The sequence below is a fragment of the Catharus ustulatus genome, chromosome 3 (genome assembly GCF_009819885.2).
Source record: "Catharus ustulatus isolate bCatUst1 chromosome 3, bCatUst1.pri.v2, whole genome shotgun sequence".
Classification (NCBI taxonomy): Eukaryota; Metazoa; Chordata; class Aves; order Passeriformes; family Turdidae; genus Catharus; species Catharus ustulatus.
In genome coordinates, this window is record NC_046223.1 from 93,276,323 (window position 1) to 93,380,092 (window position 103,770).

Below are 103,770 nucleotides of genomic sequence, written 5' to 3' on the forward strand. Positions count from 1 at the left end.
CCATAATTTGATTATAACTTTCTGAAATCAAATTACGAAATCAACTAAATGAACTAAAAACTACTTTACTTTCCAATGCAATTGTTTTGTAAAGTGTTTTTGAACACTTGTGGATTCACACTATGGAAACGATACATTTAAATTCCTATGGAGATTACTTACCTGTAGGGGCTTTGGTCCCAGTGACTGCAATATCTATCTTGTTTTATCTCTAAGCTGAGAGAGAAAATCAAGCATAATCCTGGAAAAATAAATTGTGCTTATATTAGTAAGACAGGCACTGTACTGAAGTGCAGCATCCTTAATGGTTATACCTTGTGAAAAAGGAAGTTTAAAAAACAAAAAGCTGACCATCATCCCAGACAGATTTTAGGGAATGTTTCACTGATTTCAATTAAGCAAAGGTTTGATTCCTAATTTCTAGCTTGATTAAACAACAGATTTTGAGTAGGTTCCTTCATTTGGTCTCACAATAAGCAATTCTGGGTTTGTATTAGTTTTTTTGTAAATGTCTTCAGATCTTCCATAATCACTGACCAAGGGTGATTATGGTATTATGAAAGCTAGTAAAACTGGCTCCTCAAATATTATGTTTGTCACATGGTAGGCATCATAAAATGATTTTCCTGTAAAAAATATTAGCAATTAGAAAAAAAAAAAAAAAAAAAAGGTGCCTTGCTTGAATACATACATTTTTCTGAAGTGTAAATAAAATTCTAAAGTCTCTTAAATGCGAGCAAAAACTCTCAGCTCTTCAAACCCCAATTTCATCCAGTCTAATGAGAAATGGAGCAGTCGCAGAATCACAGAATATTCTGAGTTAGAAGGGACCCACAGGGATAATTTTAGGATTTGTATTATTCTAATGAAGTTTTCAAAAATCACCTATTTTTTAAACAGTTGATTTCTAGTTGGGGTAAATTTAAGGTAAACTAGCTGAGTGACTTTCTAACAATGGCACTATACATGCTGCTCTGTGCCTCAACAATATCTCTGTACTGCAGTGGAGTCCAGCTCTCCTTGGTCATCAAAGACTGCCATGCTAATAAACATGTTTAGTACTAATCTTTCTTATCTTGGGTTTCTGAGGACCTCCTTTTCTCTTCTCATGGAATCTGAGGAACAAACACATGAGGTTACTGGGTCAGGCTCTAGTTCTTCTAACAATGAACTTTGATTTGTTTAATTCATCTGTCAGGATTTGTTTGGCTTTACATAATTACTTCCAGACTTATCTGTGATAACTTAATGGCTCACTTTTGTTGTGACCTTTTTGGTAAGGTTGTATATAAAAAAATTCACTGATTACTTAAGAGGATGTGGGCAGTATTATAAAAGACATTTGTTTGATTAAATGGTAATTAAAAAGTGAATGTAATTAAAAATACAGTTATGACCAACTCTTGTTCAGTCTAACTCTTATGGAGCTTAGAGGTCAGTTTATGCTCTTGCTTTTAGTGGTTATTGCTATTTATGACGTCTATGCTAGAGTAAGCACTGCATAAATAAAAAACTACAAAACAGTTATTGCAATCCCTTTAGAAAAATAATTGTCTAAAGTAAACTTCTAGTGGATTGCATTTTAAAACTCTGCCTATTATTTATCCTGAAACTGTTTGCTGCAGTCAATTTGGAACTCACGGTAACCCTTAAAAAGATGGCCATTTTCAACACAGAGAAATGTTTTGGCACGTGTTACAGAAAGCTAGATTTGTCTTGATTTTTCTAAGTTTTCTTTTGATGTAATTAATATTTCAACTAGTCTCAGCTCTTTATGAAAATATAAGGATATGGTTGCACGAGTGTGGGAAGACAGCAATTGTTTGCACTTCCCAACGCAAGAAGGAAGACTCCCTAGATTCCCATCTCACTATGACATCTTTATCTTATCCTTGTTAAACTATGCTGTGAACCTGATGGCTAGTGAGTTGGGAAAAAAAAGGAGGAAGACTTAGTACAAATTAGAGTCGTTTAATTATAAATGTAAATGAGAAAAATTAAAGATGTTTGATCACGCAAAAAATCAAGAAAAAAATCAGTTTTAAGATCAAGTATACACCTTTATTTCTGCTTCATCAGAATGATTTGCAAAATTATCTCTAATTCTGTGATCACATTATAATTTATAAATGAGACAGCAATCTCTTTTTTTCCAGTATACCCATGCAATCATACCAAGTTAATCAAGACATAAACTGATGCAACTTATTTTCTCACTGGCTTTTCCTCTGAGGCAGAAGCTAAGGGAAGCCATGAAGTCTTGACTTCTGTTTCCACACTTTTCTTCTTGGTCAATTTTAGTACATTTTAAAAGTCTTGCCTTATGAAGCTTTGCAACATATCAGACACAGTTGCAACACTTATATTTAACAAGGCTCTCAGGGCAATAGAAATTTGAAGTGAGATGCTCATCTAGAAACATGTTGCATAAATTGAAAGAACTTCCAGGTCATGGAATAAACTAGTTGTTTCTGTTTTGGGGTCTTTTATCTGTTTGTTAGTTTGTTTTGGTTGGTTATGATTTTTCTTTTCTACTTAGTTTTCAGGGGAAAAAATGTTTGTAATCTCTGCCTCATTATGCTATTTGAGAATAGTAAATATTTGTACTTCTCTCTTAAAGATTTGTATTTAGCCTTGAATGGCAAGCTGGTCCAGTTCATTTATATTTGGATTTTAACCAAATAAAAGTCTTAATGGATCTGAAAATATTTAAAATAATAGTATTTTTTCTACAGACTGAAATTGGATTCCCTTTTGTGTTTTGCTAGTAGTTTTAGCTGTAAATTCATCTTGATCTATATCTTTGAGTAACTTTAATATTAGAGTGCTGTTCCTCATCTGCTGTGCTAGATCTCTCCTCATCTATATTTCTTCTTCTGGAATTAAAGTCCTAATTTAGGCCAGCTGCACAGGTAGCTTATGTCTAGGGTTTTTTGTCAGTGAAAAATGGCACATAGTAATAAGTGCTCACTGTGGATGTGGGAGATGGGCAGTTGAGTCTCTGCTCTAAATCAAGCATGAGCTGTACCATCTGTAGCAGGTATTCACACACCAGATGAATCTCCCAAATATTTCTGTGCTGACCTTTGGCTCTTAGTATGCTCTGAACAAGTCCATAGCTTTAAGGTCCACTAACAGATTGGGTGTTTTCTATAATATTACATCTGTAAATGACAGTAATTGTAAATTGCTTGGGAAGATCTTTAGTGGAAAGCATATCTATCTGCATGACTTTTGAGAGGGCAGCAGCTTTGAGACATGAGCTAATGCAACTTTGGCCCTTTCTTCCTTTTTCTCCTGATCAGTTTCTGATAGAAGAAATATGTGATGTGAATTTCAGATGTCAATATAGAACAGTTTTTTTAATCTCTTCTTTCCCCTTGGCATGCAGGGTAGTTGGGTAATCCTCATCTGAGTGTTCGATGCTAACTCGTGTTCTGGTGTGCCTTCACTGAATCTGTTTGTCCCCATCCTTACATGGTCACTTGGAGCAGAATTGTTCATGTGGATCTGTAGAGCTGTCAAATACACAGGGGTTTAAAGACTTCAGTTCAGAAAATGGATCTTCAGGTGTTTTCCTTGTCGCTGTTTCAGAATTAGAGAGTTGACAAGATGGCTGTAGAGAAAAGAGCTGGATTCTGCTGTTATACCTGAGGCAGAGATGTTTTATCACACAGAAAAAAATATTTCAGCTAGTTTATTTGATTTTTTTCTTGTTGTTTTTATATTTTGTGTGCAAGATTTAGAGTAAATGCTTGGACCATTGTGTTGCTTAAAAAACAGTGGGTTTGAGCCAGGCAGGAACAGTAAACAAATATTTCCCTGATGCTTTTAGTTACTAGGGACCCCATGGAAGAAAAACAAATAATGCAACTCACACATGTATGGCTAGCCTAGGATTAATTTTATTTTTGCTGCCATAACCTTCTCATGTAGGATATATGATTTCCTTTAGTGCTACTTGCAATGTTATAAAACATACCTAATTACAATCTAGATTGCATTGATCAGCTCCTCTAGACACCAAGACCCACGGCGAGGGCTGCAGAGCTCTGTGAGGGGAGGCCAGGGCTGCCCCAGCTGGACACAGCCAGTTCCAGCTGGATCCAAATGGGTCCAACCAGATCCAACCGGATCCAACTGGATCTAACCGGCTCTAACAGAATCCAACTGCTCTTTGCAGGGCAGGGCTGAGCCATGGCCAGGGAGGAGGCACCAAGGGAAGGTGTTCAAGGAGGGAGAAGGCACTGTGGGACATCCAAGGGGACAGGGAGATGGACAGGAGGAGGAGGGGACGGAGGGAAGGACAGCAGAGGGAATGCACGGTCACACCATGGAGTGTGAGGTACACTACAGCAGAGCAGCACGCCCCAGAGGTACTCCTGCCCCGGGGACACGTGCCAGAATGTAGGCAAACTGGAAGAAGGAGGGATTGGTGGAGAGGAACCACTGTGAACTGACCTCATCCCCTGTGCCCCCCATCCTGCCTCTAAATAGACTGCGGCAAGAACAAGGAGAGAGAAGAAAGGACTGGAGGGAAGAAGTGACATGGGGAACAGCTGTGTGGGGAGGAGAGGTGCCTGAAGAGGAGCTGAGACTGGGAGAGGATACTGGTGTTTTTCCCCCTTTTTTTTATTTTTTGCCTTTCCTGCATATTTTCTGGACCAGTTATTGAATGGTTATTTTAATTGACATTAAATTCCCCAGGTGAATCTGTTTTGCCCAGGGCAGTGCTTGGTAATTGATCTGAGATTGAACTGTCTTCATCTCAGTCCATGGGCTTTCTCACTCCAGTTTGTCCTGTTCTGTGCTGGCTCAGGGGAATAAGCATGGAAGTGTGTATGAGGGTTGGGGCCAGCCTGCCATACAAACTCTTTCCTAATGGCTGCTGCTGTGACACCAGGCAGGGTCTCTTACACCTTCATCCTGCAGCTGGATGGCATTTGGCCCAGTTCTGGTGTCAGTGAGAAACAACCGCTCTCAGTGTTCAGAGAAATAACACCTCTCTTGTCAGTGGCACAATGAGGATAAAATCTCCTGTTTGGATAGGCCCGAACTGTGATTCTTCACAGCCAGATGTGAATCAGGACAACCCCTTCTCTACTGAATTCAGGGCTCCTGAATCTAGCATTAGCCCTTCTCTGTGGACAGTCTTTAATGACTTAAGTTGTAATTCCCTTTATTGGTTCACTTTGGGAATGTAGAGGAATGTTGCAGGGGGTCTATTGGGTTCCTGTCACTTTTCTCCAGCAAAAGTGCCCAGTACAGCTTTCCATGCTACACTTCAAGGTCAGGACTGTGACTGTGAATATATAAAAAAGAATATATTGCCTATTAGGACTGACAGTTCTGATTTGTTTATCTGAGATATGAAATCCCTTGGAAGGGATCTACAACTGATTCTTAGCTATGCTACAATTATATCTTCTTTGTTTGGGCTAAAAGTTGTAAAACTCTCATTGCATTATATACTAGAATAATTATTTTTTAGGTTGAATTTACCATATGCAATCATCTACAAGAAACTGGGAGGGTTTTTGAAGGCACTGTACCATTATTTGGAAGAGGTTCTAACCAGTATACAGGCACACTGTCTTTTAACCCTTTGCATTTTGACAGTTGATTGCAAACCATCTCAGGCTTTTACTTGAAACTGAGGCTAGTGTTTTGGATTCCTCCTTCAGATTGCCTGATATAATGGTGCTTTGGCCCTTGGTACATACTTGATATACTTAACTTCAATTATGCTCTGAAGTACTTGAGTGATACAACTACGGTAATAAACCCCATCCAATGTTTAAATTTTACATTTATAGAATCCAATATTAATGACGAATTTTATGGGTAGGTACTTATCTCAAAGAAGGTTTCTGAAGTGAGTGTGTTTTTGTGCTAAAGCAGTTATACTTGCTTTCCCAGTCAGTGTGAGTATTTATCTGTGAGTATTTATCTATTTATGGAAGCAGTGAGCCTGAAGGCAACCTGTGAGGCACTTTTCCCACTAGATGGCAGAAGATACTTTGGACCAGAATATTTAGCAATTAGAACGACATACAGAATTACTGGACTTGTATACTATGTTTTGCCCACAAGTACAGAGATTTTATTTATTGCAAGTTTATCTGGTCATACATTATCCAGCTTCCTTTGAGTACACAGCCCTACTCTCTCTCCCTCCAAATAAAGCAAGTAAGAAGTAAATTCGCAAATAAAGAAGTTAATAAATTAGTAAATTTAAATTGCAAGGCTTTGATTGTAAAAATCTCTTGTTACTTACATAGCACAAAAATCAGAATTTTTTATAGAATTTTTTGTGTAAATAAATCTAAACGGAGCTTCAAAAATGCAATGAAACTTATGCAAATTCTATATACAATTCTATACAATGTTTCCATTATAATATGTACCATGTTTGGAGACTGTTTATATAATATTATATTTGTATTTTTAGTACTTTGTATAGGGGAACATATTGAGTTGATAAGTTTTTTACCTTGTAATAGTTTTCACTAATGTGGCTCAGGTACAGCACTGTGACAAGACAATAATTCTTGTTTTTCCAGCTCTTCCTAGAGCATTTGCAACTCCAGCAGCTGGAATATTCATTGAATAATGTAGTAAATGTGCACTGCATATAAACATAGATACAGAAATCTCCTTCTCTCTTGTATACATGCATTTATGTAAATATGGTTCTGTGCTTTTACTTATTTTTCAAAGTGTTTCTCTCATCATCAGGCTAACTTCACAGCTGACAATGCAATTGTTTACTGTGAATGTTTTCCATACAAATTTAGCTTCAATATCATCTGCAAGCTGGAAATACTGAAAAACCCAGCTACCTCTCAGGCTGAAGGTGGTAGAATATATTCTGAAAAAGACTGTGGAAAGCAAAAGGGTGTAAAAGACCTTAACTCCAGCTAAACTTTTTTTATTCTTTTATATCCCTGGAACAGATGAACTACTGAGTGTCAGTAGAAAGTTTCCAAACAGAAAAATACATGGACCTCATTTTGCTTTAATTAACTGTTAGTTAACTTGTCCTCGTGACTTAAAAAATATCCTAGATATTATGTAAATTATTAATTATTGAGACTAGTTGAATCACCCATGCTTTTAATATTGCCAGTTCTAACCCCCATTTCTCATCCCCTGTAACACTTCTTCAGGGTACTATTTTATATCCTGGCTGTGCCTCAAGCTGAAATTTTTGAAAATATTTGGCTGAGAAGGTTTGGGAAAATGGGTTATTTGCTCCATGTTTTTTAAAAATAAAATCTGTGACTTTTTCTTTAAATGAGTGTTGCTGTCTGGTGCTCTGGAGTAAGGGATTTCTAGTGAGGAAGAATTGGTGAGTAAATGTTTTTTGGAGTAGAACGTGACCTTTGCTACTCACGGGAAAGTCTGTCACAGGCCTTTACAAAATCTTTCTTGCACATAGATTGTATAATCTCCGTGGTTTTTCTGGGTGAATGTGTTCAGGAAACATATTTACACATCCCAGGTGTGCCAGGGAGGACACACAGCACCCACACGAGTGAGCACGCTGCCCTCCGACCATGGGACTGTGGCCAGGGACAGGAAAGGATCAGGCTGGATTCATCACTCCCCATTTCATGCATCTCTGTCAGCCACTGTGTGCTGCTCCCTGCACTGGCTTTCCCAGGCACAATGCATCTTCTGTCTTTCCAAGTCTGCTGCCAGTGGGTGGGGTAACCCAGCTCAGATGTATATATTTCTAATCTGGATGACTCCAGTGAGAGAACTATATTTGCAGTTCTGCAGAAGGAAAATTGGGCTGACTGAGCCTAAAAGAATGCAAGTTCTCAGCATAAATTTGTTTCAGGCACAGTGTTTTGCTTGATGAAGGAGACATCCTGATGGTATCTGAAGGTACCTCAGTATTTTTGGCAACAGGCAAAAAGACAGTGATATACTGCTTGAATTTAACTATGCTGTTTTCTCTCTAGCTTGTTTTGAGCCTTAGAAGGAGACCGTGTTCTTGAAAGAACTGTCTCACACAGAATCACGTCAGTACCCTCACACTACCTTGAAGATTCTAAATGCTTGGATTGCATATGAAATGGCAAAACACAACTTATTTTGGAAGGATGCTCTTCCTCCTGTTCTGTAGTTTGAAGATGTCCATTTTATTACTTTTTCCATTTTATTACTTTTAACTGCTGAAATGATATGCTGATACAAGCAAATTATTTTGTAACTTGTTGGAAATTGCTCTTTATTTTGGATTTTGGTTTTATGCTGTTGTTTTGTAATCCTTTTATCAGGCAGAAAACATAAACATTGTCAAACTTGTTTCCCTTAACTCATGTCTCTTGTAGAAACATTGTGCTGTCAACTGTATTTCTTAAGTGAGCTCAACCTTGCTTTCTCTGCTACCATTTTCAGACCTACTATTTCACAAATCATGCATCTCAAGAAACAATTATTACATAAATATCTTAATAGCAGTGTGTAGAAACCAGCCTAACTTCAACATCTCATAGAGACGAATTAGGCTAAATAAACATAATTTATTCCTAGATTGGAAGAAGGGTGTCTGTACAGTATAATGCTATTTCTCTCTACATTGCTTAAGGGAACTATCTCAGTGAGGTCTGTCAAACAGAACGGCATCCATGTCAAGAAATACTCTTTCTTGTGTATGAGAAGCTGTTTTAATATATATATAAATATTTTTCTTGAAAATGTTTTACCTAGGTGTTGGAGTGTTTTCTCCTAGTTTTCTCTTTGTAAACATAAAACAGAGGGCAAGTGTTCAACAAAGGGAAATTCCTTCTGTGAAATAACATTTCCGACCGATCAGGTATCCATTACAGTTCTGGGCAGGACAGGCAACACTAATGCTACTTTGGGGTTGTGGTTCTAAGCAGATTTTAATGCTCTTGCTGATACCGTATAAATATTCCAGGAATACTTACACTTAAAACCAATTTAAAAATCAAGTGTGTCACTTGGGGGTATATTTGGGTCTATATTCCCTTTGTTGTAACTGTAAAAGATAACACAGCACTACTTTAAATATATGTTTCCTGTCTCCCATAAAAATCTTGGCTCTTAGTTTGCTTTCATGTTAGCAGAAGAGATTAGTTCCAAACAACATTAAGAATCACAGAAACTCAGCAAATTGAGGTGCCTTGAAATATCTGTCAAATAAATCCAATATAATGGGTGGTTTGGTCTTGATAGTCAAACAAAACAAACAAAAACAACATCCCATGTCTGCTAAAATTTCACTACGGTGCTGGAATAGAGGTCAGAGCTTCCTCAATATGAAAAGGAATCCTGTTACGGGGATAAGTAATCAACCACCTGGGAGAATATAAAACTAAAATGAGAGGTGTCCACGGAGACACAGCAGTGCTGCCAAGTTAAAGATTTAAATCCAAATAAAATATTACAGTAGTCTCAGGTGATAGCATCCATAGAAGTTTGGACCTCATTAGGGGAATTGAAAAGCTTAGAGCTGTTTCCAGTAATAACACTCAATTTAGTTGGTTAAATTAAAGCCAAACTAATCTCCTTTCCATGAAGTGTTTGAACAAGTTGTAGAAAACTCCCCCATCAGTTTTCTTGTAGGAGAAAGAAATCTCATATAAATAGTGCTGCAATACTGAAAAACTCTTTGCAGCAACCTGGCAATTCCCATTTACACTTTGGTGTGGTCCTATCTCTTCACCTGTTAAACAAATCTAGAGACCTTGCTGTTTCACCCTTCATCAAATCTTATAAAATAAAACTTCTGGGGAGTGTTGGGGTTCACAAGTGTCAGCTTTCATAAAGAAAGTGGTGAGTTCATGATTTCAACAGAAGCTGGTGGAATTTGGTTTGAAGGAACTGAAGTAGAGTTTTCCTATTCATGTGGCATCCTTTGTGTTTTTTTCATTTAGACCTCAACCGCTTATAAAGATTCTTAGGAAACATTTAACTAGGCAGAGTAGAAGTGAAGAGATGACTTTAAAGGAACTGTAGAAGTAAGGAACAGAACATGCTTGATACATTAGAAACAGAATTAAACTGAAAAATCAACCAAACTAAGGAAAAGCTATCTATCTTCATAATTCAAGGAATAGCAATTATAGAAAATGACGGTGTACATACAGTGTATGTGAATATCCATCAGTAAAGCCTTTTCTGTGAGTCCTACTGACAACGTGGCAGTAAAATTACAAACTTAAAATATGCATTGGTGACTACATTTAATCAGTCATTCTTGGTCTACCCCACCTTAAACAGTACTAGTGCCTCTCACCTTTTGCATTTTTCCGTTTTTCCATGACTCTTCAGAATCAAGTTTCAGTGGTACAGCAAATTTAGTTTTCCCATTTTCCTTGGCATTTTTGAATATATATTCAGCCAGACTGAACACAGTTGTCTGTGTTTAGATTTACCAGCTATTTTACTCTAAGTCTGGGGCACTACAGCAAATGCTGTAGTGATATCGTCAGGATAATTAGTTGTGGACATCATGAAGACAAAATTACCTTGTGTTGTACAGAGTTTTAGTAAATGCTTATAAATAAATCTTTAAACATATGACATGTCTGTTGCAGTTTTTTGTTACTTACTGTGTTCTAAAACTTATCCTGGATCCAATAAAATGTTTAAGAGGAATTTGCCTCAGTGAATTTTTGCATGTGTTTAAAGGTTAGCATATGCTGGAGGGCTCTGCTGAACTGGACATCTTGGTTGTATCTTATGATTTATCATGCTTTTATTATGCTGTCTAAGTTTCTCACGCTTGTCACCTTTGCTTTCACAGCTTATATAATTTCTTACTTTATAAATTCACTTTGCTCTTGATAACTAGTGAAAAATGTCATTTTACAAAGCAGAAAGTGTCCCATGGAAGCTGTGTACAGCAAGAATGAGAAACAAAAGATGAGATCAATGTGAGGTGTTGAGTCAACAGCACCGAAATCAAGAAACTGCTTTCCTATCTTCTTAGAGAAGGAGGCATGTTACTACAAACCCTTGATCATTCAGAGTGCTGCCACATCATGTCAAAGACTTCAGTGTGCTCTATTCAAAGCTTTTTATGTGGCTTTGAAAAGATGCTAAATGTGTTCAGGGAAGATCTTAGAGTAATAGAAGCCCTCAGAATGGAAGACATTGCACCACTGATGGATCCAGACAGCCACAGTACTCTTCTTGGGCAAGTTATGTTTACTTTTCATTGGAGAAATAAAAGATTACATGAATGAGAAAGATTACAGAATGAGAATGACCTATTCAAGTCACTACTGCTCTGCATTTGTCTACAGTTTAGGTTGACTATGCTGCTGATGAGGGAAAAGCTGTTGATTTTAACTTGCAAAACTTCAGCTTTACATCAGCCTTGCAGGTATGGTCATATAGTCACTGGACATGCTAGTGATTTCTGAAAAAAATCTCCAAGTTTCTGCTTCAGTCATAGGTTGGAAAAGAACATGGGAATGTGTTGGATGAGTTGGACGTAGCAGCCTGGGGTATGACAGGAGCAGAAACTCTCATTCCCAGGTCATGAATGTTGCTTTGCTGGCTGACCTGGCAGACCACGACCAGGACACTGCAAGTAATACCCAAGTCTTTCTAGACACACATGTATCTAAAATGCCTTAATAACTTGAACAGTCATAGGAAAGAAATTAATGAACAGCCTCATTTAAAAAATAAAATAGCCAAGAACAGTGCTAGAAAGTTCAAAGGTTAATCTGATATTCCTTTCAAACATACCTTGATTTCTCCAGCAGTTGAGGCCATTTATACTCTTCAAAATAGCTTGTGTTAATCCATGTTACACAACACAGCCTTAAAGGTACAATGATGTGTTTTGATTCAGTGGGGTGTTGTTTAGTCACAAAAAATTTCCATGACTTTTTCAGTTCCCCCTATTAAAGTCTCTTTTTGCCCTTTACTAAGGCTGTTGGTGCACGAATTGAGGTACCATGAGAACATAAAATAAATTTATTTTTAGGAAACAATTGATCCAAAGACTTCTTATTCTAGATAACAAATATTAATATTAAGCTGTACTTACTTAAAAGCTACCCTAGAAAAAACCCATGATTGCACTTCTTATTGAGAAAAAATTCAATGGAAGCTGTGATGTTGAAAGGAATGCACATGTGAACCCCAAATAATCACAAAATTATAATATGTTTAATTTTATTCCTGAAATTGCTAGTCAAATGAATTAAATTATAGGTATGAATCATGTGCCTATGGAATACAACACATTGTGAAACTAACTTCTCATTTATGTTTTATTTCTGCTGTATATAGAGTCTAGAATATTTTGGGGTTTTTTTTTAATAACCATGTATAGCTCTCTTAAACTGTGTGAGTCTCTTTGGAATATAAGCCTGTTTATTTTATTGTGCTCTGTTTAGTTATTCTAAAAAAGAGTTACAGACACATAATTGTAGCCATCTGTTGTGTTTTAAGTCCAATCTAGCCCAAAAGTCAAAAAAGTCATGGCAACAACTTATAAAAACAAAGGCAATAATATGAACTCACTATGGTTACTGGTGAACCTTTATTTCTCCTTTCAAATGAAGTAAGTTTCCTCAGAGAATTATTTTAATGTCTGATTTATTTCTTTATTAAATATGCCCACAGTATGACCAGTTTCTCTATCAAGATTGTCATATAGCTGTCTCCTTGATTGTAAATCTGTGTTTCTCCAAAAACATTAATTCTCTTATGATAAAACACAAAGCTCTAAATGAAACCCCAGAGCTTGCCATATATTACTTTAGCCTAAACCAGCAAGCAGGATTAAGATTGCTTAAGAAAATTTATTAGTGGTGATGAATAATATTTATCATATAATATATTTAACCCATACTGTGACAGATTTAAAATTCACTATTTATACATTCTGGATATTTGATGTATTAAGTTTAATGATTCACTACGATATTTAGTAAATAGTTTCTGCAATTCACTTAATCAAAATGTCAGTGACTTTTATGAGACATTGTTAATTATCAGGATTACTTTGTCTTCTAGACATACCAAGTTTGTAAGCGCATCACAGTAATTTCAGCTAGGAGCAATGCATTGGTACTTGCACACTGATCTTTAAATGGTTCATGTGTGTTGAAAATGACCTCTACCTGTGTTGGATAAGGTTAGATAGATGCTTTGTACTTCTGCGGATCGTTGACATGGCATATTTCATCAATTGTCTTTTCTCTATATTTATGGAAAAATCTCATCATAGAAATCCATGTACAACTTTCTTTACTGAATAATTCACTCACCTAGCTCCTGTTAAGCAGAAAAGCTGGAGTGTTTGGGGAGCTGTACTGTCCTCTGAGGAGGATTACAGGCTACAGAATTCTAGTGGCTTGTAATTTCCTGAGAAGGATGAGGATGCCCAAGGAAGGAGATGCATCCTCTCTAGACCCATTCCTCTCTTTCGCCTGTGAAGAGCCGTCCCTTATGCCATTAGGCAGGATGGATGTAAGTCCCAGCCACCTCGAGAGAGATGGTGGTCTGATGTCAAATGGCTGCCTGTCCTACAAAGTTCCCTAATAATCACCAACAAGGAACTAGGTTGTTTCTGTCAAACCAAAGTGGGCACTGGAACAGTGAAGCTAAAATGAAAAATAACAGAGATCCCTTTCCAGTTGTTCAAGTCATCTCATGGGAAATAAGAGGAGATTTAAGTAATGGACAATTTGTAGGTGATTTTATTCAGGTAGTAATAATCTAAATAAAATGGCAGGTAGTTCACACTGCTATAGATTGGAGATGAAATAAGAAGTGTAAATGATAGTGTCTGTGCAAACTTCACTCACAAGCATAAATGTCACGTAAAAGCAAACTGTTATTTTTTCACTTCTCATTCATTGAGTTGTGTATGGATATCTGTGCTTTTACTCTTGATTCTTTTGTAAAATATGCCCAGTGAGCATGGGAGTGAACCACTCCCATTGCTATCAGCCTCTTACTACTATTAAAAGGGATAGTGGAGACCTGCTAATTTTTTTTTTCTGAAGGTGTACATAAATATTGGTTTGTAAACTAAAGATTACATATTTGCAGCATGATGGTAACCACAAAGCTTTGGTCCATAACATCAACTGTGATTTTTGCTTTTTTTCCTTAGAAACTTACACTGAACAATTTCCATATTATTTTCTTGATCTACAATGAAGAACTTTCTATAAAATAGAATCTCTTCAAGAATCCCCCCCTTATTTTTTGCTCTCCTGCTTTTGCTTTTGACAAACTTTTGGTTTTTTCCTATTCCAAGTATTTATCATTATCTCATTTGTGTATGCGTTTGTTCATCTGCAACTATCTGTAGCCACTGTCTTTTAAGTTTTAATGACAGAAGTTTTCTGATTTGATGCATTTATTTATTACCTTTTATCAAATAACATAGTAATTTAAAGTATTATTTTATGTCATCCATACAAGCAATTAATTTCTTGACTACTTTATCATATAAATGTTTCTCTGACTTTGAGTATTATTTCCCTACATACAAATCAATGGGTAAAAGTAGGGCATTCCCATGATTCAGATAGTGAAAGGTGCATGTGGCTGTGACAAGAAGCTGTGCCAGACTGGAATCTGATCAGTAGCACTGTTGGTAGCCTCACTCAGACATCACCCACAGACAGCTGGGGCTACCTGCAAGAAGTCCTCATTTTATGGATATTGTGTCATCTATTGCAGGTAAGAGAAATAATTTTAGGAAAAGCAAAGACCTTAGGACATTTTCAGTATTCATCCCAGGGAACTGAAATGTTGATGACACCAACTTAAATGTAAGTGGCGATGACTTAAAAACAAAGTTATTTCTTAAAAAATATTAGTACTCCTGAAGACCAGGGGCTTAAGTTTCTAATCAGAGATCTCATCTGTTAAGCAGGTGGTTTTACAAAACCATTTGAAAAGTATTAGTGGGATTAAAATATTGCAGTTGTGTGTTGCAGTGCTTGAAATGTCAACTTGCTCTAAACCTCTCTCCCGCATTTCATCTCTTTCAGTCTCTGCTTAATAGTAATCCAAGAAAATAGTGCAAACATTCTGGGTGTCATGGAACAAGGCATAAAAGCATGTTCATAAGTTGGAGTATTTGAGTTATCCTTTCAACTGATAAGCAAATGATTGAGTGCTCTGCTGGAATGGGGCCAGGGTATATTTTGCTGCTGATTAGAATGAGTTTGTGCATGTGCTGCACACTCACACCTTCATATCCAGCTGCCCCCCTGCAAAGGATGGAGTTGGTACATTGGGGACAGGGCTGTTGTGGCATTAAATAGCCAGACAGTGTTCATGTTATCCTTCAGTACTGCACAAAAACAAACAAATAAACAAACAAAAGGTAAGAATCGTGTTCTGTGAGTGAATAAAGAAAACAGGCCCACTTCCACAGTTCAAAAGAAGGGAAAATCTCTCACTGACTTAATTAGATGCACTGCCTGACTAAAGCCTGCATGATTTGGCCAACATTTCCTATCATTCCAATGTTATGACAGAAGTTGCCAGAACAATTCCAGCTGAGAAGGAGTCATGCTCCACACTGCATTCAGAGAACAAATGGAAGACTGCAGAACCTGAAAATGTATTCACAACTGCTAATGATAGGACATAATCCTATTGCTCCGCTCCTGTTGAGCTCTCAGGTTAAATGACCCTTCTATTTACACATAACATGAGATAGAAGAGGTTTCCTGTCAGGTAAACAAAATGAAACTGTTCCTCTTAGCTCCTGTACATTTTGTATAAGAAACTCTGTCTTGACAAATCCTGTAAAATAATATTGCATTTCCAATAAAAATCCTTAATCTTTTTTTTAAACTATTATATTTTTTTCTATTTTTGATATCTGATGGCAGAGATTTAATTTAATTAGTTTTCTATTTGTGTATCATTCTTGACTGATATCTAATTCTGGTTTTCTAGCAATAAATCCTAATAGTATTTTTAATTATCTCTCTTCTTCTTGAGTATCCTAAATCTTGACAATAACTCAGGCTCATATTACAAGATGCTTCAAGAAGAAAATCTGTTGGTGTTCATGAATTCTGTCCTTCCTCTTGGCCACAGAAGAGACAATTATACTCTATTTGCTTATTTTGACACATCTCTTCTGTAAGTTTTGTTTCTGAAATACATATATTTTTTCAAAATTTCTTGCTGCTTGTAAAAGGGCGTATTAACTTACCTTCTATGGCCCAAAATAACCAAGTGCTGCAGTCAAACACATACACCTAGGAGACGCATTCTACCCATTTCTGCTTTCACCTTTGTAGGCATCCTTTTCTGGGAATTAGAAAAATTTCCCCATAAAACATGTGGAATTGATAAACGTGATGTCAAGGCAATCAGTCTCATCACTTTGGATAAAGGAGTTGGATCATGGGGCTGGGTTTTCTTTCTCTTTCATTGTCACATGCAGTTGGTCCCTCTCATTTCCTGCATGATGAAATATTGCTCGAGCTGTATTTGGAGAATCAGATGAAAAGGTGCTTTAACATATGACCAAGTAGAGAAAAAATTATGGAACTGAACCTACATCAGTACTTCCTGCAATAATACTTCATTAGCAGTCCTCAAATCAACTGTGTTTTCTAAAGTCTGGTGGTCATGCCCCATCCTGATTCTTTGCTCTCAGCTCTGTGACACTGCTTGGGAGGTGCCAGGTGCCTCTCTCACTGGACAACTTCCCTGAACAAGGTTGGTCCTTCCCTTGTGTAGCATCAGCTGAACTGGGACTTGCTTGGCATCTCAGCTTACAGCCTTCCCTCTTGATTAAAAGCAGGGTGCATGTCAGAAAATGATCCACCAGTGCATCAAATAGACTTTCCTTTTCCTAGGGACCTCACTAGACCTTGGGTAGATGCGGGCTTTCTAGGCTCAGACTTCAGCCTTTCCAGCCATCCCACAGATTACTGCTTGCTCATCAGTTCTTCTGACTGAGTGTTATTGCTGAAACATATTTTACAACTTTTTTCCCTCACACAGTTGAAATCAATGCCTCCTAAAAAATAGCTGGTGAAGATTCATTTTAAAGATATTTGATTTCCCAAATATAGATAATTGAGAAAGACCTGTGATATAATTTCTGTGTATTTTCTATGATTGTTTTGTCGTCTATTCCTTCCTTCACCTACTGTTCACTTTGGATTTGTTTTCAAGGACACAAAATATAAGTAAAAACATTTTGTCCATTTTTAGTCAGCTGTTTGCCCATAATTATAAGTCCTTGGCAAGGTAATACCGGTGAGTGCTCCAGGATCCAAAAGAAAATCACAAGACAATGCCACTGTTTTCTAGATTTCTTTTTCTCCCATACCATGTATGCTCTTTTTCCTGTGCTCCACTTGGAAGATCCAAAAGCAGCAAAGTCTTGTTGAAGGTCCTCTTGGCAGGAGGCAAACTTCTGCAGGAGGAAACAGAAAAAGATTTGCTGGTAAGGCTGACTCCTTTGTCTCTTTTCTTAGTCTGCAAGTGTGTTGGGGAAAAGAAAGGAAGTTACATAATTAACTTTGATAATCTCTCTGGTTGGTAGACAGTCCTGGGGGAAAATGACTGAATAGTATTAGTTAGAACAGCATTGTTCCAAGGCCAAACAGAGAGAAAGAAAGGGACTGTGAACAATGCTTTTAGCTGAGTCTGCTGTTCTCAGTGCCAGTCAGGCATAGGAAAACAAATAACAATTTGAGAAAAATATTGAATTTGCTCTGAACTGCTTCAATTCATATATTGTTTCCAGTTACAAATGCTAAAGGTTCTATAGATCTCGTTTGCATATTAAATTGCAAATAGGATGGTGTGACCTACTTAATTTTGTGCATATCAAGGTCCTTCTCTGAATATCTAATTACCTGCTGTCAAAATTAGATACCTAGTGCTTGTGGACCTGGCATGTACAGAGCTGCTGTCATTTGTCAGTGTTGGTTGTGGAGGACGAACTCCTGCAACATGAAGAACAACTGAAAGAAATAAGGAAACAAAGGCAAAGCTGGAAAACTGAGGCAGTATGTTTGTAGCAGCAACTGCTGCAGAGGTAAGGGGTGAGGATGAGGGTGAGAGGAAGGGGAAGGCAGGTGGGCAAGCACGGCCAGCAGAGGCCACTGAGGGTCTGAGGTTCTGAGAGCTGGCAGCAACCCCTGTGGCATTGCCCCAGCTGGCTCCCCCCAACACTGACAAACAGCTGATGCTCCTCAGACCACTGTGTGACATCTTTTTTAATTTCAGCAGCGCACAAGGAGCTTGTAGCAAGTGGGATATACAGTTTAGTGCCCGGAGCTGAACTTCTCTGTCCCACGTGGTGGGAGCTGACACGATGCCCTTGTTGGTACAGCAGAGGGACACTGCAATTGTTTTAGTATCTCTGGGTAACAGGGTCTGTAGTACCTGCCTAGGGCTCTAGGAGAGCATTGAAAGAAAATGCTTTCTTATGGAAGGCCTGCATGGTACAGATTGAGGCAGATAACACAGATATTGCAGTATACTTCTCAGAGACCTAAATTGTAAACCTTTTCTGGTCACAGATGAGAGGAACAAAGATCTCTATTAAAAAAATATAGAACAACTGGAGTCATCAAAAGACAGTTAATAATGACCTATAAAATGCATGCAATATTCTCGTCAAAAATATAAAATGTATTTAAAATATTTAACAAAGAAAGACTACTAGAGGCAAGAGTCTCTTGTAAAAGAGTGTCCTGGCAAGAGGGACTGCATAACAGTCAATTATTACAAACAAAATCCAGGTTTCTTAATTAAAATAAAAAATACTGGCTCTGCTGTGTAGCCTGTAATAAGTTATGTCTTGAGAAGACTGTAATTATGCTGGCGCCTGCTAGTGCTGCCATAGTTAAGTTTGTCACCATTTCCATTATAAACCCAATTTTTAAGCAATCTATAATGTAGCCATAAAACGATTTTAGATTGAACTTGGAAACTAAATTCTTAGACTGAGAAGTTTTTTCTTTCTTTTCTTTTTTTTTTTTTTTTTTTTTTAACAAATAATCTGTTTGTTCATCTTTATGCTTTTTAGGAGAGCACTAAATAAGCCAGAAGTTTTATGGCTTTGAGGCTCTCTGATCATTCTGTAGTATAAACATATTTTATTTTTTTCATCTGCATTAACAGGATCAGTCATTTCTTGAAAGCAGACAATTTTAGTTCTTTAAATGTCCATAAATATAGGAAAACAAACTTCACAAAGCTTTACAGAAATAATGGAGACTGATTAGCTTTGAATGACAATGAAGAAATGAGAACTTAGTTAACCTTGGGCCTCAGAATGGATTGCTGCAAAATGCTTCTGCCATGAGACTGACCTTCCCTTTCTAGCACCCTTCTCGTGCCAGAGGAAGATGTCAGAGCCAGGAGGCAGCAATGTCTCGGAGGTGGAAGTTTTCCTGCCAGCCCATTGCCTGTGGTTCTTCCAGCAGCGCTCACAGGAGCATACAGAAAATATCCTAGGTGCCTAAAAGTCATAGAAAATTCCCATTGATTTGTCCCAGTGTACATTTTATCACTAAAAGGTGATAAAGAGGATAAAAAGAGCACAGAAAATATTGGGCATCTGCTCTGAGAATGAGAAGGTACACCCACATACTCGGGCTATGCAGAAGTATTTATCATACATATCATCCTAATCTAAGCTATTCATGAACAAGATTTGGGATTTTTTTTGTGATTCAACGCTTGTTTTTAGAGAGGCAGATATATTTTTTGATGATTAGCGCTGAACAACAGATAACAAAACCTATGAAAATATAATTGGTGAATCCACTTGCTGAAAGAAAACACTGTCCTGCAGTCTCAGTCAGCATCTCTAGCTGTTTCATAATTTGCATGGCTTAGCTAGAATTCCTTCAGGAAATAGCATTTGTTTTCTAATTTAAAGGTCTAAATGTTAAGGAACAAACACTGAAAGTAGTAAATCTTAAAAAGCAGAAACTAAGGACTGCTTGTGTGTCTCTTCCACATTTAGATTACAATGCAGTTTCAGATGCAAGGGTTGAAATGTAAATCATGTTCCTCTTGCCTAAGCCTTCTTTACAAGAGACTTGGATTACTCTATTTAACATCATGCAGGTCATGTTTTCAGACCTCTGGCTACATAAAAGAAAGTTTAGTAGCTACAGTAATCTTTCAACTTCAGTGTAAAGATTTTGCAGCAAATTTACTGGAGATTTTAGGTATATACTTTCTCTAGTATTTCAGTTTTTCTCAACCACCGTAGCAAACATCTGAGAGGAACAAATGGATTTTCTAGATCAACAGCATAAACTGACTTTTCACTTTATTTCCTTGCTTTGCCAGCACAGACTGCTGTAGTAAATACTGGCAATGGTTATCCATTGTTAACCAAACCAATTTCATCAGCCGTGGCCAATTGCAATAATTTTGCAAGATTACATGCCAGAAGAGAGTATGGCCAAATGAGAAATTCAGGAAAACAGTATTTTATTTAAAAAACTTACTGATTTGTGTTTTACCATTGCCACCACAGTGCTGTAGCAGGTTGGCTTATTGAATAGACTCATAGCCTGAAAATTGCATTTTTTTCTGGATTAAAAGCTGGATAGCTGGGCCGAGAGAGTGGTGCTGAATGGTGCCACATCCACTTGGTAACTGGTCACAGGTGGTATTCTCCAGGGATCAGGGATTTGGACCAGCCCTGTTTAATATCTTTATCAAGGATCTGGACCAGGAAATCTAGTGCACCTCAGTCTATTTGTGGATGACACCAAATTGGGCAGGTGTGTTGATATGCTGGATTGTAAGAAAGGGTATTTGGATCAAAGGGTTGGATCAATGGGGGAAAGATGATCTTATGAGGTTCATAGTGGCCAAGTGTTGAGTCCTACATTTGGGTCACAAAACCCCGTGCAGGACTACAGGCTGGGGGGTGAGTGGCTGGAAAGCTGTGCAGCTGAAAACCTGGGGGTGCTGGTTTACACTTGGCTGAACATGAGCCAGTGTGTGCCCAGGTGGCCAGGAAGGCCAGTGACATCCTGGCCTGTGCCAGCAATGGTGTGGCCAGCAGGAGCAGGGCAGGGATTGTCCCGCTGTGCTCAGCACTGCTGAGGCCACACCTCGAGTGCAGTGTCCAGTTCTGGCCCCTCACTGTGAGAAAGACACTGAGGGGCTGGAGGGAGTCCAGGGAAGGGCAAAGGAGCTGGGGAAGGGTCTGGAGCACAAGTCCTGTGAGGAGCAGCTGAGGGAGCTGGGGGTGTTTAGCCGGGAGAAAAGGAGGCTCAGGGGAGACCTCATTGCTCTCTGCAACTACCTGAAAGAAAGGGTTAGTGAAGTGAGGGGGGTCTATCTCTTCTCCCAGGTAACAAGCTACAGGACAAGGGGAAGTGACCTCAAGTTGCACCAGGGGAAAACTTCTTTGCAGAAAGGACTGTCAATCAGTGAAAAAGGCTGTCCCAGGGACATGGCTGAGACACCATCCCTGGAGGTGTTTAAAAGACATAGATGTGCCACTTCAGGACAGCTGAGCAGTGGAGTAGGTAGTGCTGGGTTAATGGTTGGACTTGATCATCTTAGATGTCTTTTCCAACCTAAACTATTCTACAATTCTATGCAGAAAGAGCAGTTAGCACATACCAAAGATTTTAGGGTGTGCATAGTCCGGCAGTTGTACCATGCACATCTTTTTCTTCCACAATGCTTCTCCAACAGCAGGGGATTACTAGTCTCTCAAGGACTGTGTGATTCATGGTAGTGATCACTTTCAATTGAAAGTACTGCAGCAGCAGCTCCTTTTTTACTGCCTGAGAGGCCAGCTGATCTCTTACAAGAGAGGCAACTTTGCTAAACAAAGGAAGTAATTTTAAAAGAAGAAAATAACATCTGTCTACAGATATGTAGGGGAGGGAAAGAAAAAATGTGAAAATGGAGATGGTGGGGGAAAACATTTAAAGTTTAAAAAGCTGAAAAGAAAATAAGTCTATGTGGGATCAGAGGCAGTGCCTTCAAGTGGCAGACTAAATGTAGAGAGATGTAATAGGAGAAAGTATTGGGAAGTCAGGGAGAGTGGGTATAAAACAAAGCACAGGAAAATGGTATAAAACCCCCCAAACTAATTTAGAGTGATTAAGAGACTGCTGCACTATCCCATTGCCAGTAGAGGTGCTAAAGCCACGGCTATGGAATAGAGCAGCAAAATGCTCAAGGGAAGAAATAATTCCTATACTTATATAGATAGAGTATTTCACGATATGAACAATAGGGCTGTGCAGCTACCTAGAAGGCATCTGTTTAGAAATTAATTTCTGTATGAATCTGTAGTTGAAAATATAATGAACTCCAGCAAGAGGCAGAAGAAGTTCCCTGGAAAAGCACTTCAACCAGCCTGGGAACAGCACAAGATACTTCTGACCATGCTGCAGCCAGAGAACAAAGAGACCAGCAGGTACCAGTCTGCAGCTGGGGCACAATAAAACCCTTCTACAAGCTGAGCCAAGAATAATCTTCTTTAAAAGTGCTTTACTACTTACAAATGTTGTTGCTTTTCTCCAAGTGTTTTGTATTTGCTTCAGTCCAATGCCTTTTTTTTTTTCTCTCCTTTAAGATAATTAGGGGCTTATTGTAAACCAAAGGGGATTTCTGGGAGCTCTTTGGGTTTTTTAATTATGCAAACGTTAGCACTGTGATGTTGAATCATATTTTTAATTGTATATTTTGTTGTTCTCCTTTCTGAAGTGTATGTGTGAAACAAGGTTTTTTTTTCCCAGTCCTTGAATACAATAAGTTTAAAAAAAGGCCTCAGGCATATTGTACAATTATTTTTCTCAATTTTCTTAATGTTCAAGAAAAATATCATTTTAATATTGTATTTTGTGCTGATAGTTTCACAACATTGTGTATGTACTGTGAATAGAACAAACTACACAAATTATTGTACTTAAACTGGAATCCTTTCTGTAAATTTTAAACAGTGTTCTATTAAATGCCATCTATAAAATGCTCAATGACTTACCTCCTAGGCTGATTTGTGATTTTGCCTTGTTCTTTTGAATACCTGGATGAAAAACTCTTTTGCTACAGGAAACTGGTTGGTAACTGAATAAATACCACTATAATCTAAGTATTGAACACTGCCACATAGTAAGTGTTATTTTGCAATGGATTCTTCTTGCTGTTGCATAAAATGGAAATACTCTCTCTATAAATAAATAATACTCTGAATAAAAGGGGTTTACAGACATCATACTTAATTTATGTCTCAGCTGCCAATATCTGCAGTTAATTCTACCAGTTTTCATACTGTGCCCATTATAAAAGGAATTATCTTTGCATTAGAAGATGTGTCTTTCAATGATGAAGAAAAATATTTTTGTGCTTCATTCTTATGTTAGGAGGCTAAGAATACATCCATACGACATCAAATTCAATAAAATAAAAAACTGAGTGAAAGTTATGGTACAAGTTTTTTGATTGGGCATTTGGAACATTTGTACGTGTGCATACTTACGTCCAAAGTCTCAAGTGTGCACCTTATGCAGCCCATACCACCGTAAATCTGACTTGAATACAGGTAGTATAACAGGTTTGCCAAATTGTAGTGTCAGTGTCACATTTCTCCCCCAGGAGATGTCCAGACCACTTGCTTTCTTTCAGCTGGGGAATCTGTAGTTTTAGCAACTAATTATTCTCTAGCTCTCGTGAAACCTTTTTATGGGAGTCTTTCTCCATGTACCTTTTGCTGCAATAGCCTTGCAGGGAGGTTACAAGAACAGACTTAATCATTTCTAATGCTGGATCATCTATTTATGCATAATACTGATCTGAATGTCAAATTTAGCTGATTATTAAGGAGGGAAATGGCCATCAGAATAATTCTGTATGCATGTATAGGTTTCAGATTTAGACTGCAAATGTCCTAAAGAAGGTCTGCATTTCAGCCTGATTTGCCAACAATTGCAGGGAATCACTCAGCGGGGAATCACCCTCTGTTGATGTGATATTGAGAACCAAAGGGATTCGGCACTGAGCAGCCATCCACTGATTTTTGTGCACTTTGAGTAGTGAGCACTGCCCACAAACCCCTTCTGCCTTCAGGGATTACAGTGGTCTGCTGGGTAGCTGTGTTTTTTTTCACCATTATAGTGAATGGTGATCCATTGGAATGCAAGATTGGCGAGATCTGGATTCCCAGGTTTCATTACTTCCCTTATGATATTTTCTGTAACATTGTTTAGATTAGTACAAATGTAATGAGCTCTGAATTCACTCATCATGTGCATACATGCCACATTGTTTAAGAGATTCATGCAGCTGCTTCCTATCTTGTACTGCCGGGGTGCCTGCACCGTGCTCTGCTGCTTTACTGCCTCTGAGTCCCTGCTCTCCAGGTGCACCTCTGGTTATGTGCTCTTCTGTCAGATATCTGTCCCTAAGAGGAGCTCACTTCGGGAGACATTTTAGTCTTCCTTATATTTTTAAAGGGTTTGGTTTTTAAGGAGTGTTCAGGTGATTTCCTATGTTGCTGCCAAGTTTATCGTCTGGGGAAGAAACAAGTCTATCTGTGTATATCGTGACATGCTGAAATTGTACAGGTAATTTTTCTTCAGAAATTCATTGTTTCATATTGGAAATGTAAAATGGGGTCTATCAGCAATTACAGACACCTTTCACCCCATTAGCAAAGACTTTCAGTTTTGGAGCTGCCTACCCTGTATGAAATACCCATGCTAAGAATGACCGGTTATGGAATACAGGCTTGTGCAAAAGGACACTGTGTTTATATTAATAAACATTTTTTAAAAATTTATTTTTGTGTTCTAGTCCAGGACATTTGGAGCTTCAGTGTAGTGCAAGTTATTGTAAAATAAATGCTTTGTATTTATGTCATTTGTTTGGTTGTGGCTCTATCAAAAAATAACAGAAGATCTTTTCATCAAACATATGATTACTAGTTTAGATGTGCTCTTAGTTTCTGTCTGGAAAGATGTTTGCTACACAAAAATATCCTCGAATTTAAAGGCATTTTTGGCTTTTTTAATGAAAAAGAATTAACTAATGTGGAACTTCAGACACTCTAGTGACATAATATAGGAAATGTCTATTGTTGGACATACTGATGGGCTGAGGACTTAAATCCTCTGAGCAATCAATCCACTGGCTTTTATGAATGCTTAGGGGAAAAAGAAAATATATTACTGGAAAAGAGGAAGAAATCTTGTTTCAGGATATGCGATGACCAAATTAAAAAAAGACATATGCATGGTAAAGTCTCATGTATCATTGCAACTGACTGAGCAGAATAAGTGAAAAGAAGAAAAGCCAGGAAATAATACTTTCCTTTTAACAAAAAGATTTTGAAGGAATGCTTTAGCAAGAAAAGCAAATGCATTCTGATTGTGATTGTTTTTCTGCTCAGAAGAACCAGACTTTTGCTAAATATCTTCTCAATTTTAGGGCAAATTCAGCAGGTCTAGCATGAGATAAATCCTTTCTTGGGAGAAGCATTGTTCATTACGTGTGCTGATTTATGAGAGAGAATGAGCTATGTTTAAGGTGATTGCTGGACTAGACTGTAAAGTTTGTTTGTGCTTAATATACTAGATAAATTGTTCCTGGCTTCATAGGGTGTGACTATACTTGCTGTCACACTCCCAAGTTTACTCAAGGACTGTGTGATTTGCTGAGTAGGTGTCATGTACAGGAAAACCCAAAGGGATGGAGTTTGTATACCTAGATTTTCCCCCCAATTTCATATTGACAAAACCCCTTTTTTGTCTACCCTTCATCAAAGTTTCCTCAAGGCTAAAGACAAATTTTAGCAGCAAGGAAAATGACTACCAATAATCTGAGCAGTATGAAATTTAACATGGTGATTTTGTTTTAGTGAGGGGAAAACACCAGCTACTGGCTGTCAAAAAATTCTACACTGAACCTTAACTTCATGGGCAGCAGCTTTACAATATATTTAATATTCTTATTTCTTCAGTTAAACTGTTTCCTTCTTCAGTTAATAACAGGCTATGGGATTAAATCTTAGCTTTTCGTATTTACAGAGAAAAGTAGTATCGCAATTTATGAGTAAAAATGTATTTTGAATAAATTATCATTGCAAATTACAGTTTATTAAAGTTTTGACTATAACCATAATTACAGCATTGACTGCGCACAATTTGAAATCTTACTTGCTGAATGAATTTGTTTTCATTCAGACTGCATTCCCAACATTTTTAGAAAAGAGTCACTCAAGCCTCTCTTACAAAATTTCCTACAGAGTTTATTAAAAAGGTCACCTTTGTTTGCTAAATTTGCCTAAAACATAAACTTTTCTTGAATTGGTGAGATGCTATTTTAGTCTGTTGAGAGTTTCCTACTCAGGTTTACTAAACCAGAAACTCATAAGGAGATTCACAAGAGCTTCCGTATTATGCCATCTATATATCCTAAAATCGTTAAAGTTAAAATTGATTGTGAAAGCTGCTACGAAGAAAACAGCCAATAGCCAAAATTAGGTGTATTACTGTAAATTGGAGAGCCAGGGGGAGAGGTTTAAAGCTCTGTCTGGCAAGAGAAGGGTTAAGGACTTTTTTGCTATACCCGTTTCAAATTACAATGAGAAGCCTCTTCTTTCCCAGCAGGGTTGTGCTTACATTAGTCTTTAGATCTCTCTTGAAGAGAGCTGTTATATTTGTGCCTGCTACAGTTGGAAATAACAGTTCAGAAGCTGAAAAGGGTTGAATGGATTTACAGAAGGTTATTTTTTGCAAGTAAATTCATGGCAACACATTAATTTGATTAGTACATGCTTTAGAATTACTTTACACTCAAGCGATTTCAAAAGATGTTAAAGTTATCTCCAGGCTGCTGGACAGATATGTGTTACACCACCAAGGTACAGATCAAGACAAATCTGTGACTCAGGATTTTATCTTGGGAAGAGCGCAAGGTGTGCGAAGAACTCAGAATAACGAGGGAAGATAACTCTGGGAACTACAATGTGTCAGAAGAACATCTCTTGCTAAAACAGCTCCCCACCAAAGACCTGGTTATCTAAGGTTTATATAGGAATGCCTAGGTCAGCTGACAAAATACTGGTCTTCTGCTCCATAAATGCAGAAAAAACGATAACAACAGTGGAAAATTGGAAGTCTGAATTTCAGCTTTCTTAGAAATAACTGCAACCTGACACATTCCATAATATTTAAACAGGGTGGGGGGAGAGGAATCATCAAAGATGTTACGATGTTACGTTTAGAGATGACATTGACATGAAGAATAGGTAAATTTTGTTTTTCAACTACTGGGAAAGCAGACCTCATAGGAACTCAGAACAAGTAGGAGAAAAGTTGTTGGTTTTTTTTGTTTTTGTTTTTTTTTTTTCCTTGTTATTTTTCTTTTCAAAGATGAACCTAACTGCGCTCAAAGCTTTCGTGGGCTTGCTCTGGAATTGCTGGGTTCTGGTGGGTCACGCACAGGGAGGTTTAGGAGACAATCATGTCCATTCGAGTTTTATTTACAGGAGGCTGCGGAACCATGAGAGAAGGGAGATTCAGAGAGAGATTCTCTCTATCCTGGGTTTACCTCACAGACCCAGACCATTTTCACCAGGAAAGCAGGCTTCTTCTGCACCCCTCTTCATGCTGGACCTGTATAATGCCATGACAAATGAAGAGGATTCTGAGGAGCTGGATTATTCCCTGAAGGGATCAATGGCAGGGGAGAGCAGAGGGATACGGAAAGGATACCCTGCCTCTCCAAATGGATATTCGCGGAGAATACAATTATCTCGCATGACCCCCCTGACCACACAGAATCCTCCCTTAGCCAGCCTGCACGACACCAACTTTCTGAATGATGCTGACATGGTCATGAGCTTTGTCAATTTAGGTACGTGGAAATGCTTTTTGTTTTTGCTCTCTCTGACAAGCTGCTAGCGTGATCTTGTGAAGGGCAAACCTCTCGGCTGAGCTGTAACCTGTTCTCAAACAGCAGGATTGGGCCCAGAGTGGTGTGCCACTGGTAAAAGAAAAATCATGTGGATGGTAAAGTAGCTACATTGTAGGTGGCCATGGAAAAAGATTTTTCTCACTGTTTATATAAAGTCAGTTTCTATAACTTCCCTCTGCTGGCTTCTGTTTTCTTTCTTTCATTGATGTAATGAAAATTCTAGCCTTAGGCCAACTAACTCTTTTTTTTTTTTTAAATCTCTAAAAATCAAACACTTATGCCTGTTGCTCAGTTATTTCCCTCAGTGTTTTCCTTAAAGCTTACATATGAACAAATGTCAGTTGTTAATATTTTAAAGCCTAGAAAGGTACGAAAAGGGAAAAGTTAAACCACAAAAAAAAAAAATTATTCTTAGGTTATTTAGTACGGGTTTTTTCTGTTGTTCAGAGTTTTATTATCTTTTCAGTTGGATGGCTGGACTTTAAATAATCTGTTGCTGTTCCTTTGTTATTTCTATTTAATAACAACAGGCTGTGTTTTATTATACTGCTATGCTACTCAGAATCTACAATGGTTCTTATTTTCTCCGTCATAAATAAATTAAATGACAAGTAGAGTATTAAACACCAGAAACATGCAAGCAAAGAATGCTTTTGAAAATTATATAAATTCAGATACAAAACCTGATAAAACTAAATTATACTGGCTTCTGAGTGTAATAAACCTGCTTGCCAGTTACATTGTAGGAAAAAAAACAGTTACAGATTTCTTTACTAAAAAGCAACTTAAATCTCATCTAGAAAGCTGCAAATTAATGAAATTCATTTAGTATTTTTGTGTTTGTAATGCTGCAGGACTGATAAATTTGGCTTAAAAAGCCACTTCTCATTGGACCTGAATAGTAAGAGATTTAGTTGAAAACTTGAAGTTCCACAATAAGCTGGTACAAATTCTGATGAACTCTTGTTTCCCAGGGTAAAATTTTCTGTAGAAATTTTTAAACAGCGGCACATGTTCCAAAATACCTTCATTTTATCACACACATTCTGTACTTTTTATGTCTACCAGGTTTTTAGTAAATATTAATACTCCAAATACTAAAATTCTAGGAAAGTAACACTCTAGAGTTTATTTGCCATAACAATAAAATCACTTTTCATTAATTATTTGGCTGACAAGGAGGTGTTCAAGTCTGAAATCTTTTTCCTTAAGAGTAACAGATGTCCACACCTCTAAATATATTTGCTTGTTGTTTTTACTCCGGAAATAGCAGGTTAGGAAAGAAATGGCATCTGTTTTTTGAAATATGTGTTCCTTATCATTAAGAAACAGTTATATAATGCTTTTAAATTAACATTGTGTACCTTGATTTGCCCAGAGTATCTGGAGTTAGCTGAATTTAAAATAGTAAAGTTATACAGAAAAATCAGAAGTGCTCTTAGCATTAATCAAGGCATCGATCCTGCAAAAATTTTCCTTGTGTGTCCTGAGAAGCACCCTCTGTAAATATATCAGGGACCATTCCATCAGTGTCCCTGAGGACTATTTACATGGGACCTAGCCTTTGATTTCAGAAATGTCTTTGATTACAATAGGACTTCTTGCAGTGAATGAGTACAAGTCTTTGAAGTTTCAGTGTCAGATATGTCCTGGGCTGATCCTACTGTGCTTTCCCAGACAAACACCTTCTCTGGAAGAACTCAAGTTTCCACTGAGTGTCTTACCTTGGCTAGGAATTTTCTAATATTTATCTTATTTTCTTGGGATACCAGTGATGCCTTAAGAAAATTATTCTGAGAAGCTAAAGCTTATCTTATGTTTCAAAACTGAAAACTGGGGCTGAGATGCTGTATTTTTCTAGTGATTAATATTAATAGACACCATTAGCTTATAACAAAATACTGTGCAAACATCAGGTTTTATTTGGCATCTGTAAAATTTAAATGTGTCTCAGCTCTAAGTTAGTTTAAATCCTAATTCACTTTAAATACCCTTCTATACAAGTTGGATATTGTGGTATATCATACATTCCACAGTGTTAAATGCGTAAAAAATATTGATGACCAATATAGATTAGCTTCAACATTTTTATTAAACAATCCTATGTTTCAGTATAATTAACATAAAAATGAAATAAATCATGGAAACAAGTAACCATTTTATATGATTTATGCAGTAGGAGATTGTGACAGATGAGGGCAAGCTCTTTTAATGGAGAATGGAGAAAAATATGCAGTGATAAGTGAATGCTAATGCTGTACCTTAAAATCAATAAATGCTGATGCAGCACAGTAATAACTCAAACAGATTTAAAATTGCAGCCCCAGTCAACTTCCATCAAATAAATCTGCTGTGAAAATAGTATTGACCATGCTCATACTTGCACACCATTAATTACATAATGTGTAATTATAAAACTTTATTAATCATCACGATATTTTAAATTGAAACTTTTATATATATTTGTACCAGTTATAAAAATTTAAGAGATATATATTAAAAAAAGAAATATGTGGCTGAGATGTTGGATAGAAATTATTAAGCATAAGAATTGAAAAGACTGAATAAGACTAAAAAGTAAAGAAAAAAATAGAAAAAAGCAAATAATTTTATACTGAAGAATAAAAATTTAAACTTAAAGTGCTAACTTTGATTAAAACTCCAACCTGTTGGAGCTGCAAATACCCCACTTTGAATAACAAATTTAGAAAATAATTATCAAGGGAACTGCAATCATAATTCTGTCAAGCAACCAGGGAGAAAAATAAAAATGCATTTATTTCTCCTGAAGTTAAAATTGTAAACACCTGCTCTTTCTACTGGAATTTATATCAGAATTTCCATCTCTTTCTTTCTTGAAAGATACAACAAGACAGAGACTATGTCTTGTCCTGTGTTTTGTATAAAACTGTGTGTGTTGGCAACTTGCCATAAATATTGATGAGTGTAACAGAGGAGTTAACTGGGTTTGGTCCAGCAGTCAAAGAATAAATCCTACACTAAACACACTGGCGTTTTCAAAGATCTGATTATATCACCTTCAAATTCAGAACTTTGTTTTCTTGACTGGGTCTTTTTTTAGCCTATTATAATATTTTATTATATTATTGCAAAGTCCCGATTCTTTAGAGTTTTGGCATCTTCGTTTTGGCTCATCTCCCAAAATGTCATATATAGGATACCCTATTCCCCAGAGAACAGGCAAATAATACTTATGCAGTCCAACTCACTTTTTGCTCACTCAAAATTTAGTTAGGGAAGGACTTTCTTAAGATAAATGTTAGTGTTCCCACTCCTCACCTCTTACAAAAAGAGGGGGACTGAATAAAATAGATCTACATGGATGAGGCTTGGAAAAACAGCAGCACTTTCGTAAACTACATTTAAACATTTCAAATACTGATTTTTCCATTATCATCAAAGCGATCATTAAATCCGCTATACTTAGGTGTTCTTTCTCATGCCATTCAAATGGTCTGTATTTTCATTTTTTTTTACAACACATCTGTTAATTTTTCTTCTAAAAGAGTGTTTCATTTGCTAAGCAAGTCTGTTTGCTTTCTTCATATTTTCCTGATACTTGATATGAACCTTCCATAAAATGGGAGATATATATCTGTTCTTGTGGTTTTCTGGTATGTTTTCTTTTTTAGCATAAAAAATAAATTTCAAAAACTTGAATGTGAAGATCACAATAAAATTTGTGACCCTGACACACATACACTAAGAGGGATACAAAAAACTACTGAGATTTTTTAAGTTACTAGTACACCCCAGAAAGACATTTTTTCTTCTTCACAATATGAATGATTCCACAATCTTAGAATAATTTTGAAACCACACATGCTGTGTTCCAATCTTACACCAGACACTGAAATCAATGGAAATTTTGTCTGAGGCACAGAGGACTGTTCATATTTCTCCAGCTTCTCTGTCCCAACTTTGAACACTGTTTTACAGATTATATTCTTCTTTAAAACCTGAATCATTAAGCAAATACATACATAAATTCAAAAGATTTTAGCCCATTGTGTTCATTGGAGAATGCTAACATGGCATAGAACAAATTTTACCACTGCTTTGAGAAACGTACAGTACATCAATCCACACTAAATACCCATACAAATTTATTTTTGTTGCACACGAAAAAGAAAGGATTCCTTACTGCAATCAGACCCTGAGCATACATAGTAGCTCGTTTCTTAAATTAAACTAATTCAGTTTCTACAACCTTCCACTCACAGCTAACATATCATCAGGGAGGAATATGGAGTGCTAAGCCATAAAATGCCAGGAGCTGAGGAAGGGTTTTGAAGGATACACACAAAAAGGCCTCAGGATCATTAACTTCTCTCCTAAAGCTTAGAAATGAGCACACTTTCTTTCTTTTCCACAGGATTTCAGATGTTGTTGTCTTAATTTTAACCGTACGTGAATTTCTTTGGCTGTGGTACAGTTCTAGTGTATAAATGCAGGCTTCTAATGAAAATATTGACACAGCCTTAGCTGAAGCGATGGAAAGAGCGCTATTATCTTGCCTTGAACAGAGGGATGCTATTGCAGAGATAAAACTTGTTAAATAACAGATAGACCCCGTGTCTTTACTCGTGGAATTGGATCAATACTGAGAAAATATGAGAAAATGTTTGTGGAGCTTTTATTCAATGGCAACCCCAAGTCAATAAGGTGCTGTTTTTCACTCTTTTGCATAACATTTAGAGCAAATTGGATCAAGCAGGTCTCACCTAATTTTCATTTGAAGTAGACATCACTTGGCATCATGAAACCCTAAGATTTTTTTCTCTTTATTAAAGTTTTGTCACCCAGTCAGTGAACAGAGAGAATTTCTTGTGACCTAGTGCAGTTAGGCATTAGAAATAACTATGAATTATGAAATAATTTTCTATTATCAAATTAAATATTAAGACAACTCTTTGCAAAATAATTTTATTTGTTTCTAGAATTAAAGGACTTTACTCACAGGATGACATGAGGTAAAAATTCTCATCCAATACTTATAATTCATTAGAGTTTTAACCAATTTTTGTGCAATGACAGAGCAGGTTTTAAGAGACTGTTTTTAATTTTTAGCTAGAAATATTCTCCATGTCCCCTTTTTTGAATTACACTACATTTGTTGTTTTATATTGGAATATTTTATATTTCCTTTGAAATCTCTCAAGTTACATGAATTTTAAGAACTATATAGGTCTACCTCAAAATAGGTTTGTGCGATCCATAAATATCATCTAACAAAATAATGTTTTTATAACTGTCAATTAATTTTTTTGCCAAAGTTAACACTTTAAATCCAAGTAAATTATTGTATCTATGCAGCCAAAAAAATGTCAAGCTCTCCATTAACTGGGGTATAAAACTGTCTGACTCTCCTTGCCGACAGGTTTGAAAGAATTTGCAGATAACTGAAGAGAAACTGATTTAGCAGATGGTTAGACGTGCATGGTGAAAAGCTATATATATGTATGGGTATATAAAAATATATATTATTATTAATATTTTTCCCATTGGGGAGAACGGCTGACCCAGTTCCGCTTCTTCTTTAGAAAGTGTTCCTTTCCAGACTAAACACAGACTTTGGGTGGGGTTTTGGGGATTGTATGTATTGTACAGTACATATTTTCCCAGGAAAACACAATCTGGCAGTGACTCTGGCTAACCATGAAAGAGAAAGAGGCAGGCTTGTGGAGACATCTCTGTGTGGAGAGTACTAGGGGAGGAATCCTACCATGGATTGGGTGGAGAGTGTCTTGGTTCTCTCCCTAAACTCTGAGTTGTTTTCTTAGCTAACTGGACAACTTTGGCATCTATGTCATCTCCCACACTTATTGCTCCTGTTATTATTTTCTTTGAATGTTAAATTATGCAAAGAATTTTACTGTGGCTACCTGCCTACTTACTGCCTAAGTGATGGGGGTAATTATAACAGGGGCAGGTCCTTTTTCTTTTCTTTTTAGCCATGGCAGTTCCTTTCAGCTTACTTTCATAGGCCCACAAACTAATAAAATTTTGAAAAAATGATTGATTGCAGTCTGATCATTCTAGGTGTTGTCTGGTGTTTCCACATAGCTGAGAATGAACAGTTTATGAAGTGCCAATTGCAGCCTCCAGCTAAAGAAAGGCTCCCCAGGGCTTCAGGAGAGCTCTGGCTGCTACCAGACTTTATAATTATTTCCCACACTTTTCCCTATCCTCTCCTCCTTGTCCTTTCCCTTGTCTCTAACCCCTGCTGCCTAGGCAGGGTCACTGAACTTTAGTTTTATGTCAGTGGCATTTGGCTGAGAAAGGATTAAAGGCTGAGAAGTGGTGAGACCAGGCGACAGTGCGGGAGATGGAGAGGGAAGGAATGAGAGCAGGAATGAGGGGAAAACAGCAAAGCTCAGGCTGGGCTTTAGAAGGAGGACATCCCTCCTCTCAGTAGGCACCAGCCAATGTGCAGGGCTGGATATAGACCTGCTGGGCTGCAGAAATTGCTGGAAGACAGTCCTGCTCCTCTGGGCCTCGCATGGAGCTGACGGTGCCGCACTGAGAGCGTTTCCCATGCCCGTAGAATTACAAAAGTGGAAGTTCACCATAGTAGGGAGAAGGAGAATGCAGACGGAGAAAGAGCAAAGAGCACGATAAAGATAGATAAAGTACAAACGCAAGGCAAAATTGGCACAGGTATGGGTTTCTTCCCTGAGTAAGCCTTGAAGGCAAAGGCAGCCCTTTTCTTCTCCCTTTTCTTCTCCCTTCTCCCTTTTCTTCTCCCTTTTCTTCTCCCTTTTCTTCTCCCTTTTCTTCTCCCTTTTCTTCTGAACGCCTTGTGGCAGAGCAGCTACCTCAGCCTCTCCAGGCACTTGGCTTCCCAGGCAAAACTTTTCATCCTTGCTACACAAAATGCAGCTCCCCCCACCCTTCGGTATGTGTGTGCTGGGAGTACACAGACAGGCTACTAACATTTGCAGCCGTAAATAACTTAGAAGCTGCTTTTAAAAACCGCAGGTTAAAGGATGAGGGCTGCCATGACGCACACAGAGGTTGAGATCAGAGGAGCAGCTAAGAGGGGTCAGGAGAAACAATGAATCCCCTTGTTCTGAGTCATATTTATGAGTGCTCCATTGCACCTAATGTTCATATTTATTGGCTAGGCCATGGGGTTTCCCCATTTGCTCATCTCTTAAAATAACACCCCTGGTTAAAATTTCCTATAAAACACAGAAATGCTACAGCGGGCAGAACTTGTCCTCCCTGACAACTACATTATTTAAGTTTGTGGGTGGGGTACACCAAGTAAGAGCTGGTTTGTGTTTTGTACTGAATTATGAACTTGTTTCTATACAAAACATGACTATAATATAAGCTGAAAAGGAAAGATTTTATAGCTCAGCTCTTCACTCAGAAATGTCCTAGTTATTGAAAGATGTTCCGAGATGAATTTAAGTGTTTAGTTCCCAGCTCTTTTCGAGCAATTATTCTGGCGCAATAGATCAAGAACCTGTCTTTATTTACCTCTACTATATCACTCAATACACATTTGGTACATCACCAAAATGTGATTCTACTTTTTTTCCCACCATAATTCAAGGCAAACTGAGGCAAAAGCTATTAATGAGTCAGAACCTAGAAAACTAACCAGGACAGCTAGTGCTGGTTCATGAGATGTATCTGTAACTAATAACCAGTGACTTTGCAGAAAAAAATTCCACTGAATTCTTTTTCAAGGAGAATCAGGATGGGGAAGAAATTTGAAGAACTGAAAGTTCTGTAAGGTTTATCTTTATCTGGCTTAACAATATTACTTATTCAGACTCCATGAGAACCTTAAGTTCTTTTCCAGCTTCAATGATTCTGTGGTTATATCCCTTTGTTGACTGGGCCAATTATATGAAAATATTGTTGGTTTAATACACAGGTATTTGACTGTAGGCAAATTAATGAAGTGAAATTCATATGATTTGGTAAAGCTGTACCCCTATTCCAGAGTAATTATTGTAAATTAAGAGCAATTTGGCTAGGCATAGCCATTTAAAGCATTTATTTTTTTAAATGGAGGGGAAATACACATGGGGTATGCAGCTATAGGATACTGCAAAACAATTTCAAAAACTCATTGTATTGGACTTTTCAATTGTGAATGGCATCATTTTTGGACGTAGAGGTGTTAAATTCTGTTCTGACAAAACAAAATTCTGGAAAAAAAATATGTGTTCTGTTTTGTTTAGGCCTTAGAAAGAGAAGGAGCAGGGACACTGAATGGTCAGGGACTCTGATTTTGGAGCAGTGGGCAGAGGTATCTGATGACATCTGGTGCGATGGGATTCTGGTGGCACAGTTTTCAAAAACACTCTCTGAGAAACTAAAAGAGTGGGAGAACAGTAGTGTGGATGATATCTCTGTGGGAGCAAATCCAGTGTACAACCACCTAACAGCTGTAGTCTTTGGGGTGATTTATGATGGTGGAACATAGCTTAGGGAAGGTTGTTCCCAAGGTTAGCTCAGCTGGAATATTTGTCAAAAACTACAAGTCATAACATGCTAGTGATCCCAAAGGTTAATCTGCTGCTCCTGACCAGGTTACCTTGCCGCCCCATACATGAAAATTAAATGTGTACAAAGGTTTTGCAGTGAGTCAGTCTCACCTCCAGCTGAGTCAGAGAGTGAAACATCAGAGCAACCTAATAAGAAAATCCTGAAGAGCCTCAGATAAGAGAATGAAAACAATGTGCCTCTGTTTTCCAGTCCATAAAATGAGGATGGGCAAATACTCCTATGTTCATTTTCTCTTCTGTGCATTGTCATTCTTTGAAGTGCAGAGTACTGGTATAGCTTCTTGTGAAGGCTTGTTTTACTCTGGCTGTGTGCTCCATAAAAGCCTCACAACACCTTGCATTTCATCATGGTGCTCTCAAATGTTATTTTAGAAAGGGCTAAAAAAGGCTCTTCTATAATGACAACAAGTTTGCTCTTAAACAGTTTACAAAATAATGAAAATGTAAAAGAGGCACTGGAATTTAAGCACCAGAACTGGGATTTGTGTTCTGGTGCAATGAAGAGGAGAAGTGTGGCTAGCTTACCTCTTGTTCTCAGAATATAGGTTTGTGTCCCTCTGAGTCATGTGTGCATATCAGTCTGTGTGCATGGCTTTGTGTATGTAATATAGAAAGCATGTAAATCTCTTCAGTTTTAGTCACTGGAATTTTTTCCCCCTTAAATCATAATATTCTTTCCCATCAATACTATGTGGCTTTAGCAGCCCTGACCTTTCAAGCTGCCTGTTTCGACCAGTGTTTATCAGATGACCATTTGACCTCCTTGTTAATTGTACTTAATTACATCCTGTTGTAACATTTTGAAATAAGGAGGAAAGTTTATGGATCTGCTCCAAAGACCTGAAGACTAAAACAGCAGCAGAATTCAGTGGTATGAGGTGCTGAGTAATCTTGTAGTGAGGGTAATGAGAGCTGTGGCTCGTCCAGTCCATGGCAAAATTAGATCCTTAAACCAGTCCTTTTCCATTTAGGATTGTTGGTACTTCTGTGAATAAAATCATACTTTTTTTTTTTGTTTTTGATTCTGAGAAGGGCTTCTTTCCTGTGCCTAACAGCTTGGATATTTCTCCAAAGAAAGAAAGGAGTGAGATATCAACAGTACTGCAAGGGCTGAAGTTTACCTCTGATGATATAAAAGACAGTAACCTCTGTTCCCACAAATGATATCTCTGTAGTTTTCCAAAATTTCACCTTTTCTTATGCTTCCATAGAATTGCCAGTTCCCACAAGTTTTTTTGAGACATGTATAATATCTGCTATGAGATTTTCTGTGCATTGATGATTTATGAGCACATCTAAGGTTTCGTTAAAGAGCAGCAATTATCCCCTGCAGCTGCAGAAAAACAACAATGACAAAAAATCAACATCCAGAAAGAGCCACCGTTCTTGAAAATGGTCACTCCAAAAGCTCAGAAAGCAACTTGAAGCACTTTTTATTTTACAAGGCTTTTCATATAGTCGATGGCTTTTGAAACACACAACATTGATCATATTTATCACTACTGGGTGAAAACCTAGTCCCAAAATTTTAAGACAAGGCAAAATTATATACCTTCAATTTTGTTTTATTATAACAGTTATAAATAGACTTATTGCAGAATGAAGTGCCATAAAAAAATTAATTGTTTGTAGTGGTTAACTGCTCATCATTATGGCATTATTGCAATGGTTTATCATCCAGCATGAGTCAAATTCTAGATAAAAAAGATAAGTTACTTAAGGCTGTGCTGTGAGCTGTTTGGCTGATGCAGTACTGCCCATGGTTGTCACTGTGAACTGAACACTGTCGGGAAAGCTAAAATTCTATAATTCAACTAGACACAATTTCTTTTACATAGTTAAATGTTTTTAGTGTATTGATTTAAATTACAATCTTATATGATTAAAAAATAAAACACAGAATTTGCTGGATGTCATAGTAAGGTATTCAAAAGATCATAATTTTTAAATCCTCTTGAGTGTTAAGCAATAGAAAGTACAGCTGAAAACATACAATTAAATATGATGACATTCAGGAAGGGCTGGTTTATTTTTCAGAATTTTGAGAGGTAGTATAATGTGACACTACATAGCATTGTATAGCACAGTAATTTAAAATTACATACTATTTCAGAAAAAAGTTTTTTCTTTAATTCTTTGGTTATCTCCTATATTATATCCTATAGCTATGAACAGTGGTTCTTCAAAAGGTAATTTTTTCATCCCTTCTTAAATATTGAATTACTAATCATGTTTAATGAGTCTATGTATAATAACGAGATCACATTTACAAGGACATTTTTAGATATATCATATTTTAAATTTAAGTAAGTATATCTTAAATATATTTATAATTTTATAAAATATGTGTACATATTTATTTTTCCATAGAAATATAAATTTGTGTTAATGTAAAATCCAGATGTGACTGATGCTGTGGAGTAAATTCCAAGACACAGATCGCAGAATATTGAGAGTTGAAAGGGACTCACAGGGATCAAGTGCAACTCTTAAGTGAATGGCCCGTATGGGGATTGAAGGCCCAACCTTGGTCATCGCACCATGCTCTGGCCAGCTGAGCTAATCTTGGGGTCTATTAGGTCAAGTTCATGCTGCAATTCATTGGGTCAGAAGGAAGAGAGTAATGTCATAAAGGTTAACAGCATATTGCCTGCCACTATTTCGATTGCAGTTGTGTTCAGCTTCATCCATATTTGTATGTATTTCTTAGAAATCCAAAATACAAGAGATGTGCTTATGTGCATGTGTATGCACGGGAGACCTTGTCTAAGAGATGTTCATCACTCAACTGGAGCCAGTACACAGGCACACTCATGAACTGAAATCCATGGGCACAGCTCCCAAGCAAGTTGTGAACTGTTCATGCTGTGTTTATATTACTATCTGCTGCTGTACAATAAGGAAACTTCTTTTGTTAACATATCACCATAATATTACATCATTATATCTGTGAGATTTACCGCGAACTCCATTAAATCACAGTGCTTCTCTTGTCTGCAGGTGGGCAGTGAGTTTTCATCAAAATGGGAATGAAAGAATGTCTCTAGAAGACAAGACTGTGATGCTTCCAGTTTTGGAGATGGACAAATGGGGCTTTTCATTTGACAAAAAACCTAAACCTATCCCCAAAGATTAGAGCAGTTGTCACTTCCAACCCAACTGGAAGCACAGGTTTAGGGCAAAAATGTGCAAATGCAAAGGTTGATCAGCTGCTGCAAAATGCATGTGAAATATTCTTAGTGGCATTGTACCAAAAAGATTGCAGGTCAGCTTCCCATTCCCTGCTCATTCTTACCTTCTACTCAGAAAGACACACACATTTTGTCTGGGCACCTCAGCCCAGCAGGCAGTACAAGCTTCAGGAGAGCATCTTTGCTATTTCAGGGAAGTGTTACACCTACAGATACCTCCACAATCAGCTTGGTATTGTGCTTGTAAGTAACTGTGTGAGGAGTATGAGGAATGCAGTCTCAGGTTCAATAACACTGAAAATGCAGAAATATTACAAGCATATCCACAGTCTGGGCATCCAGCTCTAGGTGTTTGTGCCTGAGCCAGGAGCAGATGACCTCCTCAAACCCCCTCCAACCACAGCCTCTCTGTGACTCTGTGACAGTAGCTACAAAGAAGGGGGACCTTGTTTTGTACATTGACATCAATCATTGGGTTTTTTTGGAGAGGTGTGATGACCTTGCATCAGACAATTATTGGATGAACAATACTGTGTGCTCAAAATGTCATACTTTCGACTTTGGAAATTATTTTCTTACTTGTTATGCCATTTTGAGACCCCTGTGTTTCTCTCCCCAAGTCTGTCCAAAAGAACCTACTGTCATGTAGCCTGGAGTTCATCTGAGCTCTTCACATTGTTTGTGAAGATTATTTTTCCTTTCCTTGGCAGTGCAGGTGTAATGCTGGATAACCAACACAGAGGTATTTAATTCACTAACAATCAATGAGTTTCTGCCCAGAAAGAGGGTCAAAATAATCATTAACTTTGGTACTTCTTTCAGGGGGAAAAAAACCCTCAAATTTGTTTCCTTCTTTTTGAGGGGACTTATTTCATATGTGAGTGAAATTATCTCTGTGAGATTAAATCATGGCCAGGTTAGACTGACAAGAGCTGCAGAGGACAGGGCATATCCATATTAACAAGCTGATAAAAATCACAGCCAAATCCCAAACTGGCTGTTAAAACCTGCCACCCCTGGCCAGTCTCCTATCCTGCTCTTCCTCCTCATCTTCCTCCCATTTTCTTCCACTGCAGTGTCTGTGAGGACCTGCCCCTGCCGTGCTTCTGGCCCCATTGCTCTGTTCCTCAGCAGCTTTGCTTAGGCTCTCCTAGGTTGGTCTCTGGTGTTGGCCAACAGCAAGAGCATGCAGGACAAACCTTCAAAACAAGGGCCAACAGATTATAAAAGATGAAGTTTAGTGTCCTCACATTTTTAATTTTATGGGGATGACTCAGTATAGTGATTAGCCCAGTAAACATTTGTGCAACCAAAGTGTAAATCAGAGGACATCTGAATTTATTTGAGCCAAGGTTACATAATAACTAAGCATACAGCCTGTGAGCAGCTATTTTTGCAAGAGTATTTAATATCCTGACTATATTGTATTCTAGATTTTTTTTTTTTTTATTTCTTATATGTAAAGAAGCATTCTTCTACTCTCTAAACAAGATGTTCTTGAGGGCTTCCCTCCTTATCCTTGCTACAGCTGCACTGTGTTTATGGAATGTTTGGTCAGTGTTAACGAGTATGGGTAAAATTAAAATACTCAGATGTGAGCACAGAATAAGCAGAAAATATTGCCTATCCAGTTGTATCCAGTTTGGTGAGCAGACTCAACTTCCATGGAAGCCTTTCCAACAAATTCCACAGCAGAAAATAGATGGAGTTTATTAGACAGCATGTGTGAATGGTAAGTGGTAGAGTGACTTGTCACCTCTGTCTGGAAGTGAGCAGAGGGTTAACAGGAGGAGAAACTAAGGAGATGTGAGAAGATAGAGTGCACTTTAATGTTTAGCTTTTCCTCCCCTGCCAGTTGCCCTATGATGATATATGCCCTTTCACCCTCCTCAGAAGTTATGTTCCATCTGTATACTTTTACAGTGTCAAAACAGTTATAACTTACACCTATTTTCTGACCATTGGATCCCAGAGGTATAACTTTTGTTTCTATCCAGTTGCAGCTGAACCCAAGAGGGATCTTTTTTTCTGTCATTTGTTAACCTTGAGGTTGTGTTGATCTGACATCCTGACTTTCACACACAGTCAGAAACCTGGCAATAATTGTTAGTTTTCTTTGTGATGATCTGTGATTATAGAACAACAAAATTAAATGTGAGAAAAAATGGAAGCCTATTGACAGATGGTATCAAAATTTACTGGCTTTGCCAAAGGTGAGGCAAAATAGACATTGAAAATAGCAGACAAAATTAGCAACCTGAGGCTTGGTAGTGTAGTGATTAGCTAATGTATCTATGCGTTAGCCCAGAACTACGTAATAGAGGCATCTTTGATGAGTTCCATTTTTCCAAGCAAAGATTTATTTATAACAGATGAAACTGAACACAATCAGAAATCTAGCAGACTTAGATTAAAATATGTATTTGTGATTGGAGTGCCTTTGTAATACAGTGTGTCTTAAAACAATAAAGAAACTCCAGGGTCCTTACTTAACTAAAGATTAAATAGCACATATGTGCAGTTGTATATTTTGTTGTGCTTTGTACTATAGCTGAGCAACTGGAGTGAAAGATATGCATTTGTGAGGTTGAAGGATAAAGTGCATTATACTGCCAATACCACCAGAAAAAAGAAACTTTGAGGAATCACGTTGCCACCTATGTTTTATGTTAGGATTGTGATAATACCCAAACTTAGACTCTCAAAGTTCTGTTCGCTTCTAAAACTCGATCTCTTTGTCTGTTTACTTCTCCTCTTGTATTGGCCAGGTGCAAGGCAGCATGAGAAAAGCAGGGTGTTGCTTTCCCACTTATTTTGTATCAACAACTGAAAGCCTTCCAGCATCTAATTATTATTGGACCAGCTGCAGTTCAGCACTTGTTTTGACTTGTTGAGCAAGTGCATTTGACTTGGAAGAAGAGTCAATTGAATGAATAACACATGTTTAGCAACGAAATTTTTAACAAAACATAAGCTATTGAATGAAGACCAGCAATTTCATTAAAACTTCTATTTCACTCCATATTTTAATCTAAAGTAACAAGAAGGGATTATGGGTAATCTCACAGTGTCCAGATCACCTGGGAGATTATGTGTGAGAAAGCCAAGCCCAGTTATGCCTCTTTGATTGAGGCATTTCTTTAGGTATCTGCTTATAAAAGTTGCTGGCAGCCACTGTTACAGGTTTCTGGGAACTCTTTCCTTCTCATGGTGAATACTGGAAGCTTTTAGCTATTAACCGAGTTCTAATAGTTAAAATAATTCATAGGGAAAAAACCCACACACTTATCCTTTTACAGATTTACTACTATTCTAGCATGAGTGCATAACTTTCATTATTTGGGTATTGTCTATCACTTACTAAAATGAAAACATTGCATGCACATTTTGAGTTTCACCTTAATAATATTTTGGTATTTACACTATTTGAAATGGGTGTTTTGTTAATTGGCAAGGATCTATGAGATCATACTGACTACAATAACAAAATGAAGAAATGAGCATTTTAATAATAGAACAGCACTCTCAAAAGCTGCAATGTTAAGTACTTGGTTAAAATACATGAATATAGTCTAAAAAAATACATGAATATATTCTAACTTTTTGTCTTTCTATAAATATGGATATTGAAACACATTTCTTTGAGGGTTAAAGAAGGAAAACCAACAATTTAAATATTTGCTTCAAAAAAAGGCAGGCGATGGGTTTTTTTGTTTTTTGATTTTGGTTTGATTTTTTTTGTTATGCTTTCTCTTTTCCTTCTTGCTCTAGATTCTGTTGCCACTGTTGAAGGTTTTTTTCATTGACTTTATTTTGGTTTGAGTTACTATGCAATTCATACAGTAAGTCTGTTCAATTATAGAAGGGATGTTCTACCACTAAAAATTTGACTTTGATAAATAATACTTCATTTATAAAAACTGTCACTAACTGCACAGTATTTTGTCAATTTTCAAATTGCCTCTAATTTTAGTTAACAAAATAGGAAAACATTGCTCATTGGTATCAGTAGCTGACCTGAAAATAAAGGATTTAGTGAAATAACTCTAAATTTACAGCAGTAGATCTAGTTTCTGCATAGTATACTGATCAAACTTTATTCTTTGTGTTTTGAAAAGAAAGTATATTTAATGTGAAAGTAATTTACATAATTATTTCCAAACCACATCTGTAAATACATAATTATTTTAAATACAACCAATATCATAATAATAAATGCAGAGAGACTCAGATTAAAAGTACTGCAATAAATCAGTTTTTAAGAAACAGAACTGTTGCGATGAAAAAAAGAAATTCTCCAGACTTGCCCTTTCTAATTAAGCAAAATCCCCACTGATAAAGGAAATAGCTTTGCTCCAGTTGGAAGGGGATCTGAATGTAGATTAAGTTTCTGACAAAGACTTTCATGTCTAAGATAGGGTATGTGTGGAATGTAATTTTGGGGACTCTTATTTTCAACTTCTGACTACCTTTTTTATGTAAGATATCACAGAATCATGGAATCATTTATATTGGGAAAGGCCTTTAAGACCATTGGCTCCAAGTGTTAAACATTCACTGACAATTCCACCACTTTGAGGGCTTCGTTCTGCTTCCTGTCCCTGTCTTCAGCCTCAGGGACCTGGCACTCAGAGAACAAGTGGCCCAGCTCTATTAAAGGGTGAGACAAAGTAGACATGGAGCCTTTTCCTCATCCTTTGTCACGGTTTTCCCCCCCATCCAATAGAATGGAGATTCTCCTTAGCATTTCATTTGTTGCTGATGTACTTACAGTAATCTTTTTATTGTGTTTAAAGGCAGTGCCCAGATAACGTTGTAGTTTGGCTTTGGCCCTTCTAATTTTCTCTCTGCATAACCTCATGGCATCCTTGTAGTCCTTCTGATTTCCTGCCACGTCTTCCAAAGTGCATAAACTCACCTTTTTTTTCTGATTTCCAGCCAAAGCTCTTTGTTCAGGCAGGCTGCTCCTCTTTTCCGTTGGCTGATTTCTTGGCACATGGGGACAGCCTGCTCCCAGTCTCTCAGATTTCTCTGGTGAAGGATGTCCATCCTTCCTGGACTCCCTTGCCCTTCAGATCTACCTCCCACAGGACTCTGCCAACCAACCTGCTAAACAGGCCAAAGTCTGCCCTCAGGAAGTCCAAAGGAGCAGTTCTGCTGACCCCCTACCTTACTCCTTCAATAATTAAAAACTCCATTAAAACTCCATCATTTTGTGATTGCTGTGCCCAATCACATCAGCCACCAGGCAAAATGTGTTCACCAGCAGCATGTCCAGCAGGACACCTTTCCTAGCTGAATCCCTCACCAGCTGTGTCAGGGAGTTCACTTCCACACATTCCAGGAACCTCCTGGACTAGTTTCTCTCTGCTGTGTTGTATTTCCAGCAGACATATGGTAAGTTGAAATCCCCCACAGGAACAAGGCTGGCAACTGGGAGACATCTCCCAGTGCTCGTGGAACATTTCATTTGCCTCTCCATCCTGGATGGAGGGTCTGTAACAGGCTCCTACCAGGATATCTGCCATTAACCTTCCCTCTGATTCTAACCTATAAACACTCAACCCAGTTGTCACCATAATTTAGTTCTAGGCAATCAAAACATTCCCTAGTAGAGAGGGCTACCTCACTGCCTCTCCTTTCCTTGCCTCCACCTTCTCAAGAGTTTATAGCCATCTTTAGCAGCACTTCAGTTGTGCAAGCCATCTCACCATGTTTCTGAGGTGACAACTACTTCATCCTAAATGGAAGACATTCAGTGGGGTGTATAACTCTGAAGTTTTGTAGTTAAAACACTCAGCTGAATGATTATGGTAAGTGTCTGATGTCAAATAATAGAAAAATCAGATGTGGGAGCAAAGACTTATTTTATTCTCACTTTGGTCCTCAACCAACCCCTGCATTTCTTCTGTGGAATGGCTCAGGATGTCAGGGCTACTGGCATCCTTGCAAGTTAGGATACAGTCATTGAAATCAGCTGATAAGGATTGAACTGTCCTTTGACTGAGCAAGGACTATCTCAGTCTGATTTTCTGGTGCTGCAGTGGACTAAAGGGCAAATGTAAATAAACTTCTTTGTTTTGTTTACTGGCTGGTACAAGGCAGTTAACCCCTAACAAACAGAATTGTCTCTTCACTGACTGTATCAGGCAGCCATCTCTGGTGTCCAAAACAGTGCTTGAAGGACAGGTGACTATTTTTCTCAATTTCAATGTCCAACTCAAAATAGATTCCCTGAGTTCAGATCAGGAAACTAGATATACAGATAAACCTAGTAAAGCAGTAGTGCTTAGAGAAGTAGAATCATAGTCTGCTGCCTTTTTTTCTTTTTCTTTTTTTTTCTTTTTTTAATCACCACTTTGGGAAGTTATTTTTCTTCATTCTTGGACTTTAAAAGTCCACCTGATTTAAACCTTTTCTATAAGACTATTATCTTCATTCAAAGACCCATGAGCAGAATGAAATGGCTGCCACTTACTTAAATATTAATTAGTTTTACATTTTTAGGACTTCCAGGGTGAAAAGACGAAAGGTATGTCTGCCCAGATAAAGTGATTTTCTAAAGTTAATGTTCATTTCCTACAAGCAAAAAAAAGTTGCAAAGCTTAAAAATATCAAAATACATATTTTAGAATCTGTAGTCTGGTCTCCAACTGAGAATGACATTCTGGTGAATGTCCTTAACTTCTCTCAGATGCACTTCATTCAAATATTTATATCCAGCATAGCTGTTTTATTTTGGTGGGGTTTTTTAAACCCTGTATGCTTCTCTAGAACCACTCTCCACTTTCCACACACTCTACTAAACATTTGTTGCCTTAATTTATGAAAGGTGAGTTTCTCTAAACAGTCTCATCTGTAGTACTGGAATTTGAATGAGAGAGAGAAGAGCAAGAATGAGGTAAACAGCTATTTGATGTCTGTCTTTTCACAGTAGCACAATAGCTAATTCCTAGGGCCTCTGACCTTTCAGTGTCCTGTAACAGAGTACTTGCATTAATCTGTTGCTTATCTGTCACCTACCACATTTGATATTTCCAGTCTCTGCTTTCAATTATCAGTCATTAGAGGCAGCACTGAGTAATTTCAGGAGAAAATGCCTGGAACCTTTGACCTGTTTCGGTCAGATAACCACAAGTGTTCACTGTAGATAAACTATCATTTCATTATATTCAAGATGTAAATGAGTGTCGTTTGTAGTGTATCAGCTTACTGTAAACTTTATCACCTTGGACTGATTAAAACTGACTGGTTTACTTAGTGCTTATACAAAGAATTTCGAGTCAAACAGTGAAATTCAGTGAGATTAGTGTAAATGACCCTTTACAGTTACACAGGTCTGTAAGAGCCTCTATTTTGCCTTGGTATATATATTTAGTAGTTAAAAAGTGACCTCAATTTGATTAGTGAGGCTTCACTGTTTGTGAATCCAGTTGAGATCCTGGGATCCTGTATTGTAAAATCAGCTTACAATAACAATGTCTTTCAGCATGTCTTTGGTTTGTTAAAGCAGCTTTCACTTTGCTATGTGTCACAGCCACACACCAACATCTTCAGGAAAAGTGAAGCACCTATCAGTGTGGAACTAATCACTAATGAAAGAGCACATCTAATAGTCCCTCATGCACTATGACCTAAACTTATTGCTAGCAGTTTTTATATTTTTTAAGCTCAGTCAACATAATCAGATATTTATAGCTGAATTTCCAAAATACTGATTACTTGTTATACATCCATATAAGTGCTTTGGGTGTTTTTTAGTTGTTCTTTCTCCCCTCCCCCATAAAATAAATAGTTTTGTTAATGAAAATCAGTGAATATTTTCTTTTGGTGTGAAAGAAAACCTCTTTCCCAAAATACCTTTTTCCTGTAAATTTGACTTTTTTCTTCTTAGAGTTGGATTTAGTGCTAATACAGTGTGAATGTTTAATCAGTTTGCCACAAAGGTGGAAAATATCATTCTTTCCCATCCTACACACAGGTGTTTGTGATATTCCCCTGAGCCATGATTTGTCTGACGTAACTGTAGTGCTGCATATATTAATTTCAGGTGATATAAAAATACTGTTTTTAAAAGTCACTGCTAAGAATCCTGACCAATAAGAACAAAGAACCGTGCTTTTTGGGTTTTTTTTTAATCAGTGGTGACTCTTACATTCTACTTTTTTTTACTTAGAAAAATTATATTCCTCCAATGATTAAAAAAATACTGATTTTCAGGTCAACTGGTTTTTAGATGCTGTGATTTGTCCCACAGAAATGCATTTTGGCAGATGTACTGAGCAGGGCTGAAATGACATGAGAACCTTCTGAAAAGACTGAATACTTGAAAATCTTAACCTGTGTTTTTCAGGCTGTCAGTGTTGAAAAACTCTATCCTGTGAAATAAAAATATTTGAGAAATGGTGCCTCTCTGCACTTCATGACATTTCAGCAGGACAAAGGACCTGACAGATACCCTACTGAGCATTCACAGTCTTGCCTGTCAAGGCATTTATTAAATGCAGAAGGGATCAAGATTTATGTATTATTGTCAGTAATAAAATGGTCAATATAATTAAATATTTTACTTTTTTAACTTGGCTGCCATTCTAACTGTTGGTCATTATTGCAACATCACCATCACCACTTTTTTTTTGCAGTCTGCTATAAAATGCAAGACTTTAAGTTGTCTACATTTGTATGCAATTTTTTTTTGCTTTATACATTGGCTGATTTAAATTTGCAGATAGAAATTCTGGATCCATTGCAGGGAATGGGACTTCCTTGGACTTGGGGTGTATATACACTGTTGTTCTGTGCCTGTTTCCTACAACCCTTCACTTCTGCACGCTGTTGCTACTCTGAAGCCCTGGCCTGCCTGTAAATGCTGTCTTGAACCAAAGAAATTTTTAACTTGTGTCCCTTTCAGATGACAGTGTTGTGTCTTCCTTGGGTATATATGTGAAAACACAGATAAGTGCTATCTGTGTGAGTTGTAACAATTAATTTGAGGCCACCAGAAAGTGTCTATCAGTGTTCATTCAGCAGTTGTGAGTGACTCTGAGATCTCAGTGATACTATTAGGGGTATTGTGGGGGTTTCTGACCAAACTATAACAACTACTGTTTCTGAAGTGATGTTACTAATTAGAACAACTAGCTTGGTAGAAGCTAGACAAAAGGAAGCTTCAAACCCGAATAAAAATCAATCAGTCAATCAGTCGTGGCATTTAAAACTTTTACTCAGTGTCTCATTATTCAATATTTATTCATAGTAAGTAGTGCATAGTGAGTAGTTACCCATGCATGCTGGTAAATACTTTTTGAAAAAATACTATCCAGTGGCAGCACAAAGGTTTTTGCTACCCTAAGTCTGTTTCAAATATAATTCTCATTTGAAGGTTATTGACATATCTGTTCCATGGCAGATTTTAAATGCTCAGTTATAACCTCAGAAGCTTGCAGCAGTCTCTTTGTACTAGAAAAAGCCCTCCCGGCTCAGTGCTTTTGCATATGCTAATCTCTGCCAAGTTCCTCTGAAATGAAAGGCTTTACATGGGTATTTAAAAAAAAAAGCAAACAACTCCCAAACCTTAAGTCAGATCTCTGTATATATCTCACAGTTTAGAACGGGGCAGTGGAGCTGCTAAATAGACTGTATCCTGTTTCTCTTCAGTAGCAGCCCATTCATCTTCAGGTACAGAGCAGCCAGTTTACATGCTTCTGCTGCTTTTCTGCTTTACTTTTTCTACATGGCATTCGATGGCAAACCCGTGTAAGCCAAATATGCACTTGAGCCAAGTAAACTCACAGCAGACAATTTTCCTTTTGTCAGCCAGGAGAAAGTTCATTTTCACTGAAGATAAAGCGTTCTTATAGCCTATTTATTTTATTTTTGATGGTTCTTAAGGCAACACAGATTTGTACATTAAAAAAAAAAAGACAAAAAAACCCTAATGAAAGCAAGGAGAGTTTAAAGTTTTGAAAAGGTGACAGGAAAGTACAATGTAAAGGACTAGTTACATGACCACAGGTGACTTAACTAGTAACTACTGCTCTGCAAATTGTGTTAGATACTTTTTGTTCAATAGCTCTTACTTTATATGTCCACAACTATTCCCTTATATGGCAAGCCCCAAATTATTTTTTACCTTTTAGCTCATTTCTAATAATTATAATAATACAGATACATAATTTTATGTATAAAATTATATTATTCTATGTATATGCATGCAAGCATATGCACATTATGTATGTAGAAAAAAATGTTTGGGAGGGATGTTTCTATGAGCATGTAAGTATAAATATTATAATAATACACACATTATTCATATATGTAACATTTAGTAATCCAAACGTGTGCTTTTTCAGAACTGATATTGTTCCTCCCTCTGATCTGAGGACTAAAATGCAACAAAAGAGCTGGAGTTAGGGCAGAGAGTATTTAGGGAAGCTGAGTGTTTAGTTGGTTATCCAAACCAAATCCCAACTCTGAGTTTTAGACTTTGTCCACCATCAGTAAAACAAAGCATGTATGTCACGAGGCAGGTAGAACTTTTCCAGAAGAGAGAAATTATCTCTTCCCACAGAGCATGGCTTATTCATAGGTCAATGATACTTTGTACTCTGTGGAAGTGGAAACCATGGATCATTTTCCTTTCCACATCCTTAAAATCTGAAGTATTAATCCCATAAGGCAATCATCAGCCAGTACTACAGCCTGTAGTTTCCCTTGTCACATTAAAACATATATTCCATTGCAAAAGTTGCTTCTAACTCAGAATCAGAACTGCAGCAGACAATGGAAATAGACCCAAATCAGTGGTAAATTAAAATCCTGTGGTTTGTTCTGCTTAAAATTCTGTAGAAACCTCAATTAAGCAATCATGAGGTTTGCTTTTTTTATTTTAAATTGTGGCAGTGTCAGAAGCAGTGGGAGCTGCACCTGCCCACCAAGAACAGGTTTGAGGGGACTTCTCAAGCCAGAATTGTACATCCTATGCTGCTGGGGTGCCAGAACCACTTGGCCCTGACTCACAGCTCCTTCTTCTGACCACTGGAAAGATAATGTACATGCCATTAGAGTACAACTTGTGTTAATTTATATGACTTAACTGCTTCTTAACTATATAGTTGCTGCAGTGCACTTTAGTACCACTTTTATTATGTTAAACGGAAATGAGCTGCATTCCTCTCATCAGCCTGGTTATTAGAGGCAATCTGTGTTTTCCAAAGTCATCTATAGTTGCTATTGCCGTGCTTATGGCTAACTGAAGCCCTAAATCCTTTCACAACTTTTGCTTTGTCCATATTTCTAGTTACTTTACAACATGCCCCCTTTCAGCTTTTTTTGATATTCTTTCCACTCCAGCTTCTGGAATTTATATAAAAGCCACAGAGGTTTTTTTCCTTTTGAACTGAAGATACTGGGCTGGTGGAATTTCCTTTAACTGGAAGTATGTCTGGGCTTGTGGTTTTATTATTTGCACAGTTTTATATTGTCATGTTTGTTAACCCCCAAGCAGAGAGAATTCTCCATTAATCATGGGAAAGGGGCATTCGTTTTACATCTTTAATTTGCATTCAATTCCTTCTCTCGCAGTTGAACGGGACAAGGACTTCTCCCACCAACGAAGGCACTACAAAGAATTCCGCTTTGACCTTACCCAGATCCCTCACGGAGAGGCAGTGACTGCCGCCGAGTTCCGGATATACAAAGATCGGAGCAGCAGCCGCTTCGAGAATGAAACCATTCAGATCAGCATATACCAGATCATCAAAGAGTATCCCAACAGGTACCCTCCTGCCGTGCACTGCTACTGTGGCTTGTGCAGTATTTATTCTTAGGCAGCAACAGCAGACACTGAACAAGAATAAAACTTACCCTAAGTGTAATTTATTCTAGGTTTATGTCCAAGTTCACCAAATAATCTGCCCATGAGCAGAGCAGGTGGGGGTATATGTTCTCAGTGAGCAAATGGCAGAGTGCCATGCACAGTCTAAGTGTCAGGATTTGGGACATGCATCATTTGCTGACACTGAGGTACTGCAAGCCAAGATTCACTTAGCTCCTCAGAGGCAGAAAGATTGTCTAACTTGGATTACTTTTGAAGAAGCATGGCTTTTTTTGCCAGAGTTTGACAATTCTGTAGAAGGTAATTAGAAGATAAACTTATGCACTAACTTTCAGATGACATGAATACTTTACACATGCTGCTGCATAAAAGTAAAACAAATCACAGAATCATCTAGGTTGGAAAATATCTTTGACATTGAGTCCAGCCATAAACCTAACACTGCCAAACCCACCATTAAACCATGTCCCTAAGTGCCATATATGATGTTGCACATGAGCAAATCCCTGAATTTGAGTTTGCAGAGCTCTGTGTATGACATGTTTCCAAGACTCTACAAGATTTCAGTAAATTAGCAGATTTCACCAGGCAAAGTAGCTAAATACCTGAAAATTATGATTGAAAACTAGTATCAATTCCAAGGTGCTTCTGAAAAAGCTACATAGACCCAAAATATGGGGATTGATATTAAAGTAGTTTATATCTTTTCTCAGAAAAGTGGGGAAAAAGAAGTTCTGTTTTAAGATAAACAAAAGCTCTCCTTCTTCTTGGAACTGATTTCTATCCCAGGAAGGTTTGGCAACCAAAGAAAATGTCAGCTTAAACTTTCAGAGTATTCTGGAAGAAATAAAAGCCCCATCATAAGTTAGCTTGAAAGCTGGGCCACAATTCAAATCTCTTTTCTGCCCACAGAACCTTGAGCTTGTACCCTCCAGGTCAGATCTCTGAACATCAAGTTGTAAAATATTTACGGCTGTAAACAGGGATTCATTTTGTATCACTGGAATCAACAGGAGAGAAAGCACTCATCCTTCAGAATAACTTTCTCTTTCTTAGTAAATTTGGGGATGAAGAAAATAAAGCGGGGCTTTATTCTTATTTTTTTTTAATCTCTATCTTCAGCTTCCAAAAATTCTTTTGACATAGGCTCTAAAAGAAACTTCTTGGAGGAAGGAATGAAGCAGGAAGGAACAAAACATGTTTTTAAAGAGCACAGGTCAAGACTAAGGTGATGAAAGCTCTTTACCTGAGAAGTCAGATGTTTTTTATGAACTAATGGGAAAAGTTGTTCTAATATTTTTGATGTTTGCTTTTTAAGTTTTTGAATCTTTTCACAGTAGCTGTTTTGTATTCTATTTTAGAGAAAGCAAAACTGTTTACCCCTCTGATGAAGATCACAGTTAATATTATCTGACTTGATCAAATGACAACTGCCTCTGTGAAGGCATTAAACAATGCTTTTGATTTCCTTCAATGCATAAATAGAAATTTATAAATTATTTATATTTGCATTTAAAATTGTAAAGGCCACATATCCTCTAATGGAAGCATGATGATGACAGGAGGAACTTGCATGTGCCATGCATTTGATTTCACCAGTGTAACAACAGAAGCTTCAGATGTAGACTAAGTGCTTCTCTCCTATTGTTAATTTTGACATTTTCTACTTACATGTAGAGATATTATAGGCAACTGCCTCAGTGGAACAGGATGGGAGAAGAACACAAGCTCTTCACTGTTCAAATTAGAAACAAGGCAATTTTTCCGCATGTCCCTTGCTGTCTCCAGATGGAAGAGACCCCAAGACAAGCTCCCAGGATTTGTTTTTTCCAACAAAGCCACACCTTTTGCTTTTGGGCCCAGACTTCACTTGTGATTTTCTTTGTCACCTCAGGTTTTTTCCACATATGTACAAGAGGTTTTAGGTACAATTTTTTTAGAAGCTGCAACTACAGAATAGGAGAATGAGAGAACTATGAAGATGCGGAGGCACTGGAACATGTTGCCCATGCCACGTTCCTGGAAACTTTCACGGCCAGGCTGGATGGGGCTTTGAGCCACAAGTCCTAGTGTAAGGCATCCCTGCCCATGGCAGGGGGCTGGGACTAGATGATCTTGGAGGTCCCTTCCAACCCAAACCTTTCTCTATGATCCTGTAATGTCCCACAAGTCCTTACTAAGTGACATTCCACAGCAAAACTGCTCCTCCACCCTTCTTTGCTTTGAACAGGAAACATGGGTGTCTGACAGGACTCTGCAGTCCCAAACAGGGGTGTCTGACAGGACTATGCCTATGCAATCCCAAACACAGTCCTGCTACTCTTTCAGACAAAGAGTGTCCAGGGTTCAGAGTTTCCAAGCTGCATACTAAGGATTGTGCTGTAGTCTCAGGCATTTTTCTGTCTCTATGGCAGCATGGCTGCTGAAGTGGGTGTGTTTAATTCCCTTGGAGTTTACTGAAGTTCCAATCTTTGGGATGGAAGTTTTCTGTTGGGTCTAAGGAAGCATGTACAACATGGCCCACAGCAGGCTAACTTCCCATGGAGCCCCACCATGGACTCCTAACCTGGATCTTTCCTCAAGACAATAGAAAATATTGTCCAACATGCCAAATCTTTGTTCATGATTAGGTGATTTAAGTAAACTCTGAGGACTCTTCCCACATACAAAAACAGGTTTCTAGAAGGAGACTAGAGGTAAAACAGCATTATTGGGATGGTCTATCACATGGTAATGATTGTTTGATATGATCAAGAACTGTTCTGGGTTTCAAGGAACAGAGAGATGGTTTGTTCCACCTTTACTTCCTTAAGGGTCCGAGGAGATGTGAAGCTTCTTAGACATTTTGCCTTCAGCCTTTTTGCTGAAATTCTTGACTGTGGAAGCATTTCTTCTGTAGAAAACTGATCATTGGGGACCAGACTGAAATCACTAAACTTAAACAGCCTCTATAAAAGCAAAACAAATCAGTTGTATTCTGCCTGGATGTATTCACTGTTTCATTTCGGGCTATTTAGACACAAAGCCTTAGGTTTTTATTATGTGTTGTGGGCTATATTTTAAATAGAAATACTTTTTAAAAGTCAGCCAAAATTTGCAGCTGTTTTTAATTTTAAGTGTGATTGCACAAAATAAAGGAGAATTTAAAAATTAAAAATGTCACAAAATGTGATGAGAAGTTTGAATGAATGACATAAGCTAATGGGGGAAGCCTGACCCCAGAGCTCCTGCTGCCTTCTCAGAGCTCTGGTTTTTAGCCTGTATCTGTATCAATTGTGGAAGAGGTTTTTTTCCCTGGCAAATACTTTGAGTTTCTGTAATAACATGCTGTTAAGTGGGCTAAATCATTAGTATTGGTCCAGATTCATTTTCTTTATTCTTCTATGTGTTCTCAAGAATCAGTTCTGGTTTTCTTTAGGTATCCCCAATTCATTTTTGTTTCATTTGCTGAGTTAATGAGCAGTCTGTCTCTTTACAGTTTATTACCTTAGCCAGATCACTATAATTGCAGGGAGACAACCAAGTAATTGAGGTGTCAATACCAAAGAAACTTTAGTTTGAGTTTTTGCTGCAGTGCAAAGTGATAAAGTCACATCGAGGAAAAATTTGTCCTTCATAGGAATTTCTGGTTGGGACCATCAGTAGTGCCTTATTCTGGTTTGGCATGGGAAACACTGTGACTTTTGAGAACATTTAGTATCAGTCCTGGATTTGGAATGGAAAGACACTGTATGAGAAAATAATTATATATTCGAGGAGGAGAAAAGACAAGTGTGGAATGATATCATTGTGGTATAGCAGTGTTTTATATTCCAAACACTTTTACAGTTTTCTATTAAATCTACTGAGTGGTGCAAAAGCATTTCTAAATAAACGTCTCAAAGACTATTACTCAGAATTGAACTTTTCATGTTTAAAGTTCTGATAAAATGGCTTATTATAGAAAAAAGTTGGCATTTAAGACTCCAGAGAGTGCTATTTATGAGCTTGTGGTACATTGTTAATTTGTTCAGTGCTAGCATAGTGGGTCAGGCTCTTTTGAATTGTAAGATTTTCTTCATGCTAACTCCAGAGGGGGAATGTAGGTTTTCTCCTTGTGTGGTCATTAGCACAGTTCTACTAGAATGGAAGTGATAAGAGCCCAGCAAAAGATTATCTTTTAACAGAAGATAAAAAGAGGTGACTTGAAAAAAAGCCCTTTCAATTCCTTTTTTTTAAAATTACCTTCCTTTATAATTTCTGAGCTCTTTAACCTGATTTTGCAGATATATCTCACGTGTAAGTAAACATATGCTTGTCATAGTTCACTTGGTCTTATTTTCCTCAGTATTTAGGAGCCACAATTTCAAAAGGTGCACTTGATGCTTCTTTTCAGTATCAGACCTTCTAGGTGCATTTACTGTGTTTAGATAAGACAGGAACTTTCTAAGGTGTCATTGTGATTAAGCACTGTAAGAATACAGCGACAAGACACTAGCAATTTTAAATCCACTTTTTTGCACAAAGCCTGTTCTTTCTGTCTGTCTTTGCTCTTTAAGCATATATTAATTCTGTCTGTAAGGCAACAGCACAATTCCCAGATCTGTGTGAGCCAAGTCTGTCTTTAGCTGACTTGTACAGTAAAAATTAGAATAAAACACTTTTTCTTGTACCTTACTGTTTTGACTATTATTTGTGGCACAAAATGAATATATTTCTATAATTATAGATTTAGGTTTAAAAGGTTAAATGGTGAAAACAGTTTTTAATAATGCAGGCTGCTTTGAAGAAGTGTGTAAAATGAAACTGATGAGAGTTAAATATCTTGGGTTTAGTCTGTTCATTGTAGTAAATTATTTGCAATACAGATGATGATCTGGAAACAATTGTGTCATGAGATATGTGAAAACAGAACAAATAAATGACCCATACTAAAAATTTAGTAACACAATTATACTAACTCCCCTGAACAGCCCTTCTGAATTACTGGAAGATTTCATGGGAACAAATTTGAAAATGTATCAGGGAACTGAGGGTTAAAATGTAATAATTTTATTATTGAATAGATATGTAATTTCTGCTTTGATATAGAGACTTATTTTCTAAACATCTGTAGTAATAGGAAACGGTCTGAACCGCCATCTATTCATGTTTTGTCATAGGATACAGCTGCCCTCCTATGTTATTAACAACAGATCTTTTTAGCAATGCTATTCCTCTGAGTTTCAGTTGAAATTGGAAAGTGACTTTGACATTTTTTGTCTTTTATGCTGAAAAGTTTATAAAAGTGAATCTTCCTGAGATATTCTAATGTAGAAAGATGCATTTTTTATACATAGCCTCAAATATGTATTTCGTGTCGTTATATCAGGAAGTTGTATTTTTAGATTTTCCAGAGCTGTAGTTTTTTACATGCTGAAACTCATTTCAGAAAGGCCTCTTAGGGGAAATACCTGTATTACACTTAACAACTGCTTGTTAGCTACAGCACATGCTGTACTGTGTCATAATGAGGATATGTCAAAGGATTATTAATTAGGACTCAAAGAAATTATTGTCAGCAAGAAAATTAGGGGAAAAGATAATAATATTTGTATGCCTTAATTCTCTATTTTCTTTAACTTAGGGATGCAGACTTGTTCCTGTTAGACACAAGAAAGGCTCAAGCTTCTGATGTGGGCTGGTTTGTCTTTGACATTACTGTGACCAGCAATCACTGGGTGATTAATCCTCAGAGCAACCTGGGCTTGCAGCTCTGCGCTGAAACTGGGGACGGTAAGATCGAAACTGCAGATCCTACGTGTGCTCCTGTCAAACCTTGTCAGGACTCTTTTCTGGATGGGTGTTTTGTAACTTGACTGTGTGACAATTCACTGAGAGTTTATGAGCAAATAACACAAATCTTATCCTGTTGTTGTTGTGGTCTGCAAATTTTCCATTATTTTAAATTCTTTAGAATATGTCAGTTATAAAACTAGCTGAATGAAGTTAAATTTGGTTCAGGATAAGAGCTCTTACATGCAAAATTAAGTTCCATTTTAATGTTCTACCATTGATGATTACATTCAGGAAACTCAAGCAGAGATGCAGAACTTCTTGGGCTGAAGCATGGAGAAAGTTATAAAATAAACCTCAGAGCCATTTAGAAGATATAGGAGCTGTTGATACTGATATTGAAGAAAGGTTAACAATAGGGTAATGTGGGAATTGATTTTCTTTAATTTGAAATTTTAAAAATATGATTTTTTTAATCTTGAAATGGGTTAAAATTTTGAAATCTTGAAAATTATGGTTAGCTGAAAATTAGAAAAAACCCCTATCAAAATGGAAATTTTGAGCTGTGGGGGGTTTTGTACAAATTTACTGGGCTACTGCATTATTCATAGTTATGCTCTTCATTAAATTTGAAAATGCATCTCAATGCAAAACAATATTTTTAGAATAAATGTTCTTTACTTAGACTTCTTTAGAAACTAATAAAAAGAGACTTATATGCTGTTTTTTCTGTGATGGTTCACTTAATCCATACCACTTTACAAGCAAACTCAGATTTAACTCTTTTTGTCAAAAAACTTTTCATGTCAGAGGTCCAGGGATCTATGATGCCAGTTAATCTAAACCTTAGCTGACATAATGTTAATGAGTAGCAGAAGAAACCCTGGTGTAAGGATTAATATTTTTTTCTTCTTTGTTCTGGCTACATTTTCTCATTGGTTTTGATCTAAGTTCTCCCTCAGGCTCAGCTGGGCTGTGAACAAAGCGTCTCATACTTTTTCAGCAAGTGCCCTGGCTGCTGGAGAGCTATGCAAAAACTGTCCTTTAGGCAGGATGCTTAAAAATAGAGCTGACAGGCTTGCACCAAAGCTCATGGCTATTTAATCTAAAGTTACCTTTGCAGTCAGAGTACAGCCAGTGGACAAGGGGGCACCAATGCAAAAATGCTTGCCCATTGCTGCTGCCTTCACCCAGCCTTCAGAGGCACCACTCCTGAGCCTGGGCTGCACGGGGAGCAGATCTCTCAGGCAGCCTGGTTTAGTGAGGCCATTTTAAAGCTCTTACAATTCTGGGGAGGTGACACCTCCGTCAGGAATCCAAATTAGGTGGGCTGGCTTCTGGCCAGCTTTCCTGCTCCAGAATAAACTCCATCCTTGACTTTTTTTTTTTTTTTTCCAGGAGATTTGAACACAGAAATTGTTGAAAATTAAATATCCATGAAAGGCATTCATTAAGAAACCCTGCAACCAGCAATTTGTTGGTGCTAGCCTCAAAATTACATCCGTTTGGTAAACTACAGGAAAGTTTGTATGGGTAAAAGGAAACCTTTAGATTAATACACTGAAGAAATTGTATAAGAATAGCTCACAAAAATATTTCCACTGTCCTACTCCCAAGATTAGAAAGGTGATAGATAACTTTCTATTTTACATTCTAAAGCTACAAACAGCTTTACCTTTTGCACCTTACTTATTGGACTTATGAAGGAATTTGCCTTTTCCTTCACTTGCTATTCCCTTTTCCAGTTTATTCATACAAGGAGTCCATTCCGGGGACTAAAGTTTTCAAAACTATAGGAGAGACTTGTGCTATATCACTTCAGTTTAGCACAAGCAAAATCATCCTTTCATGCTCTTACAATTTTGCTCTTAAGGCTTTGATTATTTTTATTGGGTTGCTGTTACTTCTGGAAGCTATTAGAAACACCAGCAGTTGAATGACACGTTTGTGTACAGATGGAACATGAATTTTTATACGACTCAGTATGTAGAGGGCTCGGTTCGTAACCCAGGGAACCCCACCCACCTTTCCTCCAACCAGTTCTCTGGGAGACCTCAGGGACTGCTTCAAATCAACTGAGAAACCTTCCCTTGGTTCAAGTGAACTTCAGGCCAGGCAGGTCTGAAGCACATTTCTCCAGCCTCCAGCTGTCAGCCGAGCTAACAGGAGGTATAGCACTGCTGTCCCCATAACTGGAGAGGTATTTATGAGAAGACCTGATCCATTAACCTTTCCATTGCAACGGATCATTTAACTAAATGGGATTCCGTTAAAGTAAGAGGATCCCTGATTGAGTTATTCCAGTGCTACCCTGTGGCCCTGGATAATCCAGCCTGTATACTTGCTAATTTTTAGATTTATTCATACAGCCAATGGGCACCAATAGTTGCTGAGACTCCAGGTGCTACTATATTGTTATCACTACCATTAAAAGTAATCTTTCTTACAGTTATCTGTCAGAGATATTTTAGGCAATTGCTTGTGTGGATATATTTCTTTGCATCCCTGAAGATGGTGCACTAATAATAATAATAATAATAATAATAATAATAATAATAATAATAATAAATGTCTACATAAGGAATAAAAAAAAGAATTGTAACCATTTAATATAAAAGTGTGGAAAAAAAATCTTTGGAAAAAATGTCTGGTCGTTGTAATTCATATTTTTCCCCCTTTGAAAATCCTGAAAAAGTACAAAAACCAAAAACCACATGACACTGGAATGTGGGTTTTTTTAAAATTTTTTTTTAGGACAGTATTTGGTATCATACGTCTCATTTTAGCATGAAATGTAGACTTTTTCTCTTAATGGGTCATTTTATTTTGAACAGTAAGAATAAAGGTTTGCATGACACATATGGAAGCTGTCAACATATAATGCAGTGTTTCCCTGGGGCTGTGGTAAATTAAGGATCAGGTTTTTTTGATTCTCTTTTTTAATGGATCCTCAACATTCTACAGCATCCCCTTTTGGCTGATTCCCTACTTTTGACACCAAAACTCTGTCATGATTCAAATGAGAGGTGATCTTCTTCACGCTGATGGATGCATGGGTGTTGGATGAATTGCAGCTTAAAATCAATACAGATGCACAAACAATTTGAAAAGCTCCATGCAACCTTTTCCCATATATGTACCACATGTCTCCTAAGACTTAAAACGTGTCCTAGTGAATCAGCACCTTTGAATTAACATTTGGCATTTTTATAAGTGGATTTTAGCAGTGATCTGAACATCACTGTGGCTGAAGAGGTATAAACATATTTCACGATTATAAGCAGCACCATTTTGACTAAAATTTTGGTCCGAACCCAAAGTGCGGCTTATAATCAGGTGCGGCTTATGTATGGACAAAGAACAAAAAGTTGCTGTTTTAGTTTGGAGGACAGGTGTCTGCTGAGAAAGGCAGGAGCTTCTCTTTGAAATGGAGAATGTAAACCCCCTCCCTCCAAATTATCATAATTTTGAAATCAAGGGGCTTTCAGGCGAAGATATGGGAATTAGGAATAACAGTTCTTTTCTAGGGAAATTAAAATAGAAATACAGTACTACAAAGAAACAAACTCCAAACCCTGACAAAGTCAGAGTACAACCTGACACCCTGTCAGGCAGGGTGTTGGTAGCAGTCCCATTAAATGGTGGCTGCATCCTCCTGCAGTGACAGATGTGATTCAGTTGGAGCAGTGCTCCTGTAGAAGGTGCAGTTTCCCTCTGGAGGTCCAGTGGTGATGTGGAGAAATCCGGTTTTCCTCTGGAGTCCAGTGGAGAAAGGGGCTCCCTTAGTGTCCCAAAACCTCTGTTTTTATTTTGGTAAGAAATGTTGGGCTCTTCCCCCTGGCTGGAGCAACTTCCAATGGGATGCAGTAATTTTATCAGTCACCCAGTGGGACTCAATGGGCCATTAGCAGAAAATGACTGGCTGGAGGAAGGATGGGGTGTGAAAAGATAAAGAACAATGCCCCGCCTGGTTTCAGTGGATGGCCCATTAGCAGAATATCTCCCATGGAGATAAGGATCACTGCCCCCACCCTCAACAGATGGTGATAGAATAGATATCTTTTATCACACTCTGGATTGTAACGTGTGGGTTATAATCAGGTGCGGCTTATATATGGACAAAGAATGAAAAGTTGCTGGCATCTGGAAGTGCGGCTTATACACAGTGTGGCTTATAACTGTGAAATTACTGCAATCCTTTTTCTGTTTATGTCATTGCTGAGGAGAACCTGGAGTTGTTTACAAAGAACGGGAGAGGGGGATAACATGCAATGTGATTGGTGGTGATCTACAGAATAAAATGGATTCTAAATGCACAGCTGTCAATGCAATATCCTGAGTAGCCCCGCAGTCATTTAGTTCTGTGTATTTTATTAGATTACTGCAGCTTCCACTTATTTTTCATCTGCCAGCACACCAGAGGGGAAGAAACTGGCGTCAATTTTGAAAAAACAAAGAAGATTAAGATTTCTGTTACCACATAGACCCACAGAAGGTTTCTTTGGGCTTTCCTGCTTTTTGAGGTGGGCAGGCAGCAGGAACCCTCAGCTCCCTGACTCTGACTCTTACTTCAAGTTTTTTTTTTCCCTCAGAGCAAAAGCAAACTTGAAAAAAATTGGTTCCTTGATCCAAGTGAAGCCTGTGGAAGGCCAATTCCCCCTTCAGCATGAATTTGGGTATGCTCTGATGTGTGTCCCCTGGAAGGGGGTTTGGTTCTTAACCCTACATGCTGCATGAAGGATTGGTGAGGTTCTCCAGAGATGTTGGGGAAGAAACTAAAAACCATAGCCTCTCTTTTTTAGCCTCTCTTCCTTTTAGCCTGGATCTTCCAAGGTCCCTTTCTCCAACTAAGCCTCCAGAAAGGCAACTTTCTTGGTGTGATGCGGAGTGTCTGGTTTGCCTTCAAGCCATGACAACCTCATATTTGCCTCTGGCTGTATATTTCATGTTGTTTTGGCCTCACCATTACCACACTAAATGTCATCAGTCTATCCCACAGTTGCCCCTAGACAACCTTACATGACTGTGGTAGCTATCAAATACCCTGGAGGATGTCGCTGGATTGTTACCTTTAAACCTCTTGATGGATCTGGTATTTACAAGGCAAAGTATGAGGAGCAATTTCACCTTCATTACTGTCCTTGTAGTAGGGGAGCTTAGGAAATATGTATTCATATTGATGTATATATGGACTTTGGCAGGCAATAGCTCTGACTAAATTCTGAGCCATCTGGAAGCCATATAGCCATGTTAGCACAGCACTGAACCCGAGCTAATACATCCTGCCCCTCAGCAGGTTTTATTAGCTTGGGCTCAAGCACTGCCTAAGTACAGCTACATTCATTTCTGGTTCAGAGCTGACTTTGGCCAAAATTGCACTAGTTTTAAATTAAACACGCTCAGGAATACTGTGGTGTGAAACAAGCTGGAGGGATGAGTCTCTCAGGCTCCAGAACAGAGTGATCCCATGACAGCTGTCCCCATGAGAAAGCTCCCAGAGCTGCAGCGCTGCCTTGAGGTTCTGTTGGCTCTGTGGTGGAGCTGGCACAGGATGCAAATGCATCAGGAGCACTCTCCCACCCTGAGCAGAGCAGATGATCCTGTTCCAGCACTCTTTAATTTGCTCTGATAGGTGCCACCACTGTTTCCAGCTGGGTCACAAACATGGTCTGCATTGTGTTGGCTTGTATGAAGTGAATGCACCCTTTGTTAGTAAGGGCACACTCACTTTTAGCAGAAGGGCCAAGGAGGGGAGTGAAACAAGCTCCCACCCCTCTTCCTACCATCACTGGTGCACACTGGTCCTGGCTGTACAGCTGTGCAAATCACCCCACACCCTGCTCCCCAGACAGATGAAGGATACATCTGCTTCTCAACACCATTAGTTTAGAGATAATGGCATTTGTGTTCCATTCCATTCAGAAGGCTTTTATCCATTTTATTCTTTGGTGGATGACCAATTAATCTAATCTCTCCTTGTTTTATTGTCTTCCTGCACACATTTTTTAATGGTGCAGAAAAGCCCCAGGACTCCCACAAGCCACTCACAGTTTAAGTGCATTAACTTGAAAGGATAAATCAAGTACTTACAGAGCATTTTTGTGTATAATTACATCAGATTTTTTGTGTAAGCATACATGGTACTGCCATATTATACATATCAGGGTTCCTTATGTGTTCCCAAGTGCTTTCTTCAAGAGCTTTATGAATACCAAAATTAACACAAAAAGATACCCAAAGTTCCTTCAAATTAACTGAGCAAAACCAAATAAATATAAGATTTGACAAACAAAAGATGGATCTAGTCTTGACTAAACTGTGAAGCCTAGGAAAGGCAGAGCAGAGCATCCAAGACCACACATTTGCCAGAATTCCTTAATGCCTCCAGGGAGAAGAAGAGTTAATAAAACACATAAAGCTTGTGTCAAAAGAATATTTTATGCTGTTATAGATAAATGTGTCCACCAAAGGAAAAGTTTGCACAGCAGTTTATGTAGATAATACAATAGAGAGAGTAAAAAAATACTTTAGAGTTGGAGTGTTGAGGATGTGTTATATATGGACCATCACATTGGTGTTATTAGCTTTTCTCTTGTCTTTTTTTAAAAATAAGCTTTGGCAGCCAAACTCTGTCTCAATTCTTCTGTTTCAAGTCCCATTGCTCTCAAGAGTACTGTTCAGGCATAAGAAACCACAAAAGTTTTTCTCTAATTTTGTAAACTACTGTGTGAGCTTTCATAGATGGAGCCTGTTTTTTGTTTTGCTCAATATTAAATGTTATTGGACCTTGGATGCTCAGGATCTTTCTTCGAAAGGCCTTTCCCAAACCTCATTTCAGATACCACTCCCCAAAAGAAGGAAGCCATAGGTGTGGCATTGGAATTAATTTTTTCTTCAGCAAACTGTGTTCAAATGAATTCTCCAAATCACTTCAGTTTTCATTTCTAAGTAAAAATATGTAAGATTATTACCAAAAATAACTACTGTGACCTAGCAGTAGTGGTTAATCTGTAAAATGTGTTTTGTGATTTCTTGAACACTTTTGAAAGTAAATAAGTCCTTGTTTTTCATAACAAAATGAGTGTTTTGGTGCAGGCTGATGACTCAGGACAAAATAATGGATTTTGGAATTGCTCATTGTGCTGTGCTGCCAGTGTAAATCTGGCTAGGATGCATAAATGACCAAAAGCTCTTGCAAAATAAGTGTCTGATCAATATGTTACTTAAAATATATACTGTCTGATAAAGCCAAGGCACAAGATCTTACTGTAATTGGTATCCACTCTGGCAATCTCAGAAAAAGCCAGCTATCTGAATGTTATGAAAAACAAGGACATGTCTCCAGGTCAAGACTGCAAAACGGATTGTTATTGAAAGCTTGAAAGGCTCTTGCATTTCCATTTGGAGCAGCTGAGGGGAAATGAACTTTTAAGATGGAACTCGATCGGTTCACAAAAGAATTCTATGCTATGCCTGCATGTGACAGCACAGAAGCAGACTCAGTGACACAGCAAAAAGCTCTGCAGTTATCATCCTGAGCATTGTTCCGATTTTGTGGGTGAAAAAACAAAAAGTACGAAATTTTCAGGATTGTTGAGATAGAACCTTTTTGTAAACAGTACTTCACAGTTATTTTTGCAGCAGCAATTCTTTTATTATTAGGGGAGAGAATGTGAAAAGGCAAATAATATTCATTCAGTTCAGTCAGTCAAAACCAAACTTCCATGCAAGCTTTTATGCAAACTGCTAAGGGCACTTTACTATCAAATAGCATAAAAGCCAAAAAGAAGTTTAAATGCCAAGTCAAACAAATACATCTTGCCAAAGAGTCAGAATCCTATGAATAAGGACTAAGGAGTTCAGCACACTTGAAACATAATGCTTTAAATAAGTCCTAGTCTCCAAATATACCTGCCAGTATGTAAAAGAGATAATTAATTGTCAGAGCAGTATTGAGAAGTGCATGCCAGAATGTGAAGAATCCAAAGGCTCTGGGCTATCACTGCACAGAGCAAACCCAACTATTGTGTTTTTGAGACTTTTCCTAGGTGCAGGGACATTTGCATTGCCTAAGTTCAGCAGAGCAATAGCCAACTGCTGGTTTCTTGCACTTTTTTTCTTCTAAAATCTGAAGACAATCTTTGAAATCCTCAGAATTAAAGATATGATGGAAGGACAAGACCAAACCAATTTTCCAGAATGCTTGACAGCATTGTTGAGAGATGCTCAAGAGAAGCAGAAAGACAAACCTTGCTGTTTTGGTTTTATGAGTTTCATCTGGCTGAAGCTCTGAGTGTAGTTAAGCAGGTCAGCCTGAGTCATCCAGCTGACTTTAGAAAGTATTGCTTCAATGCCACAGTATGGAACAACCACATATCTGAGAGACTGGATTTTCAGCTGTCATTGAAGCCAAGAGTTTTCTAAATCTATACAAGAAACGATAGATTAAAACCACTTACACAAATGAAGCCCATGAATGCTTTTTGCTACAAGGGAAAATTCAGGATACAGTAAATTATCAAAAAATATATTCTGAAATTGACACTACAAGCAAAGATAAGGACTACCTAACAAGACCATGGCACACATAATGGAGCTACTACTGTGGTAGAAAGCTTGACGATTTTCAGAGGCAGAATGCTTTGAAATACCTCCTGTTCAAGAAGGGGCAATGCTTTTTAGACTGAAGGCAAATATCTCACATGCACACCTTTATTTTTTCTTTTTTTTTTCTTTCTTTTTTAAATTTTTTTTTTCATAAAGGATAATAGAAGTTCTGTAAATGCAAACTTTCTTTTGAAAAGAAGCAACCTAAAATGGAGACAACATATGTAGTTTGAATTTCCAAACCAAACAGTTCAGAGATCCTCCTCCTCAGAACTATAATGTCTCAAGGGCAGTGTGTATTTTGATTGCTTTGTCTTCTGAAAGTTGCAGTTAAGCTAAGGTATATGATAAACTGAGAGAGAAAAGTTTAATGATGTACACACAGAAGTCAATAAAAGTTTTCCTCTGCACTAGAAACAGATCCAGTGCATATACCATTCACGAATTCAACAAATGAGTCCTAAAAACTTCTGCTGGCTGCTTAGAAGATCAAGCACATAAAGGTATATAGTCACATAAGCTGTTTCTCTGTGTAAAAACGCTGTGGGTTACAGGATTAATTTTTTATAGTATATCTCTATACCCTGGATAACCAAGTAAGCCTTAACTTGTGGAATCTTAATAGCCATCTCATTGCTGAAGTCTAAAGGAAACCCAGAGGAAACTTAATAATATTAAAAGTTATTTTAAAGGGAGTTCACATTGGTCTGAAGGATATTTTGCTTCGCACACAATATCCACCATTGTAAATTCAGAGAACCTATATTTAAATTCAGAAAGGCTTCACACACCTTTACAGTTCTCAATATATAAATCTAATGGTATTCTTAAAATGTCCACCAGTAAAACTTTAATATTTTACAGATAAAATTAAAATTCTGAAAGTCATTGGAATGAAAAATAAAGAAAAATAGTAAAAATATTCCCACTAGAAATGAAGGGAAATGTGGAACTTTGTGGTAAGAAGCTAGCTTGTCCATGTTGTTATGAATAGAGAATAGCATGTACAGTTTTTCATATCTGACTAGCAACAGAAGATTGGAACATATAGAAATTAATGTTACTGAATTATTTAATAGCAACTCAAACACATGAAAAGAGGAATTAAAGAAACACAAGACTAAAAAGGCATTTAAAATGAAATCAGAAGCTTCAACAAATATATTTTTCCCTTGCAGTCAAAAAAGTAATTATCAAAATGGTTCAGAATATGTTGCCAATTACTCTGCTCCATAACTGCTAACTTTCTCAGTTCTTCTCTTGCCTTTGCTGGGCTCTCTGTCACTGGAAACATCTTAAACCAATTTAAAGTGCTACACCTGAATAAACATGTTGTAAAAGTGTTTATGTATTGAAGTGGGTCAGTTCAAGGTATGGTATTTGGCTGGAACTTCTAATTTCTCTTTTTACTGCAAAAGGGCTGCCAGAAAGAGGAAGTCTGAGCTGAATTAATACATTTGTTACAGTGGAAGTAGAATGGAAACTACTTTAACCACAAATCAAACTGCCTCTTTCATTTACGCCAGTGATAGAGTTTTTTTAAGAAATATAGACTCTGGCGTGCAGCCACTGTAAGTTTGTGTTTGAAAGGGAAACCTATAGCTTATTTCTATAAGGTTTACTCCTATGCTTGTTTGCAAGTTCTTTTTCAGGGTGATTGAGCTAACAGCACTATACATTTGTGAGGCAGATGCTCCTTCTCTGCCCACGTCCCGAATTTTCCAGTGGGTTTAGAAGAGCCCTGAGGAGCCCTGATGCCGCCCAGCACGCGGTGCCAGTGCCCATTCCTTCCCGTTTAAAGGACCCCTGTGTCCCCACCCTGCACAGCTGCACAGCTTCACATGACACTGTCTCATTTTCTGACGGTTGAAGGGCTCTGCATAATACACGTACGCACAAAAGTGTTTATGCTGCCAAAGTAAATTCTGTTAAGAGCGAGGGTTTATTTGCTAAAATGTCACTGATGCAGTTTCAGTGACTTGTTTTGCTTTCCTTTCTTTCACTGAGGTTTAGACCACGTAATATAGTGAGGCTACCACACAGTCCTGACTGAACAAATATTTTAAAGAAATATGCACATCCCCTGGGAACAGAACCAGAGTCAATAATGCACATATTTCAAACTCTCTTCTCTTGAACAACTGAATTGCTTCCTACCTTTACTGGTGAATGAACATCAGTTTGAGTATCACTGCACAATATTTATTTTTAAAGCAGAATTATATTTATTATCTACACTTCTATTTGCTACTGATTTGCTTTGGGGATATAAGGTTCCACGTCCCACTGAAACGAGGCAAACTTAGAAGACCACATTACATTATCCTTTCTATAGAAAATAGACTTGAATGGGGCTCATTTATTTTTCAGTTCTATAGATGTATACATGAGACTGAATTAAAATGCCTCTGTAATAAATAAGATACATAGCACAGAGACACCGCAATGTTATGCAATAACAAATTGTACCTGTAAAGCTATTGAAGCTTTTGCAAATTGTTGAGCTTTTTGTCTTTTTAAGTTCTGTTCATAATAATGTGGATATGATTCCCAATCACGTAAATTCAGGATTGTTGCAAATTCCTTGCTATGATTCAGTCAGCGGTTGAGCTCTTGCTGTGGCATGGGGAGGGACAGAAGTTCACCTTTTAACTCACAATTTCCATTGTTTTTAGGTCGAAGTATCAACGTTAAATCTGCTGGCCTGGTTGGAAGGCATGGGCCTCAGTCAAAGCAACCATTCATGGTTGCATTCTTCAAGGCAAGTGAAGTGCTTTTCCGTTCTGTCCGAGCAGCCAACAATAAAAGGAAAAACCAGAACCGCAACAAATCCAGTAGTCAACAGGAGTCCTCTAGGATGCCAAGTGCTGGGGGTAAGATGGAGCTATGATTTATTAGTCTTTTTATAGGAGGTATAGGCACCTGCTCAAATGCAGGGCAGTCACAACAGCTCAAAAAGATGCCATTCACTGGCTGAAGTGTCAGAAACTGTTCCCACTCCTCTTTTGCTATGTTGGCTCTGGGCGTGATCTACCTTCTGTAAGTCAGATCAATTACATGTATCATGGGCCCCAGGAGGGTGAAATGACCAAGCAGTTTAAGAAAGGCTGTGATTGAGCTTGAAACTACACAGTATGCAACTGGATGATATCTTTGCTATGCCTAAGTGAAAAATGGAGGTAAAGAAAAGGATTGCACCCCTACTACTTGTCTAGGAAGCCTCAGCATAACTGCCTTTCAACTGAAGAAGGCAAGATGTAACACAAAATTCTCAATACTAGAAATGAGGATGCTTAACCAATCTGAAAAAATCACAAACTGTTCAGGAGTTCAGATTAGTTGACCAGCAATGATGTAAATATAAAATATATCCCTCTATGGAGTGAATTTGGTCCTTTACCTCAAAGGTACTGACTATAATGCACCTGAAAATGTTCTTAATCATTTTAGATCCTGGAATAAATTTTGCTCCAGTTTTTCCTGAAACAATCCTTTCAGCTGAAGGCACAAAGTAACTTACTAAATATTCTCACTTTTGAACAAACATTTCTACTTTTTGGGAAAAGGGTGTGAAAATGTTACTTTCTAGAAGCATAGCAGGTTTAATAAGAGCATATCAAAACCTTGATATAAGTGCTTAAATCCCATGGATGCCTACAAGTAAGCAAAGCAGTATTTTGTGGAAGGAATTTAGCCTTGCTGTGGGGCAAACCTATTTGAGGAGAAATATTATAGGCAATATGCATTACTTGTATCTGTCTCAGAACCTTGACAGAGGCAAGCTAGAGACTTCTCTAAGGCAATGCAAAAGCCTTTCCCAGATCTTTTGCAGAAGGATAATTTTACCATAACAACCAAAAATTACTGCTGAGTCGCTAAAGAATTATTTAAATAATTTTTCATATCCCCTGGAAAGTCTGCGCATTTTGAGAATCACACTATTTTGGGTCAAGGGATAATAACCTAAGTATGTGATACACACAAGATACCTAAATACAAATATCACACTTTCAGATTGAATCCTATGTATCTAGTGCATGAAAAAATGAAAATTAAATAAATTTCTTAAGCCTCATTGATTATAGCAGGAAAACTGAACACAAGCTCCGTGCTGGTTTAACCTGAGAAAAACACAATCTTATCACATGCTGACAAGTTGCATTGACATAAGATTACCTCAAGGAGACCTGTCTGTAAGTCTCAAAATACTTTTCAACCTCACCTGTGCATCCAGTTGTGTATCAGACTGGTTGTAAAACAAGAAAAATAAGAACATCTTTAGTGAAATGTGCATTATGAAAGCAAATTTTCTCCTCATGTCTTTAAGGTCTGCATAAGCAAAGAGTACATATCACATAGGTTGATCCATGGCAGATCTCTTTTGAAAGAGAGTGTAGTTCAAGTTACAGTTACTGTAACTGTTAAAATAGTTTTACTGTTAAAACAAGATCAGGTTAAGAAGCAATTGCACATGCAATTGCATCAAAATCAGAGGCATTGACCATTGCCTGGAGAGGGAGGCAGCAAGATATAAGCAGGTTGGAAAAGATGGCAAAGCTGAAGGTAGGTAAGTGGCCACAGCTTACATAGCAACATCCTCTGTGGCAAAACTGCTTGGAGTGTAGCTTCTGCACTGCGGCAAACCACATTCCATGCTCCTGCCTTGCAGTTTGCCTCAACAATCCCCATGTCACAAATAAACCAACTTCTTTTATTTGGGTGTCACTAACGATCGCTCATTGGACTTTTCCCAGCACGGGTGATCCAGAATACTTTTAATAAGTACTGCAACAATGCTCTTGAAATGCTGTGGATGAGCATGCTGAAGCCTACAAAGACAGTGTACGGATTCTATCCAGATGTTCACCAGTGTGTGAAAAACACATAGAGAAGAAAAGAGAAGAGAACCCAATCTTACTTCTCTAATCTGAGTATTTTCAGAATATAGCCCCTCCATGTGGAGAGCCTGCTATCAGAGAAAAGCTGTGTTCTTTTTCATCTCTTTTCCAGCCCCAGGATCTGAGAGATATACTGCATCCCTTTAGGTTGGTGGGGAAGGCTGATTGTCCAAGTTCTCTACAGCTTCAGTAATGAGCAGAAATTCAAAAGTATAATTCACGTCTTTATATTTAAACACAAAAGTGTTTTGGGAAAAAAAACCAAAGAGTTTTGCCCATCTTCTTTCTCATGGAATACTTTCAATAGACTATATTCAATTCTCATTCACTCCTTGATGCAAGACGCTTGACACAGTGACGGGCAAAGATAACTGTGTAGGTCTTTTGTTTCTAAGCTTCTTCCAAAATCATGTATCCACACCATCTAAAACAGACAGATACTGACAGTGAAAAATGCTCACTTACGTAGCCAGAGGTAAAGTAACCAGACCCAGATAGGTATGTAGTCATTCATATATGACAGACTTTTGATATTTCTCTCTCTATACATCAGTTTCAACTTAACCACAATCATGTCTTCACTTCCTCCTTGCCTCTTTCTTCTTAATTTTCTCCTCCTTTATTCCCCTTTTCTTTTTTTTCTCTCTCTCTCTTTTTTTTGCCTCCTGTTTCCCTTTGCTTTTGCCTTTTTTCATCTTTCTTTTGCCTCTTGCCTTTTGTATTTTGCCTTCTTTTTCCATTCTTATTTTTTATGTTCTTGGATTTCAGAAATTAGCTTTTCTGTGCTCTCAGCATGTCAAAAAGGAAAGCTCTGATGAAAAACTCCTCCCTTCCAAAGGATATTTTTTAAATTATTCATGCAGTTTCATGAAATCATAGAATGTTTAGGTTGGAAGAAACCTGGTCAGGTGGAAAATGAGGGGAGTCTCTGCCCCTGGCAGGGGAGTTGGAAATAGCTGATCTTTAAGATCCCTTTCAACTAACATTCTGTGATTCTGTCATATACACAATCACAAGATGAAGAAAATAAAATCTTATGTATTAATTATTATAACACTTGGGAAATTGTTGACAGACTTGGGGTCATCATCCCTAAGAACATGCTAAGAACTTCAAGAGAAGATGATGTCAGTGTAATGCAAAGACAGACAGAATTAAGCTTAGCATTCAGGTTCTACCTGCCTGCTATGCACAGACAATTAAAAGTTTTTTTATTTACCCAGTTTTATTTTTATCAAACTGCAAATAGAAGAAAAGACAATTAAAACCCCCAAACAAAACCAAAACCAGGCAGGTTGTTTACAAAGTATATCACATAACTCTCCTCTAAAAAGAAGCTGGTTTAATTTTAATTTTTTTAGCATTGTCTAAAAAGAGGTACAATGTAACTGGGCACTAGAGAATATCCACATTTAAATATTGAATAGTGACTTATACCAGGAAACTAAGAAAAACTAAGCTACATAATTTTTGTTCATGTGGAGATAAAACCAGAAAACAATACTTAAGGATACATTTTGTATATGCTCTTGATTGGTGTTACACTACCTGATTCAAAATATAGTATTTTGTAATAGTATGTATAAGCATGTTCTTATGTCTTTATTTCCCCTGGAAAAAAAGAAATCTCATGAAATTTCTAATACATGTATTTTATTGACTTCCTTCCACAGCTCTTTCTGGTAGGTAGGGGTTTAGATTCCAACTGCAGTCCCAGAATTGCTGAGGAGCAATGTTTTCTCAATCACAATAACCTATGATTTTGATTCTTGACAGGATAAGCATATGGGCCTTGAAGCTGCAGTGTGTGAAATTGAATCCTTAGCACCAGATCTTATTATAAATGTCATATTAGATACTTATATAAAATGTTATATTGCATACATTTATCTTACATGAAAGACAGAATTCAAGGAAGGAATTCAGACTTTCCTGAGTCTCACTTTCTCATAGATGGTTAGATGGCTCACAGCCTGTACATGCTGACCATTTTATCAGGTGTTCTGGTGTGACTACACATCATTTTAACCTATATTCAAATGGCTCAGAATATCACAACAGTGACATATGTGCAGTGACTTATATATGCATTATTCAGATTTTTGCCTTTAACTGTAGGAACTTCTGCTAAATCCTGGCCGTAAAACTTCTGTACATGTTCTTGAATATTAAAATGTCACTGCACAGAAAGCTGGCAAAAACACAATCTTCAGCTTTTGTTTGTATGCCTGCTTGGGTGCTATTAAAAACCATTTGGCGACTTTCCCAGCTTTCTCATGTGTATCTTTTCCACATTTTTCAGTCACAGCTTTTTTGCAAAGTGAGTTGTATACTATATGTATGCGTTTTAAATTTCCTCTAATAGCTGAGACACAAAAGCTCAACATTCACCTCTATGAGCACTGATGTCAGTGAAAATGAATGTATAGATTTTTGTGAAGAGTGATCAGTGAACCCAGCTCCAATTTTTTAAAGAACCTTTACTTTCAGTTATCTTCACTGTACTTCTAGAGGGTGTGCAAAACCTATTAGATTATTACAGACAACTCAACACAAGGTATGACTTAGGGATTTTGGTTGTACTGAAGGCATATAGATTTTTGAAAAATTGTTATGTCTTAGGGCATCCTGTCTTGCTTCCAGTTGCTACTCCAAAAATACATAGATATCCCTTGTGGTGTGGGTGTATATTTGAAGGGCTAGGAAAATCCCATAGGAAAGAACACAGTGTTTATCTTTAAAAACTATGAGGATTTGAGGTATCATAGCTTAGAAAGCCTAGCTTAACATCCCTGATGCTTATTTAGTATTGCAAATGGGCATATCGTGACTTATAGACAATAACTTTTTGACAGTTTTAGGAGTCATATGGGGCTCATGTATATGCAATAGAAAGTAGGTGCCTAGCCTGTTTGAAAAATAAAGAAGCCTATTCAAAGAGCATGTTGCCAGTAAGAGAAAAAATTGTCTATGTATTTTGAATGACGTCTTGTCGAGTCACTTCTGGATTTGGTACCATCTGACCTTTTGCTGGCAATTTGGATGATGGAGCACTCCTCCCAGATCTCATATCCTCTGTGAACTTCCAGAGAACACATTCTGTTCTATTGTCCAAGCTACTAAACAGGATGTTAATACCAGTTCTGGTCCTTTAGGGACCTCCCTAGTAATCAGCTGCCAGGTGGACTTTGTACCACTGATCCCAACTTCTTAGGCCCAGCAGCCTAGACCAGTTTCCATCCACGGTATTCTTACCTACCAAAGTATTCTAACCTATCAAAGGTATTGATTGGTTTGACCAATTTGACTCAAGATATACTATGGGAGACCATATCCAAAACCGTCCTAAAAGCAAAGGGATCAACAACCAGAGCTCTTCAAAAGCCCACAGGTTGATTTGGCACAGTTTGAACTAGTAAATTCATGCTGATTGTTCCCAAAACACCTTCTTGTTCTCTGTGTGCCTGGACAGTTTCCATGAGAATTTGTTCCAATGACTTCCCAGAAACTGAGGTTAAGCTGAGTGGCCTTCTTGAAGATGGGTGTGACATTTTCCATTTTGAATCATCGGAAATGTCTTTCGGTGTATGAATTCTCAAAAAGGGCAGGAAGTGACTTTTCAGTGTTGGTCAGCTCATTCCCCACCCTGAAATTCATCCGTTCTGCTCACATGGACTCATGTATCTTCAAGCTGCTTAACTGATTCCTAACTCTCTCTCTTTTACTGTGGGTAGAGTTTCAACCGCTAGAGTCAGGGACTTGGGAGTCCTGAGGGTAAATCTTCCCAGTGAAAAACAAGATAAAGGAGTCATTGACTACATTAACCTGTTCTGAGTCCTTGTCACTAGGTCCTTTGCTCTACTGAACAAGAAAGTTGTATTTTTCTTTTTGCTGTGAATGTACGTGTAGAAGTGCTTCTTGTTGACCTTCATATTTCTCACGTTTCAACTCCAGCTAAGCACCTTAGATTTCCTAACATCCATCCACACATACCCAGGCAATATGTTTATATTATTTCTGTTTGTTTCATCCCAATTACACGTTACTTTTGCTTCCTATTTGAATTTGAGTTCAGTCAAGAATTTCCTAGACAACCACGGTGGATTTGTGCCATATTCGCTTGATTTTCAACTGCTGTTCATATTAACCCTCAGAACCTTAACTCTCTACCATTGTTGCTGCAGCCCCATCATGCTGCAGTTCTCACCAACATCCTCATCCCCAATCTGTTCTTTATTCATTCATTTGTATAACTACAACAGACTCTTAAGGCAGACGAGGTAGGAATATATTTTTAAAAGTTTGGAAGCTGATTACTTGACAATGTGGTTTTACTGCAAAACTCCTATTCTGGGTTATACTAGAAAAAAAAATTTTAAATAACTATTTCACTTTATTTTATTCTGTGTTTGGTTGTGGCCATCACATCTTTGGAAAGAAACAGAGAAGCTGAAGAGAACCCAGAGAAGCAATGGTAGAGGTCAGGATGGCTGACAAGAAGCACTTGACAAATTTGCAGAAGAAACCCCTCAAGGCAATATATTTGGAAGAGTTTTCTGCAAAGAACTACCCAGATTAGTTCATAGACTGTGGAAATGCCTTTCATTTTGTGTGAAAAATTAGTTTCTTTCTGAATCTCAATTAACCTGAATTTTTTCAGAGACCTTACAATTTCAGCCTCAAGTCTTATAATGTTAAAAAAGAAATGTACCTAAAAAAATTCTTTTTCTGAAACAGAAAGATTTTTTTCTTTTTCCATGTCTTCCTTGACAGAGTTTTGTAGGGTTTTGTTTGTTTGTTTGTTTTTTCTTGTTGTCATTGTTAATTTTTTTTGTGAGCTGTTGTTTTTCCCAGAGTGGTTATTTTGGTTCAAAAAAGTCACCTTCAGTGTTCTTTAACTGGAAACAGAGGAGACAGTCTGTACTCCCTGCTATGTCACATGCCTCGTTTATGGTATCACATGAATAGCTCTATGAACCAACTTTGGGGGCTAATGTGATGAAGATATGACCCTGTTCCCTTCCTTGCCCGTTACTTAGGAGCAGGAAGGAACAGGTACTAGAATTTCTCCAGGAGTAAGGTTGTCATGGAGAAGCATGTATGGAAGGTTTTTGGTGTTCTTCTATCCTGACACATCTCTGACAGCTTGCTTTCAGTCCTTTAAAAAGCACCTGTTCATCTACTTGTTTGCATTAGTGTTAGCAGCTAAAAATCATCAAGTGGTGAATATTTCCAGAATATATATGGTAAAAATTAGGAGGTATAATATGTGCCACTATGTGTTTAACTAAGAGCCTTTTGAAGGTGCCCTTGTTTCAGGACTTTTTTTTTTTTTTTTTTTTTTTTTTTTGTTGCTAATTTATTTTTTGAATTGGGCTACTTTCTTTACCTGGCAATTAAGACCCTGCCAACCTACAGATGATTTCCCCATTTTTTGGATCAGGTGCTCACTTGTCCTCTTTGATTACCTGTGTGGATATTATCAGAGGTGTTACCCAGCTAGCAGCAAATAGACATCTTGTAGACCTTTTTCCCCTAATGCTGTATGCATTCTTTTGCCATTGTACAGAAATCATATCAGTCTGACTGTGCTGATTCTGTATTTCCAGGTTTTTGTTGCCTTTACAACTAATCCTACGAATATAAGTGACAATATGGTTTTCCTTTCTTTTGTGCAGCTTGGTAAGGATCTCAAAAATAGCTAAAGCTTGTCAGTTCTAGCAATGCTTCCAAATAATTTATTAATGTTATTTTCTTCCTGTAGATTACAACACAAGTGAGCAAAAGCAAGCATGTAAGAAACATGAACTTTATGTGAGTTTCCGAGATTTAGGATGGCAGGTAAGATTATAAATGCTCTTTCCTAACAGTTCAAACTGGGAAAATCTATTTTAAAGTCCCCCGTTATTTACACCCTGTTTATTTATGGAAATTGGTATTACAATGATGAGAGAAAAATTCTTTCAGTGCATTTTGTAAAAACTCCTCATCAGTATTACTGTAACTATACCATTTTAGCTCTTCTCTCAAAGATATTGCATACATTAGCATACATTTGGATTCATTAACATAAGGATAAATTTTAACTACTGCTCAAGAGATGCATGAATCTGCAGTAAACAAAACTAAAATCCCCACACCAAGTAATGAAATGTTTTAAATTTTCACTAGTTCAGATTTAAACCTCCCTTGTTCAGTGCTGTCTGCTGCAGGTCATAGAGATTTCACTGAGGTAGGGTCCTTAGGGAAATAAATCTTGGATCACTGCTAAGTGATCTTTATGATACCACAGCTAATTTTATATAATTTCTGGGGAAAACTCATCCTGCCATACAGTAAAAAAAAAATAATGTACTTACAGTAAAAGGTCATGGAGTCAGAGGCAGGGCATTATGAGAAAAGAAAATAGAGATCAGTCTAGGAATTTTTCCCAGAAAGCAAGGAACTGTGTATAAAGAAAGAACAAGAAGGTCTTCAGCAACCGATAGCTATTGCATTTGTAGGTAAGAACTCAGGGATGGCTGTCCATTTCACATTTCTCTGAATTATTTTAAAACTCTCCAGGAGCAGAATAAGTCTATGAGGAGAAAAAATATGTTATCTCTTTAGTGACAGCTTGTCCTTTATGCATCTAGCTCAGATTCGCATATGGCCTCATTATCCTGTCTGATATTTTGTAGTATATTTATCCCCACAGCAGCCTGAAGAAGTAGGCAGAGGCTGTTTTCCCAAGTCTGCAAAGCATAATTACCCTGTCCAGGGCCACAGAGCAGGCTTGTGGTATTGAACTCAGACCACTGAACAAGTGAGCCATTGTTTCTTGATTATAGGGGTTTTTTTTAGATAGCAACATTTTCTGGTTTTTTTTTTTTTTGACAGTAAATTCTGGTATGCTCCAAGATGTGCTAGCTCTCAGATCAGTGGCCATAGTGGCCACGATAGCCAAAGAAAAAAGAAAATCTATTTTTAACACAAAGATTACTATAAGAATTAGAATTTTTATCTGGAATTCCAGAGCTACACTGTACAATATTTGAACAGTGAAACACGGAATGAAATAAGATACAAAAAAAAATAAAATTACTAATCCCAAGAAGTAACAACTTGATCCTCTCTGCCCTTCCTGCAGCACCTCCATTACCTGGCAGAGGAGGAATTCAGCAAACTAAAGACACAGCTTTCATTAACATATTAAAATATTTTCCCTCTTGTGGTCTTTTGCCCATGCTGTGTTGCTTGAAATACTGAAAATGTATGATCTATTCACATGCCAACAGGTAATCACTAGCAATACTCAGTCTCACACAATAATACAGTTAGTACTATTGAGTATGCTGAAGAAAGAAAATGCATTTTAATTACTTTTGTTGCACCAAGAAATGCTCAAGATTTTTAGTCTGGAATGAAAAGTATTCTACAAATATATTTTAATCTTTAATCTCCCTTATAGCCTCATTAGTTGGTATTCAATAGAGATTTTTAAGTTTAATTAATTTTCATCACAATTTTGCATGACCAAAGCAAGCACTTAAAAAAAATAAAAACCACACATTAATGTCACATGCCACCTTCTGAAGTTCATTTGTTAGTTGAACAAGTCTTAGTTTGATACAGTTATAAAGTCCCTGAATGAGAAAATACAATGACTGAATTTATTTGTTCTTGTTTTAGGATTGGATTATTGCACCGGAGGGCTACGCTGCATTTTACTGTGATGGAGAGTGTTCCTTCCCCCTCAATGCCCACATGAACGCCACAAACCACGCCATTGTTCAGACTCTGGTATGCCTCTGACTCTCTTATAGTTGCCTATGCTGCAGTTTTGTGTCTTTACTCAGACTCTCCTGTTTACTACTACTGAATTTTGATTATTTCTGGGTAAATCATGACTCATTTCAAAACCTGCTTCAGTGATTTTGTTGGAGAGAGGACGAGCTGCTTGGAGTGGGCTGTGTGGAAGGTTTCACCCCCATTTCAAATGCAAGAGCACATGAGAAGACTGTGTTCTATTACTGGAGAATTGTGTAGACAGGAACCAAAGGGGCCCCCTGGTCTGACTTCCAAGAGTTTTTGCAGCTTATTGAAGCTCAATGTTAACATCTACATGTTATACCTTCCAGAAATGATGACACTTGGCCACTCTGTGGACCTCTGTTGTCAACTGTTGGCAGAGATTCTTACACTGTAATTTAATGTGAAGCTTTGCAAACAGATGCATTTGCATGTAAGAAATTGTGTTCAGTCATGCCTGGCTTGCAAATGCAATTCAAAAATAAGTGTGTTTGGATCTGTTGCTCTGCCTGGTACATGTAAAAGGGAATTTGCAGCCAGCTTTCTGCCTCTGCTAATTCTTACGTTAGTCCTGTGCCTCAGCTGGAGCAGCCAAAAAGATGATCTTAGTTGAGGCAGCTGGCTAGGCCTCCTCTACCCCAGCAGTGCTCAGCTACAGAAATCATGACCTTTAGACTGTGACTAAATGTAGTGCTGTGAGGCCAAAGTCTGGTCAGTCTGGTCAAAAACTGATTTTTCACCTGTGCCAGCTGGAGAACTGGCTCTGAATAGCACTGGTATTAGCAGAATGATTAGGAAGGAGAGGAATGAGAGATAATACATAAGGAGGGAGTCACAGCACGAAATGAGAACAGGAAAGGGCTGTCATCCTCAGTTAGCTTCTGGAAAGTTCAAGGCATGCAACTGAGATTAGAGAAAAATGGATTTAAGGTTCCATGTGATTTAAATTTATAATGGTAAGGTATCCTGGCAATCAGATTATGCTGATGGGTCTGTCCAAGGATAATGATTTTTTTCTTATATTTTCATATTATAATCTGGGCCTGAAAAATCTTTTCCCCTTGAGAAATGAGTAGAGTTACTACCTGGGACACTGGCCCAAAACCCCTCCTCAAATTTAAACCCTGACACCAAAAATCAATCCAAAACCAAGCAAGCAAACAAACAAAAATAATTTTTTTTCTGATAAAAAGCAAGTACTGTTTGTGAAAACTACTGTGTACTTCTATGACAGGGACATTTTCAAAAACTCAGCATGTGCTGAGACCTTTTCCCTTCCACTCAGTTTTTCATTTACTCACCTTCTCCAAGCCCAGTCACCAATGCAACATTATTCCTCTATACTAGAATTCCAGTCAGCAAGATTTACGAAAAAAAAGGAAAATGTCAGAGACCGAAAATAAGTAGAAGTGTGTTAAGGAGTTCAGGTGAAAGGGAACAGAAAATGCCAGTTGGCAAGGAATATAGCAATGTTCTTAAAAGACAATGAAGAACAGCATATCTGCAGTCCTGAGCTGGAAAGAAGTAGGTCAGCAAAGCAATAGTTCAGTATTATGCAAACGTTGTCCAGAAAAGTTGCCAATATCACTGAGATCCCCAGGTTGGAGTTCCCTCCTGCAATTATGGACTGTTAAATAAGAATTGGCTCAGTGCTACTTTCTCTTGTGTTTTTCCTGTCCAAAACCAGTTGTTTTCCCATTGTTAAGAAATGTGTGTAGTTTGTCCTATTTTTTAAATTGGATACTTAATTTTTCCTCTTTTTATGGTCATTTTGGAATTGTGCATCTCCCTTTGCATGTACTGTACATGCATTCAGCCAAAAAATCATGAGGCCAATTAAATTTTAACTGTACATAAATTAGATGAGATAACAGTAGTTGAATGCTTTCTGGTTTAAATTACACAAAATTCAGATGTACTCAAGGTGTGCATATGGGGATGGCTTGGGAAGCAATTATTCATACGCTCCACCCTAATCCAAATGCCGTCACCTCCTGGCCATACTGATTACACTATTGTGAAAAAGCTTGCTCTTTGGGTTGGAAAGGGATTGTTCCTTGGTACCCCTCCAAACTTTGCTGATTCTTTTTTATTTTCTTTTGTAACAAGAATAGGAGAAATATGGGTCAGTACCCCTCTCACTTTCTCTCTCTCTCTTGTTTTTCTGCAACGGAGCTCAGGCAAACAGATTATACAGATGCATGTAAATAATAGACAGAGTGCATTTAATGAGCTCTGTAAACTTTCTTCTCACCTCGTGCATCACCCTCAGAACAGGCACAGGGGTAGCATTGACCTCCTGGTCATGCAAGGCAGTGGATCCTCACGTTGGCTTCCACTGAATTTGGGGTAAACATCTGTGAATGTCACTTCCATTGTGGGGCCACAGATCTTCTATCAGGGGTGGCAGGGGCGGGTGGGACTAGGATTTATGGCTGGATAAACATCTGCCCACATCAGGCACAATCATTTTTTTCTCCAGTGCTTTGCCATTCATTTGTTAAATAGTTTTTAAATGTGTGTCTGAACTGTTACAAAACAGCTACTTCAGCGTTTATTATTGCTCATTTCAAAAGACCTTCTCATGGTAACTGTTATGTAAAAATCGTTTCCTGATAGACTGTTCTCTGTTGTCTGGCAAAGGCTCTGGGTTTATATCACTGCAAGACAGATGGCTCTAACAGATTTACAAAGACTTAACACACAAACAAAACCTATTACTGCTGAAGTCTTCATCCATGCCTTAATAATCTCCTGCCCTCTCTATTACAACTCCCTCTTCTCTGGCCTCCCCAGCTTCCAAGTCTTCAGCATGTGTAGAATATTACATCCAACCTTCTTTCAAGTACAAAGATCTTGTATTTCCCCCGTTTTATTTCCACTAGGTCTTGTTTGTTCTGGGACAGTTTTCAAAACTCTTTTCTTTCACTTTAACCTTTCATTGATGTATTGCAGCCTGGTGAACATAAAGAGTTCTCTGCCTCAGCCCCTGCCCCAAATATTCCGTCCAGCTGGCACCCACCTTATGAACTGATTTTTATTTCAATGGAAGTAGAACTAGATCCCCTGATACCTAGATAAGACATTTAAATGCACTCACACTGTCTGAGACCCCACACCTTACTATTCCATAGGCTGAAAACAGTTTTGTTATGAGGCTTACCCTGCAGAATCTTTGCTGTCTGCAATAGATTTTCCTCCACGCTGAGCCCCCAACACAGGAAAGCATTTTAGCACATGCTGGGGTCCTGGTGAGACCTGGGGCTTGAGCCTTTGCTTCATGTTATGCCCTGACCTCAGCAAAGACAGTACGGACAATACGTTTAAATATTTCCCTTAGCAGCTGCCTAACCCCAATTCTCTAAATTTCATCTTAAAACCAACTTTCTGTCTTGGCGTCTTCTCATTTATCTCTCCATCTGCTTTTATTGTATAACTCTGCCCATGTAATTGAAATCAGAAAAATGTGCTGGAGGTAAGCTGTACTTTAAAGTTGCTAACCAAGGAAAATTTGTGACCACAGCCGTTGCTGAATTGAAGAGACATGTTTTGCACTGACATTGTCCTTGCACCTCCCTGTTTGATATATGAGCTATGTATTTATCTGTCTTTCAGGTTCACTTGATGTTCCCCGATCATGTACCAAAGCCATGCTGTGCACCAACAAAACTGAACGCAATCTCCGTGCTCTACTTTGATGACAGTTCCAATGTTATTTTAAAAAAATACAGGAATATGGTGGTGCGTTCATGTGGCTGCCACTAAAATTAAAAAAAATAATCTAAAGCAGAGGGTTTTATTCAAAATTGTAATAAAGTCAAGATATGAGCATTGCTGATTAAAAGGCAGGCCTAAATTTATTCAATTTCATGTCAACTCTCATTTAATTGTACAATATAATGTACATAGCAGCATTTATTTATTTAAAAGTATATAGTTTCTTTTGTACGAGCAAAATTTCAGAACCATTTTTTTAATAGGTAACCTCACTATGCAGTAGAAGTTCACAAATTAATTTTTCAATTGACCATACTGAAATCTGCTTTATCCCATTTCAATATTGTAAAGTAAAGCATTTTTGCATAGAAATTTTTTAAACTGGGAACTCCAGAACTTCCATAACTGCTTTGTATTGCTAGAGGAACTATAATGCATTTGGTCATATTATGCCAATGAAAACTGTGGCAAGATATTTATTTAGAAAAAGGCACAGGAGGAAAAAAACTAAACAAAACTGCTCAGTAAAACATATTTTTTCTTTTAGAAGTTCTGCACCATTAGAAAAAGTGAAATGTTGAACAGTGCTTAAATAAATAAATAGCAGATAAAAAATAGAAGTGAAAAAATTGCACATAATTGTTATAATCATTTTCTTTAACAAGATGAGTGTAACTGGAGGAGTATATTACTTTTTGGCTTGGAGTTGCAGAGTTTGCAAAAGGATCCAGGCTTCAGAAATTCCATGTAGACATACTCTTGCCTCTATCTATGACTTTCCCAGTTAACATTGAAATTGAACTACAACATTTTTACCTCAAATCATATCAGTCTATTATCTCTGACACTGCTCTGGCAGGTATTTTTATAATAGTGAAAAACAAGCCAAAATCAAACAATAAACTCCACACAAATTAGTATATACATGAAGTATACAGAATACAGGGTATGGAAAGGCTTTGCTTTATTTAGCTCCCACTTCTGGAGGTGTTTTGTGAGTGTGCAAGGAAAGGCACAGGGGGTGCAGCAATTGTCACTTGTTTAATCAAAAATCTTATCCTTAGTAGTGGCTGTTTTCAGGAAAAGATAAAAACCACCTTTCATAAGAAGATGTTGGGTAACTTGGGTAACTTGCAGCCTACTTGCAGTCCCATCTGCTTTTCTATCAGGTGGGGATTGGTTTAAATAATGAGACTCAATATGGGATACTTTTCCTTTTATTTATCATTAGCTATTGTAACTTTAATAGTTCTTAAATACATATAAATTGCTTTTGAATCCCACTAAATTTTGGCTTTAAGTTAAATCCTTTGGCTGTGAATTACACAGCCAATGACAAATTACCATTCCCATCACCACTACACACAGGTTTGAGTTAATTACGCTTAATGTCTTTGGGCACCCCTTTGTTTTAGTGTTATAAAAATGGGGAAATAGAAATGTTTTTCTATTACATGGCTAATTATAACATATGCTTTTATAATGAACTTCATTAAAATGCTTCCTTTAATCCATTCTCAAAGAGCTGCTAAAAATGAATAGGATTTATAAGTTACTTCTTAGACAGTCTATTCATGTAAGCTCTGACTTCTCTGGTTATTTAAAACATCTCAGAAAAAATCAGATGATTGTAGACTAATAAAATCAGCATGTGTGTGACTGTGTGTATGCATGTGAATAGGCAGGTGTCGTTCTTGCAGAAACTAATTTATTTTATCTTGCTATTGGAGTAATACATAAATCCTTTCCATGCATACACTCAATTAAAAAAAAAATAACAGTTCTGATTTCAGCCTTGGGAGCTCTTTCTCTTTAATATACACTCCCATCTGTATTTTACACCGACATTACCTACATATCTACATTTAGCTGCAGTTCATGAACAAGAATGTATAGGAAAAAAGGTCTGCATCTGAACTACCATTTTAGAAAAGTTAAACTCCTCTGTTATCTTAAAAGAATTACTGTTTTTTTTGTATAAATTGGATAGGTGGAAATGCTTTTTTGAACTCAATTTATTCGAAATGGAATTTGATGAATAGTAAATTTTGGGTACATTAAGTAATATATTTTTTAATAATGGTGTACCATTTTGAGACTAAGAAGCTGAAGATTATTGTTATATTATTCTTTAAAATATACTGTTGGAATATATTTCTATATTTTGAGACATAATAAACCTGTAATAATGTTTTCCTCTGCTGTGGCTTTGCTTCTTAGACCCATGACAAAATGACATTGACTTGATGTATCCTTTTAAGAAGAAAAGCAGGAGATCTTCAATGGTTACAGACAGATTTTGTTATGGTTCATTTTTAGTACAGACATCTTGCAAAATTGCTTTTATTTTGCTACTTCTTAAACTGCAGATGGTGAACCACCTACACTACTAAAAAAAATACCATACCTTCAAATCCAAGTGCTAGTACTCTACTCAAAATGCACTAAAAATGAGAAACAGCTTTTTAAATGCCTAATAAATCCATAACTGGTCATCTGTCTGTTTGCAATAAAAGATAGTGGCACCAAACTTTCTGTATGCTCTGGAGAAGAAAATGTAGGTATGTTTTCATGCGAACCTGTTGAAATAAGCTCTTCTTCAGTAGTACCAAACTAATGCAAGATTTTTTTCTTTTCCTTCGTCCTATCAAATACCTGTTATTTTTTATATATTTATGCACAATATATACAGACATATTTAATGCAAAGTGCACATAATTATATGAAAATTTACCCTTATCTGTAGCTATATCTATTTCTCTAGTTATGAAGACTATTCCATTATCATTTAGGAGCTATGCTCTTTATCAAGTTGTTTAAGGTTTCGACATCCTTAACAACTGGAACCTCAAGGGCTGAAAACCCAAAAATCCCAGAATTAATGTTACAAAGCTGGCTGTTTAGCTGATACATAGCAATACATGGGATCAGTGCAAAACCCAGCCAGAGACATCTTGGCAAGTCGTTGGTGTGGATGTCTTCAAACAGAACGAGGATCCTGCTTCCTTCCACTGTGCATCTGCCCGAAAGGCTGGTGGTCCCTAACAGTGCCGTGACTTCCTTCTGCAGAGGGCTGTTAGGTAAACATGCCTTGGTGTAGTGATCAGGTAGGCAGTGAAAATGAAGCCACACAAAGAGCTTGGCTATCTTCAGGAATAAGAAACCAGGCCTTTCTTGCTGCAGATGAGGGTGCAGCTGTTGTTTTGCATACTGGGATGTATAAAACTATAAAAGTGTACTTAGTCTTTACATTATGAGGTGAGTCAATTGTCACACCATTTGGGGCCTCATTTTGATAAATGGTAGATCCACGAGTGGTGTGAGTTACACCTATGCTGTAGACATCTTAACTGAGACTCTCTTAGGGACAGCATTGAAAAAATGGATTTTTTAGACTGCAATTCACCCATTTCTCTCCAAAGACCACAGAGTAGGTTTAGGACAGTGACTGTGGCTAGACCCTGTTTGAACAACTGTAGCCAGTGGCAATTCCTGACACCTTAAAAAAAACATTACATTGTTGAAAAATTTTACTCTGATGTTTATTTCATATGTGAAGCTTTGAGAAACTTCTGTTATCATGATGAGATGTCACACTTTTTCTTTGGAACATAACTTTACTTTTACTGGGGAAGGTTTGATTGCTGACTATGTACTTCTGTTTTGTTTTGGTTGGTTGTTGTTTTTTGGGCTTTTTTGTCAGTTCCTCTTCTGGAAAAAATTCATGATAAATTGAATTTGACTCAAAGATGGTTAAAAAAATGGCTTAGGCTTGTACTCATAAGACTCTCAATTGTTTCAGCAATAACCAAAAAATTCTAATTACCAGGAAAATTGCCTTAAAATTATGTTATTTGCAGTCTCCACAGCTTTTTTTGCTCACACATTCAGCTGTGCAGAGGGAGAATCTGGCATGTGGTGCCTGAATGACAAACCAGCCACATGTGAATTATACAGCATTATCTTTTACTATCTCATCTGAAGTCACAGAACTTGCAAAATGTGATTTACAATGTGTTACTGAATTCTTACTCACAGAGCTTGAGCAAGAGCTTGATTAAAAACAAAAGAAAACCAAACTAAAAAATGCAACAAAAAACAGTGAGAGGAGGTTTTCTTGCCATCTTAATTCAAATAAATCAGCACCAAACGTGGTATACGAGGGGTCATGAATCTCATGTGAATTAAATGGGCCTTTTGTATTCTGTTTTCCACATTTACAACACATGACACAGACACTTCTCCCAACTGCTCTATTTCCAGCTAAGTGCTTTCTGTTCTCTTCCTGTACGCTTTTGCTTCCAATAGGCACCACCGATTAGTCTTATTAATATGAATGAATATTTTCATTGCTTTAGCAGATGTTAATGCTTTACAATAGAAGTATGTGTTATTGGTATTGCTAAGCTCTACATGTACAGGAAAGTAGAGAGGCTTGACAAGAGAAGAGCAGATGAGAGGCAGTATAGGGAGGACAACCAGGCCACCAGTATCCCAGTGCTCTTTTGGGGAGTGATGCATACACTTGGCACTTCTGCCCATGCAACTCATAACTTTAAGGAAAGATAGGCAGTTTTAGGGGCTACCTGGACCTACACTTTGCATTTACAAAATATTTTTCTATTTTCATGGTTATTTGTGTGCAGAATGTAGACCACACCTTTCCAGTGTGGGAGTTGTATGTAAAAGCTACTTCTAGAGAACCAACAAAGATTATCTTGCAGCAGATCTTGGAGCACCTTTTCAACAGGGTCATAAATCTGCCTGTAGAGTTGAAGGCAGTGTTACATCCCTGCCTTTTCTTACATTTTCCTCCTCCTCAGTGGGAAGTTCAGCAATGTGTTAAGACTGGGACTGTGCTCATATCTGTATAGCAGGGGTTCTCAGGCCAGATGTTGGCTGGAGATGTGAGAGAAATATATTTTCTAGGGAACAGCTCTCAAAAAATAATACTGAAGCAGAGATATGGGAGCAGATCTTCTCTGTATAGCTTGTCCTGGTCTCTTCTGGGTTTCCAGCTGACTTATGAGCAGAAACACTTGTGGAAATGAGAACAGTCTTTGACTGAATTGTAAGGAGAAAACTTTGTGGGGGATCTTTCTGACATCTCTGCCCCTGTAAATTCTTTGACAGAGAAGTCCGGGCTTGAACCTGGAGCTTCTCAACTGCAGAGAGACCAAAAGTTGGACAAGATATGGTGGAGAAACACAGTACATATATCAAACTCCCTAAACTCATCTAATTGGAAAATAAGGCTTTTCATGCCTGTTTATATTCTTGGTTGCTGAGCTGCTTTGCCACAAGAACATGTGTTCCCTTTTATTCAGGCAAATTTTACATCCACAACTCGGATTCCTTTCCAAAATTAGTGTTTCTTCCTAACCTCTGCAATGGCTCTTTTCAGCCTTCTCTGCATGTTATCTGTTTTATTATTCAAGACTAACAGCTCCCACCGGCAGTGCTCTTTCCTAGACTGTGCTGCAGGGACAGAACAAAGACAAGACCTGCCAAGTCAGTTACTTGTTTAACTAGGATGTGAAACTTGGAGAAATCTTTTTGCTTATTTTTTCTTTCATTTTTGCATGCATTTGGATTTTTCTTGGTTTGCTATCTTAGTATGAATTATTGTGGATAAAAATACGTAGGTAAGTGCATAAGGTTCCATGAAACCTGTCTGTGAAAAGGATTTGTGCATTTAGCAAGAAACAAAATTCCCTAATTGGTTTCATCTTTGAAAATTGAATTAATATAGCTAATTCTGTTTCCCATAAAGGAAACTGGTTTTAGGAAACTACTGTGCCTGAAAACATTTCATGTTTTGAAATGTAGTAATTTAATGAAAATTTAGGAGTTAATTAGCAGGACCTACATTGTGTACCTCAGGACATATATCCAAGGACCACATCAATATTCTCAGATGTATTGGTGTACATACAAAATCTATCAAAATTAATAGTGCCCTTGAAATACTTGTAAACATATTTCTGATTCTGTTTACCCATATTGGACAGTGAGGTAATGAGATTGATATTCATGCCAGAACACAAGTAACTCCTTAATTCTCAGATTTCTTCTCCTTTTAAATAAGGCCCGATGTTTTTACTCTTTCCTCTCACTCACCTACAACAAAATATGGCTGAAGATAACTTAAAATTGTGGGAAAATAATTTCATGCTTCAGAATTCAACTGAATGTAGAAGTTCCCAAATTTTAATTAGAAGTTTTAAAAACAATAATGAAAGCATTTTAAAAAAGTTTTTAAAAGATCCTTGCAGACCTGCAGAGCTCACACCAGCACTGTAGAAGTGGCCACTGGGGCAGAGAGGCCAGGACTGTGCTGACACCTGGCAGAGCCACATCTGCCTGGCAGGTGCTGTGGTTGCAGGGCACAGACATACTCAGTGAGGAGCCAGCAGCCCACATTTGTGGAAAGGAGCCTGGAAGCTGCGGGGTTCCCTTCTCTAACACTGCAGACACAGGGGCTGTCCGACAAGGAAACAGGAGAAGTGTCTCGTAGAATGGTGCACAGTAGAGCCCGCTGAAAATGCTTGCATTTAATCATAAAAGTGCTTAAAGATATGGCTCTATTTCAAAAAACCAGAAAACTTACTCATTGTGAAATTCCCACTCTGTCTAAAATTTCTCCTGACATTTCTGAGTGAAGCTTCACTGACATTTTCACAGAGGTTTGCTCATTTTTGGCAGGAAAGAATTTGACCCCTCTCTTCAATCATGTTACACCCCATTTCCACTGACTGTCTCTTTTCCCATTCTCTTGGTTTTTCCCATGATGTAAATACATGTTGCAGTAGAAGCAGCAGTGTTCCTCTGGATTTGCTCTAGAGTAGCTAAGTAACTAATAATAGCTAAGAATAGATAATTGCAAAATATTTCCTACAATGTTTTTTTTCCTCTCGTTCCTCTGAATCGTTTCCCTTATCTGACCTTTGCTGTTGAAAAAAGGTGCAAGAAATGAGCCAAATAATAATTGTTAAGGGAGAAATCATGTGAAATGTTCATATTTATATTGTTTAATTAGGTCACTAAACATGATATACAGCTGTTATGTTCCTCTCCTTACAATCATTCGTTACATGGCACTGCCCTAAGCACTGAGGCCTATCAGCCTTCCAGGAGAGCAGTCTCCTTGAATTTCCAAGCAATGCCAGGCTATCAAGCAGTTTCATCTCACAGATGTGATTTTTGCAATTTTTTCTAACAGATTGTTCCACTAGAAGTTTATTCAGTACAGTAACATTCTTCAGAAGGGCACTGGAGTGCAGCCAGGAATGGTAACTTCTTCCATTAATGCATTTGGATCATGATGAGAACACCTGTCCCCAGCTTGGTTTCTTCATGTACATGTTTATTCATTATATTCTAGATATTAAGAACAGCACTATGGCTTTTCTAGCGAGGAAGAGATCTCTGTCAGACAGTAAAATACATCTGTGGTCTTTTCTACTTAGTGGTTCTGCCTTTATAATTCAGTTTTCACGATTGCCTAAAGACTACAGAATCCGTACCAGTCATCACATCAATTATAACAATTAACTTTCCTGTGGACTGCTCTAATTTCATGCATTTCTAACCACCAATTTGTTGTGTAGGTAATTACTATGCTCATTTACTTGCAACCAGATGTTTTAGTAATTATGTTTATTTCCTCATTTTCCCACCAACATCAGCTTTTTCTCCTTCACAGTCGCAATGCAATCTTTTCACATTGCAGAAAATTTAGTATTCTGTTTATGAAGAATTGTGCAACCTCCATTTTCCCCCTTATAAAGACAAAAGGAAGTGCTTTCAAAGCTATTTCTATATGAAAGCTGTTTCTATATGAAAGCTATTTCTGTATGAAAGCTTTCAAATCTATTTCTATACAAAGCGATGGTTCTATGTAGATATTTGAGCTAATAATGCTCCAGAGGCCATGAAATTGTATTTCCAGGTTTTTTTTCAATACCAGTAGCTACTCAGTCAGAACCAATATATTGACATGGAAACACACTATGGGGTAGAAATGCATGAAAATGTTGTTGGTCATTTGAGGGCCACTGAAATGAGCTAAGATCCAAACGAGTGTGCAAAAGTTTGTGAATGGAAATTTTAAGTGTGTTTTCCTGCGCATTTCCCCCTTGATGCAAGGAAGCCAAGGTGTAGGATTGAAACGTGCTAGTGAATACATTTCTGTGAGGTATTTAGTGAGATGCAGAGCATGAGCTCACTTTGAAATCAGCTTTTAATTTACGCGTAGGGTTTGCTTTCTCTTGCATTTTCGCACAGACACTAAGCTGCCGTAGAAGTTCTGTTATAATAGCACCATCTTCTGACTAACGTCCTGTCAGGAGTGGCTCTGGGTATTTTTACCTTTGGTTCATTGCAACTCCGAGGGTCCTACTTCTGGGAAAAGGTGGCTGCTCCCCAGCTTTGTGCAGTGCTCCAGAGATGCAGTGCAGTGGTTAACTCTACAGTGCAATCCTCTGTGCAGAGCTGGGAATTCCTTAACTTTGGCAGCCCAGTGTTGAAATGTACACACATTCCCAACGAAAATGTTGAGAGAATTAAATTAAAAGTGTTCTGCTGACATTTTTGATGCTGACTCAGTTTTGTATAAGTAAGAACCACTGACAGCACTTGCATTCTCTCTCTTCCAAGGTCAAGACTGTATGCTAGATATTTTGAAGAGTCTGCTACAGTATAAATACAGCCCAGCAAGTAAAGTTTTAACCTTATTTAATCTTTGCTTATGCACAAAGATGTAGATCTTCAAATTACTAGAAATTTTTGGATAGATTTTTGCAAGAGAAAATTGTATCATTTTAATATCTGACACACTTTAACTCTTGGCTATATTTTAATACATGTGCATCCTTCCCATTTCTTTCTGGATAGTAAAGAAAATAAAGGAGTGACTGTCAGCTGACTATCAAAGCAATTGAGTCAATTAATTTTGGAAACACTAGAGACTAATATTTGAAGTCACTTATCCAGTTCCTTTCATATAAATTATTAACACTTCACATACAGTTTAAAGGGCATAAAACCAGTCAGAAATTTCCTTGGTGCAAGAAAATGAGATGGGATTGAAAGTTCTGGGTTGCTTCTCTGCTTCTATCATTGATTCACAATGAAATTTTGAAAGTATTCCACATCCTCATGAATTTGCTGTGTATTAACAAAGGACAAGTAAATTAATTATGCTTTGGGAGACCTTTTGACATTCAGATCCATTAAGCAGAGCAAAACCAGTGCCATTTGGGGCATTAGATGCTGCTGTTGGTTTGTTTCTGAATTCTTATCTGCCATACATTTCTTTTTGTGATAAAATTTTTCAGATATGTTTGCCTCTTTATGTTTTAATTTGTAATACAATAATTACTAAATAATAACAAAAGGATAATTAAGAGGATAAATACCTTAATATTAATGAGGGGGTCAGATAACAAACAGACCTGTTTGTGCATATTTGTTACTTGCATATACAAATGCAAGTGTGTAAACACATGCCATCAGATATATTTCTTAATTAAAAGAATAATCCTTCATTAGAAAATGCATATTTTTTTCAAATTTGATCACTTCAATTCAAGGTACTAATTGTTTTTTAATACTAAAGAACTCCTTTCATCATAAACAAAGAAAAAAAAATTTTTTGTTTATTCCCTTCAACTGACTTTCTCCAGTCTATGAAATGTTACTGTTCATGTTTTCAGAATTTTCTAGATATTGTAAAAATGTCTGATAAATATAATGTGCAGAGCTGATGACTCACTTAATCTGAGAGGAATTTTCTCTAATCAGTGACTTCGTGGGATGATTCATTGCACTGTAGCCGTTTTTGTAGAATTTTACAGGTTAATGCAAGGTGCAGAGCAGAGAGACCTGAAATAAATGCCTAAACAGCCATTGCAGTTGTGTTGATCTCTATTCCCCTCATGACATAAAAGTGAAAAAACCAAACAGAAATACATGTTGTTGGCTATAGTAATATTCTTTACTGTACCGCTCCATTGGGATATTGGGTGTCAGTAAAAACTGAGTAGTCTGGGGCTTATGCACACTCGGGGCCATCTACAATTGTTCACTTCAGAAGCCTTTCTCCAAGGTCATGGTGAACTCGCTGGGTCAGAATACTCACTTCTACCATTTCTCCTCTTATTTTCAGAACAAAAAAAAAAGTAGATGTAACTGTAGACCTCATATAAAAGGTCAAGAGAAAGAGAACTATCTTAAACTAGCTTGGAGCAAGACAACAGACTCTGCATTCAATTAAAATATTAGTGAGAGGATACCCCCAGATGGATTTAGTTCTTACATTGGTTTCTAGCCATACATATTTGTTTCATCTTCTGCACAACAAAAAGTAGTGTCAGGGCACCCCAAGGGACCAAAAGCCCTTAGCCAAGAATACAGATGCCCCAAAAATCATAGTTCTCTTAATTTTCTTTTTAACTTTCCTGGCTCTAACCCTGTTTACACTGGTGAACTGTAATGCATAGTCAATTCACGTTCAATACATTAGTTGCTGTACCATGCACATCCCTTCGATATCTAAGCACTTTTCCTTTTCAAACACTATAATTGGAAAATGGTTTTAGATGTCTATTTGTTAACATATGTTCTCAGCATTTGTATATCTGTATGTCTTTCCATGTGATACTTGTTTTTCCTGTGCTTTATTTGTATGTATAAATAAAGAAAATGTCTGTTGTTGGGATACAGATTGGTCTTTGAAAGGATGTTAGCCTTTTTCACTCCATTTATTTCAAAAAACAAATTGGTTTATGGACTCAGTATGCTGATGGAAAGTGTGATGACACCAAACTACCTTTTGCTTTCTTCTTTCTGAATTCCCTAGAAGATAGGTTAAAAACACATGGAAAAAGCCATGTCTCTCTAGGTGACGGATCGGTGCTTGGCTGAGTTTTGGCTTCTCCAGACAGTCAATGCAGCATAATGTTCAAGAGTAGAACAAGTTCAAGTTCAAGTAGAACAGCAGCTCTTCTTCCTGAAGAACTGCACATGTAACACATGCTTTAGGACTCCCTTGTCCCTTTTGTTCGAGTTTTGCTGTCGTTTTGGGACTGATGAGCACCAGTGCTTGTCCACCTGTATCATCTCAAATTGACCTTGTCAAAAGGCATCAATGCCTTTGCATGAAAACAGAATTAATTTCCTGGGCTTGTATTTTGGTACTACTGTACATTGCTTTGCTTATTAATTTTTGAGATGTCATGCATCAGACTAGAAGCTTTGGTCCTTGAGCTAGATCTGCAGCTGGTGCGTTTTGGAGCAGTGTTATTATGTTTGGCTGGTATCACCTAGAGTTTTGACACTGTCATGTCATTGCAGCAGAAACAAATGAAGCTTTCCCAAATCATACAGTGCATAGAAAGAAAACCTGGATTCAGAATTTATGCAACAGCAAGCATTTATCTCAATGATAATTTTTGCATCTTTCCAAATAATGGAAAGATGCAAGAAGCCCAGGTTTTAATTCCATGGGTTGTACTGGCAATGGAAAAGTCTTAAAATTTGATGATTTCTAGTCTTACTCTTGTTGTTTTATGAAAAGCTACACGTGCTGTAAGTTAGCAATTTTAATAGGTGATTATTAATATAAGTTTTATAATTAGAATATAGGCAATAGGAAATCTGATTAGAATGCCTGTATAAACTCTCTTTCCTCTTGGTTCCCATTAAATTTCCTGTTTTAATTCAGTTGAAATAGATTTTGAGAATTTAGCCTTCCTCTTATGTTTTTTTTGGTACCTGATATTTAGATTTTTTTTCTCATTTCTCAGAGATTAAACATTCACAGGAAGATATTATTAATAATAAAATACAGTGCATGAAAGTGCACCAAGATGTGGTCCTCTGTTCTGTTGGATCTTTATGGTAGTAAGTGGACAAGGCTGCAGGTACAGTGATCTTAGAGTTTTTATTTCAGCACATCAGTCTCATTACAGGGTGAGACACAGGAGAAGATGAAAGCTCTTGCCATAACAACAACAGCCAAAATTCTCTTCGTTACAAGGTCCTTTTAAAAGATTTCTAGCCAACAGGACATTGTTAAAAGCTGACAGGCATTTGCTTTTTGATTCAGCCAATTACTAAAGTTACACGGTCACCTTGCTTTTAATAAGGCCTGCTTGTGGTTAGTTTAAAAACAATGGATAGAGATTCATTATTAAACTTAACATTTTTCTATTACCTTGCTTATTTTCTAAGGCCTATCTCTACAGAGCTTAAAAACACAGCCTTATTGTTTCTTGTCCTTGCATATCTGTATTCTTGCCTTCTTCTATTTTGAGTATTTTGCTTTTGCACAGCTTCTAATTTTTCTAGCTTTTCTATTTCCCACACTCTATTGTCCTTTTGGCTAACAGATATTTTGCTACAACTGCTATAATTGCATTTTAGACTTCTTCATGAAGGTCTGAAGAAAAAGTAAAAGTATGAGAAGGGCAGATTGTTGGCTTTGCTGCATGGTCCTGAGGGCCTCACTCAGAAAGTGGGAGAAATGTAATCAGGCTGTGGATAAAAGTGCCTTATGGAAAATAAGACATTATGGACTGGGGTTTTTATGCATTTCTTAAGAACTGGGAAACAAGATTGTCTGAGGCTAAGTTAATAAAGTAAGCACTGTAAGTTATATTATTAAAAATTATTCATAGAAATGTATTTTTCAGCCACTTATTCAAGAACTACAGAAATAATAGTTATCAGAAGACAGAATTTATGACACTCAATTACAATCTGTCTTTCAAAAAGGCTCTAGCTGAGTACCAGATAACATGGTGCTTAGTAATATATGGCACCTGGAATCAGGAGTCTCTTGTACAACATGGAAATTATTGCAGCCTTTACAATTAGCCTTGAATGGTTTGGAAACATAATGGCTAAAATTCTCAAAGATACCCAGGGTAATTAAGGATTTCCATAATGTTTTCAAAAGTTCCTTTGATATCATGAGTTAGAAACCTCAGATTGATATAGGAAACCAAATGTTATTTAAATGCTGCAAAAACGATTACCCAAACATAAATTCAGATAAACATTAATATAGGCATCACTGAATCCTTAAATTGCCTGAAGTCTAATTTCTTCTGGTAAAGTTCCATAAAACGCTTAAATATCTCCCCTTGAGAGGTACTTTAGTGCTGGCTACACTTGCTTCATAGCCTGATGCTTTAATGTTTACAGCAGGCATTCCCCACCTGTTTCCTTGCTGGCTCAACGGCTAGTGTGCAATCATAACCTGCCTTAGCTTTTCCGAGATCCCATCCTTTGCCAGGGTCCTGACCTTTCCCTTTCTGAGTTTGTTTGGCCTCTATGCTGAATCATTTCAGCATGCAAATCCAACAGAAAATGTGGGATGTGAATAAAGGTGGTTTTCCCCACAGCATGCTGACCAGGATCAACACAACACCAGCCAAATGCTCAGGTGAGTGTGGTGGAAAGGGTGGGAGCAAAGGGTGGGCAGGACCATGTGGCTCAGCCTGCTGTAGACACCCACCATGGGCAAATTCTGGATTATACCACATGTAAAAAGCAGGAATGAAGATGTTTTCTTCACCCCAGTGGTTGTGAGGGTTGTTTCCAGGCCCTTAAACCAAGGAAGATTTGCACATCCATTTTTCCAAATGCTTTATTTGCCATGAGCAGTTTAAGTTGGGCTCTCATTTGGAGGCCAAATCCCCTGACCCGACCACACGGGCTGGGTGCATCCCACATTTTCTCTGTGGTAGCAGGTGACTCAAGGGCTGAAGCAGACACTACCAGACCTTCCTGGAACCTAGCTGAGCATCCAGCCCAGCTTACTCCACCCTCTGGGAATGTGGGCAGCCAGTGTCACCTTTCACCCATGGCCTATTCCTGCAGCTCCTCTATGCCTCTGCTTTCCCAGGTATGTGCCATACAGCTTGCCATTCTCAGCCACATGTGCCTTAACTAGATAGTACAAGTTGACTCTCTCTTCTGAAGGATGTTTTGGGATAAAATGGTCTTTGTATTGTCTGACAGAATTGCTCTTCTTTCAGTAGCATACTTAAATCTTTGTGTAGGAGAGAAAATATGTTTATGATTATGAGGATCATTACCTTCATGGCTGAAGAACTCATGTGGGATATGTGGGCTGCAATCTCCTCAAGCTGCTCTGAGCCCCACATTACCGCATCTTGCTCTCTAACACTCAGATTTTTGGGTAAAAGGGAGCACTGGCAATGGCATGACTACATTTTACCACCAATACCACACCTTATTTTTGCCTATGACTGCAAAAATATTAGTTCACAAAGGAATTCATAGCATGAATTCCAGTTACACAGGGCCTTCTTTTCTGGCAAATCTTCAAAAATTACTTTAGCAGTATCTGCTCCTTAGCTTAGTCAGTTCTCCTCTCAGTTTCTGTTCAGAGACAGCAACTTTAGTCTTGCTGATTACTCTTGGGGATAGTGAGCTATGCAAACCCTTGGGGTTATGGTGCTTAGCTTTTGGTGACTATACCCTGTATACAGACCAGAGTCCTGGCTGAAAAGGGAACTTACACCTTTAAGTCCCTTAGAAACTTTTGAAAGTATCATTGCCTGCCATATTAGCTGAAAAATGTTTTGTACAGAATGTGATACTCCCTGCTTGCTTCAGGATATGTAATCTGGACTCTGAACCCTGTGGTCACTGTGAAGCCTCCCATTCACAGGCACGTTAAGGAGATGTAGACCAAGAAAGCTTATTGCATTTCCCCAGCAAATGTAATGTGAGACCTTCACATAGTAGCTGATCTAATTTTCATCAGACTCAGCTCACTATTTTAGGAGATTTCATTGCAGTAAAGGAATAGCTTCCATGACAGTATTTCAGCAAACAGCCTAAAAGTGCGGGAGCTTTTTCTTCTTGCCTTGCATTGTTAGCTTTAGTTCTGTTCTATGATTGCCAGTTAAAATTGTGTTTTCCTTGTGACTGTGGTGTTTGAGAACTGTCTAGGACTAAAAAATTGTAAGACCATGCACATTAGATCTGAAAATGCCCACACAATTTTTGTCCATCTGCCTCATACATACACTTCAGATATATCTCATGAAGAGGAATGGCAATTTTAGTCACTGTAACTATGTCTGTTAACAAAGATGGGGCATGGGATCATCTTGTTTCTGTGTTCTTCTGCTGTCCAAACTGCTAGTTAATAATTGCAGGTTTTCCTCTGGACACAGTTTTGGCTCATGCCAGCTAGCAGTGTCTCACAGGCTCAGCTCAGGGGTGGTGTGTGCTGGGGGACTGCTGCCAGCAGCAGGATGGGTGAGGCCATCCTGCATGGGACACAAGGACAGTGGAATTGGCTCTGTGGACATCACCCTGTCAAACCATTGGTCCTCTGAGCCACAGGGTGAGCCGTCAGGGATTCTATTCATTGGTATGGATCTACAGAGGGCAACAGACCCCCTTGCAGGATGAAAAAGAGCATTCAGCAAGGATAAGACCTTTGTGTCAGCCAGAAAAGATTGATCTGTGCAGACTTCTCAAATAGCAGAGTATAGAAAGAGTATTGAGTATTACAATTGAACATGGTAATTTGCTAATTAGCTGTTTCACCTTTTTCCCCTTTAAGATTGTATTCCCACTTGATTTCACCCTGATATTTTAAGAGAGCTGGGAGAGGTACTATTGTCATGTGGAAAGGGTTGTGATGAATAAAGCAATCCAGGACAGTCCTGCAGAGACCAGGAAAGACTGAAGGCAAAGCAAATAGTTACAAAGAACAGAAAAAAAATTAGTGAAATTCGGCAATTCTTCCCTCATTTAGACATGATTGACATTTTCTGATGGAATACTACTGATTTCTGAATTAAAAGAAAAAAAAATTAATTATCCAGACTACTTAACTTCATGTTTCTTTTTCATTTTGAGTTGCACATGTCATATTGGATCGAATTCATATGACATTCAATCTCAGAACATTGTTTAAAGTTAGTTTAATATCAGTTTGGGTCATTAAATTGGCTTAAAGCTTTTTATATTCCTTTTAGGATATAAAACTATGTTCATTAATCTTTAATAAATTATATATCCGTAACTATATAATTGATTGTAATATTCATATTGATTGTGATATTGAATTTCACAAGTTGATGTTTAAAATACTCCTTTAATCTGTATTTTCTATTTTTGTTCTCCTTTAAATTTTTCCTTTTTGTGTCATCAAAAATTATTTGAAATAAGTAAATTCCCTAAATGATATTGCTTATTCAGTTTTCTTTTTCCTAAAGTAGCAAAAATCATACAATCTTTTATATGATTAAGGAACAAAAAACCCAGAGTGTCTAAAAGGGACATGAAGATAGAAGAGAAAACCAGAATCAAACACTAACACATATGCTTCAAAGAAAACTCTTCTCAAACTGAAAAAATGAAAGGTATAAGGAGTTCTTTGTCTTCATCAGAAAATAACAGTTTATTGGGGGTGGGGGGGAAGAGTTCCAAGACTTCTCTGAACAGAATATTATAGTCTGGGTATCTTTATGCATGTTAAAGGAAGATTTGAAACATTTTTTTCATTAGTCTAGCACTGGATTTAAAATTTGATAATACATTCCTTGAATCAACTTTTGCTGAAGATGGCAAAAACGTAACTTTTGGAGTGCATTTTCTGCTAATACAGCTACTTAAGTTTGCACAGCTGGGAGACTTCTATTTTTTGCTGCAGCCTTTTCTCCCCCTCCCCCATTCTGATTTGTTATTGTTTGAAATTCTGAGAATGTTTTACACACATTTTCAGTGTACAACATTTGGATCCTGATAAACGAATGACAAGTATGATATAAAGCCTTGTGGAAGACCCTGCAGGGTCTGCCCAGAGAGAAGAAGACATCTGTCTCCAGCTGTGCAGTTATTTAGGACTGAAATTACTTGTCCAGGGTTGGGCAAAGATAGTAATTACTTTTTTTTGTTGATGTGAAGATCAGAGGTTATTCTAGGGAAGTAGGGACAAGGACTGTGGTATTTAGCAGGAGAGATTTATCCAGGACATAATTTAGTGCATGGTTTGCATGTTAACCTGGTGCTAATGTGTGTAGATGGCAGAGAAATAGTAAACAGTCTGATATAAGATAAGTTTTGATTGGTGAAAACTAAATTCGTCTACTGGTCATGAATCTTCCACAGTTAGCAGAACCTTGAGCAGCTGCTACATTCCACAATTACACTTTGAAAAGAGGCTGCTTGATCTGAGGATTTCTTGCTGCAGTGCAAATAACTTTTTTTTCCTGTCCCTGTTTATTTATGTATTTATTTATTTATGTATTTTAATAATGTAACCCTGGTTTTAGGAGCAGTATCCAGTTTTAGACTGATTTAACTCAAAAATATCTTCCCATAAGAGTGAATCCCTTGGTTTTGTGATTTGCAGTGTGCAAACTGAGAATTCCCTCCCCCTCCTTCAAAACCACAGAGGTAGGAGCTTATAAATATGACTTTTTCATAACTAGGTGTAGTATGACCTCATGGTCAAAGATGAGATATAATATTTATTTCTCCATAATTTCCTGATGCTGTTTCCATGAAATAGCTTTCTCATGTTTCTCATTTCTAAATTTGACTTATATGTGCAAACACATTTACTCTTTTAAAAAAGTTACTCAGTTAAAAACACAAATATACAAGCTGTGTGAGAAAAGTAAAAAAAATGATACAGAAATGGTGATTGAAATCACTTACAGCAGACCAAGATTTAATTAATATTTATGCACTTTTGTGGCACAAAACATTTTTCAATAGCATTGGCATAGGCAGACAGCTTTCTTGTTAAAAAAAGTATGACTTTCACTATCCACAGAACCTCCACAGTTCTCTTTACTAAGTCAGATGCTGCTGAGATTTGTACTGTTTTAAATAAGGAAAATGCCATGAGCTAAAATGAGATATACTGATATAAATCCAGAATAAATGATCTTAAATTAATGCTTAAGCATAAAATGTTTACGGCCAATTCCCATGACAAAAATAGTCCGCCTGGAAGAGGTTTGGCAAAAAATCAGAGACAGCAAAACAGTTTCATAATTGTAGCTCATTCACAAATATTAATGGAAACATGTTTTGCCATGTATATTAAAATTCAGTCATTTATTCCTTGAATAATTGCTAGGCTATGGAGAAACAATGAAGAGAATGAAGTTCTAGATTTTTCTGTTCTTTCCCTGTCTTTCTTTTCATTTCAGCTCATGAAAGCTCATCCAAGGGATCCAAACAAATGACTTCTCAGATGCTTTGCTATGATCCAGTCATCAGATGTCTGAGGGGAGCAGTTAGTGGTGGATTGCACAGAGAATACATAACTGGGCTTTGACATGGTAGAGAAGTTTTCACCATAAGCAGATTTGGTTTTCTAATTTTGTGCAAGCCCTGATAAATCTCTCAGCATAGACTAATCTGCTATTACAGCAAGTGCAGCCAAAATCCAGAAATTCTCCAGCTAATTCTGGCTGCAAGCCAAACCTCACTGTTTCCCCACTGTACTGCCCTCCCACAGAATAAAATCTTACTGGGTTCCCTTAATAAAGCAGATGAACTTTGAATTCGTTGAAGGAAAATCAGCTCTAACATATGAAAGACAGGCTACCAAGTCTTCCTAGGGGTTACTCTTTGTTTAGCATAAAAGGGCTAAATACAACATATATTTTAGCATCTCGAGAATGTGGATAAATGTAGCATTTCTGTGCATTTAAACCCTTATGAAGGGGTGGATCAATGGGTCTGCAATGGAAACTCAGCAACAGTGTGGCTTGGAAGAGGAGACTCTGCCACTGTGTTTTTTTCAAATAAACCAAGCAGAATGCAGCAGGTACAGTAAGGTCACGGTGAGGAGATTAGCAGTCACTACAAGACTGAGATAATTTAAAGCTGACGTGCTACTGACTTCAGCTATTGAAACTGTAGCTTCCTCATTTACCTTGGTGATGAAGAGCTTCCATGTTGAAAGATTTCAACTGTGCCAGTGCTCCATAGTGTCAAATTGCTGGGAAAGGAGCCTGGTGAAATCAATAGCAGAGTTTGTAGGCATGCAGAGATCATTCCTGTTGAGCCAAGCTAGGTCATATCAGGTGCTGTAGCAGCTATGGTATCTCTGGGAATGAAGCAGCTAGGTGTGCTTTCTGCCAAAACTACTATAAATGTAATAAAATTTGGGAAAAGGTTATCCATACCCCCACGGATTATTAGATAGAGAAAAAGTTTTGTCTACGTAACTACCAACAATTAATTTTTAAAAACCCATTAATGTCTTGTATTGTCTGTAACTACCTGTTCTTTTTAATATATATTTCTTTTTCATTTTCAGAATGTTCTACTGCAAGTCTTTCTAATGTTTGGGGATTTTTTTATTTTGCATTTATTACTCAGTTAGCACTGCTTTTGAAATTTTCCTGAGTAAGACTGAAGAAAAATTGTTTTATATCACTGTCTATTCCCTGGAAGAAAAAAAACAAAGAGACTCCAGACTCGTCTCCTTCAAATGTTCCATAATGACAAAAGGGCAAAACCTTCATAAATATTTTGGAAAAAATTTGCCCACATAATGGACACTTTATACACAAAAGCATGTGGAATAAAAGTATGCATAATTAACCTCTCAAGTACGGGGTGAACATTTGCCATGTATGTTGTGTTTTCCAGGATTAATCTATTCTCTATGACTTTACCTGTTATATATCTTGTGGTAGAAACTCGTAAAAGTTAATATAACACTGTTAGTCACTTAATAAAGACCAATAACATTAGTTGGCCAGAGGTGGGGAGAACAACTGAATCAGGTCATGCTACTGACTAAGCCAGATTTCACAATAACTTTCAACAAATATATAGAATGTGAATAAACTCCTTAGAGGACAATTTGATCTTAAAAAAAGAGAAAAGAATAAAACAGACAGTGTCATTACAAGCATCCAAATTTTGCCTTGCAAACCTCATAACTTCTAGTATCAGAAAAAACATAGTTGTTTTATAATGTCACTGGGGAAAGTGTGGTAAACACATACTGTTATAAACTGAAAAAGCAACCAAAGCATTATAACATTCAGTGCACCAGAAAAACTTTTAAAAAACTAAAAACAAAACAAAAAACACCATTTCCTTCAAACCATGCAGATTTTACTTTTTTTTTTCTTTCCTAGAGGATTGCTGGTGATCTGCTAGTAAGGTTCTTATTATGCAGGAATGTTTAGAGTCTTCAGGCAAAGTTAATCAAAAGAACACAGACAATTACTTTAAAAATACCTGTGACACTTAAAAAAATACTTCAATGACACTTAACTCATCACTTCCAAACTGCAAACTAGTTTTACAGGTTACTACAGATTTTGACAGCAAAGAAAGCCATGGTGAATGTTGTAGATCAATTCCCCAAATCCATGGATTTGCTTCCACCCCGTGAAAAATCCCATGTGTCACCACATTCCTCGCCATGTGAATCACAGCCAGTCACAGCTGCTAGGTCTGGGTGGATCACCTCGTTCAGTAGAAAGATCAACTGGCTGAAATACAGAAGGAAAAACAGAGCGATGTCCTGCCAGCAACTGGAAAGAAAAGTGGTATGTGGAAATGTTTCTTCATACCATTCATGGTTAGCTGGTGGAACTCATTGCTGTAAGAGTTCATTGGGACTGGGTCTGAGGGAAGCTGGATATCTAGCAGTATATTTCCAACCCTCAAGAATTAGACTAGTAAAGCCCAAATATCCAGATGAGAATGCTAGGAGACATAAAACATTGCACATTTCAGGAAATAAGCTGAGGATCCAGCTGCTGTCCAGTTGTTGGACAACAAGCTGTCCATGAGCCAGAGTGTGCCCTTGTTGCTACAAACGCCAGTAAGCTCTATTACGTAGAGCAATAGGGAGCTCATCCTGCCCCTCTATCAGCCCTGGTGAGGTCACATCTGCAGTGCTGTGCCTACTTCTGGGCTCCTCAGTGCAAGAGACACAGAGCTCCTGGAGTGGGTGCATCCCGTGGGGGCTATGAAGATGGTTAAGGGACTGGACCATTTCTAATGAAGAAAGCCTGATGAAGCTGGGCCTGTTCACCTTAAGAAGAGACATCTGAGGTGGAACCTCATCAATATCTATGAGTATCTGAAGGGAGGTTATCAAGAGGATGGAATAGGCAGAAACTGATGCACAGGAAATTCCACCTGAATCTGAGGAAGTGACCACAAGTGATCACATCTGGGAACAGACTGACCAGAGATGTTTACTGAAGATACTCAGGAACCATCTGGATGCAATTTCCTGCAATGTGCTCTAGGATGGCCCTTCTTGAGCAGGGAAGTTGGACTCATTGTGGTCCCTTCTACCCTCACCTATTCCATGATGCTGTGACTTGCAGGAACATCTTCTGACACTGCATATATATTTCACCAGTATTTGTAATTGGATTAGAAACTGTGGTTGGACCAACCATGTCACATGTCTGACAGTGTGATAATTTGACAGCTGCTTACAATACAATTTGGGCCTTACCTCTGCAGTAGTT

At 37.6% G+C, this 103,770-nt stretch overlaps 1 protein-coding gene across 1 annotated transcript; it reads left to right on the top strand.

Moving 5' to 3' along the window:
* The first annotated feature begins 26,609 nt into the window (after positions 1–26,609).
* Positions 26,610–83,675, top strand: BMP5 (bone morphogenetic protein 5). Its single transcript, XM_033055560.1, has 7 exons — positions 26,610–27,846; positions 51,230–51,422; positions 57,088–57,236; positions 68,519–68,716; positions 76,506–76,582; positions 78,413–78,523; positions 82,148–83,675. Exons 1-7 carry the CDS (start codon positions 27,363–27,365, stop codon positions 82,295–82,297), a joined length of 1,362 nt encoding a protein of 453 aa, XP_032911451.1. The 5' UTR covers positions 26,610–27,362; the 3' UTR covers positions 82,298–83,675.
* Positions 83,676–103,770: the final 20,095 nt, after the last annotated feature.

Bases quoted from the DNA above. Each gene is read 5' to 3' on its own strand.
- BMP5 (XM_033055560.1), top strand. From the start codon at position 27,363: ATGAACCTAACTGCGCTCAAAGCTTTCGTGGGCTTGCTCTGGAATTGC. The intron at 57,237-68,518 runs GTAAGATCGAAA...CATTGTTTTTAG, and splicing joins CTGCGCTGAAACTGGGGACG to GTCGAAGTATCAACGTTAAA. The intron at 78,524-82,147 runs GTATGCCTCTGA...TCTGTCTTTCAG, and splicing joins ACGCCATTGTTCAGACTCTG to GTTCACTTGATGTTCCCCGA.